This window comes from Brachyhypopomus gauderio, chromosome 11 (assembly GCF_052324685.1).
Source record: "Brachyhypopomus gauderio isolate BG-103 chromosome 11, BGAUD_0.2, whole genome shotgun sequence".
In the NCBI taxonomy this organism is placed as follows: domain Eukaryota; kingdom Metazoa; phylum Chordata; class Actinopteri; order Gymnotiformes; family Hypopomidae; genus Brachyhypopomus; species Brachyhypopomus gauderio.
Window position 1 is genome coordinate 13443371 of NC_135221.1, and position 122767 is coordinate 13566137.

General features: G+C 45.1%; 6 protein-coding genes and 1 long non-coding RNA gene across 10 annotated transcripts; 4 read left to right on the forward strand and 3 right to left on the reverse strand.

The window, feature by feature from the left end:
* Nucleotides 1–2589: 2589 nt before the first annotated feature.
* On the forward strand, nucleotides 2590–10517 carry ada2a (adenosine deaminase 2a). Its single transcript, XM_077022138.1, has 10 exons — nucleotides 2590–2711; nucleotides 3684–3987; nucleotides 4205–4421; nucleotides 4536–4746; nucleotides 4835–4962; nucleotides 5099–5189; nucleotides 5439–5547; nucleotides 5671–5828; nucleotides 6926–7128; nucleotides 7360–10517. The coding sequence occupies exons 2-10, from the start codon at nucleotides 3693–3695 to the stop codon at nucleotides 7451–7453; spliced, it is 1506 nt and encodes a 501-aa protein (XP_076878253.1). The 5' UTR covers nucleotides 2590–2711; nucleotides 3684–3692; the 3' UTR covers nucleotides 7454–10517.
* A 241-nt stretch (nucleotides 10518–10758) lies between these two features.
* cpa4 (carboxypeptidase A4) lies at nucleotides 10759–13762 on the forward strand. The gene is made up of 11 exons (XM_077022139.1): nucleotides 10759–11103; nucleotides 11294–11375; nucleotides 11535–11669; nucleotides 11831–11929; nucleotides 12077–12178; nucleotides 12295–12396; nucleotides 12543–12653; nucleotides 12743–12833; nucleotides 12929–13128; nucleotides 13359–13443; nucleotides 13538–13762. Exons 1-11 carry the CDS (start codon nucleotides 10994–10996, stop codon nucleotides 13723–13725), a joined length of 1305 nt encoding a protein of 434 aa, XP_076878254.1. The 5' UTR covers nucleotides 10759–10993; the 3' UTR covers nucleotides 13726–13762.
* A 1010-nt stretch (nucleotides 13763–14772) lies between these two features.
* smc1b (structural maintenance of chromosomes 1B) lies at nucleotides 14773–40419 on the forward strand. Of its 2 annotated transcripts, XM_077022134.1 has the most exons (25): nucleotides 14824–15075; nucleotides 15255–15443; nucleotides 15595–15707; nucleotides 15792–15995; nucleotides 16132–16370; nucleotides 16747–17005; nucleotides 17439–17579; nucleotides 17773–17855; nucleotides 18413–18620; nucleotides 18810–18995; nucleotides 19349–19534; nucleotides 19803–19949; nucleotides 20238–20375; nucleotides 20565–20681; nucleotides 21187–21293; nucleotides 23717–23858; nucleotides 24651–24796; nucleotides 25043–25196; nucleotides 36034–36129; nucleotides 36454–36610; nucleotides 38599–38753; nucleotides 39020–39171; nucleotides 39361–39430; nucleotides 39614–39724; nucleotides 39872–40419. In XM_077022134.1, the coding sequence occupies exons 1-25, from the start codon at nucleotides 14967–14969 to the stop codon at nucleotides 39986–39988; spliced, it is 3726 nt and encodes a 1241-aa protein (XP_076878249.1). In that variant the 5' UTR covers nucleotides 14824–14966; the 3' UTR covers nucleotides 39989–40419. The 2 variants fall into 2 exon arrangements, 1 of the variants encoding a protein (XP_076878249.1); XR_013134039.1 differs by lacking the exons at nucleotides 39361–39430; nucleotides 39614–39724; nucleotides 39872–40419 and having other exon boundaries at nucleotides 14773–15075; nucleotides 36454–36579; nucleotides 39020–39157.
* Nucleotides 40420–40558: 139 nt separating this feature from the next.
* Nucleotides 40559–75409, forward strand: LOC143527142 (uncharacterized). 2 transcript variants are annotated; one of them, XM_077022135.1, is made up of 18 exons: nucleotides 40559–40731; nucleotides 41841–41985; nucleotides 42312–43017; nucleotides 43118–43205; nucleotides 43319–43426; nucleotides 43763–43916; nucleotides 44357–44482; nucleotides 44770–44893; nucleotides 45053–45122; nucleotides 46157–46271; nucleotides 46683–46800; nucleotides 48423–48535; nucleotides 58701–58802; nucleotides 59915–60246; nucleotides 60382–60444; nucleotides 61066–61169; nucleotides 63737–63931; nucleotides 74858–75409. In XM_077022135.1, the coding sequence occupies exons 3-18, from the start codon at nucleotides 42881–42883 to the stop codon at nucleotides 74949–74951; spliced, it is 2043 nt and encodes a 680-aa protein (XP_076878250.1). In that variant the 5' UTR covers nucleotides 40559–40731; nucleotides 41841–41985; nucleotides 42312–42880; the 3' UTR covers nucleotides 74952–75409. The 2 variants fall into 2 exon arrangements, with proteins under 2 accessions (XP_076878250.1, XP_076878251.1); XM_077022136.1 differs by lacking the exon at nucleotides 74858–75409 and having other exon boundaries at nucleotides 63699–63741.
* On the reverse strand, nucleotides 42216–43957 carry LOC143527145 (uncharacterized). The gene is made up of 4 exons (XR_013134040.1): nucleotides 43697–43957; nucleotides 43525–43596; nucleotides 43290–43437; nucleotides 42216–42370 (listed from the first exon to the last, which is right to left on the reverse strand). It is a non-coding gene; the product is annotated as an uncharacterized LOC143527145 (long non-coding RNA).
* Nucleotides 75410–86523: 11114 nt separating the features above from the next.
* Nucleotides 86524–88565, reverse strand: rassf10a (Ras association domain family member 10a). Its single transcript, XM_077022140.1, has one exon. It carries the CDS (start codon nucleotides 88385–88387, stop codon nucleotides 86978–86980), a length of 1410 nt encoding a protein of 469 aa, XP_076878255.1. The 5' UTR covers nucleotides 88388–88565; the 3' UTR covers nucleotides 86524–86977.
* A 2738-nt stretch (nucleotides 88566–91303) lies between these two features.
* tead1a (TEA domain family member 1a) lies at nucleotides 91304–119221 on the reverse strand. Of its 2 annotated transcripts, XM_077022141.1 has the most exons (12): nucleotides 118820–119221; nucleotides 106304–106368; nucleotides 105344–105406; nucleotides 100638–100649; nucleotides 98936–99070; nucleotides 98610–98650; nucleotides 98125–98180; nucleotides 97784–97908; nucleotides 96751–96924; nucleotides 95001–95141; nucleotides 94555–94707; nucleotides 91304–93533 (listed from the first exon to the last, which is right to left on the reverse strand). In XM_077022141.1, the coding sequence occupies exons 1-12, from the start codon at nucleotides 119022–119024 to the stop codon at nucleotides 93420–93422; spliced, it is 1284 nt and encodes a 427-aa protein (XP_076878256.1). In that variant the 5' UTR covers nucleotides 119025–119221; the 3' UTR covers nucleotides 91304–93419. The 2 variants fall into 2 exon arrangements, with proteins under 2 accessions (XP_076878256.1, XP_076878257.1); XM_077022142.1 differs by lacking the exon at nucleotides 100638–100649 and having other exon boundaries at nucleotides 118820–119218.
* Between the last annotated feature and the right edge of the window lie 3546 nt (nucleotides 119222–122767).

Genomic DNA, 122767 nt, shown 5'->3' on the forward strand with positions numbered 1-122767 from the left:
AGATTTGAGTTTTAGCAGTTTGTGTGGGAAAGAGCATTATATTTACAACTGTGAAAGTAGCTGGCACACACAGAATTTGTTTAGGACAGAGTTGAAGTTGAATAGAAAATGTTTTTTTATATATATATATATATTTTGGTGCTTCCTCTTTAGTAATTCAGCGTGATGTACTGTGCGAGCTCAGGGTGTCATGCTTTCAATACGGGTATTAGTGAATTAATTATTCAGAGGGAGAGTGACATGGGCAAGATGAGAGGACTGGAACTGTGATGTTTAATTTTACCGTGATTTACCTGAAGGCAGTTTTTTTTATGACTTTACACGGTTACACTATAAACAATTTAAATGTTTAAGTGTTTTTTAATTATTATTATTTGCAGCTTTTTGTGTGCAAGAAACAATGAAATGCTGTCGTCAAACCTCATTGGAACTGTCTGTATTTGAGTCATTTTTTTAAATTGGTGTAATGCATTTTGAAAGTTTTTTAGGCAGGCTTTTTCCCCCCCAGGTGAAAAATGGGAGTTGGCATTCCTCCCTGTTCTCATTAATCCGAGACACAACTGCTCTGACTAGTGCATCATGCCAGATTGGTTTCTTTTCTTCCTTTTTTAAAAAAAATCTGGGCATTAAAATTTGACAGCTCTTTGCCGATTACTGCATATATATCTACCTCATAAATGTAGTCTTGCGTGCTCAGCACAGCTGCCCCCTGCCACCCCCCCCCCCCCCCCCACACACACACACACACACACACTTTATTTTTATTACTCAACGTGATATTAAATCACTGCGTAAGCCTTAATTTTCCTAATCAGGAGCAGAACCTAACTACATGACTGATTACACCAGTGGCAAGTTTGAACATGGCTTTCTTAACCTGTTGTGCGCATTCCGCGTGGTGAACGTTGACAGGTTTCACAGCCAGGGAACAGGTACGTCCTCGTTCCAGCTGAGGAACCCACGACTGCAAGCGCACTGCCACCCCGACAAAGTTTGTAGGATCGGGTCCAATGGAAGGACTTCAGGTCGGTCACGAGCCAAACCACCAGAAGCTCCATGTGTCGTCGTGTTAACCTGGCTACGCCGTCAGGCCTTGTGACACTGCAGGCACAGTATGTCTGCCAACGATGGCTGTAAATGTTTTCAGTGAACTTGCAGTGTGATTTTCATGAAGAAAAGGGAGAGGAACTGCACAAATGGCAAGTGGCTCTGGGCTAGCCTAAGCATCATGCCACTGTGTGAGCCTCTCTGGCCTCGGTAGGGAATCGTCGCTTTAGCGGTAGACGAGGTGTTCTTGGAGCTGTACTCGTATGATAGGGTGCGCTAGTTTTTGTCGCCTATGAGGTTGTGAATTTTGCTGTGTACAGATTTGTTTGTACTCATGTCTGGGACTGATTGGCATCTACTGATTTGTGTCGCCTCCCCACTGTATCTGCTGTCTGTCTTTCTGTCTACACTAGTGAAATTACAATAGTTGGTTAAATATAAATCATATTTATTTTGTTTTGCATTTTTTTGTGTATTATTTTGGGCTTGTTTTTTTTATATATTGTTTTCTTTCTTTTTTTTTTTAAACAGTTGATGATACCTCAGTAGCACAACAGCATCAAAAGGACTCTTGTATGTTTCATTTTAATGTGAAATTTACAAGTTCTTATCTGACTGACATAGATTATTTTGGAAATGGACCGAAGTGTTTTCTATATGTACATTTCTTAGAATAAATTAACTTCATGGAGTTTTGCTCTTCTCTCGACGTCCTCACTGTGTGTACACCTATTTACCTATTTGACAACCCCAGAGACCTTTATTTTGGAGAAACATGTTGGAAAAACCTATCAAATTCGTTCATTTGATCTTGTCCCACATTTTAAAGATGTTCTCTGAACAAATGTTATTATTGTATACTTTAAATGTTATCATATTCTTAAAATGTTTTAGCATAATGGCAGAAAATTATAATTGTAAAACATTTAGTCACTAAATCAGCATGGTTTGATTTAAGCTCAATTTCTGGTCAGATACATTTAACTACTATTTCACATGGCAATGTAAATCCAGCTCTATAAGTCAGACTGTGCAAGAGTTCACAAATTAGATAGCTGGAGGTTGATTTAACGTTTATACAGTATGGCAGTGTTTGGCCAAGTACATTAATTTCACTTCCTTTTCAATACATCTGCACAAAATTAAGACACGTATTTGTTTTCTCACCAATATGCCTGGTTTATTTGACCCGGTTTTCATTCATCAAATCAAATCCGAATATTAAATATGGCAGATTTTAGCCATGGCGTAATTTTAAGTACGATCCGGTCGAGCAAAACGCACTATTACAGGTTTAAGTAAAGTTAAAAGTTAAAATTCTGATTAATTAACTGCATGCTAACTTCACTTTCTTTACACAGTAGTCGTAGAAATCGTAAATGAATTTTAATAAGATCTAGTGGTAGCCTACTCTAAATATTTTCCGGATGCCTATGGTGTAATATTAGTGTTATGTGGAGACTGACGGTAAGGTGGGGTATTCATATAAAAGTGTAGTTACCCCACCACAGGGCACCTAAGCTGTGATCTGCCCCACAGGATATGACGTCCAGTGTTTTGTAGCATGAGCAGGGAAGTCGTTACACGTCCGATCTTCTCGTTCAGTACCTTCTCAGATACGGGTTAGAATAAAACCCACACCTCAGGAACAAAGTCCACTGCAGGTGAGCTGAACCATTAAACCCAGTGTGATGGATGATGTTAATGCGCTTAGCTCGACTTTATGCCTCAGTGTTGTAAACATGCAGGTACAACCGGTATAACTTATACCACAACGTTAATAACGTTTTAAAGAAATGCAGTTATGCAGTTATCCCCAAACTTTTTTTTTGGCATAATACGGTTGTAATGAACGACGTTAAAAGATGGTATGAGAAGCCGTTAGCCCGGTTAATTAGAGCAGATGAAGCAGCCAGGCAGCGGGACACGGAGCTGCTGCCGTGACAGATGGGCGCACTGTGGACAATGAGTTTGAAATGCGGTTTAATTGTCATAACTGATTCAGGATGATATAGTTTCCTACTTGCCTTTAAAATCATGGGACATTGTGAGTAGTGGGCTTTTTAAATTCACATCAAGTAGGTCTAAAATTGCTGTAATTCACCTGGTGGAAGGTGTTGAAATAATTTCTTAGTTGGAGTCCCAGAGAGCGCACACACTTTCTCCTCATATTTATATGTGGACCGGAGCGTCTGCCAAATGTTGAAAATGTAAATTAGCAGAATCTGGGTTGGGACGGCTGTCATCGGAATATGTGACACCTATACCGTTACAATAAAATAAAACATGTGTTTCGTTGTTGTGATTTTTGACGGCAGCGCGCTATGGGCTCTCTGCTGATCCCAAACATAAACAATTTTTGCGCAAATTAGTGTGACAGAAAATACCTGAAAACATTTCGATTGGTCTTTATTTTATTTATTATGAAGGTACAATGGGGTCTCATATTCTGAAACATAATCTTTGTTTATGTTTATTATAGTAAAATGAGTACAACTTAATTAAATAGTGTATGGTAGTGTAGGTAAACTACAAGTTAAGGTTTAGTCTGCAGTCACTGAATTCAGTGTAACACCTGTATTACTTGTCTCCTTTCCTTTTGGGTATTTACAAAAATATTTGCGACTTATATATAGCCTCGCGCCATGCGATCAAAACAGCTGTTGTTCATCTGCGAGTGGTTGCTTTGGTGTTCACTACGATGCAACGGGAGGCCCGACCCCCGCCAACGAGAGGCACTAATGGAGACGGAGATGTTGAGGCAGACAGGTGGACACGTGGTGCTGAGTGCGCAGGAAAAGCTACTGGATGAAAAACTGCACCAAATGAAGCTACAGGACATGGCTGCGCCGACGTTCCCCCCCGCAGTGCACTTCTTTAAAGCAAGGTCTCTGATCGAACGCAGCCCTGTCTTCAGTTTACTGCAGAAGATGCCCAAAGGTATGGACACCTCCAGTCCTTATTACCAACCATAAAACACTGAAAAAGCAGATAATTAGTCATGTCTGTGTTTGTCTAAATGTGAATTTCCTGCTGATGTGCACTGCAGGTCACAGGTAAAGGTCAAGCCTTTAATGACCGATCAGATCTACCATGCTGGGACTTGAGTGCGCCGTGTCTTCTTTTACACACTCGGTTGTTGTCTCGTCTGTTCCAGGTGCAGCCCTGCATGTCCATGACTTCGGCATGGTCGGGGTGGACTGGCTCGTGAACAACGTGACCTACAGAGAGAACTGCTACGTGTGCTTCACCCACGACTATTCCGTGCGATTCGTCTTCTCCGCCGGACAACCTGAGTTGCAGCCCCGATGCTCTGAGTGGGTTCTCCTCAAAACCCTGAGACAGAAGCTGAACAGAACTGAACTGGACAACAGGTAGACGGAAGAAGCCTTAGGAAACTACCTTATTGTGAAGCAGCACCTAGTTGTCAGATTGCAAAGGTCCATTTAAAATGATTGTGCCCTTATTTTTATTGTGTACCTGTGTAGCTTTGTCCGTAATCTCACGCTGTTTACGGAAGACCCAGACAAAGCCTACCCAAACCAAGATGTCGTTTGGAAGAGGTTTGAAGAAGCATTCTTTGTGGCCTTTGGACTGGTCACATATGCTCCTGTCTTTAAAGACTACCTCTATGAAGGCCTTAGGCAGTTCTACATGGACAACGTCCTGTATGTGGAGATCAGAGCTCTACTACCATTGGTAGGAACTATACTCTGAACCAAACAGTGGTTTGGGTTTGAAGTTTGAAATGTGGCTCTTGTGACAAAATATTTCTGATGTTTTTCAGACATATGAGCTCGACGCTAGACGAAATAGTAAGGACTGGAGTTTGAGGGCGTGTCGAGAGGTAGTGCAGCGGTTCAAGGCTCACTACCCAGAATTCATTGGCGCTCGAATAATCTTCACAGTTCACAGGTACAAGGCCCATTACTGCAAGTTTTGTAATCACATAGCAAACTTGTTATAATCTGCAACTGCCCCAAGTGTAACATTTATACCTGATGGAGCACTGTTGTGTGTGTGGGTGTGTGTGTGTGTGTGTGTGTTTCAGGGGCCTGAATTTAACAGAAGCTATGAAGGCTGTGGAGGAGGCCATGACACTGAAGAAGAATTTTCCAGACATCATGGCAGGCTTTGACTTTGTGAGTATGTCATGAGCCCATGTGCAATGATACGGAGTCCAAAGCAAACCAACAATGTTTCTCCTGCCAACATTACACTATCAACCTGATTAGATAAATCAAACCTGTACACTACAAACCTGAATGCTAAAAACACCAAAAATTAAACTGTGCACTAAAAACTACACAAAGGAGTTCACTACAACAGCTCTTTAAATGACATGCTCAGAAGGTTAAAGATTAAAGGTCGTGGCTCCCCTGGTTCTATAGGTGGGTCGTGAGGATAGCGGACAGCCTTTGTGGTACTTCAGAGAGGCCTTGACTTTGCCAGAGGTGAAGGGCACTCACTTACCCTACTTCTTCCATGCAGGAGAGACTGGTAGGGTATTTGTGTAATTCATGACATCTGTCACTGAAATATCTTTAATTGTGGAAAAAAAAAACATTTTGAACAGTGTCTGCTGTAGTACTGCAGCACCTGACTATTCCGTTTCCTGCGTAGACTCAGAGGGCACAGAGGTTGATCAAAATGTGATGGACGCCCTGCTGCTCAACACATCTCGCATTGGCCATGGCTTTGCGATGGTGCGTCACCCTGTGGTAAAAGAACTGGCCAGGAAGATGGATGTCCCGGTGGAGGTTTGCCCCATCTCTAACCAGGTACATCACTGTCCTCAATCGCCAATAGCCGGGTTTCCATCCAAACCTTTCGAAAAAATAATGCGCAATTTCCAAGTTTCGGCAGAAAAAAATGCGAATTAAGCCTTGTTTCCATTCATTACAGTTATGCGAATAAACTTTAGATCACGTGAGAGGACGCCAAACAATAGGGGTTTTACATCCATCTGGCAGTTACGCATTTTTGCACGTTGAGGTTTTGAAACATTTTTTTATTTTTCTTTTCTATACATGGAGAAGTTAAATTCAATTTTTGCTCTCTCCAGAACTGTTTTTGTATGCATTTGCCATCTTTACATCGCGATCATGTACAGAACCACATGACTTGAGGCATGATACGTCATCGTTTATGCGAAAAACCCTTTTCCATCCAGTTTTTCCGAATTTTGGCGATGCGATAGTCTAACTTTTCCACCTCCTCCTAGCGTAAAAATCTTTTTGCGATATTTGGGGCTTTTTTCGAATTTTGGTCTTTTTCCATCCAGCTTTTTTCATGCGCATTTTCAAAATGCGCAAAAACTCGGTGGATGGAAAACCCTCTTATGATGCATAAGCCTGTGTATTGCTTTAATGCTTCAACTTTAGTAACGTCATCAAAACCTTGCCTAAATTATTCATAGTAGGGTTCTGTGTAAGTGGCTTATTTCCTCCCCAACCTCCTTGTTCACACCACAGAGGGCTTAATTGGCTGAATATTTGGGTCAGATGAGTTAAACGTTAAACCGCGCTGAGCTCCCGTTCCACAGGGCTCCCGTCCCGCAGGGCTCCCGTCCCGCAGGGCTCCCGTCCTGCAGGGCTCCTGTCCCTCAGGGCTCCAGGCTGCAGCCTTTATTGTTCACTTCTATTTTGTTGCAATTCTTCATATATTGTTTTCATCACATCACTTTACAATTTTAAATATTTTTTAAACATTTCCATTAAGTCAGCATTGAAAATTGGCTAGTTTTCAGTTTGTTTAATTTATTACTTTAAAATGTGTTATTTTTTCATCTAAATCTTTTATGTGAAGCACTTTGAAGTGTGCTTGAAAAGCTCTCCATACCAAACGTGCCTAAAAGGATCCTCTGGGATACACACAGGTCCTGAGGCTGGTCTCAGACCTGCGGAACCATCCCGGAGCTGTTTTGATGGCGGAAGGACACCCCATGGTGATCAGCTCTGACGACCCAGCTCTGTTTGGGGCGGTGGGACTCTCCTATGACTTCTACCAGGTCTTCATGGGCTTAGGAGGATTGAAGTCCAATCTAGCCACTCTGAAAGAGCTTGTCTTGAACTCTATTAGGTAGTGTATCACCGCACACACTTCTTCTTACTTAGCTTGCTTGTGTGATATGAGTGTATGTAGGTGGGACTTGAACAGAATTGAGATTTTTGGTCGTGGAAAATCAAGGCGGCTGCTTTGACTTTGTGTCTCCGTTTTATTTTTAAAAATTCAGTCAGCCTGATGCAACTTCTGTTAGACTGAGATTCCAATGTATGATGTCAATGTCTTTGTTTTATCTCTCATGTCCAGATATAGCTCATTATCTTCCACAATGAAGAAAAACACCACTGCAGCTTTATTGGTGAAATGGGACAAGTTTGTCTCAGATACGTTGCTGTACTGACTCCAGAAGGCTACACCCCAAGACTGGCCTGTTTCTAAGGACAATTTTACATACACTGAAATCAATGCACTTTACTAACGATCAGTCCAGTTATTTTAGTAGGGGAGACCAGGGACAGTTGTAACACCTTGAATTCCTCCAAACAGAAACAGGCTAGAGTGATTACACTCACTGTGCACATGCTCAGTTAGACTGTCTTCTTGCTAACAAAAAAGGAGCCACATTTGAAACTTCCAGAGAAAGTAATCACCAAAAGTGTTTTCTTGATGTAAAATTTTAACTTTTCTATCAGAGGTATTTTTTGGATACTGTCCTGAGAACAAATATCTATGAATCCAAACAAGTATTATTAGAATCACTGTTTTGTAAGCTAAAAATAGAATTGATTAACGTCTCCAACTAGCAGTCTGGATGAGGTGAAAACATAACTGGTGATACTGGGACGATTGTAACGCCTTGTTACAACCGTCCCCGAACCAAATAGTCAGTGACAATGACCATGTATGATCTGCCAAGCATTGTGAAGAGTGCCCTTCCCCTGGTTGCAACACCATGAAATATTCAGGCAGGGTTTGCATGCCCTGGAATTTGGCCTTTTAAAAGAGATATTTTTAATGACGGGGCCTTTGACGGGGCCTTTTCCCTGGTCACAGATCGCCCACTGCCAGCAGTGACACCACAGGTTCCATCTTCCACTGCAGCTGCAGTGAATGCAGTTGCATGTATTACAGCTCCAACACCCACTGTGGCAAAGGTGGCATCCTCCCCATTACCATCGCCATGGTGCCCCTCTTTGTTTTGTCATGTGGTGTGAAAGTAATAATTAGGCCTATTTTAAAAAATGAATGAATAGTCACAATAACATAAATTATTAATCTTTTTCATTTTGAGTATTTGATTGATTAATTATGTAAGTTTTAGACGTTACAACCGTCCCTGGCATGTGTTGCAACCGTCCCTGTACCCTGGGACGGTTGTAACAGTGAAGTGACTGTATTTAAATCAATTTTGCAACCTGTACAGATTTCATAAACCCACTTAAATATACTGCTCAAAAAAATAAAGGGAACACTAAAATAACACATCCTAGATCTCATTTAATAAAAATCTTTGTAATAATTTGAAAATCTCTCATTTCTACCTGTTGTCTGTTCCATTTGCACAAGAGCAGTTGAAATTGATTCACAATCAGTGTTGCTTCCTATCTGAACACGAAGTGTGGATGACTTGGAGTTACATTGTGTTGTTTAAGTGTTCCCTTTATTTTTTTGAGCAGTGTATATTGTTTCAGTAGTTGACACATTGAAGTTCATAATACAGCAAATTGGCTATTCCAGTGTAAATGGTTTTTGATTTATTGGAAAAATCACAAAAAGTGTTACAACTGTCCCTGGTCTCCCCTACTTACTTCAAACAGTGATGCTTTTAACCTAATGGTAATGGTGGACTTAAAGAGGCAAAAACTTCCAGTGGATCAGTTTTAAGGGGAATCTTTAATCTTGTGTGGAGCCGCGCTTACTGAGCGTACGTGCATGTATATTTGTCGCCCTCTGATGGAGAAGCTCATTGCTGCTGTATGCCGTACAGTATGTTCACAACAAAATGGAGGCTGTGGCGGTTGATCTTAGGTCTTTTAGGCCGGCTTCAGTAGTGGAGAAAACAGAAGTAATGTTACTTTTCAGAGAGTCTAGGTAAAAAACTAAAATAAAAAAGAGTGATTAAATGTAAATAAAAACTTGTATACGTGTGAGCGTGCAAGGATGGGGGCAAAGGTCAAACAGGTTAAGTCTCTGAAGCTTACAAATTAATGGAACACCCTGTGAATGCACTGCAAAAAAGCTGCCAAAACTTTGGCTCTGTTCGAAATAGACTACTACATACTGGATACTGCATACTGGTCCTCGTAGTAAATGCAGTACAGTTTCCAGTATGCGACAAAAGCAAAGCATACTACGGGGTCACGTGATCGTAGCGTTGCATGATGGAATGCAGTACACCACGAAGATAGCTCTGTTCGCGTACTGGAATATTTTGTGGAAGTAGTAGGTCATCCGGGTATGTTTCGCGTACTGGAAAATTTCATTTTGGTCACATACTGCATACGGCATACTGATTTGGGGCTCGATCAGTATGCCAGTAGTATGTAGTAGGCTATTTCGAACACAGCCTTTGTGTTAACTTTGGATTTGTTTGCCAGTATATGACGCACAACGGAAAAAGATTGATGTGTGTATATTTACAGTTTTACCAAATTCAGTTTTTTGTCCTCAAGTGTTATATATATATATAAATCTGTGTGTATTTCAAGTAAATCACGCTGGAATGCAGAGCATTGCACAGAATCAAAATGCCTGGAAAAGTCTCTGCAGTACAGAAATGAGCAACTCATGGAACTTGGGAGTGCTAACATGGTCATGGGTTTAGTTTCCAGGCAACGTACTGCCTGTAACTACTTCCTGGTCAATTGTTGAATCCACGCTTCATAATGATGTCAATTAAGTTGATATATTATTCATCATCATCTTATCATCTTCAAATTACACTGTGAAAACTGAAATCAAAGTGAAAATATCAATGAATCCGTTTTATAACAGACAGAATTTCCACATATTCAAGTATATTGTTCAATACAACAGCCATGTATAAGAATTCCAGTTGTAAACCAACACTGTTAATCTTAACAAGCAATTATTAAGGTTTGAAAATCTCAGTCAGTAAAGAACTAGCATTCATTGAAGAGCGCGTGCGAATGTAAGATGGACACAAATTAACTGTTATATCTCATCGATTTGGCGCCCCCTCTAGTGCAGCGCCCCTATGCGTCGCATACGCTGCATACCCCCTTTTTGCACCACTGTGCATACAATATACAACGGCATACAATCAATGTGTGCAAATCAGCATTTCACACAAGTTAGTTAATGTGTCATACAGGAAACTAGTACAGAACAAAGGGACATTGTTTTACCATGCGCACCCTTGACCAGTTGTAGAATGGCAATCTTTTGCTCTTTTCTCTTCCGCTCCCGTCTCTCTGATCTATATTTTTGTGCTCTGCCCAGTTGTGTGCCTGACGGTCCACTACTTCCGTATTTAACTATGTCAAAATAAAGGCAATAAATAACAGAAAGCATTTGAATATAAGCTTGTGATATTTACACTCCCACCAAATTACCATTTGGTTTATGGCTTAAACATACCCAATTAATTCCCAAATAATAATTCCCAATATTTGGGAATGCTACACTCTTAGCCAAATAAATCAAGGTAATGTCACCATCATGTCAAAATATGAACATCGATGATATGTCATCATCAAAATATGAACATCTGTCTTCAAGGCACAGGGAGTTTACTACTCTCCATTAAAAGAGTTAATGAGAATTGGGTTGTGATACACAGCTGGAGAAGAAACGTCATATGCGTGACCAAAAATACCACTGTACAGTATTGCTTTATCTTAAGGAAAAACTGAGTGTTATCTACCGTGTTTGACTATGCTGAGAAACAGACACATGTCAGGAGGAGTATAAGAGTTCAATGAGTGGGAGAGCTCTGGGTAAAATCATTGTGGAAAAAAGAAGCATGAGGCTCTGTCTAGCTGTATTAGCTCTATTTGTGGCTGTTCATTGCCATAAGATCTTCACTGGGTAAGTTCAACACGATTCTTCAAAAACACATAAATGGAAATTCTATCTATCTATCTAAATATAGTTTTCAGTTGTTAGAATGATGTTGCAATATATGCTGTCTGACCAAGTTTTTTTCCAGTTTTATGACTTGAAAATGAAACTTCAATAATGTGTGTGGCATTTTCAAGTCTATGTTCGTATTTAACAGCGACCAGGTTCTCAGACTAAATGTAGAATCTGAGGAGCACATTCACCTCTTGAAGGAGTTAGAGGAGGATCAGAAGTGGGAGGTATGGAAATCTTAAGAAGTGGCAAAACTTTGAAAATTGTTTTGGAAATGTTCTCTCTCTCTCTCTCTCTCTGCAATCATATATTTCTCTATCTGAATCATATATTACTTTATGAAATTTGAGCAAATACACTGAATAATTCATTCTTTGGTCATTTAGCTGGACTTCTGGACTCATCCTGTCTCCACTGAGCTGCCTGTTGACATCCATGTGCCCTATGCCAGACTGCGTGCCACTAAGGACTTCCTTCAAGAAAACAAGATCCCATTCTCCATTATGATCAATAATTTACAGGTACGAAACACATGCCACTAGGTATAAAAATATGAAATGTATACTTGAAAGCAACCAAAGTGTATTAAATATGCAAATGATAGTGTTCCAGTAAACATTCATTTGCAACGTGTGAAATTTTTCCAAAATTAATACCAATGTAATCATTAATTGTGTGTCAGGACCTCCTGGACAATGAGCAGAAAGACCTGGAGGTTAATAATGTAAAGGAGCGTAACACAAAAAGCTTTGACTTTGGAGCATATCACACACTGGAGGCAGTGGGTACCATTGTCCACTCACACAAATACACACATAAATGAAATATGAAGTCTGTAACGACTTCACAAAGACTTCACAATTATGCAAACATAACTGAAAATATTGAGTTATGAATAGGTTCTGAAATAAAATCATTACATCCACAGATCTACAGTTGGATGGACACCCTTGTCTCTGATCATCCTAATCTGGTTTCCAAAATGCTGATTGGCACCTCCTATGAGAATCGTCCTATGTATGTGCTAAAGGTGGGTGCTAAGATAGAAATCAACTGCTTCTAATTGTAGCCTATTATATGTTTGTTAGCCAAACAAACTGCTCGAGAACCAAGAGACTGAATGAAGGTGCTTAGTAATGTATTCAGTTCAGCACAGGTGGGACAAAGCGACCTGCTGTCTGGGTTGATGCAGGTATACATGCCAGGGAATGGGTTTCCTCAGCGTCCACTGTCTGGATGGCTAACAAGGTGAGTGACTTAATGTGAATGTCCAACATTAGAGTATATTTGCCTTACCATAGGACTTGTTATGCCATAGAAACTAGAACACTGTTAATCCACATATTAACAGTGTATTTCTGATCTTCATTTAATTTGATTTCTTCATTTATTAGATGGCAGCAGATTATGGTGCCGATCCTTCTGTAACCTCACTTCTGGACCAAATTGATGTCTATTTGATGATTGTAACCAACCCCGATGGATATGTCTACACCCATACCAATGTAAGCAGCTTTAGTACATATTTGAGAAACCATAGCCAAAATTGTTAGTATAGCGTATGCTTACCTGCCTTTCCAAATGTACCTTGTAGGACCGCATGTGGCGCAAGACTCGCTCTAAGAACCCTGGCTCTGTATGCCGAGGTGTTGACCCTAACCGAAACTGGGATGCTGGATTTAGTGGTAAGCAGGAAGCCATGGTCACCCTCAACAGTTTCAAAGATCTTCAGGCATGGGAATCCTCTAAACAGAACGTGCATCCCTCACTGCTGTGACAGGCCCTGGAGCCAGTAGTAACCCATGTTCTGAGTCCTACCATGGCCCCCATGCCCATTCTGAGATTGAGGTGAAGAATGTGGTGGACCTCGTCAGGAGTCACGGCAACTTTAAGGCTTTCATCTCCATCCATGCCTATTCCCAACTCCTTATGTACCCCTATGGATATGTATGTACCAGCATTCATGACCAGGCTGAACTGGTAAGCTGGGCTGTCCCTCTTTGACAATACACATCAGTATTAGTTTAATCTATAATCAAAGTGCCAAAACACTGCTCGTTCCAGCCCTTCCCTGTTTGTAGAATTCAACTTTTTATCTAATTTTGTGATGAATTGTTGGTTTCAGAACAGTAAGACCACAAACTTCAAGCACACACACCCTTGTCCTCAGATAAGCACAACCCCCTGATGTTCTTGTTTCTCTGCTCTAGGATTCTGTGGCTAAGTCTGCTGTGCAGGATCTCAGCTCTCTGTATGGAACCAGCTACAAAGTTGGAAGCATTTGCAAAATCATCTGTGAGTTCACTTGCCTTGTAGAGACCATTTGTTTTATGCAAATTAATTAATAACACAATTTATGTCCTCTTTTTGTGTTTATTTACTGCCTCAGATCAAGCCAGCGGTGGAAGCATCGACTGGTCCTATGACATTGGTATCAAGTACTCCTTTGCTTTTGAGCTGCGTGACACCGGTCGTTATGGTTTCCTCCTACCTGCCAATCAGATCATCCCAACTGCATCTGAGACCTGGCTGGGCCTTAAGCATATAATGGAATATGTGCGTGACCATCCTTATTAGGTCAATGATAAATGCAATGGTAAAAGATGGAAATAAAAGTTGCTAAGCCAAGAGCCTCTGATTTCTTATTGACTTCCTAAAGGAAAGTCTAGTACTGCTAGTCTTAGACAGTCAAAGTAAACAAAAGTAAATGTATGAGTTATACATTTTTCTGACGAGTGGGGGGATGGGGGGTGGGGGTGGTGTCGAGTAGTGTAAAATGGAGACAAATTATGTCGCGATCAATTCTTAATGTATACTTACTCCCGCGGTAGCCCAACTAAAAAGTAGCCCAAAAAACAACACTACTGGTTCGTCGTTAAAATTCTGGCACGAAGCCAGAAGGCGGGCCAAATTATTTATCAACCGGCGGGCCGTAACGGAGGGTTGCATATGTTGTGCACCCCTGCTATACATGGCCTCTTCTTTTCATTGTGAGACTTTGTGATACTGCAGTGTTTAGCATCTAATGTTTGCCAATTACAGTAAAGGTTCATGAGACGCACTTATGGTCGAGACCATTGGTTGATCTAAACCTTCACAAATTCCCTTTCCTATAGCCTACTGTAAATGAATGTTCACCTCCAAACAATTTAATCAAATTAGGATAAATTACTAAAATGTAACAAAAAACCTAAATAAATTTAAAAATGTAAAATGATGCCTTAGAGATTATGACATGTTCTGCAATTTTGCATGTATGACCTAGGCAATGACTAAATGTTTTGGAGGGTAAGACAATTCAACAGACAATCCGTACAACACATTTTGATAAACATGACATAAGCAATTGATAATGCAAAAAACAACAGACAATTGTCCATTTGCAAAATGTGAAACACAATGATAAATGCAATTATGATGTGCACAAGTGACAAGGAGATGTGGAGATTGAAAGTTTTGAGAATTTCAATTCTGATTTGAGAAATGAACCAAATCGACTGAGAAAATCTAACTGTAACTGGCTTATATAGCCTATAGGCTATATATATATATGTGTGTGTGTGTGTGTGTGTGTGTGTATAAAGTTTTTGTCTAGAAATATCGGTCGAATATGAGTGCAGTACTAGTACGTTATTAAATGGAATATAACAAGTTTGTGGGTGGCGCGCAAAATTTTTTTTATTGCAGTGCTAAGATAACTTCCACGCGCTCAACTTTCCCGCTCTTTCTCTGAGGGAACCGTTGTCACTTCTGCCTCTCATTCTTTCACTTTTTTTGTCTCTTGTGGTGACTCTACACTAGTTTCTCGTCAGACTAAAATGGGTTACTTAAACCAATTAGACATCGAAAATTTCAAGTCGTGGCGAGGAAAGCATACAATAGGCCCGTTTAAACGATTCAACTGTATCATCGGTACCAACGGATCAGGTACGTTAACGTTAGCCAACGTTTTATAGCTAGCCAAATAGCCTGGCCATTTTGTCATTTTGCTAGCTATGGTACATTTTACCTTTCACACAGCTAGCTAGCACTGTTTAAACGTTTTGGTAACATTAAGCTTGGCAAAAGTTCATTCCGTGTCACTTTGGTTGGTCACATTGTTAAAGGTAAGTCGAATGTCATGGATGCTTTGGGCTTTGTAATGGGAGAGAGGGCGTCCAGTCTTCGCGTCAAGCACACCAGAGACCTTATTCACGGAGCCCATGTCGGCAAGCCCGTCTCAAACACCGCGTCGGTCACGATGATGTTCCGCAACGACGATGGCGAAGACATGAGCTATAGCAGAACCATATCAGGTGCGTTTGATAGCGCTGCAGTGCATGCGTTTGACGTGACCGCCAAAGCGCCCTAGCGAAGAGGCTAAATGCCGAATACGTTAGCTAGGGTATCTAGCTGGCTACGCCCATTGAATTTTCGCTTTTCGATGCTCATTTTGCGCTACTTCAGGTGAATCCTCCGAGTACCGTGTCAACGGCAGGCAGGTCTCGTTGGCCACATACACGAGAGAGCTGGAAAAGATAGGCATCGTAGTCAAAACCAGGAATTGTCTGGTGTTTCAGGTGCTGAAGATCGATATTTTACTTATGTCTGACATATTAAATTAGCGATAATCAACAGCTCATGAACCCATTTATGCCTGATAGGGCGCTGTGGAATCAATTGCCATGATGAACGCTAAAGAACGCCTGCGGATGTTTGAGCGCATCAGTGGCTCCGTGGAGCTGGCCAACGAGTACGACGTCAAGCTCGCAGCGCTGCAGGAAGCCAAAGAGGACGCTCAGTTCCACTTTAACAGGAAACGCGCAGTTGCTGCAGAGAAGAAGCAGGTCTTCAAGGACAAGGCTGAGGTATCATAAGAAATTATATGTAGTTGGCTGGAAGTTTCTCAAGTGCAGAGCACTTAGGAATACATGTTGGTCTAGCCTTTGATTGGCTCTAATGATTCGTGTTATCCTTAACCAGAAGTGTGTGTCCTTTGATCAGGCGGAGAAGTATCAGGCATTGGTGGACAAGCTGCATGACAGCAAGCTCCAGGTCAGTCTCTTCGAGCTTTATTACAATGAGCAGAGCATCAAGGCGTTGTCGGAGTCCCTGGCACAGAAGCAGGAGGATGCTGCCGCCAAGAAGAGCAGTCTGGAGGTGCATGAGAAAGTTGTGAAGGCTCAGAAGAAAGAGCACGGCCGCCTCACGCGAGAGCTACAGAAATTGGAGAAGGAGATCAGGTGAGTATACCTGCCTCTGGCAGTGGCAAAGAGAGAAGAAATAACATCTTAATTATTCATAGCTAAGTGCTAAAAAACCATGTTAACACAAAGAGCCAATTAGATTATTCCAAAGCCTGCACAAAACTATTTTTTCAACTTTGATATTACAATTTATTTGAAGTGTTATATCTTTAAAAAAGTAGAGAAGGTTTTTTATGTAAGAAAAAAGTCGGGGACTGAATCTTAAGGAGCAGGGCATAAAAAGAAGGCAATAAGGGCCCCTGGTACTGGGCCTTTAGCTGTGCAAGGGCCCGTATTAGCTTTTAGAATTAATTTATTAGCTTCTCATCTCCTATCACAAGTTTGCATCAGACTACACTTACCGTTCTTCCAGGTCTCTGGAGCAGATCCTTAGCCAGCAGAGGTCTCAGTACATCAAGGCCAAAGTGAACACATCTCACCACCAGAGCAGGATTGAGGAAGCACTTGCCAACCTGCAGAAGAGCGAGATACAGCAGGCCAAGAAGAAGCAGGGCCTGCAGGAGCTGCAGCGGGAGCTGGCGGAGCTGGAGAAGGTGTGGAGGGCTTACGAGAGAGAGGTGGAGGAGCTGGGAGCCCAGAGGGGCGCAGACATGCAGCTGGAAGAAGCTCAGGTTAGAGACTAGAGAATTTGAGATGTGAGGCAGTGCAGTAGCTGAGCACTGTTTTAAAAGCTGGATGACTGAACTTCGTGTGGACGATGTCCTTCATCTAAAAGATGGTGCAGATGCACAAAGGACTCCTGCTCAGGGAATCTCCTACTCAAGGAGTTTCTTTCTGACTCTGAATTGTACCATGTTCTCTCATAATGTTTTATTGATTTCTTTTCTGGTCACTATAGCCTTTTGCTCCAGATAGAGCTAACTCATTTGCACAGTCGATAAATTGGAATTATTTAGAAATTTCAATTGCTGTTTGAAGCATGTTTAATATATGCTGGTTGTATGTATTAAATAGCCATTATATGATAATATTATGATCTACACTACAGGTGATGCATTTATGCACAAGTTGGATAACTGAATATGTGTGCTGTTTTTGTTATAGCTGGAACGATACAAGGAGCTAAAGGAACTGGCCAGGAAACAGGGGGCTGGCTTATGCCAAAGGGCAGAGAAACTACACTGGGAGGTGAAGGCTGATCACGAGAAACTAGAGTTTGATAAAAGGAGGAAAAATGAGATTGAGGTATGTGTTTGTTATTTTTGACTTGTCAGTCATATGTCCTGTTAAATAATAAAACCAGATAGATTCTTGTCCAAATATTTCTTTCTGAACTGTGATGTTAAGTTCTTGGAGTAAGAATGCTGAGAAATGTTAAGACTTTGATTTATGCAGTTTTATGAATGCATGAAAAGTGATGTCCTCTCTGTAAACGTAGGCAAATGTGAAGCATTCTCAGGCTGAACTAGATGAACTTAACCGAAGAGCAGTGAAACTAGAGGAGTTTGCCAACACCTCTAAGTATGTTCCAGTTTTAAGCTGTTTATTCAAACACTCTCAGCTTAGGGGCTGTCCAGAGTTTAATTGCAGAGTTTAACTTTGTATCCTTTGATAACTTAGTATTTTTCCTGCTTAAATGCATGTTTTCAACTCATGAAAGGCTTGTTTAGTTGATCATTTGATTGATGTGTGTTCAGAAGCAGGACATCCATGCAGTTCAGCAGAAAAGTCCAAATGGTGCTCAACATGTTAAAAAATAGGACAAGGGGTCAAAGGACTGGTTGAGCTTTAGAGTCACTATTTAGAATGAAATGCCAAGTTCTAAAGAAGATGAAGTATTTAGGGAGTAGCCCATACCAGTAGAAACTTAGCTTAGTATACAGAATCATCTGTTCTGAGTATGGTTTGGAGGTTTCGAGGTCAGAGTGAGACACACCCCCAAATGTGGAGAATGACTGGGCTAAGATCCTGTGGGACCTCCAGATACAGACTGACAAAATGATAATGGCTAACCAATCGGACAATAGGCCCATCCCTCTGCTGCCCATCCTATGATTCTGCTGTTCTGTCTTTGCCAGCAAAGCTCTGGAGGAGGAAAGGGGGCAGGAGGAGCGTCTGGCCGAGGAGTTGGAGCACTGCCAGGCGCGCACGCAGGTGGTGAACGAGGAGCTGGCGGCGCTGCTGGTGGAACTGCAGGACGCACGCATGGAGAGCCAGGAGAACCGGTGGCAGCAGAGACGAGATGAGATCCTGGAGAGTCTGCGGCGACTCTACCCGGATGCTGTGGTAGTGTGACACACACTCACAGCTTTGTGCTTGTGTCTTTCACTGCTTTGTCATTCAGTTGTGAAACACTGTCTGATTTGGTTTGGATGTGTGAGTGTAGGCAGTGCTGCGGCCATCCAGGCATTGCAGTTTGAAGTCCCTGATTTGTGACGGGCCATAATTGTTTTGCTGGTTTCTTTCTGAGTTTAGTTTGGCCGATTGATGGACTTGTGCCAGCCCATCCATAAGAAATACCAACTGGCTGTCACCAAGGTGTTTGGCCGGTACATAAATGCTATAGTGGTGTCTTCGGCGAAGGCGGCGCGTGACTGCATTGAGTTTGTAAAGGTGGAGAGAGCTGAGCCAGAGATCTTTCTCCCTATCGACTACCTGGCCGTGAGTCACTCACACTTCATCAATGAGCAGTGATACCCTTATTTCTAACATATTTTTCTAAGACACAAAGTATTTGTAAGCTGTGATGAAAAACCTATTAGGCTGTGGTTAAAAATGAACTGCCCTGCAAATAATCGCATTGTCTGGGCATCTGCATTGATCCTCTTTGCGAGCAAAGTAGAAAAGAGTAGGTGAGAAAAGATGTTGCTTTGCCACTGCTCATGACTTTTTTTCTATATACAGTAATTCTCATCTGGAAATATATAAGGTTCTGAGTATATTCAGGGATACGGTGTCACAATTTCTTTATATAATGTTTCCCATCATGCAACATTCTTCTTTCTTTGTGTTAGGTGAACCCTCTGAACGAGAGTTTGCGGCAGGTGCGAGGAGCCAAGATGGTGGTGGATGTGGTGCAGTGTTCCCAGAATGCACCTCTGTTGAAGAGAGTGGTGCAGTTTGTGTGTGGGAATGCTTTGGTTTGTGAGACCCTCAAAGATGCCCGCCATATTGCTTTTGATGGTCGTGAGCGTCTCAAGGTCAGATTTCAGACACACACGTGTCTGAAAGGCTGGTTAACGTACATACCATTAGTTGTACATCAATGATTATTGTTTAATATTGTAAAATATTGAACTAGCTCATATTTGAACTACCATATGTGTCTTCAAAACCTATAGAAGAATTGCTGAAATAGTGCCACTGACAGCCCACATACTGATTGATTAAACAGTGTTTAAAAGAAAGGAAGGATCTCGCCATCTTTTGATTAGGAAAAAGCCCTCTTCCCCTTGTGTAATCTAAAAGACCGTGGCCTTGGATGGTACCATGTTCTCCAAGTCGGGGGTGATCTCTGGTGGCTCCTTGCACTTGCGTAGCAGGGCCCGCCGCTGGGAGGAGAAGGAGATGTGTGGCCTGAGAGAGCGTAAGGAGCAGCTCACTGCGGAGTTGCGGGTATGTCCAGGTCCGCGGGAGACCACGACAAACCAGGAACTATGATTATGCACAAGAACAGCACATGCAAACCTGCGGCGGGCTAGTCCACATAGTCACTCAGGGCTCTAAACCAGGGGACATCGGCACTCCAGCTTCCCGACATTCTTTAATACTTTAATAACTTTTAATCATTTTTCAGAAACTTCCTGTCTCTATTAAGAGGGCTAGAATTTTGTTTTAATAGCAAATTGTTTTTCAATCAATCATTTGTGGTAATATAGTGAGAGGCCGATGTGCATCTAACAGGAGTTGATGAAGCTGAGAAGGAAGGAGTCTGATCTGAAGCAGATTAGGGCCCAGATTCAGGGAGACCAGATGCGCCTCAAATACTCCAATGCTGATCTAGAGAGCATCCGCAAGAAAAGCATCCCAGCTTGCCTGACCGTAGGCTGTTCTTTGATCTCTTTCTTCTCTCTCTTCCCCTGCCTTCCATCTGTCTCACTCTCTTGTTCCATTCATCTTTCTTTTTTTTCTTACCCTTTTATGTTGTGTGTGTGTGTGTGTGTGTGTGTGTGTGTGTGTGTGTGTGTGTGTGTGTGTGTGCGCGCACATACATGCTTGTGATGGCTGCAGGAGATCTCCAAGTTTGAGAGTGAGCTTATAAACCTTGAGTCTCAGATCCAGGTGCAGGCCATGAATGTGAGTGTAAAGGATGATGAGATGAAGTCAATTCAGGATAATCTCAATCAGGTGACTCACTCATACAGCAATGAATCTCATTTTATGTGATCTTTCATTATTTTTTCTTTTGCCTTTTAAAAGTTAATTAATGTATTCATTAATTCATTCATTAATTCCTTTTTGCTGTAATGTGTGTGGGAGGCGGACGCAAATGGGGCTAATCCAAAATCAGTGTCTGAATGAAAAATAACTGGCCCATCTGTACACTGGTGTAAATACAGGAACGATGCGAATGTTGAGAGAGCTACCTTTACATTTTACTGACTTCTTTTTGACCAAACCTTTTAACAATTTTCCTCTCAGTAGGGAATCAGCTTATCACCCGGAAGTAGCCAATCAGCCGTAATGGATTAATTGGTTGAGTAGGTGACTGACAGCCCCTGTGGAGCTCTCAGCATGGAGCTGCAGTAGGGTCTGCCGGAGTTGGACAGGCTTTATGCGGGTCATTAGTGCAGTCGTTTGAGTAGATTTAGAGAGCTATTGGCTAGTCTGCTCCTTCCTGTCATGGCTGCAGGTGGAGGACATGGTGTTCTGTGAGTTCTGTGCAGAGATAGGGGTGGCCAACATCCGTGAGTACGAGATGGACCGTGTGAAGCAGCAGGAGGAGTTTGAGGAAAAGAGGTTTGACTTGCACACACACATTGTCTGGTCCGATCAGTACGATAAAGTAGGGACTTGGATATCCCCGCATGATAATTATTGAGCCGCGGCCATTTTTTTCCGGTCGCATTGTCTAAGTCAGGGTTTTTCATACTATAAAAAAAAAGGGTCGCAAAAAAATAAATGTTAATATATTTAATAAATTATTATATTAATGGATTATACTTTCGCGAGTGACCGTAGCGCGCGACAGCGCGAACGGCGGAGGCGTTAATACTTGGCGATCGATCGCGATATAATACTTAAACTCAACCCCCCCCGTCAACAACTTGGCTGGGTCGCGTGAAAAATCATGGACAAAATGTGGGTCACCAGAAAAAAAGTTTGAAAAACGCTGGTCTAAGTGAAATCAGTGACATTGTGAAAAAAAAAAACATTGTGGGACTGTTCAAAAGATATTAATAGATAAGTGGACCATTACATTATATTTTTGTTTATTGTTTCCTTAAGTTTTATTCCAGTCTGTACAGTTAAGGGTGGTTTTTTAAGGGTCCCAAGACAACGTGTTGGTCCGATGAATCATGATAACGGCGGGCACGGACTAGCCACATGCTAAAACTAGTGCACATTTCTTGATCACAAGATTACCTTTCGTTTTAGGTTAATTGCATAAAAAAAATAGGGCCGATTTAAATGTGAATATCTTTGGACTGGCTCGATCAAATTTGACAATTGAGGCATCTTTTTTTTGTTATATTGTGCAGCATCTAATAAAACTATTTTAAATGTGATTAAGTAATGTTGAAAAAAATGTCCAAGTCACTAGATAAAGTTCTGAATGTTTGCCGATGTAGCCGCACGCTGTGTAGGCCTGTGGAAGAATCCGAACAGCAGGGAACACTGTGCTTTCAAAGTGACCCGTCAAAGTGTTTGCAGCTTTGTGTGCATCTTTTCGACCAGGTTATTCTCTTCTACTGTAATACAGGCATGAAAATCTGTCACCTTTCGGCGAAATTCGCCGTTTTGAAGTTGAAAAGGGTGACCTACGTGAATCGTGTAGATCAGTTTTTTGGGTTTTTTTGGGGGGGGGGGGGGGGTCGGGAGGTTATATGTATATATTTTAATTATCATATTGACTTAATAAGCAAACATAACACTTATGAAATCGGCCATTTCAATGACACAGTGGCCAGCAATTTCCGCCCAGAACCATCATAGAGGCCAAATAGCGTTTCAATCATACCAACGTTCTTCATTCATGTTATTCATTTACTGCTAAGCGGGACGAGAAGCAGGACCTAGTGCTACACCGGAGACAAGTCAGAAGAGCGTACATTTCGTACATTTACCACTACATTTACCAGATCGTACATTTACCAGTGGATTTAATTGGGTTATTAATGGTTTCAATCGTTTTCATATTTTGCGGTAAAACAAAGTTACTGCCGTTCGCTACAGCGTTGAATACTGTCAGAGCCACAAGCTCTTGTGATATATAGGTAGATAGATAGAACTCTATTAAGTTCGTGTCAACCCCGTGTAGTTAACGGTGACATAAAATAAGAAACGAGATTTTTTTTCTAGTGTCTGTAGTTGTAACTGGTGAATCCAGGGACGGGTGAGGATAACATTCGCGCCAGGGCTGAAAACGTTGAAGATGAAGTTGTAAACGCTTGTCGTTTGAGTCTACCCTGTGCTTTAGCCCATGTTAGAAAATAGAAACACGTGAACCTGGTATTTTTACACTCATTTTCGCCGCTGATGTATTTATTGGTTCATTAAGACGTAATGGTTTTGACTGAGCCATCTGGAATGGCGAAAGCCGCTTCTCGCGTTTAAGGATCTGGCTTCATACATTGAATCCATTGACAAGACAGTCAAAAAAAAAATTAATAGATTTTACTATATTTTATGGAGCCCGTAAGGTGACATCATGAAAAAAAATAATAACGCGTGGCCACGACTTATTAACGCGTGGGAGATACTAATGTCGCCTTTCACACGCGGCAACAAAGTTTATTTTTTCACAGCAAAGCAAGCAGATCCCAGGGACGTTCGCGAACTGACTGCCCAAGGAAGGTAAACCTGGCTTTATATAAAGTAATACTTAATTATCTTGTTCGCACGCGTTAGTAAGTCGTGGTCACTCATTATTTTTTTACATGATGTCACCTTACGGGCTCCATAAAATATAGTAAAATCTATTAATTTTTAACGGGCTCCGTAATATTTGGCATCACCTGTGCTGTATCCCCGTACACCAACAGCCCCCCCCCCGTCGCCGTCGCCGTATACCCATGACGTCACATGTCAACGCCCTGTCGCCGCATCCCCATGACGTCACATGCCCCGCCCCCCGGTCTTCTCACCTTTTTAACCCCTGACCCATTTTCATGCCTGGTAATAGTATAATCCAGAGTAAAGCCTGTGTGTGGTCTGTGCAGGCTGCGTTTTGAGTCTCAGTGCACACGTCTGAGCACACAGCTGGAGTACCAGCAGGACCAGCTGGTCAAGCAGAAGAACCACATCAGCAAAACCAAGGAGTCCATCAGGAATGAGGAGGAACTCATTGTCACCATGAAACAGGCAGGCCTGGTTACACACTACAAACCTCTCTGTCGACTATTTAAGCTTCATTCTATGCTTCAACAACACTTCACCATTAAGAAAAAATGCTCTGTACCTTTTTGTACATTTTTAATTTTACATTTTTAGAATGTGGCTTGCCTCCTGCTAGGACAAGAAGCTGTTGTGGTTCTTTGGTACCAAGAGCTCCACAGGTATCAAGATTTCCAGGCCTAAGGGCGTACTCACACTAGGCACGGTTTGCTGGTTCCGTGCTGGGGCCCGGTTATCCCCCCTCCCCACTCCCCCTCTGGCCTGCACTCACACTGGCTTCAGCAACCCGGCCCGCACAACACTATGGAGTTCACGATTCTCTTTTTATTGTATTTTTGGAGTCGTTTTGGGAGTGCAGAAACACGGTGCAAGCACAGATTTATCGATAATTTAACACAACGATTGTCTGCTAATCGCTTTGCCGCTATGACTGTTTAACGTGAGCATCGCATCACTGACGTCATGTTTGAGTTCCAGCGAAATGAACCAATCAGACGAGGCACCAAGCGGGCCCGGGCACGGATAGCGCTCACACTAGAAGCGAACCGTGCCCGAGTCCACATTAATCGTGCCCTGGCCCACCTCTTCAAGCGGGCCCGAGCACGGTTAACTGATCCGGGCACGGTTGGAGCGCTCACACTAGCCAAACGAACCGTGCTTCGGCAGGCAACCGTGCCCGGGCCCGGATCACAGAGCCTAGTGTGAGTACGCCCTTAAAGCGAAGGGCCTGCTGTTACTAAATGTTGGTACTTTCCTCAGGAGGAAGAACGGCTGCTCGCTGCACTGGATGAGGCTCAGTCTAACCTCCAGGAGCTGAGGAACCTTCTGGTGGGACAGAAGGCCAGTGTTACAGATGCCAAGAACGAGCTGGACAGCAAGACCATTGGCCTTCAGGAGAGATCCAGGTATGTGTGTTTGGTGAGTGTGGGACACACACACAGGAGAGGTCTGGGTATGTGGTCCAGGCATGTGAGGTATGAAGTTTACCTATAATCTTTTCAGAGTCTGTCTGTTCCTCTGTCTGTGTCTCTCTCTCTCTCTCTTTTCTCTCATCTGTGATTTCTCATCCTGTCTTATTGTGATGTTTACCATTACATTCATGTAAAAGATGAGATCTCTCTCTCTCTCCACCACCGCACCACCACCACCAGGGAGCTTGTAAAAATGCAGAAGGAGCTGATCTCTGTGGAGGCCGCTCTGGAGCATCAGAGGCTGTTCAAGCACAACCTGCTGCTGAGCTGTAAGATTGAGGCCATGCCCCTCACCTTGCTCTCTGGGACGCTGGATGACATCAGTGATGTTCAGGTAGACACAAAGGACAACACACAATCTCCAGTGTTGATGTGACCCTGATCGATTAGCAGACATCCACTAGTATGCACCACAATGATAATTCATGACCTTTAAAATGAATCGGGCACAAAGGAATGGACTGAGGCTTTTTAATATCTACGCGCACTTATTAGTCATTGTAAGGGAGCCCAGCTACTTCATGTAAAGGAATTTCCAGAACCATTTTTCAGTTTTGTATATTCCTATGACACTCCATTACAGAATATTATCTGGAGTATAATGCAATAATGCCTGTTGTCCAAGGGTTAGGTAAGTTAGAGTAAAAGGGGACACCCAGGTTCTCTCTGATTCCTTTATTAATCACTGCACAGATATATGCCAAAGAACAAAACAGAAAACACACTGTTATCACTGCAGGTACAGTGTTCTGACTTACACAGATACAAATCGAGACTCATCAGACCAGGCAACCAGGCAATCTTCTATTGTCCAATTTTGGTGAGCCTGTGCGAATTGTAGGGTTGTTTCCTGTTCTTAGCGGACAGGAGTGGCACCCGGTGTGGTCTTCTTCAAGGTTCGACATGTTGTGCGTTCAGAGATTCTCTTCTGCATGCTTCGGTTGTACCGATTGGGTATCTGAGTTATTGTGGCCGTTCTATCCACTCGAACCAGTCTGGCCATTCTCCTCTCACCTCTGGCATCAAAAAGTCATTTGTGCCCACAGTAGGGCTGAACGATTAATTGCATTTGCGATAATTTCGCGATTTTTTAAAACGCGATTGTCTAATCGCACAGGCTGCGATTTAAACTGGTCACGTGACTCGGGAGCGAGCCGAGCCGAGGACGAACGGAGCAAACCCGAGCAGGAGGCAGGGAGGTGGAGAAGTGAAGTTAACACGGCGCACTTTAACTTGTTGCACAATGGCTTCAGGCTCGACAGAAGCTGACACAACTGAAAGTCTAATACCAAAGAGGGGCAGCACATAAGTTGTGTGAAATTACTTTGGCTTTTAAAAAGATGCTGCTCAACGTCAGGTACCCTGCAAAACATGCCTTGCTACTGTTGCTACGACGCGAGGTAACACTACAAACCTTCAGCATTAAAAAAACACCACAAAGCCTCGAATGATATTTGTAAGGCTAAAATGCCAACGACCAGTGCTGCATCTTCAAATACGCCAAAGTGTTTCTCTGCGCTTATACAGCTTTAGTATGCGGTGAGCAGCGAAATACCGTAAAATTACGCATATAGGCGCAATAAGATTTAAAGCACGGATGAATCGCGAAAGCGCGGATAGCTTGACCGCGGTCCAGCAGACAGGGTTCACTGACCGAACCGTTTGAAAGTGTAACTCCTTATGGATGTAATTCGAAGCAGCACGCTGAAATAACTCGGGCAGTAACGGAGTTCATAGTGAAAGACATGATGCCCGTTAATATAGTGAACAAGCCCGGCTTCATGGCTTTGTTAAACACACTGGATATGCGCTACCAAATGCCCTCACGCACATATTTTAGCCAAGTTGCTATACCTGCAGGGTTGCCAACTCTCACGCATTGAGCGTCTTAGATAGGGATGCACCGAAATGAAAATTCTTAGCCGAAACCGAAAACCGAAAATGAGGAAACCAAGGCCGAAAACCGAAACACCGAAATACATTATGCCAATTATTAGCAGGTCTCTCAAGTCTCACGCATTGAGCGTGTGACACACACATTTGACCGTCTTCACACGCTCACACGCCACACCTCCGATTTCACACGGCGAGAAAAAAAATCTAGTTTATTTACCTCCGATCCATATCTATGTATTTTATACGAGTTAAATTTTATTATAACTGACTGGCCTGAAAGATAAATATAAATTCTCTCATAAAAACGTGACGTGAGTTGCAACAACATTAAACAGCTCAGGTAAACACGCTTCTGAGAAATGTCGTCTGCTTGGCAAAACATAACGGGGCTCAATGTGCTCTATTAGCCTACGAAATCCCACATCCTCTACGACAGAGAACGGCTGATCGTCTAAGGCAACGAGTTCCATAATTTTTGGTGTAATGTCCTTTGCCTTGGCGCCATCACTGAAACTTTTTTGCTTTCTGCATCACTGAAACTTTTTTGCTTTTGAAACTTTTTTTAATCCAAATAAGCACGTGCAGGTGGCGATTTTTGCTTGCGTCATCACAACACATCGTTTCGGCCGTGTTGTTTCGGTGATGAAAGTATTTCGGCCGAAAACCGAAAATGCAAATTTAAGCCATTTCGGCCGAAAATTTTCGGTGGCCGAATTTTCGGTGCATCCCTAGTCTTAGACAAAAAAATGAGTAGTTCGCTCTGGCGCCAACCACAGGCGATCGATCGATCACGATATAATAATAATATTTAAATTTAGTCCATTTTACACCCAGTGGCGGACTTAGCAATTTGGAGGCTCAAGGCGAATTTAGCTAGGGGGCCCATCAACATTAATATGCGAGAAATAAGTTCAGGTTCACACTACAAGATTTTAGGCTGGTTTTTCAGTCGCCGACTGTTTTTGTAGATCGCCGACAGAAACTGTGGTCGGACGCAAATCGGGGATCATTCGGCGTTTGCTCAGTCGTGTAGTGTGAACTGCTGAGTGGCCGCCAACTCATCGCAGACGACCGGCAAATATCTAGCATGTTTAATATCTAGCATGTTTCATATTTAGCCCAGTCGGCGACTGTGAGTCAACAGCAGCGTCTAGCTTCATACAACTTTACTACAAGACTGTGTTTGTTAATTGTGACAGCACTGGAGAAATAGTGCGATTGACTATATCTATGTTCACTGCAACGGAGAGATGAAAGAATTCTGGCAATTTGGGACTATCGAGTGGTTAAACGGTAAAAAAAAATAATAATAACGAAAATGTGGAGTACATGTATGTTGTTTTTATTTTCTTCGTGGTGTTGCTGGTTCTCGCGAGTGTTTCATTTTCGTGTTCTCGTGTTTTTGGACGGCAGCCAGATGAGTCGGCGATCCCCCAGTCGTTTAATTCGTGAGCCCACGTCACCGATCAGTCATGTAGTGTGAAAGCCACAACAACTGAAAGACTTGCGATTACAGCACAACCAGTCGTGTAGTGCGAACGGCACAAAAACCTGATGACTGAAAAGTCGTGTAGTGTGAACCTGGCTTTAGCTAGACAAGGGGGCCCTACAGTGGGAGGGGCCCAAGGCAATTGCCTAGCAACGCCTCTATGCAAAGACCGCCTCTGTTTACATCCCCCCCCCCCCGCAACCCTGTATCTGAGCTGTATAAAAAATGCCGAAACAGTTTCCTGAAGTGGAACAATGGGAAAAAATCGCGATTTTAAATCGCAATCGCAATTTATAGATAAAAAATTGCAATTAGATTATTTTCCAAAATCGTTCAGCCCTAGCCCACAGAACTGCCGCTCACTGGATGGTTGTGCATGAAAATCACTCAGAAATACTCAGACCAGTCTGTCTGGCATCAACAACCATTCAACATCACTTAAATCACCTTTCTTTCTCATTCTCATGCTTGGTTTGAAGTGCAGCAGATTGTCTTGGCCATATCTACATACATAAATGCACTGAGTGGCTGCCATATGATTGGCTTGACATTTGCACTAATGAGAAGTTGGACAGGTGAACTGCAGTGTACTTAGGTAAGAGATATTAAAAATTATAGTAAACTACACAGGATGTTTTGACAGATCCTTCAGCAGCTGTGTAAAGTGCTTCTGAATAAATAGGATGAGGAAAAGTAGATGTGTATATATACAAAAACAGACAAAGTCCAGACAAAAACAGTCCATCGGGAAACACAGAAGTATGTAGTGTCATAGTTGGATGCCGCAAGCTATACCAGTAACCAGGGCTGAGTACTGACATTAACCTGACCATGAACTTATAATACCAAAAAGTTAATGGTGGAGTTGATATGATTACTGTAATGCAGCACGTGCAGCAGGCAAATGCTGAAGAGAGCGAGATTTAATGAAGGGAATTCCAAAATCAGAGTTGAAAAGGAAGGCGTAGGTCAGATCATCGAGCGAGTCAGAACATGAAACACGGAGTGACATACTGAACAAAACTGGGCAGGGTAACACAGAACAGGCCAGAGCAAAAACAATGGAGAATGCAAATCACATGAACACAAATCCACAAAACAACCGATAACCGACTAGAAAACACAGGAACTATAAATACACAGAACTAACAAGGTGGAGACACTGACAACATGGGCGTGGCAGACGGAGGGAAACCATGGAGACAGACACGCAGGGAACAACAGACACGAGGTGCAGGAACCCAAAGTGACAGCTAGAGGGGGAGGGGGGGTAGCCCTACGTGACAATTACATTTTGGTTGATGGCACAAAATAATAATAATTATTAATGGTACTTATTAATAATACATTAATAATAAATTAATACTAATAACACAATAAGTGGGGAACCTAGCCACTAGGGTGCACACACCAGTGTATTTTAGTGCCGGTCCCAAGCCCGGATAAATAGGGAGGGTTGCGTCAGGAAGGGCATCCGGTGTAAAAACTGCGCCAAATCAAATGATGCGGATCAAAAATAGAAATTCCATACCGGATTAGTCGAGTCCCGGGTTAACAACGCCCGCCAACAGGGCATTAGTGGAAATTGGACTACTGTTGGGACGAGGAGAGGGGGGAAGAGGGTTCTGAAGCTGAATGAGAGGAGGCAGAGCAGGAAGGTGGAGGTTAGAGTTGGTACGTTGAATGTGGGCTCTATGACAGGTAAAGGGAGAAAGCTAGCTGATGCGATGGAGAGGAGGAAGATAGATATACTGTGTACAGGAGACCAAGTGGAAGGGGAGCAAGGCCAGGAGCATTGGTGGTGGCTTCAAACTCTTCTATCATGGTGTAGACAGGAAGAGAAATGGAGTTGGGGTAATCCTGAAGGATGAGTTTAGTAAGAGTGTAGTGGAGGTAAAGAGAGTAAGTGACAGGGTGATCTGTGTAAAGTTAGAGATTGATGGGGTGCTTATGCTCCTCAGGTAGGTTGTGATGTTGAGGAGAAAGAAGAATTCTGGAGAGAGTTAGATGAAGTTGTTTTGCAGGTTCCTAAAGAAGAGAGAGTGGTTATTGGAGCAGATTTAAATGGACATGTTGGTGGAGGGAACAGTGGTCATGAGGAGGTGTTGGGTAGATATGGTGTTAATGAAAGGAATACGGAAGGACACATGGTGGTAGATTTTGCTAAAAGGATAAAGATGGCTGTAGTTAACACTTTAAGAAAAAGGAAGAGCACATGGTAACATATAAGAGTGGGGGAAGATGCACACAGGTCGACTATATCCGAAACCTGAAAGAGGTTAGTGATTGCAAGGTGTTACACAGGGAGAGTGTAGCTAAACAGCATAGGATGGTGATATGTAGGATGGTTTTGGAGGTGAAGAAGTGGAAGAGAGTGAGAGCGGAACCTAAGATCAGGTGGTGGAAGTTAAAGGATGAGGATTGTGGTGTAAAATTCAGGGATGAGGTGAGGCAGGTACTGGGTAATGGTGGTGGTGGTGGTGGTGTTCTGGATACCTGGGATGAGACTTCAAATGCAGTGAGGGATGTGGCTAGGAAGGTACTTGGTGTGACCTCAGGACAGAGGAAGATAGACAAGGAGTAGAGGTGGTGGAATGAGGAAGTTCAGGAAAGTTTGAGAGGAAAGTGGTTGGCTAAAAAGAATTGGGATTTTCAGCGAGATGAAGAAAGTATACAGAGGTACAAGAAGATGTGTCTTAAGGCAAAGAGAGCAGTGGCAGAAGCTAAAGAGAAGGCATATAGCAAGCTGTGTGAGAAGTTGGCCACTAAGGAAGGGAAAAATGATCTGTACAGATTGGCCAGACAGAGAAACCGTGATGGGCAGGATGTGCAGCAGGTTAGGATGATAAAGGATAAAGATGGAAATGTGTTGTCTGGTGAGGAGATTGTCTTGGGAAGGTGGAAGGAGTATTTTGAGGAACTGATGAATCAAGAGAATGAAAGGCAAAGAAGGTTAGAATAGGTAGAGGTTGTGAATCAGGAAGTGCCCCAGGTGAGCAAGGAGGAAGTAAGGGCTGCAATTCGGAGAATGAAGTGTGGTAAGGCAGTTGGACCGGATGATGTTTGGGAGAGACAGCAGTGGAGTTTTTGACTGGGTTATTTAACAGAATGTTGGAAGGTCAGAAGATGCCTGAGGAGTGGAGACAAAGCATAATGGTGCCGATTTTCAAGAATAAGGGTGACGTTCAGAGCTGTTGTAATTACAGGGGAATAAAGTTGATCAGTCACAGCCTGAAAATCTGGGAAAGAGTAGTGGAAGCTAGGCTTTGAGGAGAGGTAGAGATCTGTGAGCAGCAGTATAGTTTCATGCCAGCTAGGGCTGCCACCAACGATAATTTTTATAGTCGACTAATCACCGATTAATTTTTATGATTAGTCGACTAATCGGATCATATGTTAATTGAATATAAAACATACAGCTTATCACACTAGAATGCAGCTGCTATTATATAACCATCATTAGATTTCAGCTATATGCTAACTAAAAATAAAAACAATTTATATCATAGTTCATTAAACCTTTAATGAAATATGCAGCTTGTTGCAACAAACTGATTAAAATAAGGATAATGCACTGGCTTAAACACAAATATAAATACATTAATAAAGAAATTCTTTTCATTCTTTCATTTGTCTCTGGCATCAAACTTAGCTACATTTAAATCAAATTAGGTAGGTACCTGAAACTAAGGAATTATTCACAAAAATAAAGTTTTGGTCTCACTGACGTTACAGAAAACACATGAATGCGTGCTAAAGCTAATGAAACAAATTGCCATCGCTAATGTTAACTTTTACAGCTACCACGATGAGTAAGTACTAAGTTAACGCTCTGTTTACACTCGTTTTAGCAGCTAACTAAAATTGAGACATTGTCATGTCATCGTGGTTGTGCTGCCGTGGAATCTGCCTTGCAGATATTGCATTGCACGCGTTTCTCTTTCATTTTCTTAGTGATCCCACACTTTTGAGATCCGTAGCCGGGTAGCCACGATACCAGAGCCTGTCTGTATAACGTCCTGGGATGTCGTCCACTGCCTACCACGGTTTCCACTACTGCGCATGTGCGTCAAGGACAGAAAGGCAGACGCAGCAGTGGAGCAGTTTGGAGAGAAAAAAGCAAAAAAACAAAACAAAACTGACGCCTCGACTAATCGACTATTAAATTAGTCGTCGACTATTTTAATAGTCGACATAATCGTGACTAGTTGACTAATCGTGGCAGCCCTAATGCCAGCTAAGTGCACCACAGATGCTATGTTTGCTTCAAGTGTTAATGGAGAAGTATAGGGAAGGACAGAAGGAGTTACATTGTGTGTTTGTTGACTTAGAGAAAGCTTATGATAGAGTACCGAGACAGGAGCTGTGGTATTGTATGAGGAAGTCAGGAGTAGCAGAAAAGTATGTGAGGGTAGTGCAGGATATGTATGAGAACAGTGTGACAGCAGTGAGATGTGCGGTAGGAATGACAGATGGGTTTAAAGTGGGGGTAGGACTACATCAGGGATCAGCCTTGAGTCCCTTCCTGTTCGCAATTGTCATGGACAGACAGACGGACGAGGTTAGGCAGGAGTCCCCTTGGACTATGATGTTTGCTGTTGACATTGTGATCTGTAGTGAGAGAAGGGAGCAGGTGGAGGTGAGCTTGGAAAGATGGAGATATGCTTTGGAGAGCAGGGGAATGAAAGTGAGCAGGAGTAATACAGAGTACATGTATGTGAATGAGAGGGCAGACGGTGGACAGGTCCACTTACAAGGAGTTGATTTGGTGAAGGTTGACGAATTTACCTACTTGGGGTCGAGGATACAGAGTAATGGAGGAAGTAAAAGAGAGGCAAAGAAGAGAGTGCAGGCAGGGTGGTGTGGATGGCATAAAGTGTCTGGGGTGATCTGTCATAGAAGGGTGTCGGCTAGAATGAAAGGAAAGATCTATAGGACAGTAGTGAGACCTGCTATGTTGTATGGACTTGAGACAGTGGCACTGACAAAGAGACAGGTGAGGGAGATGGATGTGTGTGAGATGAAGATGTTGAGATTCTCATTTGGAGTGACGAGGAAGGATAGGATCAGAAATGAGTTTATTAGAGGATCAGTACATGTAGCATCTTTTGGAGTTAGAGAAGCAAGATTGCGATGGTTTGGACATGTACAGAGGAGGGAGCAGAGGTATATTGGTAGGAGGGTCTTGAGGAAGGAACTTCCAGGCAAGAGGAGGAGAGGTAGACCTAAGAGGAGGTTTATGGATGCAGTGGTAGAGGATATGAGAGTGACTGGTGTGTCAGTGGAGGACACTCAGGACAGGGCCAGATGGAGGAGTTTGATCTGCTGTGGCGACCCCTAAATGGGAATTGCCGAAAGAAGAAGAAGAAGAAGAACACAATAAGTGGGGAGAGGACATGTCAATTACCAATACAGAAAAAAGAGTTTTAAAAAGAAATATTTAATTCCTGTATACAGGCAACAGCTTCTAACCTTCTAACCCATTAACGGCAAGGAAAAATATTCTCTGAATTAACTCTGAATATTTGAATTTACAAATGTTAAAGCACTTGCAACATGTGTTTAGCCAGATGGCAGCTGACTGGAGCTGCTTTGCCATGGTTTTTCCTAGATGGATGCCTTGATCTTTACTAAAGCCAATTATTTTTTACTTTTTGAGCTGCCTCCTGCTGGACACAGGCATGAAAATCTGTCACATTTCGGCGAAATTCGCCGTTTTGAAGTTGAAAAGGGTGACCTGCGTGAATCGTGTAGATCCAATGAGTTTTTTGTTTGGGGGGGGGGGTCGGGAGATTATATGTATATATTTTAATTATCATTGACTCATTAAGCAAACAGAGCACTTCCGAAATCTGCAATTTCAATGACACAGTGGCCAGCAGTTTCCGCCCCGAACCATCATAGAGGCCAAATAGCGTTTCAACCAACGTTCTTCATTCATGTTATTTATTTACTTCTAAGCGGGACGAGAAGCAGGACCTAGTGCTACACCGTCAGAAGAGCGTACATTTACCACTACATTTACCAGATTGTACATTTACCACTACATTTACCAGATCGTACATTTCCCAGTGGATTTAATTGGGTTATTAATGGTTTCAATCGTTTTCATATTTTGCGGTAAAACAAAGTTACTGCCGTTCTCTACAGCGTTGAATACTGTCAGAGCCACAAGCTCTTGTGATAAATAGGTAGATAGATAGACCTATTAAGTTCGCGTCAACCCCGTGTAGTTAACGGTGACATAAAATAAGAAACGAGATTTTTTTTCTAGTGTCTGTAGTTGTAACTGGTGAATCCACGGACGGGTGAGGATAACATTCGCGCCAGGGCTGAAAAGGTTGAAGATGAAGTTGTAAACACTTGTCGTTTGAGTCTACCCTGTGCTTTAGCCCATGTTAGAAAATAAAAACAAGTAAACCCTGGTATTTTACACTCATTTTCGCTGCTAATGTATTTATTGGTTCTGAGCCATCTGGAATGGCGAAAGCGGGCCTCTCGCGCTTAAGGATCTGGCTCCATACATTGAATCCATTGACAAGACAGTCAAAAAAATTTTTTTATGGATTTTACTATATTTTACAGAGCCCGTAAGGTGACATCATGTAAAAAAAATAATAACGCGTGGCCACGACTTACTAACGCGTGGGAACGAGATACTAATGTCGCCTTTCACACACGCATTTGGCATCACCTGTCGCCGTATACCCATGACGTCACATGTCAACGCCCCGTATCCCCATGACGTCACATGCCCCGCCCCCCGGTCTTCTCACCAGGGTACCCGCGGGTCCTTAAAAAGTCTTAAAATGTCTTACATTTAGTTTTCCATATTCAAGGCCTAAAAATGTCTTAAAATGTCTGGAATTTTATGAGGGGAGGCATTAAATTATTATAAGTGTGTGTTGTTCAGTTGTTCTGGCGCGATGTGAACTTTGCCGAATCTAGCGCTAATGCAGAAAATAACCGCTCCAGGGTCCTAGTGCTAGATCCCTAGCGTTGGAGTATACGGCCTCAACAACGTCAATAATTTTCGTTCGCCAATATTTTATACACAGCCATACCTATAACACTGAGAAAACGGTTGGAAAGGCGTTCACAGTACATGTCAGTCTGTAGCACTTTGCTCCACTTTTTAGTACCCACAGGCAGTTTGGGAGTGCCAAATACGATGTAATGTCAGCATCAAGCTCTTAATATTTCCCCACATAAACCACAACTCTGCCTTTGTCTTTGAGGTATTTCACTTAATCCTTCACAACTGACAGAACAGGACACACAACCAACACATTCAGATGACTTGAAAGCCATGCTGGTTGTTCAAAGTTGGCCGTGTGTGACGTATGAGACTTTTCCTGTCATCCGTCGGCAAAGACATACTGATGTCTCTCTTGGTTGTTATTAACTGCTTTAAGCAAAGCTCTTGAATTACTTTTAATGATAAGATCCAATGGCTAATTTTACCTCCTATATGCAAACTGTTGGCTACGGCTGAACTTTGCTTGAACAACAAAACTGCTTCATGAGTATGAAATGATGTAGATTGTGATGGTGCAGTCTGGATGGCCAATCAGAATGCAACTGGCCAGCAGTGTGGCCAGATGAGCACACACTATAGATACCAGACTCTCAACATGTGGCGGTGTTTCTGTGTCTTTACAGCAGCATTATGCAACTATGCAGTGGTGGATCACTGTCCTATTTGGAAAGGGGGAGAGAAATGTGCTTGCATTGTTCCTTCCCTGGTTGCCTGCTGTGTTTTAAAGGTCTTTGCTCTCCCACACAGCTGGACTCTGAGTCCCAGAGTGTCTGCACACTGGACATTTATGAGCGTGAGGGGCAGATGGTGTTTGACTACGGACCCTTGGAAGACAGACTGAAGGTGAGGATAAGGACACACATAACACACACACACACACACAAGCATAAGACTTGGCCATTTGGGGCCCATTTCTCCAGATCATTGTAGTGTTAAGGTCATCTTTAATGAGAGAGAATAATGTGTACCATTTCAAGATGATCGTTGTTTTGCGAGGCTATTGAGCAACCCAGCCCTGATTAGTCACTTTGGGGTTTTCATTTTTTGAAATTGGCATTCATAATAAAATTTTACAAAGACTACATCTTAGCTAGAGGAAATTTTATTTTACTGTTATGTAAAAAAAAGTGTGTGTGTGTGTGTGTGTGTGTGTGTGTGTGTGTACAGAGTCTGACTGAAGAACAAGAGGTTGAGAACCAGGTAGAGTCCTTGAAAGAGAATGTATTATCTCTGGAGAAACTGATCCATGCATCCAAACCACCCAACATGAAGGCCCTGGAGAAGATGATAGAGGTGAAGGACAGCTTCCGTGGAGTTGTGGATGGTACTGACACACTCACGTATATGTACACATACATACATACTAGGGATGCACCGAAAATTCGGCCACCGAAAATTTTCGGCCGAAATGGCTTAAATTTGCATTTTCGGTTTTCGGCCGAAATACTTTCATCACCGAAACAACACGGCCGAAACAATGTGTTGTGATGACGCAAGCAAAAATCGCCTGCACGTGTTTATTTGGATAAAGCTAGCAAAAAAGTTTTCCAGTGATGGCGCCAAGGCAAAGGACATTACACCAAAAATGATGGAACTCGTTGCCTTAAAGCTGGGCGTACACTGTACGATATTTTAAATCGTGTACTCAGCTCCAGCTCAAACTGTACGACTAAATCGCAGGGTTTAAAAATTCACAGCTCACGATTCATATACTCACACTATACGACCCGACGCTCTCATGCGATCTCACGAGGAGCGATTTGAATTTCAAACATGTTTGATATTATTGCGACGCTGCGATTTCTGATCGGGAGTTGGTCGTGAGGTGTGAATCGCTCCTCGTTTACCTGTGTAAACTACACGATGCACGACACGCCCACTTTCAGCCGATTTTTCACTTGTGCGACTATTTTTGCGATCGGGCCAAGTTTCGGCTCAATCGCATGTCGTGCATCGTGTAGTTTACACAGGTAAACGAGGAGCGATTCACACCTCACGACCAACTCCCGATCAGAAATCGCAGCGTCGCAAGAATATCAAACATGTTTGAAATTCAAATCGCTCCTCGTGAGAGTATCGCACTGTTGAAGCAGCTCCACGAGCCGAGGACGTAAAATCCTCTGTGTGCGCGCGCGCGCATGTGCGAGTGAATTTCTTTTTTGATGAAATCATTGAAATATTGTTTGATTAGCAAGCAATAAATGCTAGTTGCAAATATACATCATAAAACACAAGTTAATGGTACTTTTTCAGTGAATGAGGTGAAAACCCGCATCTGCACAGACATTTTTTTGTTCATGCACGTCGCCTTTTTTTTTTAGGTGTTTCTAGACACAGAAATGGCACAAATTGCCAAGGCAGCGCGTTTTTTTGTGGACATTTCAGATGAGCGTCTCTCCCGTTTTTATGACGCAGTTCCGGATACAAGAGTCCGATATGTGGTGTAAGGACGTATAGTGTGAGCAGTCAGGTCGCATGAGAGCGTCGGGTCATATAGTGTGAGTATATGAATCGTGAGCTGTGAACTTTTAAACCCTGCGATTTAGTCTTATAGTTTGAGCTGGAGCTGAGTACACGATTTAAAATATCGTACAGTGTACTCCCTAGGCGATCAGCCGTTCTCTGTCGTAGAGGATGTGGGATTTCGCAGGCTAATAGAGAACATTGAGCCCCGTTATGTTTTGCCGAGCAGACGACATTTCTCAGAAGCGTGTTTACCTGAGCTGTTTAATGTTGTTGCAACTCACGTCACGTTTTTATGAGAGAATTTATATTTATCTTTCAGGCCAGTCAGTTATAATTAAATTTAACTCGTATAAAATACATATATTTATCCTCTCAGATAAAAACGGTCTGGAAGCGAGTTAAATTTAATTAGTGGTCGGCCATTGTCAGCGTTATCGCCGTTAACGGCCCACCACTAATTTTATTTTATAATATGCATTACTGTAATGTCAGTGCTAAATACATATTTTCAAATCAAATTTTGGAGTTGATTTATTCTTTGAATAGCAATGCCTTGATTTTAGTGAGGTTAGCCATAAATCCAATGTTACTAATAATTGGCATAATGTATTTCGGTGTTTCGGTTTTCGGCTTTCGGCCTTGGTTTCCTCATTTTCGGTTTTCGGTTTCGGCTAAGAATTTTCATTTCGGTGCATCCCTAATACATACATACATATGCATACTCAGAGGAAATCATGAATTGCTTGTGAGTGCCATCCTGAACCACAAGGAGGCATGCTCTTACATTCAAACACTGTGTGTGTGTGTGTGTGTGTGTGTGCGTGTGCGTGTGCGTGTGTGCGTTAGCATTTGAGGCTAGCACAAGCAGAGCTAAGAAGTGCCATCAGGAATTTGAGCAGGTGAAGGCCAGGCGCTTCTATCTGTTCAGCTTGTGCTTTGAGCACGTGTGTGTGGCCATCAACCAGATATACAAACAGCTGTGTAGGAACGACAGTGCCCAGGTGAGATTTTCACTCTCCTCCTCTCCCATTCTCTCTCAGTCAGGCTACATTATTCAGATAATAGCTGTGGGTCTCCAGGATCCTATCCTCGATGCTTGCTGCAAGAATCATTTATCTCAAATTACTCATACAATCTCTTACATTCTCATGAATATGCATGTATGTTTGTAATTTTATCTACAAATTCTACCACCACTATCCCACACCCCCCATTTTCCATTCATAATTTAGAACTGCATATCAGCCTGTCTGTGTGTCTGCTGCAGGCTGTTCTGACTCCAGAGAACCCAGAGGAACCCTATCTGCATGGCATCAACTATAATTGTGTGGCCCCTGGTAAGAGATTTATGGCCATGGACAACCTGTCAGGAGGAGAGAAGTCTATCGCAGCCCTCGCCCTTTTGTTCGCTATTCACAGGTAACATTTGAGTCACAAGAGATGAGGAAACAGCGTGTTATTTCTCTGACCCTTTCTCATAACAGTGCCTTAGAACTAACTGTCATCAGCTGCTGACAGGAATGACTGGGAATACTGGGAATAACCAGTGCTCATTACCAGCATGTTGTGTTTAGTTTGGCTCATCAGGTTTTCATTGTTCTGTCCCAGTTTTCGTCCTGCTCCGTTCTTTGTGCTGGACGAGGTGGACGCTGCCCTGGACAACACAAACATCGGCAAGGCAAGACCAGCCCCACACCGCCGCTCACAGTAACACGCTCACTCACGGCAGAGCGGCTGAACTCTTCTGTGGATAAACGCTACGCAATAAGGGCTTCCTCATACCACTCCCAACATCCCTGGGCCAGGTAGTCTTTGGTCTCCATCTCAGGTAGTAATGTTTGGGCCTTTTGTTCTTGTTCAGGTGACAAGCTTCATTAGGGAGCAGTCCAAACAAAACTTCCAGATCATCGTCATCTCACTGAAGGAGGAGTTTTATTCACAGTCTGACGCTTTGCTGGGGGTCTACTCTGAGGTACACACACACACACGCACGCACGCACGCACGCACATGCATGATTGAATTAAATATGAATCCTTAATTTCCCCATACAACATACTGCTCAGCTACTCCTGTTCATGCCTAGTTTTTCTTGGCGCTTCTTTTTGTCGCCCCCTACAGTTTAATGAGTGCATGTTCAGCAAGCTCCTCTCCCTGGACCTCACTCCCTACCCCTTCAACCAGGAGAACCAAGAGAGGGAAGCAGGCATGAAGGGCAAACGGGAAAAAGTGAAATGAGGAGAAGTTGCATTTGTTCTTGTTGGTGACAAATGTCTGCCTGAGCACTGTTTAGACGAGACGCGTTCCAATTTTATTTCTACACAATTTCTTATAAATGACTTCAGACAGTTTTCAATAGCAGGCCATTTGCCTTTATTTTAGAAGATTACATGTTTCAGTTTATTATTCAAAATAAAATAAATACAGTAATTATTTTAAATGGTTTTATATCAAATTAATGTAAGAGTTTCATTGCTTAGGGGTATTTTCTATGTTACAAGTACTTTCTTGTATAAATGGTGAGGGGACCCGTTGAATTGTCAAAGCTTATTCTAAAAGGTTTTCGGATAAGCCAAAGAAGGTTTGTTGTACCTTTGCTGATATGATTATGTTTGGTGTTAAAACATGTTTTTCATTGTTCTAATAAAAATCTTTTGTGGTTCTGTGAAGATTTTTTTCTTTTTACATTTTCTTTACATTAAGCACATCAGAAGGACTTCTGGAGAGTTCAGACTGGATATCTGCTCATTGGTGCTGCTTTCCTACACACACTCCTCTCTCTGTCATGCTCCACTCCTTAGTTGGGTGGGGATTGCACAGAACGATCAGCACTGTCTCTTACTAAACCCTCTGAATCTTCACTTCATGGTCTGCTCCCTTTCTGGAGTTTGCTGATGTTTCTCATGGCCTCCTACACTGTAGTCACTGTGCCAGTGAGAAGCAGCTGCAGCAGTTTGGATGCCCTGCGATTCTTCCTCTGGGTCAGTATCGCTTAGTGTGGTCTGATTCTTCCTCTGGGTCAGTATCGCTTAGTGTGGTCTGATTCTTCCTCTGGGTCAGTGCTGCTTTGTTGAGTTACTTGGATATACAGAGATTATCACAGATGGGTCGTTTCCTAAGTTTGGCTTATCCATTGTGACAGTAAAGTGAAGATCACTTATTTATTTCTTAAAGATGGCTTTAGTCAGTTATTCTTTTGGGTGATTGCTGTACTTCATCGTACACTGCTTCATACCTTGTACTTAATTGTAGCTGTGTGTAAAGTCATATATGTTTCAGGCTATTTTGAGACACTGACCTGGTGAAGTGACAACACTGATTTGTTTTCTGGTGATGCGTCCTGTGTGATGACATGTTTTACATGTATCCTTATTTTTCGTGTGATTTGATGACAATATTGCCACCCTCCATCTGGATTCTGGAGCAATGCAGTTCACAGCTCAATAAAAAGTTTTGTGCAATCTATTTTTGTTCAACTCCATCTTAGCAAAGTGACTAAGAATGGTCTCTAAAGGGACTGGAAACAATGCACCCACACCCAAGAACAAAATCCCAAATCCAGCTGAATTCTAAGCAATAAAAAACTTGTGTTCTCAGGATTTTTACATCCTTAGATTTTGTGAACGTTTTTGCTGTTTATTAATTGTTTACATGTTGGAATTGATGGAAAGATGTTTATCTACCAAATGTAACAGTGAAAATTACTGTAACTTGGAGGAGAGTATCCTACTACATTAGTAGGACTGCATTGTTTCTAACATTTTTGTTTCATGTAATTCTTACGTGTTTGACGTATATGGATACGTGTCATTATATTAATAATTAATTAATATCCTCTGGCAAAAGAAAAGGGTGACACCTATAGCATCTTTCCTGCCCAATGAGAATCATGTTGATTGGCTAGTGATGAGTGCATGGCAAAGCTTGGATTATGAGATTTAGAAATATGGATCAACTCTGCAGTGATAAACATAGACCACCTGTAGGGCGCTTTATTGCCTCTACATCAGTGGGATCTGGGCTGTTTTTGAGTGATCCACTGGTGACTTGTGGTTTAGGAGTTCTGATTGGTTCTTTTTCCCTCGGGCAGGTGAAAAAACTTCAGGAGCTGGAGAGGGAGAAGGACAGGTTGTGGCTTGGCATGAAGGCACCGGAGCAGGCCCATGGCTGGATGGGCCGCACATTAGAGGAAAACGAGACAGCAGAGCTACAGGGAGACAGGAGCGTTAGAGGAGGTGTGTGTGTGTGTGTGTGTGTGTGTGTGTGTGTGTGTGTGTGTGTGTCTGAACACGACCTCTGTGTGGACTCAGGTGCAGAGGGTGAACAGCACTCTGAACAGGCTGGAGGCTGAGCCACCCTCTCCAGCTCAGACGGCCTGCAGGTGCTGTTGACATGCTACAGACAAACTGCAGCTCACATAACCACACAGCAGTCCAAGTTATTGATACCAATTTATACTCTTACATCAGTGCAATATTGGCCAGAACACATACAAATACATATTACTTTACATATAAATTCTCAAGGAACATCACTTCTCCGTTTCCTTTGGTTTTTTCAGACATCCTGGGAGTCAAGTTGAAGCAGGTTTCTAATGTCTGCCCACAGCATGAGAAGACACTGTAATGGACCGCAAATGGACAAATGATCTGGTGCCTATTAATAGAACATTATTCATTTGAAAATAATGACCAATACAATTGTTAAGTCCCCTTTTCACATGCATGTTGGCAATTTTCACTTAAAATGCAATACTTTGAATCGAATCTGATTAATCTTACTGAACGCGGAGGGAATGTTTTAAACATTTCAGTTATGTTTTTTAATTACTCAAAACATTATAAATCGCTGAATTTCTGAACATATAAAACTGAGTCTAACTGTTATAGTGATTTTAAAGCTCAGTTGTTCGCACGGCAGCAGCAATATTTCAGCGGCAATAAAAACCATAAATAATGGGGCGCCGGGACTTTTATGTTGAATGATTCCCATTCCGTTAGCCATATTGGAAACAGTCTGGCGGCGAGTTTAAAAAAGGCTGACAACTGACATCTCCGGGCTGCAAAGACAACGTTTCCTTATTAGGAATTAATTAGTAAAATAACGAGTGGAAGTTCTGTAGCTGAAAACATGTTGCGGAGAAGGAGCAGCAGCAATGGCGCAAAAGTTCCGAGGAAGCGGCGCAGCAGCAGCGTGGGCTTTGACGAGTTCGGCTTTGCGTTTAGTAAAAAAGAGAAGAAACTGCAGCACAGATGCCATGATTACAGGTACGTGCGCCATTCGGTTTAGTTTAAGTAATACGTTAGCTGGCGAGTTTCGAGATGTTCATTTTCAGAAAATGGTACAAACAGTGTTTTTTCTCTCTAGTTATCCCCAACCAAGTGCCGTTAAAGTCAAAGAACTGTGCGAACTTCTCAGCTATTGGAATGGATCCAGTTTCCTTTGTAAAAGTCAGGTGTGGGCGCTCTGACATTTCTCTTCGAGGCTACATCGTGTTGGTTATTTATAGTAGTATAGTATAGTAATATAGTATACATACTATAGTATTTCTAGTGTGTCGTCCCTCAGATCGAGCGGTTCATCCGCATCGGTATACCCCCAGCGCTGCGAGGGCGGGTGTGGACGCGACTGCTGAATGTCGAGGCCGTCAGGATGTCCAGTGACTTCAGCTACCAGGTCTGCTCCATCTACATTTAGGAGGAAGAGACAGTTTCTTTTTGTAACCACAGTGGGCAGACTACATGTCACGGAGACAGTCATGCTTCTGTACTTACCACTTGTGGAAATGTTCAACGTGCAAGAATCCACCGGTGTGATGTGTTCATTCATGCCGTACCTGGAAATCACTTTTAACAGATAAATAGCCACAGTAAGCTTATCACATGCAGATATTGCAGCAGTATGTTTGTAATTACTTTTAGAAGCGTTTGTGTTTCCCATCAGTACTTATTGAGCGTTAGTTGAGACTCCAGGGTGTGTCCTCACACCGGTTAACCTGCACGTCCTCCCCAGGTGTGCCTGGCTGAGATCAGGGCTCCCCTGATGGACGCTGGCGTGAGCGAGTACGGCCTCATCTCCGCCATCACCGCGCCGAGCGGCCGCGCTACCGGTGTGGGCCCGGAGCTCACGGACGCGGGGCTCCTCACACAGATCGCCCTGGACCTGCGTGAGCTGCAGCGCCACCCACCGACGGAATAACCGTTTGGACTTGTCTGTCTTGATCATTTGCCAATGCTTACTGGCCCGTTGGACCGGTTGGTTTTGTGTTTGTAGTGAGAACAAAGGCATATGAGCGAGATGTCTGCGACTGCAAAAAATAAAAATTAATAGTGAAACGGTAACAAAAAAAAATGTTGAAATTCCCCATGTAACCAATGGGGACACAAGTTCGTTATACGCAAGTCTTGCGTACGTAAAACCTTTCCCCCGTAATAACTGTTATTACAATCTCCACTCACAAGTAGTGAAGTGATTAATTGTGCGTTGGTACTGATGAGATAAAGGTCTTTTAAAGTCGTTTTGTTGTAGGCAGGATTTCCAGATCATCGTATGAGACGAGTGTACAGACTGAATGTTTACGGCTAAACGTGCTGCGTTGTTTTCTAGAGAGGTCGTTCCCAACTCACCGCTCTCTCATGGGTGACAGCCCTGAAGCCATTGAGGGGCAGGCGAAGCTTTTCCGAGTGCTCACTGCTTACGCCAAATACAACCCTCGGATCGGATATAGCCAAGGTGCCGTTTCATATTTCCATAGTTGACCTTATTATACATTTAACTTTTACTCTTGAAGCTCTTATTACATGAGGAGAAAGCGGAACTGTTTCGCCACAAGATGGCGACAAATAACCACAAGATGCCGATAAAGAACTTTTTTTTTCTTTTTAAACGGGTCTCTAAATGTGTAATTGAAGCCGGTCATTTTCGCTTGACTTGTATATCCCCTTCGGGACTGTCTTTGGTCCAGGACGTCATGTTCGTGAAGGCTGAGGTTTCTGGTGGTTTGTTTATCCTCTTTTAAGGGATGTCCTACATTGCTGCAGTGTTCCTCATGATCCTAGATGAAGAGGAAGCCTTTTGGGCCATGGTGGTTCTGCTCGAGAAACCCAAGTACCTCTCTGAGATCTACGAATCATCACTCAAAAAGTAGGTGGTTACAATAGACCTATAAACGTCCAAGACATCAAAAAGGTTAAAAACTTTAAAGCCACTTGTTTATGGTGATGCTTTTGGATTCTGGGTGTTTTTCTTCTAGCTTTCCTTTTCCTGTACACCTTTTAACATGATTTGATGATGTTTTTCTAGGATCCAGCACCAGGCATTGGTGTTTCAGCAGTTACTAAAACATCGGAAACCACAGCTCTACCAGCACATGGTAATCACAGGGATGACTGCTGGGGCTTTAGCAAAAAAAAAATGCTCAGCACCTTTCCCCACTGCACATACCTGTAATCCTCATTAGCTCATTGGCTCCCCTCCTCACCCCTCCTCTGGGACTGAACTCGGGCCACTTGCTCCTTTTTTGTGTGTGCAGACTGAACAGAATGGAGAAATCGGGCTTCTTTCTTCTGACTATGATCACAGTGTCACCCTGCACTGCCTGATCCCTTACTGTCTATTTCTCTCTTCCATCTCTCTCTCCCTCTCTCTCTCTCTCTCTCTCTCCCTCTCTCTCTCTCTCTCTCTCAGCCTTCTTATCCAGACATGCGTTGATCCAGTAGATTTTTTTCACATTACTGTGAGGTGTGTTTTTATCTAGGTCTTAAAAGCGTGCACTCTGCTTATAGTACAAGATGACTTGTACTATATATGTGATGCAGACACGTCGAAATTCAAGCGTGGCTGCCTGAAGGAACAGGTTTCAGATCCGCGCTCGCTGTGTTTACACTGGGATTCACCGTGCGTGGGGGAATCGGACACACCAATGTACTGACTAATGATGGGATACACAAGCTTACTAGAGCTTTAAGAAAATTGTGTTTTGTGATGGCGGTGGTTTAAAAGTCACGCGATCAGTCGCAGAGATTGCTGGGCTATTACTCTGCGCTAGCTCGCCCGCATACATCCAGCTGGGCCTGTGTGTGTGTGTGTGTGTGTGTGTGTGAACGCTGCCTGCTGGTGTTTTAGGGGGTTTCTGCAGTTGGGGTTTACTCAATGCAGCTGGGAAGCTTAAGCAAGCTCCAGACAGCCGTCTTCTACATGCAGGTTCCCGTTACAGAGCCGACACAGAGGTGCCACTACGTCCTACAGCTCAACAGAGTCGCTGTGTAGGAAGCGCAACTGGCAGATGTGATGAGGGACCAACACTGTGTGTTCTGCGTGTGCTTACAGCGGATGGGCCATGTTTATTTGTGCATGTGACGTGCCTATCCGGGATATTAAATCTTTAAAATATTCTCCCCCTCTCAGGAGAAGCTTGGTGTTTCGTCACTCCATTTCATCATGCAGTGGTTCCTGACGCTCTTCACCTCTCTTCCGTGCTGGGACTCTGTGCTGGCGATCTGGGACCTCTTCCTGCTCCATGGTACAGTAGTGGCTGTTGGGTTCTGTAGGTCCCAGCACAGAGCTGGAAGGCCTTCAGCCTTGGTGCCCTGCTCACTGCCTGTGACTGGGAGACCCTCACTGTGGGCCACTGCAGCTCCACAGTCAGAGGTCTTGTGGCTTTTGTTCCTTTGAGCATGCTATCTTACCCAAAGTTACTCTTTATTAACTGCCCATTCCTATTAAATTGTTTCTGGTATAGCAAAATAGCATATCTGTGCTAAAGAGCACGAGAAACATTTAAAATGGTCAACAGCGGTTAACTCGAATGGCTAAGGAAATGTACAACTAAATTCTGGAATCACAGTTAGTTCTTGTTGAAATGCTGTGGTGTGTCTGGAGTTCTGAGTGTGTTTTTGCATGTGCCCGTCTTGCTCTTCCCGTCTGTGTGCAGGCGTGACTGTGGTGTTCCGCGTGGGGCTGGCCATCCTGCAGCTGATGGAGTCCCGTCTCCTGAGCGTGACGGAGGAGGCGGCCGTGCTGCCCGTCCTGCTGCGTGTGCCTGTGGACGTGTGAGTCCTGCCCTCTCACCCCTGTCCCCACACCCCTCTCACGCGACATGACCACACCTGGGCAGAAGTCCAGTAACTAATGTTTCTGTTGGCATCATTCGCTTACAAGTAAAAAATTTGGCATCTGTCAAGATGTTGTACAGAGTAGAACAGCTGTTGGGTAGTTATGATCTGTTTTAGCTACGTGTAGTATTTAAGACTCTGCTAACTGATTTTGTCTATAGGCAACATGGGAAGAAAGACACCTGCAGGCGGTCACAGCTGTGTGTGTGTGTGTGTGTGTGTGTGTGTGTGTGTGTGGGGGGGGGGGGGGGTGGTGATTTGGTGCATGTGGTAGAGGGCTGTTCCTTTGATGAAGACAGGAGACATGGGGCTTATCCAGTTTCTGTGTCTGTCTGTAAAAAGCTTCAAAAACAAAATGCAGGCAGTTGTTTCATTTGTTTCAGATGGATGAGCTCTTTTGATGTTGCGCTCTCCATGGCAGCCTGGCCTTGATTGTGTCGGTCTAGTGACCTGAGGTAAAGGGTGAGCTAGCGCTGGAGACCGGGATGGTTCTGACTTCAGCCCGCACGCCACCACACACCCGCTCGCCTGAAGCTGAGTCCTTCTCGACATGCAGCTTTTATGTGGTGTGTATTACCATGACAACAGTGGCAAGGCCCCACCCCTATTCCACCCCTCCCTGTTACGGTATTTTCCACGTGGAACCTGTGGCCGCTCAGCTGCTCTTGTGAACATGTGGGAAAGTTGTTTGCCTTCTGCAACTCAGACAGGCATTCGGGCCACCGCATGGGGGTGGTGCTGGCTGAATAGGGCTTCCTACACGTAATACGTTACATGCTCTGAACTGGACCGGCCGTCGGACTGCAAGAGCAGATGGAGCGGTTCGCTGATCCGGGGCTGGGGGGGCGGAGTTACCCTTGCTCACTGCCACCGTGTCCGTGCCAAGCGGGTCATGTTTTGGTGCTCCGCTCTGTTCTCCGCTCGCTAGCCGGAGATTCGAGCCGGCTGAGAGCGAATCCCTTATGTGAAACACCAGAGCAGCAGCTTCACACTGGGACTGGGCGGGTTGTTTTGTTTGCTTCTTTTGTGCCTTCTAAGAGCTACGGTTCTTATTTACCTCTGAATTAGAGGGCACTTGTGAGTGTTATGGTGTAATAAATTCACCCCTGAGGCTCAAAGTGGCTGTCGATCACCTGGCCTTCAGGAACAGTGCTGTCCCTCCTCCACAGACGGGCTTTCTCTCTCTCTCTCTTTACCTCTTTCATTTTCTCTCTCCTTCTCTCTCTCACTTTTTCTCTCCGTCTGATGGAGTGATCAGTGCAATTTTTCAACTTATTTAATTATTTATTTTTTACATCATCCACTTGGATGTCGCCAGCACCTCTTGACATGGCAACAGTGAAGATATCACGGGTGATGTGCTGGAAGGTGGTGCTGGCCTGCGGGTGGGGCAAAGTCCCTTCATCTCTGGGTCCAGCTGGTACCTGCGGTGGAGGTGGTTCTCCTGCCGGGCTGACGAGCCGCATCATGAATGACCCAACATGCCAGAGTTGTCCGTGCACACAGTTTTATAAGTGTGTGTGTGTGTGTGTGTGTGTGTGTGTGTGTGTGTTTTCCAGCTCTCGATACTGCGTACTTGTCCCTGCTCTCTGGAGCATTGAGGTACAGGAGTGGGAGATCAACTGTATGAACAGCCTCATACTGGAGGAGACGGCTGAGGAGCAAAGCGCAAGTACACACACACACACACACACACACACACAAGCCTCATACTGGAGGCGAGGACCAAGCAGCACTGAAAAAGAACACACGCATTTCATTTAAAAAATGTATATAGTACTTAAGAACAATATATACTGAAATGTGAGAAACTTGGTAAACTAAAACTTTTAAAAAGTTGCTCCATTCCCGGAATGCTGGAGGGTCTGTGTTCCTGTGTGATCTGGGAGGCCAGCAGCACAGAGAGGTGGTGTTTGGGGGGAGGAGCTGGGGGGGGGGGGGTGTGGGTGTTTGGTAGGCCAGGCGTTAGGGTCACGGTTCTCTGTGACGGGCCCTCTGGGCCTGGATGTTAATGCACAGAAGCTGTCAGACACTGAGGTGGGCACATGGGCTCTGGGTGCTTCATCATTCATGTGAGGAAGATCAAACGGCTCCATTACAGTGTCAGGACTGGAACATCTTGGTTGGACTTTTTTTTTTCTTTTTTTCTTCTCTACTCTTCACAACACAGGATAATCGCACGTGCACAGACATGCCCATGACAATAAGCCATGATGAAGTAAAGGTTGGTTCTTTGAGTATTTGACAGAATAATTAGATGTTCGCGCGAAGTCCGTTTTCCTCCGAGGCAGCAGGTTCTGGTTCTCTTGTGTAAGCGTTTGCCCGTGTGGAGCACGTCTGCCCCGCTAGGCTGCTGTACTCAGCACTTGCTGGGTCTCCTGCCTCAGTTCAGCTCCATGGCTCATTACCCACAACCACCCTCGTCTGTCTGGCCCGCTACCCTGTCTGTCTGTCTGGTCTCATCCCTGCGTCTCTGAGGGGAGAGGGGCGTGTTCGCCAGGGGTGTAGGGACTGAAGAGGATGGAATGGATGGCTAGCTGACACGTGTTTCTCTGTCTGCCCTCTGTGACTCAACACCTTTTAATGCAGGAGAAACACCCCCGGGGGGGGGGGGGGGGGGGGCTTGTACATGTAAGGGGGATGTCTTGTTGGGTACCCTAGTGTAAACTTAATTGAAAGGCTAAGGTGTGTGTGTGTGTGTGTGTGTGTGTGCGGGGAATATCTTCAGGGCAGAGACAGTGTGAGTCACCTACTGAGTCACGCAGTGAGCTGTCAGCCTTGTTAGCATCATTCTGTTAGCACTGTAATGAAAACAAACTCTGAGGCCTTCTCTCTCTCTCACTCACTCACTCACTCACATGCGCGCACACACACACACACACACACACACACACACACACACACACGCGCAGACTCGCACTCACACACACGTGCGCGCACACTCTCTCGCTTCCACTAAGCAGCCTCTCATTGTCGGAACACCTGTTCGGAGGGAAACCACTGAATGACCACAGCTCTCAGACTTCTCTCTGCGGTTACTGTGGGCTGAGTTAACAGTGTTTAGGACCAGAACTGTTTGCAGCGAGTCTTTGATCTCCGCCCACTGCGGGCTTGCTGCTGTCTCCCTGCGGCTGGGGGCTGTCCCCCCTCAGCTCCCTGACAGCCATCACACTCCTTCTCCTCATGCTGGAGTTTCTGTGGAGGTCATTGAAATGGCATCTCAACACTTTGATTAGCCTTGTATTCAAGTGCCAGCGAGACTTATCAAATGAGGCGCATTAGAGGAAGGAAGAAATCTCCCTCTGCCATCTTTCCCTGTGAAGCTTTAACAGAATTGCCTCACTACCGTAGAAGTCAGTGTCTCTGTCCTGGTGTGCAGTGTCTCTGTCCTGGTGTGCAGTGTCTCTGTCCTGGTGTGCAGTGTCTCTGTCCTGGTGTGCAGTGTCTCTGTCCTGGTGTGCAGTGTCCAGAATGTGTGGGGTGAGCACAGTGCCCCACAACCCCAGAGGCCAGAATTTTATTCTGCTTGTGTGAGCGTGTTCCCCAATGTCAAAGCCATGCCAGCACACCAGAGACTAGCTGAGCAGGTGCATCTTTCAGAACCCCTCCACCTCTCTTTCTCTCAGCCTCTCTCTCTCTCTCTCTCTCTCTCTCTCTCTCTCTCTCTCTCTCTCTCTCTCTGTCAATCCCTCTTCCACTCCTTCCCTCTATAGCTCTCCATCTCCATCCATCTCTGTCTCTTACTCTGAGACACACACACACACACACACACACACACACACTCTCTGTCCTGCCTCTCAACCCCTTTGCCCCGCCTCTGGCTGACTCAGCTTCTGATTTGTGCTCTGCTCTGCTGTTTTTCTGGAGAGGTGGAGCCCCAGTTTCCCTGCAGACAGACAACCCTAACGCATGGGGTCCATTCATCAGGCTTCCGTGACAACAACTCCTTGGCTCCAAGTGTGTACAGAATGATGCAAAGCAGTTTTGAGGTAGCCGAAACTCCGACACAAGAAGGTACGATAAGTAATGGGTGCTGATGCGTTCTTGCTTAAGCAGCAGAGTTAAACACGTCCACGCCCAGCTGACCACAGCACTGCATCGTTTAGAGTTCGCTCGACGTGGCCCATGAGAAGAGTCGGTTGTGTTGGGGTGGGAGGGCACTAGTCTCTGCAGGGGCGTGTCCAGGCCTGGAGCAGCTCACAGTGGTCGTAATCCCACAGGTCCTCAACCGCAGGGCCGGAGTGGGACACTTTTTTTCAGCCCGGGAGTTTCATTCCCAAATCCGGCCCAAAATTATTTTCCCCTCCCAATCGGCCCAAACTAGAGACTGACATAAGCCGGCCCATCGGGAATCCTCCCGAATCTCCCGATTAGCCACTCCGGCTCTGCTCAACTGCGTAGCTACGCTTTCACCGTTTTCACTGAAGTTGTTCTGCCAGACTACTGTAGAATGTTGTCATTTGTATGAACCTATGGGATTATGTATCTGTATGAACCTATGGGATTATGTATCTGTATGAACCTATGGGATTATGTAATCCCTTGCATCTGTTGTAACCGCCTTTTTATTACTGCTTGTACAGTCACTTTGAAATCTCCAGTGTACACAAATATGGCGTCGACCACTTTGCTTTGAATCCTGCAGATTGTAGCATATTTGTACTTTGCAGGCTGATTTGTCCTTGAGCAGTGTGTTCTGGGTAACCTGAGTGCTCGCAAGAACAATGAAGGTCCTTCCAGCTAGCGTTAGCGGCCTGTGCATTCACGCTTTCGTCTGCCTTCGTGAGGAGTTGGGCGGGTGGGTTTGTAGCCGGAGCTTGGGCCTCGGACACGCTGGGGTAGAGAGGTGGAGTTTCTCTTGGCTTTGAGCTTCGTGCAGGTATTAAACTGCTATTAAACTGGCCTGAAGCTGCTGCAGTCCTGGCTTGTTCTTCATGTCGTCTTCCCAGTTCACTGAGGCTGTTGGGATATTCGATACATCTCGGACCTACTTTAAAGTGGGGATCTTTACGGGGAGGGGTGTGGTTAGCTAGCAGGCTTTCGTACTTTGCTGAGTAACTTGAGACAAAAATCACGACCTTAAACACATTCCAATACAAATGTATCCTGTTTTCCTGTATTTGCTTAGATTTGGATAGATATGAATATTTTTTAAAGAACTAATTTAGAGGTTTTATTTGGCAAACTCTTTTGTTAAGGAAGACTTTAAAAGATGCAGTTTGTGTTTTGCTTTTTATTTCAGTGATGCTTTGTTGTGTGTGCTGCCATAAATGTCCATTCAAGTGTTCAGATCTCAACCCAAATCTCAGTGGGATGGAAGGCCCATGATGAAGTGCCATGATGATGTTCTTACAATGTCCTTGCCGTGATGGGAAATGTTAACTTCCCTTAGTCTTACATGAGGGGGGACGTCTGGATAAAAGCTGTGGATGGAAGCTAGCGGAGTCCCCAGCATCCTCCCTGTCCGGCCACCGCGTCCTTCAGCTGGCCGGCCTTCCTACGCCTCCGATGTAGCAGGATATATTTGTTGTCCTCACAGATGACAAGGTTTTTTCCCTAAGCAGAGAATCTCTGCAATGTGTGTCTGGAGTGTTGTCTACATACTGCTGGGCTATGTGTATCTGGAGCGTTGTCTACATACTGCTGGGCTATGTGTGTCTGGAGCGTTGTCTACATACTGCTGGGCTATGTGTGTCTGGAGCGTTGTCTACATACTGCTGGGCTCTCGATAAGAGGCGCCTGCATTCTCATGCATGAGTAGATGTAATCACACACTGTAATCATGCGCTCATTCATATATACACACACACACACACTCACTCCTTACAAAGCCATTTCTTGTAATGGGTCTAAAAACCTCTGAGCCCACAGGAAGACGTGTGTTTAGATGAAAGCTGAGATCGGACTGCTGCAGTCCTGTCCTAAAGTACAAAAGAGCAAAGACGATCTGAAACGGGTAAATTAGAGGCCATTACTGCAGCAATCACCATGGACTGTGATTACGGTTGGGTGGAGAAGCGGGCATAGCTAGTTTTGGAGCAGGGCTAAACCCCGACCTCATGTCCTGTCCTCCACCGGCTCTGGTGTTTGACCCTCAAGTTGACCACTGACCTGGGATCAAGCTTTTAAGGCCTATTAAGGTGTGACGTCCCCCCCACCCCCACAATGGACTGGTGGAGGACAAACATGGGTTCGGCAGGTCAGCACTACTCTCATACTGCTGGGACTATTCTGAACTCCTTCAGTTACTCTCTGTACGTTTGCTTTTTACCTATTTGATGAGGCCACAAATCAGTTTGTCAATGGGTTTGTACTGAAACTTTACACCTCAATGCAGGGGTATTCAAACGCTTTCCACACCTCAGTGTACAAACTACTACAGCAAATATATAAAGAACATCAGGTCAAATCCTCCTGTTTTGAAAGTTAGTTAAATTGACCGGCTAACAAAATAAGATGAACTGCACACAACGACTGGAGCTTCTCACCAGTTCTGCTCATATGAAAGTAACACACTCCTGCTCTAGGAGACGTTCCAGGGTGTTTCCAGAGTCCTTTAGGTTAGACTGGCTTTGTTCTGCTCCTCGTACCAGATCAGTATATGTCTGTATACGCTGAAGGACCGTGGTGAAGCTGGGATGGAGCAGGACCGCTTGTGGCACTTTTAATGGCAGCTTCTTGTGGGATCATTTAACTTGGTTTCTGTGCAAAAAAGAAGATCTTTACAGCAGAGTCACTGCAGCCCTGAAACACTGGACGCTTAACACACTTAAATAATCTTGGTTACATTTTCTCGAACATACCTGTTTGTCTTTCTAGCCCATTAGTAGTTAACATGACACCAAATTTCTCAAGTGACAATGACAAATTAATGTAAACCCTTATTACTAAATTGGTTTGAAGAAAATGTCTGATTACGTGTCGTTTAAATGTTAATTTTTTTCCAGTTTGCTGTCACACCAATGCCCCACCTGGAATCCCTTCATGCCCCACTAGGGGGCTGAACCACAGTTTGAAATGCCTCTGCCATAAGGAATAGAGCAAATGGGGTTTGAGCACCTTATGTGGTTCTACTAAAGATTTCAAAATGCAGGCATACTCTCATGAACTTGAAAGCACAAGTTAGCTATCCAAGTCCTTTGGCTGCTACATAACACGAGGTCCCTCAGGATCTCCTTTACTCTGTAAGGCTCTGTGAGCCCCTCGTGATCATGGCCACGCCGTTGTCCAGGCCGGCGTCTGGGCTGGGCCACTCGAACGACACCTCACATTCCTCCATCTTCCAGAGGCTCCAGACCAATGAGTTGCGGTGACTCAATCTGACCCCTGAACTCTGACACTCTCTCCTTGCCTCGGGGTGCCGTCTGAGATGGCTTGCAAACTGGGGCGAGCGTCTGGAGGCATGACTGATCAAACAAAAAGGAGAGTGCTCACTAATTTCTGGTTTCACACAACAGGTGATTGGTACGTTAACGGGTATTTTCAGCAACCTCTCCCAACCAGTTGTTATTCCCTGTTATCATAAAGACATTCAAGGTGCACTACACCATGAGATGAGGATCTGATGACTAGCAAAGCTGAAAGACCCATTTCAGTTTTCCTTTTAATGAATTGCATTTTCATTTTTGCAGCTTTTGCGTGCAGAGGGTTCAGGCATTACTAGAGACGCAGGTGCATCTGGTCTTGGAACGGATGTTGTCAGTGCGGTAATAGTAGCAGCTTAGGAATTTCAGCTGCGTGAGATCTTCAAGTTCAGCTGGACTGTTTAAGACTGCTTATATGTGTCCACCATGCTTGTTACCAGACCAGTTTTACCTGCACTACCATACATGTGCAGAACAGGAAAAAGTGCAGAGCTACATGATGTTGACATGACCTTGTGTGCTCAACAGTCTGATCAAACATGCTTACATGTTTACTGACCTTGTTCCAAACTGTAAATTATAATGGAGAATTTTATATGTTCCAAGCTGGACTGGTCTGTGTGTGTGAAACCGGTTCTGCGTGTCTCCCGTGTTGCCAGATTTGTTCCTGCATGTCCGACGCCTCTACGTGAACGCAGGCTGCACAGGCTGCACGTAGGGGCCTCAGTCTTAACCCCCCTGATTCAAATGGGCTCTTGAATGCGGTCAGGTTAATTTTTCCCCAGTTTCATTTGTGTTTTGTATTCTGATGGCGTGTGTGTTGTATTCACATACTCCAGTGTTCACCTGCACGGCTGTTCCAGCCTTTGCCTGTGAATGGCACCCGCTCCATCTTCCACTTTAGGAACCGAAGACGAGACAACTCCATAACCTTCCAGAAGAATTGCAGTAGTATTGCACTACTTAAGGACTTATGTCTACTCAGGAAACGCAACCCAAAGCTTTTACAATGACTCCTCTAGTGCTGTAGTCTTATTGTGAGTCCATGGTTGTTGACTACGTTCTGAGAATAAATGTTTGTTCAGTCGTGTGTGGCGAAATGATCTTTTCATGTGGTGATGTTTGCCACTGATCACCACATGCAAGAGACTTTCAGTAGAAAAACGGCAAGCTGCTAGATTGAACCCATCTGGCTGGGTGTTGGTCACCTGTCAAATGGACAATGACTATTATCTGCTGTTCTCTACTGCAGAGCGTCCAGTCTTTCTTTCCCAACGCGTGGAAGAATCCCACAAGCCTTGCGGAGACTTGCGTGGGGTTTGTTGTGGAGTGTGTCCGGCCTTCCTGTGGTCATCCGGGCCACTGAGCCTCCAGTCCAGCAACAACTACAGTTACAGTCGTGAATGACTGAATGATGGCTGTATTTCTAACAGCTTTTTGAGGTACTTAAACAGGAGAGTATTTCTCTGGGATAATGCTACACAGTAGTGCTTATTTCTAATGCTTAAGGTAGTCGAACCTGTAGGGCTTACCTCTAGTGCTTAAGGTAGTCCCCCCCCAAGTGTACATTGAAAATGGTATGAATCACTGTTCGCGGATTGACCCGACATAAATTCGGCAGCATCTCCTCTGGGCAGGCCAGAGAAAGCGGAGAAACTGGAGAAGACGCAGCTTTGAAGTTCCCGATTCTCTGCTGATAAGAGACCGTACAAGTTGACGCAACTTCCAGCTTGTACGAGAACCTGTGCTGTAATCAGTGGCGGTTTGTTAAAAACAACAACAAAAAAAAAAAAACAAAACACAAAAACCAGACAGGTTCTCTCAAAACAAAGTTGTGTTACAAGGTCACTTCAGCCAGGCCACACTAGGCGTTTAGTGCTAGAATTCTAAGGGAGCCGGTCTGTTGATTTGTCTATCCTGAACGAAAACTATAGACCGTCGTCTGATCTAGAGGCGGTGAGGCTATTGTGGTAGAGTCTGATCACTCTGTAGAGTGCTAGTGAGGCTGGCACACATTATCGTGACTATATTGTTTTAGTTTTGATGCTTTATTTTTCTCACGCTCTTTTTTTGCAATTGGAATAACCTCAGGATTTAACTTGAAACTTTGTAGTTAGTTTGATTCAAATTGTTTAGCATTTTTGTAAACTTCTTTTTAGATATAGCCACAAACTTCTCACAAATTTGTCCATGCTGATTGCATACTGTTTAATAGCAGTCAAAGCTAAAGTATATGAATGTGTGGGTGCTTTTTTTTTTTTTTTTTTTTTTTTTTTTTTAATGGCATTTATCTTTGCAAAAACAAACAGTTCAAAGCTCCGACCAGCTGATCCATGACAGACCGGATTGGCTGTTCACAACCAGACCAATCCACAAACCCAACCCTTTGTTATAGTCCTCTACACTGGCGCCCAGAAGGAAACTTCAGGTTTAATCATGGTCTCCCAGAGTTCCTGTGTGCAAATGCCATGGTGACCAGTTGCCAGGCGACCTGTGTGTGAACCGTGTTGTGTGTTCCGATAGCGGAAGTGATGGCTATCGGTGGGAGAGCAGGAACATACTTCCTCTGTTCACCTGGAGGGAATCCAGCCTTCACTGGGTTGCGCAAGACCTTCTCCAATGGAACCAGTTTGGCACTGCACAAGGACATATTTATGAGACCGTTTCTGGGTCAGACCACAGGTGCTTTTTTATGACTACTTTTTGTTAATGTCTGCAATGAAATTGATTTTATTAGTTGCCACACCTGCACATTCATTTCAGATAAGCGACAGTCTGGCTCTTGAAGTTCATGTCTAAATATTACAGAGATTTGCAAGCCAAGAAAGACAAACGCACATGGCTTCCCAAGGAGCATAGAACAACAATCTGTTACTGCAGCGTAACTCCTGGCTTCATGAGGTTCAGCTTCAGACCTCCTCCTGCCTTTGTCTGGTCTGCCTGATGAATACAGGGAGTTTTGTCATGGGGTTTAAGGATTCGGGGGGGGCAGTCCAGAGACGTAAGGGCTTCGCTTTGAACGGAACAAAGGCGGGAGGCTGTGGCCATGGGGCTTGGTGACCAGCAGGTGTGTAGCCACTCTTGCCCTCCGAGGCAGCCTTGCGAGAAAGGGCGCTTTGTTTACATCTGAGAACTGGCTGAGGTCGAGGAAACTTCCTTTAGTTCTTTGCCAGACTGCATATTGGTTTCTTTCGGTCAGACAGCAGCACCTATTTCACGCCTCAGCGCGCTGTCTTCTGTTTCTCTGAGGCTCTCTGGCCAAGACAGGAACAGAGAGAGACGTTGATTTGTCTGGTTCGATCTGAGGCAGCCCGCGTGGATAATGGCTCTGGGTTTTTATCTGCGTTTGCCCTGCTGAGGGTGAAATGTCTCCGAGCCTGCATCAGGTCTGGCGTGTGTCCAGTTGGGTTTAACAGACAGTCAAAAATGTTTGTGTGTGTGTGTGTGTGGGCTGAATTCAACTCTCCTTATCGTCACCCATCTGTCCGTCCGTCATCCGTCCATCCACCCGTCATCTGTCCATCTGTTTGTCATCGATCATACATCAGTCATTGGATCTGCTGGGTCTGCCACCATGATGTGGTGGGGTGATCACATTTAACTTTTTTTTTTTTTTGCCGCCATTTCTTCCCTTCACCTTTCGCTGCTGGTTTTACAAGCTGAGCATGCAAAATGCAGCATATGAGAATCACATAAGGCTTTGTTCATAGGACACACACACACACACACACAATAGTGGATGACATGGCCTACCCTGAAAAGACAGCGTATCATCACAGTTAAGGTGCTGGAGGACATGGAGTTAGTAAAATGGAGTTATCTGGACTTTCAGAATAACTCTGACTCCTTATCATCCTCCGAATTATGCTGAAGAAAGGCTGCACTGGGCCTTCCATCAGAGAGAGCATGAGTGTGTGTGTGTGAGGGAGAGAGTATATATTCACCCTGCATTGAACACAACTGTGACTACAAGGCATGAACAATTTGTAAGTTTATTAAATGTAATTTGCGTCAAAGAAATATAGCCTTTATTCCCATGAAGACTGCTCGTTCTTCTTCAAAAGGGGAGCTGCTGGCGCTCATTAGTAAGCAAAGTCTTTCTGCAGACGAGTCTAGCTGTCATGACGGGGAGGCTCCGATTACACAGCAGAGGTCCCGCAGACGTCCTGTGGGCTTGCCACGAGGTTCGTCAGGGTGGCTCTCCGTGTCCCACGGGGGTCTCGCATGGGGCTGCCTGGCGTGTCCATGCCTGTAAACCGCTCGAGGGGACGTGTCTTCCAGATGACTCACTGTAGGCCTTCTCTGTTGAACGCTAGGTTAACTTAGAGCTGAAATATATACATATGGAAATATATACACTTCTTAGAAGGTTCTTATCAGCCAGTTCTCCATGTTTGCTGTAGTTGTGCAACAGTTACCAGCAGTTGTGGTTTTTACCAGTGTTGTCTCATCATTTCGTCCTTGCCGTTTCAGGGAGCCCCGTGAAGAGCAGTGCGGACCCTCAGTGCACAGAGGAGACGCAAGATCAGAAACCTGCTGTTGAAACCCCTGCCCACATCCCACCCTGTGAGAAAGGTCAGCATGTTTGAACAGGTGATCTATGGGTAATGTAGTCATGCCTAAGCCTCCACAGAAAGGAGGGACATGCCGTGTCATGGCAAAGCCAGAATTAACCCGTTTCATCCGAGGCCCCAGCTGCACTCGGGATTATCAGCACGGAGAAGTACTCCCAGAACACAGGCCGGCGACATGTTTGTGTTGGACCATTGCTGATGCTTGTGTAATCAAGCCTTTTGTTTAGTGAGCAATATTTCAGTGCAGGGGAAATCTCAGGTATTACCTCCCTGGCCTGTAGAGCAGTAGTAATCCCCCCCTCTCTCCCCAGCTGTGCAAACTACCCGCAGTAGCTTTGAGATGGAGCACAGCCCTCACTGTCTTGCACTGTTGATTAGATTGCAGGGGGCAGATAGGACTTGTTTGAAGTCTCCTGATACTCCAGTGCTTGGCCCTGATTGGCAGTACTACGCGGACAGTGTGTCCTCGCCACCTGAGAGCATGTGATAGGCAGTGATAACATTCACTCTGTTTAAATAGGAACGGCTATGGGTTTTCTTTTATCTGTGTATGTTTGTGTTTCAGCACCAAATAATGTGACTCCACACCCGTATATCCAGTTTATTTTGTAGGTGGATAGTAAAAGCTCTTGCACTTCTATCATTCCTGCAGGGTGGATGTGAAACGGAGGGTACTTTGCAGAATTATTGTACTTTGAGACTCTGGAGTCTCTTGTTTGGTTATCTTGCAGTAGGGTGTGAAAATCAAACACAGCCTTCTCCCCAACTTTTTTCCCAAAAAATATATTGTAATAGTTACAATATAGATGTGCTATGGGACCTGGTTTGAAGGTAATGTGAGTGTGGACTTGAACATATCCCTCTTACTAGTGTGGAAGCTTCTTCACTACAGATGTTCCTGGTGCAGTTTGTGATTAGTCTGCTTGGAACTCTGTGGCTCATGGACCTGAGCTGCTCCAAGCTTTTTCCAGTCCAAAGTTCAGAGCTGAAACTAACATGCTGTGTGTGTGTGTGTGTGTGTGTGTGTGTGTGTGTGTGTGTGTGTGTGTGTGTGTGTGTGTGTGTGTGTGTGTGTGTGTGTGTGTGTGTGTGCGCGCGCGTGCGCTTACTCAGAGGCTGTGGGTCCTGGAGGTAAGAATGTGTTTTCACGACTGTTGAAGGTAGCACAGAGGTACCTGGCAGAAACAGCCAAGCACAATGGAGCAGCTAAACACAAGGCAGCACCCAATCACAACCCAGAGAGCGAGCACAGCACAGCTGCCAATCACAACCCAGAGACCAAGCACAGCACAGCTGCCAATCACAACCCAGAGACCAAGCACAGCACAGCTGCCAATCACAACCCAGAGACCAAGCACAGCACAGCTGCCAATCACAACCCAGAGACCAAGCACAGCACAGCAACCAGTCACAACCCAGAGACCAAGCACAGCGCAACAGTCAAGGTAGCGCACCTAGCAACACCAGCATAAAAATCCTTGGAAGAGTACCTGTATGTATTGTACATGCATGTATTGAATTGTAAAAACAATAATATTAAAAGTTGTGAAATGAGACTTGTGTGGTGTTCCCATCAACAGGCCAGGGCTTCTGGTAAAAACAGGCCTAAGGAGAGGATCCCCAGTTCCTTATCCCAGACACAGGTACCCTGTCCACTGAGCACCACTACATGTGCCTCCAATACTCGCACACATACACACACCTCTCTCTCTCCCTCTCTCCCTCCCTCCCTCCAGTTTCTGGTTTTCCATGTTTCAAACAGAGGATGCAGTGAAGACCTCCCATGCGATTGCAAAGCTGCTTTGTGAAGTGTTGTCAAAGTCAAATTGATTTATATATCTCTTTCTACATCAGTGATGGGTATTATGAGACTCTGCAGCTCATAAGACAGTTGTGTGTTTTTTAGGGACTCCTTCAGGAGTGGCTGTTAGATCTGTGCTGTATCTGTCTGTGATTGCCAAACTTACACACTTTGCTCTGTTATGTTCTCTGGCTGTGTGGATAGTATTACACTTTATTCAGCACAAAGGTTTTACAGTCTGGTCTTGTACTTGCTGTTCATTGTGCCAAAATGGGTCACATACTGAGAGGGGGCTTTTTGCCAACTGTGGTTTTTGTGCTCCTTTTCATAATAAAAGTCTGCTTCAGGTCATCTGTTGTTCACATACAATTATTTAGGAGATGGAGATTCAATGTGTGTGGTGCCTGTGATCTGCGCTGTGACACTGAATAAGGACTTTTGTTTGTTTATTTGTTGGTTTTAGAAGAGGAGGAGTCAACGCAGGCAGTCCCAGCATGCAGTAGTGGGTGTGGCTAGAAAAGAGCCCCTCCCCCTTCAGGATACTGATGGAGGGGCAGCTGAGGGCAGGTAATTTGTGTTTTGATTGTGTTCATATTTAAGAATCTTGGTTATGTAAACAGTTTGGTCGTTAGGGGTTTTCTAATGTTTTGAGCAAAACATGCAAAATATTTTCATATCTGCATTAATTGGAAGGCAGCACATATGAAGTTTATTTTTATTTATCTGTTTGGTTTTCTCCAGTGGAATGTGCTGTGTAGCTGACATGGTCACTGGTTTATGCCTACCTGTTTGGTTTGGTCTTTTAAAGAGCTGGATCATTTAAATATGTATTTTAAATTGTAGATTTAAAGGTGTGTGTGAGTGTGCGAGAGAGAGTGAGATGAGACAAAATAAGTAATATTTTACATTCATTTTCCTTTTTAACACCTGCTTAAAATAACCTGTGTGACTGCATCATAATAATGAATGTGATAGCTGCCCCAGAGCATCAGAACAGCTCTCCTCCCACCCAGGATCTGTCTGCTGATGCCCTACACATCTGTGTGCCGTTACTCAAGTCTGTGCATATCTCATTTGTTTTTGGTGGTGAATAAATAGTTTGATTTACGGGTTCTGGACCAAAGTGCCTGGTTTAGTCATGCTTGAGAACTTGCTCCAAGCTATTTGAGGCACAGCTGTCACACTCATTTAGTGACTGTGTGTGTGAGAGAGAGATAATTAACTTCACGCAATGAGCAAACATCGTTTCTCCTCCAGTCCATGCAGCGCACCACACGCCTGTAGGAGCGGGAGGCGTCTGCCTGGGGACGGGCCTCTTCAGTTGGGCTGGGTGTTTTTCTTCCTTGGTGTGGATCTTGGTTTGTAACCTGTTATGTGCTAATTACAGACCATGGGGTTGGCTTGAGATGAAATAAAGCAACGGTTTCTCAAGAGTTCAGTGGTGCATTTAAAGTGCATCCTTGCAATAATGAGTGGATTTGAGATATTTAATTAACGGTGTAAATTAAATTTACAGATTTATTAAATGAGCTTTAAGTTGAATCAAATAAATAATTGCAAAGACAAAACAATAATAATAGATTCCCCTTTATCATAGACCTGTTTTACAGGTGAAGACATGACTGCGTTTGACTTGTGGACTGTTAATTCCGTCCACACCCCTGCTGTGATCACCATGACTGCTCCCTTCCAGTTCCCCAAGCTGTTGCAGGATCTCTTCCTTGAAACTGTATCTCTGAAGTAGCTGATGAATGCCTGTTGAATGTGTGTGGGTTTGAGAGCAGAGAGAGTGCTGCACGTCTCTGTGGCAGGGAATTGTGGGTCATCGTTTACATACCCGTCATTCCCCACCTCTCACATGTTGATGCCAAGTGGTTGAAGTCACTCGGGTCAGCAAGGGGTCAGCGACCGGCTGACCCTGATGTCCCGAGATGAGATGTTTGAGCATGTTTGAGAGGCAGCGTTGTATTTAGGCTTTCAGCACCAAGGCCTGGTGCTTCTCTGGACGAGGGCCAGTGTCTGTATCGCGAGATCTACACATGGCAGGACCCGTTTACTGCTGGCACGTCCTCACGGTGCACCAGTGACCTCGGAGGCTGAACTCCAGTCCATCACTGCTGGAGAAATCTGGTGGAGGTTCTCCGTCTGCACACATGCAGTGGAGGAATTGAGGTGATTGTGTCAAGAACTTTAGAACTCTGACCTTAAGAGGTCAGTGCCACAGTGATGTCGCAGGTCATTGCACTGCATACCGTATTGCCATGTAGTATTTCACCAACCTATTGTGAGTGCTTTTAGTTTAGAAGTTTGCTTTGTAGTATCGGATGATGAGTGGGGAATTTATGTCCTTCCCTTATGCGATCAGGATCAGTTGTCTATCATCTATCAGTTGTCACATTTTACAAGGTTTTTTCTTTTGGTTTTTTTCTTTTATTGGCTAAAATTAACTGAGTTTGTATTAACTGTGCCTTTAATGTACCAGCATGCGGTGTGACCTCAGTGTTGGCAGAATGTGTGTGTGGGTGATGTGTGTTGGGGGGGCGGTGTGTATTGGGATAGGCGCGCACACACAGGTGGATGTGAGGGTTTGTGAGCGTGTGTGTGTGGGGTTGTTTCTCATCTTATCAAGCCTGCAGCTGCTTCCTCCCTGTAACTCACTGATGTGCAGATAAATCAAGCAGTAGTTGTGTGTGTGTGTGTGTGTGTGTGTGTGTGTGTGTGTGTGTGTGTGTGTGTGAGAGAGACTCATGTCGATGCCTGCAGTGGTGCAGTACCGCTGTATGAGGGAGTGTAATTCTTACGTAGCGGAGTGTGAACTTTAGAATGGAACAGCCAGGATCCTCCATTAGTGCAGCAGATGTAGATCAATGAGTGTCTGATGCAGTGTGTGTACCTCTACACACACCCTGTGTGTCTGCACTGCTCCTTACACCAGCACCATGTGGACATACCTGAATAATCGAGATATTAAACATGTGAAATCTATAGTGAAAGTTGAAGCCTGTGTATAAATTGATCATGTTCTCATGTTTCATTTGCATGGTTTACATATGTGCGTCGTGTTCTTGTGTGGTTCGTTATGTCTGTGGTTCACAGTGGTTGGATTTGCTGTTAACCCCGTGTCTGTGCTGCAGTGGCCGTCTGCTGTTCAGTAAACTGAAGTCGGGCTCCGTCAGCAAGGTGGCCCGCAGGCGCAGCGGAGGAGGAGGCTCGCGCAGGGCCCGATCTGTGGTGGTGCGGGGACGTGGCAGCCTGACCCAGCCGGGCCCCGGCCCAGCCCCACGGTGCCAGCACCAGGCCAGCGCAGAGTCCCGGGAATCCCCACCCAGGTAAGATGTGCTCTCGAGGGCTTAAGGAATTCAAAAAGCCAACGGGTCCTGGATGCTTTATTTGCCTTTCAGTGTGGAGTCCTTCCAGAGGCTGGATAAGCTCCCCCTATCTTATGGGGGGAGGAGTTGTGCTGTTATACACTTGTATGGAGTCATACTGACCATCACACAGCGCAGCAATTTGGTTTACTGGTGTCATGGCAGACGGTCACCCAGCTGGACCACAGGTATATACACTTTATAGATTGATGGCAATAATCAATCCCATCTGGATGGGAGATCTTAATAATAATCATAATAAAAATCATCATATGTAAATGTAATTGTGCCATATTTTGTCAATTATGATTTTTCACCGCATTCGAAATTTGTCCTCCGCTTTTAACCCATCTGTGCAGTTAGAACACACACACACTAGTGATTACTAGGGGGCTGTGGTGCACACGTGCCCAGAGCGGTGGGCAGCCCTAGCCCGGCGCCCGGGGAGCAGTTGGGGTTAGGTGCCTTGCTCAAGGGCACCTCAGTCATGGCCTCAGGTCTGGGAATCGAACCCACGACCCTTTGGTCACAAGACCAGTTCCCTATCGCCAGGCCATGACTGCCCCGAGCAGGCACCATTTGGCTATATAGTAGTGGAACTGGTATCCATATTTTCAATGTTAGCTAGCTAGCGTACTCTTCTCACAGTCCTGATCTCACTGCACAATTTAGTAAGTGAAAACAAATCTAGCTACCAAATTAGATAATATGTCTATAAAAGTCAATTTTTGCCATCAATCTATAAAGTGTATAAACCTGTGGTCCAGCTGGGCGACCGTCTGCCATGATACAGCGCAGCAATTCAGTTTACTTGTGTGACGGTGGCTCCAACTGATGAAGTGGAACGTTCACAGCACGCATTTCGCTCTTGGCCACGCCCCTTTCCCCGCCCCCACACAGTGGGTAAAACCGGAGCAAAGAAAAGAGAGAAGCGCAAACAAAAATTGAACGTAAAATGCAAGACGCAAAGAAAAGCAGTGTGCCGCGCAAACAAAAGAAAGAAATGCAAAAGGGAGAAAGTATTGCAAAAAAAAAGCAGCAACATAAAATGTGAAACGCAAAGAAAAGCAGTGTGACGCGCAAAAACAAAAGAAAGAAATGCAAAAGAGGGAAAGTATTGCAGAAACAAAATATGAATGTAAAATGCTAATCTTATATATATATATATATATATATATATATATATATATATATATATATATATATATATATATATATATATAATATGTGTGTGTGTGTGTGTGTGTGTGTGTGTATATAATTTTTTTTTTTTTTTTCTTCTCGTCACCATTAAAGACCCTAATTTGACTCCATACACTTGCTGCAGTTTGTGTATGAGTTTAAACAGCCCTGGTGCATCACTGTGGTGTTGCCACTCTAGCTACGGCTTTCAGCAGACACTGTGCACACTGGTGTAATTAGTGCTAGCCCACACACTCGCCAGGACTCGTGACGTCTGCGCCTTCACCGTGGACCTGAAGCCCAGTGAGCCATTTCTCATCCTACACGGCTTTAGCACTGCAGTCTTTGCTCCTCCCCATTTCATTTTGATTGGCTGCTGCTTGCTCCTCCCTGTTTAGACCCAGCCCCCAATGTTTTAATCGCCTCTCGTGACTGAGACCGCAGGTTGGGCTGTGACGGGCAGGGAGAATGAAAGAGAAAATGAGAGGCGGGAACTGTTTATGATCTGTGGCTTCTCGTTGTCATGGTAGAGTTAGTTTTATTTATTTTCAGTTCTTAAAAATTATGGTTTCCGTTGTAATTAAGTTCCTCCTCGTCCCTCTCTTGGTTTGATTCGCTTCTCTTCCTGTCTTCACAAATACAGCTTTTTAACCTCCATCCTCTTAAAGTTGATAAAACACAAACATAAACAGACACACTCTCATTCCCTGTCAGGACTGGCCAGACGAGCTTGTAAACATGGAGGAGGGATGAGCGATTCCGACTGCTCTCTGCTCAGATATATCGGCGGCCATGTCGGAAGACAAGCCCACGGTTACAGCGGTCCAGTCCACCGCTGGACCTCAGGGATGTGCCCTCTGACATGTCCAGCACCTCCATGGAAAGCGGTAGCACCATAACAGCCATCGGTGCAACCACCTGACCTTCTCACTTTCAACTTTGAGCATGCCAGGGTGTCCACGCTGTCCTTTATGAACATAGCTGTTGAGAAACAACGTCCACGGAGAATCTTGAAGATGACCTCTGTTCATCTGTGCCACAGTTTTTGACTTGCCTCCTAAGAATGTAATCCTACACATTAGAGTAATTGCTTCTAATGATCCTGACCTGTGTGCCAGGGGCACTGTAGCTGCTAGTGTGTGATGTAACATGTGGCTCAACCTGGTATTGCCACATTCTTGGTGAAGGACTAATCAAGGGATAGGGTTGTCATGTTGGCAGCAGAAACTCTTTTATTCATTGTGATGATGTTTAATCTGATTTACTCAGAAAAACACGATTTTCTGTATATTCCTTCCGCGTTGAGCCCAGATCCGGCAAAAATGGGATACCACAGACTAGGTGCGGTCTGTCACTCGCGTGTCATAAACGTTATCTGGGAATATGTGGTGATAATCTGTTTGTTGTTTTTACTGAATGTTATTAATATAAACACTTACAATGTCTAATTAGTAATTAATTATAAAATAATGACATTTAAAATGTAATGTTATGACATCATCCCATTCTAAATACATAGGTGTTGAGTTGGAGTTGGGGCCGGGGTCGGGGTCGGGGTTCTGTGGGGCCGGGGTTCTGTGGGGCCGGGGTTCTGTGGGGCCCATCCATGCTTTCATGGACCTTGCTTTGTACACTGGGGCACAGTCATGCTGGAGTAGAAAAGGAAAGTCCCCAAACCAGAAGTGTCCCGTTGTCCAAAAGCATCGAGTTCCCTCCACTGGAACGAAGTGGCCTGCTCCAAACCCTGAAGCACAACCCAATTATCCCTCCTCCACCAAACTTTACAGCTGGCGCAATGCAGTCAGACGGGTAATATTCTCCCAGCATTCACCAATCCCCGGCTCCGCTAGACTGCCAGACGGAGAAGTGTGATTTGTCGAGACGTTTCCCCTGCTCTGGTGTCCAGTGGCGGCGTTCTTTTCACCTCTCCGTCTGACGCATCGCAGCTGCTCAGCCATGGAATCGCAGCTCATGAAGCACCTGCAAGAGGAGATTGGGACTCTGAGGTCATCTACAACACGGCACCATCGTCATCTTCAGAATGACCCATTCTTCCACACTGCTCAGTTCGGGCCTTGAGTGTGGTGGATTCATTCAGCCCCATTTTCATTCTGTCCCCTTGTATCAACATAGTGCATGTACAGCCTCCCTGTGGGAGCTGTAATTTAAAGAACTAAATTCTGTATTCTTATTCTGTATCATGCGCCCTCTGATGCTCCTGAGGGGGGGGGGGGGGGGGGGGGTGTGGGTGTGTGTGTGTGTGTGTGTGTGTGTGTGTGTGTGTACATCGGCTGGTTTGAGAAGCATCACCCTCATCTCCCTGAAACCCTGATGCTCTAGACTTGGTGCTGATGGCCTTCACTGGCCTCTAATAAGGCACTTCATATTTGTTTGGGATGAGATCTTTGTTTGGGCATCGTTGGTTCGTCTACCCTTGAGGTCTGCAACTCCATCCCTTGGTTTTCCGGGCCTGATTTTCAAAATTGCTCGTCGTTAATTGAACATTGAATGTAACTGGTTGTTTCCGTTACCCGGGACACCTGGATAAAGGAAGTAAAATGTGAGATTGAACGGCTGTTTTGACACTTTCATTTATTCAGAAATCCAGGACCCACAGCCAACAATTCAGTTGGGTGTGTGCGGGTTTTTTTTTTTTTTTTTTTTTTTTGATTAAGCAATTCTGTCACTTCAGATCAAGTTCTATTGACCTATACTGAGTATACTGGGTATTGGTTGCAGCTCTATCCAGGAGCAGGTCCAGAGTTAAAGATGTTCTATGAGACTTTGCTCTTTAGACCTACAGATTTACAAGGCTCAAACATTGCTGTTCAGGCTCAATCTCAGTTGACTCAAAACAGTTGCGGCTCAATCTCAACAAGCTTTCTCTCTTGTGCTTGGTGGCATTAATCACAACTGCTGGTTGCAGGAAGCGCTCTAAGGCAGGGAAGGAGGGAGGGAGGTAGAGAGAGAGAGAGAGGCGCCTGGGAACTTCCTCCACTCGTGCGTACCATGCGGGTGCTGGGTTGCGGGTGGCATGGCACAGACACCCGATCCTGTTCCGCGCAATTGATGTGTGTCTGAGTCTCCCCAGAGAGTGGAGCAGATTACAGCGTATCTGGCAACTTTGCCAGGCAGGTCATATGTAAGGGCCACGGAGCCCTTTGTAGTAACCGCCCACACGTCTGGCCCGTCGCTGGCTCCCGTTCCAAAGAGGTGCGGTGCCGCTCGTGTGACTGCGTGGGGGGGACCAGGGGTCTGGGTGCCTCTCAGCTTCTATTATCTCCAGTCAGCTCCTCACGCCGAGACTGTAGTCAGCGCTGAAACAAACACAGGAAAGATAGATGTGCCAGAGGCGGTGGAGAGGAAGGAGTCTGTCCCTGCATAGCCGGAGCAGCAGCCCCTCCTCCACCCGCCCACCAGTGGAGCTGCCTTTACTTATTCATGACCCTACTCGTCATTTCCCAGCATTCCCCTGCTGTTCTTCGCCTGTGGACTTTCCTGTCCCGGCTGGGGTCCGACCTTCGAGGATCCGTTTTCAGTCCGTGTGTTGTGAAACCCAACTCGGTGTGAAGTTTTCGGAGCGCTCTGGGAAGGTAATTGGAGCTTGTGGTGAGGAGCTCATTCTCACCACCACTGCTTTAATATTCATGTCCAGACTCATCAAAAACCTCCAGCCTTGGTGCAGATGAAAGGCTGCTAGTGTTTGGCTTTGGTACTCTGTGGAACCGTATTCAGGACGAGGGAGAAGTGACCTTGAGAAGCAGGGTCAGTGTGGCACGATGGGCTCATCTTTGTCCTACTAACAAGGTGGTGCCTTCAGTAGGGATATTACCACATAACCAGTGTACACACCTTATCCACATATCAATAACAAAATATAGTCAGTGCCCAGTTAATCTATTTACTTGCATTACACTTTTTTGTTTGTTGTTGTTTTTTTTTTTTTTTTTTTTAATTAAGTATACCACTCTCTTCATCCAGGTCTGTTTCTGCTGGTGGGTCTCTGACACTTTGTGTAATGTGCAGCACTGCCAGTTTTGCACTGGGTGTGTGCCGTTACTTCTGTTTGTGTTTACAATCACTAAAGCGTGTGTGTGTCAGTTAAGAGTAAACGTCCCGCGGACGTCGCCTCATTCCTGTGGATCTTCATCAGCCCACGTGAACAGAGTAAATGCTTCTCTGCGGAGCTGCAGGGGTTTTTAGGACCCAGGGTGGCACGCCAGGTCAGGCCTCCACTTCCTTAAAGAAACAAGCACCTGTGGCCATTACATTATCTGGTGTGTTCATGTGAGGACCATATACACATGCATATAAACAACAGTCTCGCAGGCAGACAAACGGAGCACAGGGTTCACATCTCGGCCCTGTCTTGGCCATCTGCTTCACTTGTGTCATTCAGACGTGTCCTGGTGTGTCCTGCGGTGTATTGGTGTGTCCTGCGGTGTATTGGTGTGTCCTGCGGTGTATTGGTGTGTCCCGCGGTGTACTGGTGTGGGCTTGGTCCTCTTCTTGGATGGACAGGAAGCTGCAGATGAGTCACCACTCTCATTATCACTGTGACCAAAATCATGGCGTTCAGTTTTATTGCGGTATTGTTAAAATTTGTGTGTTATTGTTTTAATTATTATGAAATTGAGACTGATGAGTTCATTGTAATTACCGACATGGAGAGTAGTTTATTGTTTCTGTTGGAGAGACCAACTTTTACAACCACTTCAATGTTTGTTGGATTAAATGGACAAAATGTGTCTGTTTGGTGACTGTTATGTGTTTATCATGAAGCTCTACAGACGTATGATGCAGGGATGGGGAAGAGGCCTAGGGCAAAGTCATTACTGGTGGACGTATTATTGGGTGATAGTCAAGCCTTCATCTCCTATCTGTCTCTTACAGATGACTTCACTTACTCAGGCTGCAGAACACTCTAAAACGCAGTGCAAATAGGTGTGTGTAAATGGTGAAGTTAAGTGAACTGCAGCATTGCCCTGCATGGCTCCCGGTGATCCAGCCCGTAAAGAAGACGTGAAATTCCGAGCGTGGTTGCCAAGGATGCGTGTTCTCATCGCAAATCCAGTCCAGAGGGAGGAGTGGGGCCTGCTTGTGCACATCATGTAGTCTTGGTGCAATAGTAAACTTTTACACACAAAATTATCCTAGCAGTTCTCTGATGATCATTCCCCACGAGTGAAGCAGCTAACTGATGCGAGACTCTGAGCTCTTACAGACACACACACACTGTAGACACATCGTAGTCACACTGTAAATCCATAGAAATGAAGGAAGTAAACTGGTCTGAACTGGATTCTATCTACATTCAAATCCAAACTCTCACACACACATCCTAATGAGCATTTGGAGATTAAACTAAAGTACCAATTGACCAACCATATGTAGTGTTTTTACAAGAGCAGGTATCCATGGAAACTTTGTTACATTACCGACAAGCTATTATCCAGTTAGACAGAGAAGCCATGAGACATCCTTGATGACATTAGAATTGATCAGTCATTTGTATTTCTTTCGGGACTTGTGGTAAAATTAAGTTGCTTGAATCTAATTGGTGGAGGCTTGAAAGCAGGCTTGACTGACTGGTAATCTCAACACTGTAGTAATTACATTTTGTAGAAGAAAATGAGTTTGAATCTTTCTCTGCCCCTCCCCATCCTGAGAGTAGATCATGGTGATTCACTAGACCAGGTTCTATTGGGCCTGACTAGAAATTGACAATGTGTAGGAATGACTCCCCAAACTCTGCTGCTGTTTGTGCTGCTGCAGGTTGAGGAGGTATGTCTGAAACTAAAGTAACACGTCTTCCATGGCCGCCTTAAGCCACCTCACGAGAGAAGAATTATGGTGGATTAAAATCTATAATGGTGCCTCTGGTAGATGGTGAAAGGGAGACAGTAGACGGTCTTAGAGTTGGGGGAGTAAGGCTGAGACCTTGAATATAATGTCACTGCTGTTTTCCCGCCTCTGTGCTGGCCTCAGTGACAGTTTTGCCTCCTGTCAAACAACATTAACCTTCCTCTGATCTCATTTCTATCAGCTCCTCTTAATAATGCCCGCCTTGTCGCTGTTGCCCCCCTGCGGAGGAACGAGCCAGACTTCTGCCAGTCAGGATTAGTCTCCAGCGCGCTCCTGAGACCCAGGCCTCTCTCTTCCCCGCCTGTCCGCCCGCTCCATGCCGGTTTGGCAGGCTCGGCTCTCCTCAGCCCGGAGCCCCTGACGGTGCTAGCATACGTCTCCAGTCCACCGTGTCTAAACTCTTCAGGGTAATCTCCCTCCATACAATCACGGCAGCTCTGCATGGGTGTGTGCTGGGTAGAGGCTGTTAGGGACACACACACAGAGGAAGAATAAGTTCCACCAGGCCTCTGTTTAGGGCAGTGTGGAGAACACTGGCTCTCGGGGAAAGCGTAGGGGTAGAGGGCCTGTTGCGTTGCTTAGAAAGGGCTTTAGGTGGAAAGCCTGCGTGGAGTTGAAGTGCATGCCGTGTTCCAAAAGCCTTTTTGTGTGTGTGTAAAATGATTAAAAGGCTTTATTGTTTTCATGTAAACACTGATGTCACAGAGACCACCGGTATGCAAATGAGCCCTTTAACCAATCACAATTTTGTATTTGTGCCATAAATATTCCAAACACATTCCAAAGTGACTTTGATTAATCGTGGCATGATCCAACAAGATGATGGGATATATTTGGCAAATGTGTAAATAGTATGTTTGTTTTGGTTTGTTTTTTTTATTATTTTTTTTTACTTTAACTGTTGCAATATTTATATCAGGAACCAAAGTATTGCATTGTCCCTTTCCCCACAAGCACATGCAGCTTACTTGAATCACTAGATCTTAATGTCTTGCATTAGCTCTGCCTCGGGGCGAATTGTGATTTTGAGGTGTGTTCATAATTGTATTTCACTCCCTTGGTCCAAATCAAACAAGAAAATTATACATTGCTACATTTTAGTCCCTGTTTACTTAGCATTCACACACTCAAATTTACAATCAAACCAAACACAACAAGAGGCTGTAAAATGGAGAAAGGAGTCAAAGAAGTGGGACATTCCACGCAGAGAGAGGACACACTGTACATACCAGCGTAGGTATACAGAGAGAGAGGACACTCTGCACATACCAGCGTAGGTACACGCAGAGAGAGAGGACACACTGCACATACCAGCGTAGGGACACGCAAAGAGAGAGGACACACTGCACATACCAGCGTAGGGACACGCAGAGAGAGAGGACACACTGCACATACCAGCGTAGGGACACGCAGAGAGAGAGGACACACTGCACATACCAGCGTAGGGACACGCAGAGAGAGAGGACACACTGCACATACCAGCGTAGGGACACGCAGAGAGAGAGGACACACTGCACATACCAGCGTAGGGACACGCAGAGAGAGAGGACACACTGCACATACCAGCGTAGGGACACGCAGAGAGAGAGGACACACTGCACATACCAGCGTAGGGACACGCAGAGAGAGAGGACACACTGCACATACCAGCGTAGGGACACGCAGAGAGAGAGGACACACTGCACATACCAGCGTAGGGACACGCAGAGAGAGAGGACACACTGCACATACCAGCGTAGGGACACGCAGAGAGAGAGGACACACTGCACATACCAGCGTAGGGACACGCAGAGAGAGAGGACACACTGCACATACCAGCGTAGGGACACGCAGAGAGAGAGGACACACTGCACATACCAGCGTAGGGACACGCAGAGAGAGAGGGCACACTGCACATACCAGCGTAGGGACACGCAGAGAGAGAGGGCACACTGCACATACCAGCGTAGGGACACGCAGAGAGAGAGGACACACTGCACATACCAGCGTAGGGACACGCAGAGAGAGAGGACACACTGCACATACCAGCGTAGGGACACGCAGAGAGAGAGGACACACTGCACATACCAGCGTAGGGACACGCAGAGAGAGAGGACACACTGCACATACCAGCGTACGTACACAGAGAGAGAGAGAGAGAGGACACACTGCACATACCAGCGTACGTACACAGAGAGAGAGAGAGGACACACTGCACATACCAGCGTACGTACAGAGAGAGAGAGAGAGGACACACTGCGTTCCTGACGCTTGTGCCGCCTGTTCCTGAAGTGCAATGGAAAGAATCTTGTTTTTTTTTTTTTTGTGTGTGTAAAGAATCTTTTGTTTTTCATCACACTGTTCTGTAGTGGCTCATTCGGTGTCCAAGGTTGAGACATCACGTCCTGTGGTTGGTTATATTTGTATGCCTTTTGGCTTATTTAGTGTTCACAATTCAAATGAACTGCATAGGAATTCGTTGAGAAATGTGCTGAGACTCACCTGCTCGGTCTCGGCCCATTTATTTAGTGCACACCAGAGTTCGAAAGTGTTCACACTTACTCTAATGAGCTGCACTAGAGCAACCGCACCAGGGTTCGTTTTAATTGAAACAAAGCTACCAATCTGAACACACCCTTTTTCACAGGGTTGATCCTTTTGCCTTTTAGCAAAATATCCATAGGAAATTTATTTAAAGTTTGATTTTACTATGGATGTATCAGAAATGTAATGTTGAAAGCGCTTGATCTGTTAAGTCAGATTCTCCCTGGACAAGCCTAGCAAGTCACGGGCACTGAACATGAACTAATGACCTCCGCCTTACACAAAGGCAGAGAAGTTGACATATTTATACTGGTTTTTTTTTTTTTTTTTTTTTTTAGCTAGCAACTGAGGGGTGTGTTTTACACGTGTGTTTTTCCACTGTGCCTTTATCTGAATTAATAACAGTGAGCCCTGTGGTTATAATGATATGTATACTTTTGGTGATAATGAATGTGATAATTAACGTTGCTGAACATGATATTTGGAGGTCTGGACCTGTTAATGTTTTCCGGTCTGCAACTAGTATGAATGAAGAGAGGATATAGAGTAGAAAAGAGAGAGGGAGAGGATAGGAGAAAGAGAGAGGGAGGAGGTGAGAGGGGGGTGAGTGGGGGAGGAGGAGGAGGGGGGGTGAAGTAGAAAGCAGAGGTGTGTTTGTCCGGGAGTAGCAGAAGCTTTTGAGAGTGTCTTGTGCTTTTTGAAGATTTTTGCCTGTTTTTTCAAAAGGGTCCTGTTGCCCATTTAAAACATGGTGTGTGCTTGTGGCATTGGTTATGTTTGTGTTGCTTACTTTGTGCTGCAGTAAAGTGCATCTTCACGTACCTGTGTGTGTGTGTGTGTGTGTGTGTGTGTGTGTGTGTGTGTGTGTGTGTGTGTGTGTGTGTGTGTGTGTGTGTGTGTCCCTGTCTGTCTCTGCGAGGTTAATCAGAGACAGGGAGAGGGACAGAGTTGACCTTTTGGTCCTTCTTTGTGTTGCTTTCCCCTGTCAACTCTAGGGGAGGGAACGTACAGCTACCTTGTCACAATTGTATAGAGACAATAATATTGTTTTGTAATGTACAGTTACAGATAAGGAAATGTATAAAATGTTTTGACCCCTTTAAACTTTGACCTCTTTAATTAGGGCCAGACCCACCGCACTTTCACCCCTGTCATTTGTACCACAGTTGAACCCTTTTAAGAAGATCGTCGGGCTTGTGAACCAGGACAGAAAGTCAGTCAGGGAGGCCATCTGACCTGAACATATGCCCTGAGGAGCTGCTCTTCAGTCTGAGGAGTGGAGAGTACTTTGCTAAACTTCCTCTGTCTCTCCTGAAGGAACCTCTCACCTGGACGTACCCCACTGGCCGAGGGTAATGACACAACTGGTCCCACTTCAGCCAGTCAGGTGCGGGAGTCCCAGCTCATCTGAGAACTAGGGCAGAACACGGCCACACACTCTTCAACCAGCTCCACCTTGACCTCCGTGCTCTGACCCCCGGCCACTTCCTGGTCAGAGCCGGGCGTGATTCAGACAACCTTCATCACCATCTGGAAAGCCAGTCAACCTGTATATCACACTCTGAAATGCATTATGGGATAGACAGCCTCTATCTGTGGAGCTATTTTAAGACTGTAATGGCGTATCATATTTTGCTCTTTAATGGTTCTGTAGTTTAACAGTCGTTATTTATTCCTTCACACAGTTATTATAAACACTATGTAATTATATGCACAAAAGACTTGCTAATCTGGCCACTTTTCCTCTTTATGGGGGATGTCTTTGATCATTTCCCTAATTGACGCAGCTGTTATTTTTTGTTCTTTGGAATGTTTGTTTTTACGATCATATTTGTAACCTTTTATGATAATAAAATATGAGTAAACTGAGTAATGGCCTCTGATCATTCATTCATATTGCTCTTGTGAGCTTTTGGTCCCCAGACCTGTTGGGTTATTTCATGTAAACTCGCACAGTGTTTCAGTTAAAATGTCTTCCAGGCTAAAGTGCCCCCAAGGCGAAAGTGCCCTCAAGGCTGTATGCCACATACTTCAGGGAATGTAGCAGATCAACCCTCAACATGCTCGCATCTGAGAGTTTGTGAAATGGTTGGGGCTTTGTTACAACTACCTGAATGGTTTCTCACTGTAATGTCACTGTGTAGGTCTTCACCATAGGCCCCATTTAATAGAGAGAGGACGGTATCAGACCCAGACAGGCTGTGTGTGTGTGAGGGAGAGAGAGACAGGGCGGGGTCTAAGAGAAGCCCTGTAATTATCTGAGTTGTGGGATTCGTACACACAGTACAACATGAAGACTGCTTTAATGCCAATGTCATGTGACTCTGTCTTTTTGCTCTTGTCTACTGACAGTCTTTCTGTCCATCAGTCTGATTGGGACATTTGTCTGTATTGGCCTGTCTGTTCTGATTGTGGTTCTGGTTTGTGGTTCTGTTTTCTCCCTCCTGAGCTGGGAGCTGCTTTTCTTGCTTCCTCTGTGCCGGTGGTAATGAGCGAGGCGTGTGGCCCCTCCTCGCGTCTGAGTGCCGGGGAGATGTGAGGAGAACCAGCCCTGGGGTCCTCCCGTCACTGACGTTCACAGGAACCTCCACCTCAGTAGCCTGCTTGAACTGGCATCAACTGTAAGATCAGTCTCACCATCATTCCTCCCTGGTCTTGCATTGTACTTCTAATTAATTTGTACGTTTTCCTGTAGTCTTTGCTTCTACATTGGTGGTGTGATTAGGCAGCCAAAGGATGTACAGTGGAATGTCTTCTCACTGAATACACTAGATCCACAGTGTAGGTCTTTAACCCACATACCTGAACTGTCCTGTCTTGGAATGCCTACCTGATACACATGGTGCTACCAGCGTTCTGGGAGCAGGGTTCAAAACTGGGGCCATGTGCCCTCTGAGTAGTTATTATGTAACAAGCACATTGTAGTGAAATGGGAATTTAAGAAAGGGTGGGAATGTCCCTGAGAGGTTGTTCCTGTACATATTCCTCCATCCTGTTGTGGTCTCTACAGCACCGTAGTTATGTTAGCTTGAGTATTGAGTTGAGCTTGAGACAAAGAAGGCCTGCCCCCCCCCCCCCCCCCCCCCCCCCCCATTCAGCTATCATTTTAGTGACCTATTAAGTTCAGGAATGCTGGAGCAAACCTGCCTGACCTTGTAACGGTTCAGAGCTGCTAGTTCATGATCAAAGCCTCCCCCTGGGTGGAGGCTGACGGGGGCCGTGCCTGGTCCTGGGTGGAGGCTGACTGGGGCCGTGCCTGGTCCTGGGTGGAGGCTGACGGGGGCCGTGCCTGGTCCTGGGTGGAGGCTGACGGGGGCCGTGCCTGGTCCTGGGTGGAGGCTGAGGGGGGCCGGGCTTGGTCTGGAGCGGAATGACACCAGTCACTTGCTCCATGTTTTCAAACATCCCGCATCCTTGTTAAATTTCCGCAAATGTTCCCCAAAGTGCAAGAGTTGCTTGTGATTCATGGTTTGCAATTCATTCCCAAACCTGTGCTACTCTTAGCATACCATACAACCCCACACACCCCCCCACAGATCCCCCAACCCACCCACACAGCCCCCCACACACCCCCACAGATCCCCCCACACCCCCCCCACAGATCCCCCAACCCACCCACACAGCCCCCCACACCCCCCCCACAGATCCCCCAACCCACCCACAGATCCCCCCACACACACAGCTCCCCGCCATTGGGGTCTTTGAAGAGGCAATATGTGACAGACACGTAGTGGTTTTCTAAGAAACTGAGTGGGAATTCTGTCATGACTGTAATGATATGCTGTTGTTCAGGTGTGGTACTGTTGTCATGCAGGCTACGACTTGCTTGTCCTCTGGGGGGAAAAAATTGCGACATGTGTCACGAATCATGAAAATATCAGAAAATATAATTATGTTCTGGCGGAACTCATCCATGAAGTGTAGAGTTTCTCAGTCTTTTGTTGCCTATAGCCAAACCGAAAGTAAGAAGATGAAACTTTAGCTTGTGGTATTCTGTGGGGCTGTTTTCCAAAACGCAGTCATGCCTTCACAGTGCTGCTCTAGAGAGCCAACTCTCACGCTTTCTGTAAAAGTTTAGCTTGGGTGTACAATGTAACTTGGGTGCGTTAATCATTGTGTGTGTGTGTGTGTGTGTGTGTGTGTGTGTGTGTGTGTGTGTGTGTGTGTGTAGGGCTTCAGGCCATTGTGCTGCACAGATTGCTGACAGAAGCTCTTTCACACACTGCTCTGAGATGCTCTGTTGGGTTCTTTTGTGATGGTTCCTGTTGGAGTCTGTGGAAGCGGGGCTGATCCTGGATCAGTGCTAAAGCACCGCCCCCGTACGGCAGGAGTGTCGGGGGTGCCCTGAGTGCTGACGGCTGCTGGAACTGGAGAGGGATCCATTTATTATTGACGGCTCACGTTTCGCTGATGCAGTCTCCCTGCACAGGGTGATCGCCAGCACTTTTAGGAGCGGAGGAGGAATACGTGTGGTTGGGTAATTGTTCTGATTGTTCTATTATTACCGAGCGTGTTGGTGAAGCTCCATCATCTGCACAGACGAGGTGTGGTTTCTCCAGAGTTGTGTGAAGGCGCAGCTGGTGACTGGAGGAGAGATCGTCTCCCCTCGCTGGTCTCCCCTCAGTCTCCCCTCGCTGGTCTGCCCTCAGTCTCCCCTCGCTGGTCTCCCCTCGCTGGTCTCCCCTCGCTGGTCTCCCCTCGCTGGTCTCCCCTCGCTGGTCTCCCCTCGCTGGTCTCCTCTCAGTCTCCCCTCGCTGGTCTCCCCTCGCTGGTCTCCTCTCAGCCTCCCCTCGCTGGTCCCCCCTCACTGGTCTCCTCTCAGTCTCCCCTCACTGGTCTCCTTTCAGTCTCCCCTCACTGGTCTCCTTTCAGTCTCCCCTCACTGGTCTCCTTTCAGTCTCCCCTCGCTGGTCTCCTCTCAGTCTCCCCTCGCTGGTCTCCTCTCAGTCTCCCCTTGCTGGTCTCCTCTCAGTCTCCCCTCGCTGGTCTGCTCCTCTCCGTCTGGTTTGTGGGAACAGTGTGCAGGAAGGGGCAGAGGAGCCATCTGCTTCCTGAGATTTGAACACCGGGACGCACGACGGTACCGTGTTGTCAAAATGAGTGTGACACACACACACACACACACACACACACACACACACACACACACACACACAGAGAAGCAAACACTCTTCCTGAGAAAGAAGTACAGTATGCCTCTTTTGTAACTATGATGCCAGCAGCTGCACCAGGGAAAGTGTGTGTGTGTGTGTGTGTGTGTGTGTGTGTGTGTGTGTGTGTGTGTGTGTGTTTAAATGTGCATGCAAGTGTCCAGTCCAGCTGCAAGCAGGCCTATGCATCCCTACAGATGCAGTCGTAGCACCCCCCCCTCTCCTCTTTGTCTCTTTGGATTTGTATACACGGTGTGCGTGCTATTTTGCTAATTAAACTTGACCCATCAAACACACGGTGAAGGTTTCGCCACCTCACTGAACGGCACTCACAGCGTTAGTTTTAGGTGATGTTTATTAATCACAAACATCTGCCGGATCACGCGTGGAATGAGACGCTTGGTGTGTTGCAGGTTTGGTGCGTGTGACAGGAAGCAGGCCTCACCCCTCCAGACTGACAGCTCTCATGACTCACACTGGTGTGTGGAGCACTGACAGCGACTAGTGATAAAAAAAAAAAAACAAAAAACAACATTCCTTTCGACGTGGAGATTAAAGATGTGATACACCACTGTTTTTAAAAACCCAGCTATGAGTTGCTATGCCGGCCCGGCGACTGGCCCAGGACCGTCTCCAGGTCGGCTCTCCGATAGCCCAGTGCACGTACTTCATGAACGCAGACAGTGGAGGAGGAACCGGTCCACAGTGGACCTGCACCGTGTCTGAGTGTCTGTGCTTTCATGGCCGTCTCACACTGTGGGGTGCAGACCAGCACAGCTCTCATGCACTGTTGAACACATTGTTCCCTCTGTGTCCCAACTCGTTTCACCAAGAACCTGTCTGATCGCTGTCAGCTTCACATGTCTATAACACACACACACACACACACACACACACACGCACATATATTCCACCCGTCCTGATATTACACAATTGTTGTGACAAAGATCTCATTACTGGATAGGGAAATGTGAGGATGACAGTTCCTTGTAAGAGTTAGTCTGCTAATCAACCTAAAGCCAAAAATTCTAACCCTAAATCCCTAAAATCCAGTTCATGGTTTCTCAATGCTGGTTCTCTGTGCATGGACCTGCTTCTGCAGAGCTCCTAGATTAATGCCCCTAGATTAATGCCCCTATTCTAATGCTATAGACTATGCACAGGGTTGTTCAATCCTGTACACCACAGCTCCTGGTAGTGTAGTACTAGTAGAGTTGGTCCATAGTCCTACATGTTTTGGCAGTTACCCTGCTCAAAAACTGCTGTTATGAAGAAATGCATCCACCACTACACAGTGAAAGTGGACACTCAGTACAGATGGGGAAGATTTGTTGTTCACTGGGTGGTAACAAGGGTCTGGGCTCCTCTCTGTTACACAGGTGGTTGGTGCTCTCCTCCGAGTGTGTTCTGCTGTCCAGTGGCATTCTGGGAGAGTAGCAGCTCCAGCAGAAGGGGCTGGTTGTCTGGGGGAAGTGTGTGTGACCCTGTTGGGTGGGCAGCAGCCCGAGCCTGGAGCAAGCTACTGAGGCAGAGGACCCCGGGCTTGAAGCAGAGGACCCGGGCCTGAAGCAAAGCACCCTGGTCCTGGAGCTGATGAAGGCAGCGATGTGTTGGCAGGGAGCCCACACGAGACCGTGGGAGACACACGCCCACGCGCCACGCTAGCCTGCTTTCACTCCCTGATGTTCGTTTTGTTGTTGTGTTTAGTTTTTTTTTTTTTGTTTTTTTGCACATGAATTGGCATGTTGAGTTTAACAGAGTAAGACAGCTCTGCTCTCCCTGCCATTCACCAACATGTCTACACACAACGGCTGTTTACCTCCGTCCTGCAGAGATCACAAGTGGTTGCAAACACTGTTTTCTCCTATAGCTCAGGCCCTACACGTTACCCAAATCTCCATCACCTCCACCTGCTCCTCAGTCGACTTTTCCTTTGACCGCTCCAGATGCCTAGCAGACGTTTCCCTCACGCAGACGTTTCTCTCACGTTTCCCTGACGCGTGTGATCGATCGCGCTCGCTGGTTCTCTCCGTGTGGCTTCGGCTCCACGGAAGCTTCAGATCTGCTCTGGAAAACGGCGAGACGCTTCATTCCATGAGCATCATGTGTTCCGTGTCTGGTGCCGTTTCCGTGTCCGTGTTCATATGTTCGGTTATGATTCGTTAAGTGTGCATGTGTGTGCATGTGTGTGTTTATGTGAATGTCACAGAGACACTGCAGGCATTCGTATGTTAGACTGTACGTTGGAATAATTGGGATGTGTGTCATTGGCATGTTTTCCTTTGTGTTATTTCTTGTCACGTGTTCTTCATATTCACTAACACTCTTTTGCCAGTCATTAGTCTTTAGTTCTGAAAGGATCCATGACAACACAGGGCCACAGTGGGGTCACTACCGAATGGCCATATCAACATGAGAATCCCTATTAACCCATTTTTGTCACTGTAAATTTGAGATGGCGTTTCAGAGGGAGGTGTACTGTAATGAATAGACTGTTGGGTCATTATAGGAGGTCTGTTACAAAGCCATGAATGAATAACTGGACAATCCAGTGTGTATGTATATGCATGCTCACATGAGTACATTGCGTGTCAGAGTGGTGTAGGACCCTTAAAGGCAATGCTCTAATTCAGCCTGCCCTGACACACTAATCATTCTTCTCTTAAACTCAGCTATTGTTGAGGACGCTCTGGGCAGGGTAGCTCACCTGCACTCAGAGTGCTATATTAGTTTACTTTTAAATGGACCTGGGAAGAATGAGAGTGAATGGAACTTTTGTTAATAGCTGGATTAGTCTCTCGGGGCTGAGAGAGTTTGAACAGGCAAAATCCTGGTGCTGCACATTCTGAAACATTTTCAGGTTTGTTCCAGCTCTTATCTAGAACAACTGGCCTTAGTGTTCCCCTCTTATCTGGTACACCTGGCATTAGTGTTCCCCTCTTATCTAGAACAACTGGCCTTAGTGTTCCCCTCTTATCTAGTACACCTGGCATTAGTGTTCCCCTCTTATCTAGAACAACTGGCCTTAGTGTTCCCCTCTTATCTGGTACACCTGGCATTAGTGTTCCCCTCTTATCTAGTACACCTGGCATTAGTGTTCCCCTCTTATCTAGTACACCTGGCATTAGTGTTCCCCTCTTATCTAGTACACCTGGCCTTAGTGTTCCCCTCTTATCTGGTACACCTGGCATTAGTGTTCCCCTCTTATCTAGTACACCTGGCCTTAGTGTTCCCCTCTTATCTAGTACACCTGGCCTTAGTGTTCCCCTCTTATCTAGTACACCTGGCATTAGTGTTCCCCTCTTATCTAGTACACCTGGCATTAGTGTTCCCCTCTTATCTGGTACACCTGGCATTAGTGTTCCCCTCTTATCTAGTACACCTGGCCTTAGTGTTCCCCTCTTATCTAGTACACCTGGCATTAGTGTTCCCCTCTTATCTAGTACACCTGGCATTAGTGTTCCCCTCTTATCTAGTACACCTGGCATTAGTGTTCCCCTCTTATCTAGTACACCTGGACTCAGTTTTCACCTGTTCCACATGACTTTGGTTTGCTGAAGCAGGTGCATTAGGCTTGACTGGTACTAAACTCTCAAGAAAGGACAGCTTACCAGGAAGAAAGGTGGAGGTCCAGGTGCTGGAGATCACTATGTCCTATATCTCCATGCTGGAGATCCCTGTGCAAAAACTGGTGTATTCTGAACTCTCGGCTTCTTCAGCATCACCAGACACAGGTTCTGCAGTAGTCACGAGGCTCCTAGATCCAAACTCCCTGTAGATCCCAGAACCATCCTTAAAATGCTGCTCTATGGCAATGCCAGCTGTGTCCTGAGCTCTGCAGGACCTCATGGGACTTCTGTTTGTTCTGATATCAGTGCAAACACAGCAGCAACAGCAAACTAACAGCAGCAATGTCCATCTGCGTGTAGTACACTAGTCAAATAATTACTGTATGGTGTGTGATGTTATACACTAGAGTCCAATGATTGGAGTAATCATGTATGGAGTAATTCAGTGCTGTTTATTATTTTAGTGGAATTCCATTAGTTCAAGTGTTTTTTTTTTTTCTTAAATCAGGTTTCAGTTTCAGACTGGCTATGTTAAGTTATGGTTTTTAAATATAAAGGCCTGTTGAACAGGAGCCACAGAGAGATTGAATCGTATTTCCATTTCAGTTGTATCAGCTGTGAGACTGAGAGACTGTACAGAAGGAAACCATGCTGACATGAAGGGTTGGTCACGCTAATGATGGTCTCCCTGTGTTGAGAGTATAATTAAGATATTTTTAGAACTGTATTACTGCTTTCCCATGTAATTTACACATAAAACGAGAGTTATTGTGAAACAAAGAAAGATTGCATTAATTCTGCTAGAAATACTTCTACCAAAGTTAGAAATGTGAACACTCATCATGTTTATGGAAACCTGAACAGTTCAAAATGGAGCCCTGAGAACTCACTATATCTGTAAAAACATGAGGCATACAGCGCAAGGCTGCTGGCCAAAGCTGCGGTGTTGTGTGGTTTCATCTCCGAGGGCTGCCCTGTGTGACCGTGGAGATCATGATAAACTTATCAGTCACTTCTAATTCAAAACAGTGGGTGGCCACAAAAACTAAAGCTTCTGTGATGTCTAATCTTTGGTCATCTTCACAGTCTAGAGAAAAGAATTCAACCAGGACCATTAGAACCACGCAGTTTTAATTAAAAGAAAGACGCACCTCTTTTACTGTTTAGGCAGCGGTTCCCATGGGTCATTTTTTGCGTGGGAGTCTCCTGTACATGCTTGGCTTACTGTAATGACTCACTGCCTAATAGAGCAGACTCCTTCAGCGTGGGCCTCTCACCGGCCATAATCACTCACTCATTATATCCCATTATATGCAGAATCTTTTAAGTACTTAAAAAGGCTTTCTGAGTGATGCGTCTTTGATCACAGTTGCTAAAAATTGTATAGTAAGACTGTAATGAATGCGTGCTGACTGAGGTTGGTAAATGTTATTGCAATTATAGAGATTCCTTCTAAAGCTAAATATGGACAGTTTATAGAAAAGCTAACTATTTCCAACTCTCTAGCCCTGCAAATACACCCAAATGTAAACACATGCAGTTTTGGTAATAAATTATATATGTTTGTACAAAATACTGTTTGCTCACTGTCATCTTTATTAGTAACAGTTAGACGACCTGCATCCACTGGCCACTGTTACACACAACTGCCTTATAAGTGTGTGTTAATGTTCACAGGTGTGTGTTGTTGAGCTACAGTTCACAGGTGTGTTGTTGAGCTGCTGTTCACAGGTGTGTGTTGATGGGCTACAGTTCACAGATGTGTTGCTGAGCTACAGTTCACAGGTGTGTATTGATTGGCTACAGTTCACAGGTGTGTTGAGATACAGTTCACAGGTGTGTTGTTGAGCTACAGTTCACAGGTGTGCAGGGGATGGGCTACAGTTCACAGGTGTGTGTTAATGGGCTACAGTTCATAGGTGTGTGTTAATGGACTACAGTTCACAGGTGTGTGTTAATGGGCTACAGTTCACAGGTGTGTGTTAACGGGCTACAGTTCACAGGTGTGTGTTGTTGAGATTTACAATAAATACGCATAATTCGCTGAAAATATGCCTATAACATGAGCATGATTCGCGAAAGACCCAGTGTTGATGGACTACAGTTCACAGGTGTGTTGATGGACTACAATTCACAGGTGTGTTGATGGACTACAGTTCACAAGTGTGTGTTGATGGACTACAGTTCACAGGTGTGTGTTGATGGACTACAGTTCACAGGTGTGTGTTGATGGACTACAGTTCACAAGTGTGTGTTGATGGACTACAGTTCACAAGTGTGTGTTGATGGACTACAGTTCACAAGTGTGTGTTGATGGACTACAGTTCACAGGTGTGTTGATGGACTACAGTTCACAGGTGTGTTGATGGACTACAGTTCACAGGTGTGTTGATGGACTACAGTTCACAGGTGTGTTGATGGACTGTACCCTGGAAATCTCTCTGGTCCTGGAAATCTACCACCCAGCAGAGTTTAGTACCAACCCTAATCTAATACATTCAACATTTGATTCATACCATTGAATAATCAGATGAGTTAAAGTGGCCCTGACGCTTGAAGAGAAACTGTAGGACAGACGTAGATTTGTAAATAGCCAAATGGCATTTTTTACAGGATCCCGTATTGAATGTATATTATTTGGGTGACAGAATCATAATAAAGTGACAATTGACACAGCTTCAAGCTGCAACAGATTCTGTGTTCCAGCAGATGGGATTTGGTCTCTGATCTGTTAGGCGTAGTACCCGCTTTATTTCCTTGTTTGCTAGTAGAATTCATCAGTAGGTATTTAGACTAAGCACACTTCACTGTTTAACAGTTTGTTGTCCTGTTGTGTGTGTGCTTCTATGAGCGTGGTAGACAGAGCCTCCACGCATCACCATCACCTGCTCTGCCTTTTCCTCTCCCAGAAGCAGGAAACCTTAATACCAACAGCCTCAGTATCTGTAAGTAAGTGGGAGGCTCCATGTCTGCCTTGGACATAAAACAAGTGCTACACCCCTATCGTGAATGCACCTTCCTCCCAAACACACTCCAGATGACCACATTAGCATACTAGTTAGTTAAAGCACATGGTACGATTATAGTTTACACATTTGCCAGACACGCTTATCCAGATCAACTTTGTCACGTACCAGACATGAGCGAGTGTAGTGTTAGGAGTCTTGCCCAAGGATTCTTATTGGTACAACATAGAGCTCTTGCCCCATTGTTACCCCACTCCTCTATATCAACTCGGTGCCAGCTGCTTTCTAATCAAATGCCTTGTTGTGCGTATGATGATTTCAGCCACTGGAACTGACCCTAGGTCAGACAGTTCATCTTCAAGTTGCTTGGCTACCACAGGCGCTTGTTTATATACTATTCCTCTCCTCTTCAGAACCAGCCTGACGCTGTATGTGCGTGTGTATAACCCGCAGCTCCCACTCCCTTGACTTGGTGACGTCTTTTCTCTCAGGGCTAAATGGTTTCCATTCATGTCCATTTGACGCTCACTGGGGAATCCTCACTGACAGAATCGCTCAGCTGTCTGTGGTGTTTTCTATAAATGTTCCTGCCGGCTTTGTGCTGCAGAATTGCAGGATGCTGACGTGTGTTCTGGTGAAGTTGCTAATCTGAAGGGCTGAGGCAGCAGAAGCAGCTTCCTGGTTTGGGCTACAAAAAATGGCCCATAAAAATGTGCACAGAGGCCACTGGCATAGAAGAACATTTATAAGTGTACTTGCTGAAAATGTTAATATGGTTGGCGACCTGTAAGAGCTAGCAGAGCTCAGCTAACATCAGCTCATTAATCAACTTCTCTGATTCTTAACAGAATTAACGCTTTGGATGACATTGTCCAAATTGGAGCCAGATTGTATCAGATGTGTACAAGCTTTGGTAGCTTTGGCAACTGTTAGAGCTTCAATGTGTTTTTTAAAGAGACTCATTTAGAAATAAGAGCTATGTGTCTCTAAAAATAGAAACAATATCGATGTTTTTGTTCGCCTAAGTCCATGACAAGAAAATGAGAGGGCATTAAAGGATCGAGGAAATCAGTCAGCCGCACTCTTGTATGTGTCTGGTTCATTGGAATACGAATTCTTTGAAAAAGCACAAGGCGTCCTCTCGTGTACTTTTACAATTATTCACTATACATGACTTCACGCATCGCCGCTTAAAAGTTACGAGTGAACAAGACACTGAAATGTTTTCCGCACATATGATATAAATTATCATATGCCATCCCAAAACCACGCAGCAAAAAACAGCCACTTCCCCTTTTTTACACGTATAGTTTCGTGAATGTCATTTTAATTCCACATGGCAAGATGACACAACTGATATTAAAGTCATTGTGATTCCTGCGACACAGTGCAGTCGTTTTTTTGTTTTCTTAATGTTTACAATAAATACGCATAATTCGCTGAATATATGCCTATAACATGAGCATGATTCGCGAAAGACCCAGTTTCTCTGTAGGCTATGTACATAAATATTTACAGGAATATTTACAACGTAGGTCTAGCAACACTGGACATGATCTTATACACATGGGTTAATGTCTAACTATTTCGTAAGTAGCATGAGTTGGACATTCCTGTGGTTTAACTAAGGGAACTCTATGTTAACGATTTAACATTTTTTTCACCATATTCTCTCCTTGAAGATATAATACATTCTTCTCATTTATTTAGATCCATACTCCCTGAGTTCCGACCACTATTTGTCCACTTTTATCACACGAGTGACTCGCACACAGGTGTGTTATCTGAGTCCTGGCTGTGCATTGAGCTTAATCCCGTGTCCGAATCGTCGTCGTTGGTGCTGCTGGTTTTTGAAAGTCCTCTCGCTTGTTCCACCCACCCGACGTCTTTTACCTCAGGAGACTCTTGTGTGGTGTCAGGAAGCTCCTCTACGCTCAAATGGTCCATCTTCTCAAGCAAATCCTTCAGCTCCCTCTCTTTCGCCTCCCATATCTCCCGGCTCATGTCCAGGTCGCTTTTAACGGTCTCTAAATCCGTGTTCAGACGAAGCCCAATATACAAACTCGTATCCAGTTGCGTTTTAATCTGCTCCTCTTCCAACTGCGGTTCGTTTTCTGTCTGGCGTTCCGTCTGAGGTGCGGAGGCGACGGGTTCCGTGGACCCGGACTCTGCCGTGGTCTCTCCTTCAGCACTTTCAGTGTCTTTATTCGAGATCTCCTCCTGTCGCCTCCTCATCCACCTGTGATTGAGCTCCTCTTGAATCTCGCTCGTCAGACTTTCCAGCAGAGCCTCCCGTTCATCAATCTCCTCCTGAAGTTGAAGAAACTCCTCACACATCGCAGAATACTCCTCAAACTTTACCAGCGCCTCGCCGGAACACGGCGCATCCCGCTCCGCGGTCGAATCCGTATCCGAACCATGGTCCACTAAATAAGTGTCCTGCACGTAGTTGACGCCATGTCTCTTCATCCTGTCCAAGTGAACCTTGGATTCACACCGCTCGATTTCACCGTCCAGGTCTCTGATCCGCTGGACCTGCTGACGGATGGTGTGGTCTTGCGAAATGACCAGATGCACAAGGGTTTCCATTTTTTCCGCGGTAGTTTTATCCTTCGACACGGGCTCTTCTTTCTTTTTGTTGATTTTCTCCAACTTTCTGAAAGCTTTTCTCACAATTCGACGCTGTTTCTCATGAGAAAATGTCATGTTGGACTTTGTGGCGCCTTTCAGCGCGCACTGACTCTCCTTGCTAAGCACCACTCGCGCCTCCGCGGTCCGCGGCCCGTTGTTCGGCAACGACGCCTCGTTTTTAACTAACACGAACCGTACATTCTCCTGTTCGTGGCCCCAGGCACTCCAAAGACGAAGTATTTTAGTTTTATTTGGCAAAATCCTCTCGAAACCTCTCCATTTTTCCACAATACAGTACGACATCGGAGAACCAGTGAACGTAGCCGCACCTGCGCCCTGCTGGAAGCTCTGGTCTTCAAGCAGGACCTTCACAACATCTGCACATGTGGTGCGCTTCGTCAGTCCCGACACAAGCTTCTCCTCCCGGCAAACCCAAACGGAGATTTTACAATCCTCCGGTTCCATTCTGACTAAGGAAACCAGTGGTTTCTCCATCTCAGGAATGTACGTTTTATCCTGTGAGCGACTCATTTTAAACTCACATCCTGGTATAGGCGCGATTATTTTACGTTGGCCTCGTCAAACTCCAGACCATCTTGAGAAAAAGTTCCAGTGTGAAAGTAAACCAAAGCCAGCGGGCGACAAGACTGGTTAGTTTCCCTCTCGGCATCTGAGCAGCGTGTCTCTCAGCAGAAGGTTCACTAACTACAACCGTGTCCCCCACCCAAGCGCCGCCCAGCCCGCTCTCTGCATCACATCACACTAAAGTTTCTTCACTATCCCTATTGGCCTACGTCAAGGTTTGGGAAGATTCGGGGTGTTTTTATGATCGCTTATAAATTACCCACATTTTCTTCTTGCCGCTAGTTCAAAAATGTTAAAATTTGTATTGTGAATTTCAGGCGCTTCCTACGAGTGAACACACTACAGGTAAAAACTCTAGTGTCAGTTTTTCAGTCTTTTATTGTTCACATTACTGGTGACATTTGCTTTGATTATTTTTTGTGATGTACGAAAATAACTTTATCTAACGTGAGTCTCTGTTTTGCCCCATTTAAAGTTTTTAATATACAAACAGATATGTTGTGCTTTCATAAACGCAACAGCGCAGGATAGTCATTTTTTAAAATATACTGCCATCTTGTGGTGGTGTTTCGTCGTAACACATAAGTTGAAAACTTGGAACATGTTAGAACCCGTCTTTTTTATCTAGTAATATATGTACTAGCAATGTACTAGTGCATATGATGTAAATGTACACTATATTGCCAAAAGTATTTGCTCACCTTCTCTGACTCACATTTGAGCTTATGTGACATCCCATTCCTAATCCATAGGGTTCAATATGGCGTTGGTCCACCCTTTGCAGCTAGAACAGCTTCAACTCTTCTGGGAAGGCTGTCCACAAGGTTTAGGAGTGTGTTGATTGGGATTTTTGACCATTCTTCCAAAAGCGCATTTGTGAGGTGACATACTGATGTTGGACGAGAAGGCCTGGCTCTCAGTCTCCGCTCTAATTCATCCCAAAGGTGTTGAGGTCAGGACTCTGTGCAGGCCAGTCAAGTTAATCCACACCAGACTCTGTCATCCATGTCTTTATGACGTTATGGTGGAAGAGGAAGGGGCCAGCTCCAAACTGTTCTCACAAAGTTGTGAGCATGGAATTGTCCAAAATGTCTGTGTGCTGAAGCATTCAGAGTTCCTTTCACTGGAACTAAGGGGCCAAGCCCAGCTCCTGAAAAACAACCCCACACCATAATCTCCCTCCACCAAAGTTTACACTCGGCACAATGCAGTCAGACAAGTACCGTTCTCCTGGCAACCACCCAACCCAGACTCGTCCATCAGATTCCCAGATGGAGAAGCGTGATTCGTCACTCCAGAGAACACGCCTCTACTGCTCTAGAGTCCAGTGGTGGTGTGCTTTACACCACTGCATCCAGTGCTTTGTGTTGCACTTAGTGATGTAGTGGTGTATGGCTTGGATGCAGCTGCTCGACTATGGAAACCAATTCAGTGAAGCACTCTGCACACTGTTCTTGAGCTAAACTGAAGTGCCACATGAAGTTTGGATGTCTGTAGTGATTAACCCTGCAGAAAGTGGGCGACCTCTTCGCACTATGCACTTCAGCATCTGCTGACCCCGCTCTGTCAGTTTACGTAGTCTACCACTTTGTGGCTGAGTTGCTGTCGTCCCAAACACTTCCATTTTCTTATAGTACAGCTGAGAGCCCATTCTTTCACAAATGTCTGCATGCCTAGGTGCATGATAACACCTTCATTACATAAGGATATAGTTTTTAGGTGCAAAAATGAAATGTGATTTTCTTTGTAAAATTGATGTTTTTGCTGTATTAATGCGTATACATTTTTCAACTCAAGATGAAGAAATGTTAACATTTTTGTACCGCTTCATATATTGGTGAAAAATCTTCTTAGGTGTTTAGGGGTAATAATGGAATGTCAATCAATCAATCAATCAAATTTTATTTATATAGCGCTTTTTACAACAGTTGTTGTCACAAAGCAGCTTTACAAGTGCCGAGTCCTAGCCCCCAGTGAGCAAGCCAAAGGCGACAGTGGCAAGGAAAAACTCCCTAGTTTTTTGCATGAGGAAGAAACCTTGAGAGGAACCAAGACTCAGGGGGGGAACCCATCCTCCTCTGGCCGACACCGGTCACCATGACAACAACAACAATATAGACAGAATGTAGACAGAATGTGATTTTGTTTGTAAAATTGTAATGTTTTTGCTGTATTAATTCATGTGACAGAATTTGCTGTGTAGGCCAGTGTATATTAGCTTCCATAAAAAGACAGAAATCCCCAAAATATACAAAAAGTTCAAAAATTTCAAAATTATTTTTTATTCAAGAGAAAACGTTACAGAGCCAAAATAACCATTTGTGGTACCAGACACATACGGCAAAAGTAGCATTTTTATTTTCTTTGTGCCTTCCCCTCATCTTAAAAGGAAAAAATACAACAACTGTACAGTTCTACATCGACCCCCTGAACAAAAAAACAAGAACTCAACCCAACACACACACACTGAAGCAGAGAAACCCATGCTGGTGTCTGCATCAGAGCAGATGTATGATGAATCCTCTTTCTGGTGTATGTGAAGAAAAGCTAGTAAACCCAACCTTGTATCAAAATCATCAGATCAGTGAACATGCACTTCCCCTGCAAAACAGCTCAGATAAGCGTTTTTCAGTAGTACTCTGATGGCTATAGTGCTCTGGCTAAATTTAGGAGTAGGAGTGATGGTGGTTTGGGTGAAGCAGTAGGGGTGGTGGTGGTTTGGGTGTTGGTCACTGGGCTCCAATGGGCTTTCAAGTGTAGTTGGTTTCTTCTCTCTCACACTTGCCACAGATGAATGTTACTTGGCAAAGCAGAACAGACAACATTCTACACACAGGGCAACTGTGTGTGTGTGTGTGTGTGTGTGTGTGTGTGTGTGTGTACACGTGCACATGCATCTGAAAGTCACGTGCTGGAGCCAAAGCCATCAGGGCACTAAGAGTTTGGAACAAAGATGAGGGAGTCTGTGTGTAAAAACGAATGAAAACAAACTGTTCACAAACTGGCAAGATTGAGCATACGGTTAATACAGGGTCTTCTGTGATTGAGCATACGGTTAATACAGGGTCTTCTGTTAAGGACACCAAACTACTTCGTTTGTTGTTAAAAAAAAGAACTGCTGTAACCAATTTATAACAGAATCTACAGCAAACAAGACATTACACCTCAGAATGATGGTGTGCTGAGTGCTACTGAGCTGACAGCCATGATGAGAGAATGATTACTGTATCATCTTTGTGCACAACACCCTCCTTCACACCAGCATGAAGCAGGACCCAGCTGCTTCCCACAGAGGTCGTCATCAAACACAACCCCTGTGACGTTACGAAAAATCTGACACTTGGAATCATTCCACCTTTGAAAAACACCGTACCACGCACAACATTCACGTTCTGCTGTGTCGGTGCAGTGAGGCTGACCGTAACAGTCCCCTGCGTGTCCGGCGTGTGACGTTAGCGGTGTAGACGTAGGCATTGTGGTGGCGTCAGCGCTGGAACTCGCTCCCCGTTCTGGGGCGAGTTGGAAAGGCCCATACCAAAGGCACTTCTGTACGGCGCAGCACGAGTGTGTAACAGGACGAGTGACCTGCACCGAACTGACACGTTACAGTATTTTTGGTGTACTACAGAAAAAGCAGCATTATTGACACACTGCGCATTACTCGGCCTGGTGAAGATATTATGTATCTGTCAAAATGTCCTAAAACAAGATGTGATTTGTATAATCTTTATATATTCCTTCCCAGAGCAGAGATAAACAAACCAAGATTATGCAGTACAGCAAAGTCTAAGGCACCACAGACTCGATTGCTTTGGCTATGTTGCTGTGTGTATTTCCAACCAGGATCATGGGTATGTAACATTAAGAAAAAATGTTCACAGCTTTGAAGGGAAAACAGTAAACAGATGAAACCTGATATGTAAAGGGCAAACACAGATAAATGTGCTGGAGTCCCGCAGGTCCCGCGGCCCACCATGCAACACAGGAGACCAGGAGCACAAACATCACTCCCCTCCTGCTCCTCTGTACACCCAGCCAGGAGTGGCAAGAGGACACGCCCTCAGTGGCCAGAAGACCCCAAGGACAGAAAGACACACCTACAAGAAAACAAGACACACCCACAACGGCCTGCTGACGGCTGGGTCCCATGATGCCCAGGTCCGGTGAAGTAGAGGTTTCCAAAGCATGGTGCTGGGGTGATCTGAACAACATTCCTGACTTCCTTACTTACAACATGAAAAAAAAACCCTCATGTGCTTTTTCAAACTAGTGTTTCAAACTGATTTTTAAACGCTCATCCGGCAGCTGAGTACAACAGTGTTCTGGTGTTTCAGTTCTTGAGGACGCCTGTGTTTCCATGTGCTATAAAACAGTACTTACATTTTCAGGTTATACTTCCACTCACTAATAAATCAGTAAACATGTCTAAAAAAAAGTTAAGGTAACAAATAGTGTTTGTTATATTTTTTCCTTTTATAACAAGTTGCAACAGGGGAACTTTCTGTTCTATGAAATACATGTTTATATAAACAAGTCTTCAGTGATAAGAAAACCAAACAAAAAAAAAAACCAAACAAAAACAGTGTTAAATTGGATTAAAAAGTATCAAAACCGTACCTATATTTTATCATGTCACACCCAGGTAGATTCAGACAAAAGGGAAAAGCTTGATGGAGTCAATTATACCAGCTCCCACCCAGAGGTGACTGAAGAACGCTGGGTGTGTGTGTGTGTGTATCACAGAGGCACAGCCACTTCGGGTTGAGTTTGTCACTGGGTCAGTTCAAAGACACTTGGAGGAGGGCCATGTCCCAGACCCTGGGAAGAGCAGCACACGCCTCGGCCAGACATCCTGGACACGGGACGGACGTCTCTGGCTGTCTCTGACGGCAGGGTGGTGGTGAGGGGTGTGTGTGTGTGTGTGTGTGTGTGTGTGTGTGTGCGAAGGGGAGACGGACGGAGAAGGCATCTCATTCTTTCATTCTTTGACCAGTCTGTAGATGTGATGCTGGGCACCGTGTTCGCTGTTCGACACTTCAAACACACACGCCATGCACAGCAGCGTCTCCTGGGTCTCTCTGTTTGTAACCACCTGAAGGATGTAGAGGAGAGAGAGAGAGAGAGGGAGAGAGAGAATGACACACACACTCAAATTCACACACAGCAATATATAAAATAAAGGAATATGTATTTCATTCAGATATTAGCTGTGCTACTGTAGACTGCAACCGATCTAGATGTGCTACATGTAAATGTATTAACACAGCCACTAAAATAACTGGCACAAAAGGACCAACTGTCATCGCTCATTCATCCTCATACAGAAGTGTGGGAGTGGTCTACTGCACTTCCTGCAAGAGATCTAATCAGCTTCATATTAGAGAAACCAAGAGAAGACTTGCCTATGGGTTTGTTGAATACATTTGGACAATAATGATTAAGTCATTTATACGTCAGGATATGTCATTTCCAGTGGCAAGGCATTTTAATACTAATGCACTCATTTTATGAATGACATATCTGTTTGCTATTGCAGCAATGTAATTAGGAAATTCAAAGGAAAAGAACTGATCTCTACTCATGGGGCTGTAGAAAGTCATGGAATTAATGTTGTGATTAAACATCTACTTTTTCATATATAAACTGGTTCCTCCTCTAAATTCAGAAACACTTGTGAATTAAAAGCACAGCTGATGAAGGACCTCAGTTTCTCTCTGGAAACTGGTATTTCACTCCCAGTTTGAATGTGTGTGTGTGTTGGGGTGGAGCGTACGAGCAGGATGGTGTGTGTGTGTGTGTGTGTGTTGGGCAGGATGCGTACGAGCAGGAAGGTGTGTGTGTGTGTGTGTGTGTGTGTTGGGCAGGATGCGTACGAGCAGGAAGGTGTGTGTGTGTGTGTTGGGCAGGATGCGTACGAGCAGGAAGGTGTGTGTGTGTGTGTGTGTGTGTGTGTGTGTGTGTTGGGCAGGATGCGTATGAGCAGGAAGGTGTGTGTGTGTTGGGCAGGATGCGTACGAGCAGGAAGGTGTGTGTGTGTGTGTTGGGTAGGATGCGTACGAGCAGGAAGGTGTGTGTGTGTGTGTGTGTGTGTGTGTGTTGGGCAGGATGCGTACGAGCAGGATGGTGAAGTTCTCCAGCACACTGTTCATCATGTACTTCTCAGGCAGGTGCTTGAGCTTGTGGATGAAGTTGATCATGTACTCGCACATGGGCGAGCGGCTGATCTTGTAGACAAAACGTCCATTCTCAAAGCGAGCGTACTCCGTCTGCAGAGGGGTGGGGGTAGGTGGGGTGGGGGGTGGAGGTTTGGGCCACAAGGGTGGGTGGGGAACAACCACAAGAACATGTTGCTGTTAGCCAGAGAGGCCATCACTGAAGTCAGGCTTATGGATTAAACACTCGTGCACTGGGCAGACTCTCTTGACCCTGGTGGTGGTGCTACAGATGGAGGTAGATGGAGGTGCTGTTGGGAGTCTTAGACTCTTAATGGTATAGTAACACCTCTCTGAGTGACTCTGGTGATGGTGCAGCTGTGGGATGATGGGTGGATGATTCTCACCTCCACTTTCTCCACCACCTGCTTACCGAAGGAGCACACCTTGGTGGAGCAGGTGATGGTCATGTTGTCAGGACTCTCGTACTGGCTGGTCACCCCGTAAAAAGCCCCCGAGTCCTCCTGGACGCTGCAGTTCAGGTCAGCCTGTGCAGACAGGAGTCAGACAGACATCTCAGATTGAGACAGGGCCCTCTGCCCCTCTCCCAGGCAGCTGGGAAACACACACACAACGGACTCTAAAAACAAGAATAATGGGTTCAAACAAACATAGTCTAAATCTTTCCAGAGGCAAGGCAAGAAAAAATAATATTCTAAAACCATGCAAAGAAAAAACTTGAGGAAATTAAAACCTTAACTAAAAAAAGTTTATCTTGAGACATATCTTGAAAACACATTTATCAGTCACTATGCTTTGTATTAAAGTATTTCTGCTGCATGAGAAACTACATCCATCTCTGCCTCTCCCACACACACACACACACACACACACACACACAAAAACACTCACACATTCTACTATGGGCCAACACAAACTGGGTAGAGGAACCATGTCAATTCAAACCACAAACTCCTCTCAGTAAAGACACTCCTATGAACACCAAGCTTTAAACCCAGAACTACTGGTCACCATCTGCTCTGGTAATGAGTGCAAACCTCCAGAGAGGGGCACCAGAGGGACGCTGAACAACAGAAATGGATGGATGGAATGGCAGAGAAATGGTGGGAGCAGTGATAAAGAGCAGGGAAAGAGAAATAGAGGAGGGAGAGAGAGACTGTGTGTGTGTGTTTGTGTGTGTGTGTGTGTGTGTGTGTGTGTGTATGAGAGATGTGAGAGAGTGAAAGAGAATGTGTGAGAAAGAGTGAAAGTTAGTGTGTGTGAGAGAAAGAGAGTGAGTGTGAGAGTGTGAGTGAGTGAGAGAAAGAGAGAGAGAGAGAGAGAGAGAGAGAGAGAGAGAGAGAGAGAGAGAGAGAGAGAGAGAGAGAGCGAGAGTGTGTGAGTTTGTATGTGTGTGTGTGTGTGTGTGTTGCTCTCTGGATCCCTGATCAACAGCACCTGTGGCCCAGAGAGGCAGGTGTTTAAACAAAAGCTCTCTCTGGCCTGCAGCAGGGGGGCTGCACCGTACGGATCCCACTGTTGTACACACATCAGCCGCCAGAGCCCCAGAGCCCCGCGGCAGCTCACAGTGCCTAGGACACACGCTCCACCCAACTCAGAGTCCAGGAACACGCACACGCTCCATCCTGCTGAGACTCCCGCCGCCACCACCCCTACTACAACAGTGTGATCTCACTTCCTGTCACTGTTGTAACAGCTCAATAGGTAACACTTTTACAACACAATTACTGTTGTAGCAGCTCAATATGTAACACTTTTACTACTGCATCACTTCTACAGCACAGTTACACTGTTGTAACAGCTCAATAGGTAACACTTTTACTCTACTACTGCACCACAGCTACAGCACAGTTACACTGTTGTAACAGCTCAATAGGTAACATTTTTACTCTACTACTGCACCACAGCTACAGCACAGTTACACTGTTGTAACAGCTCAATAGGTAACACTTTTTCTACTGCATCACTTCTACAGCAGTTACACTGTTGTAACAGCTCAATAGGTAACACTTTTACTCTACTACTGCACCACAGCTACAGCACAGTTACACTGTTGTGCCACAGTTAGACACAACTCTCATACCATTCATTCTGTAATCAAATGTCTCCAGTTAGCCCACTGAAAGGCAGACTCACCCAGAACTTCACGAGAAAGAAGGCGTTCTGGGGCCCCTTCCCAAACAGCTCCTTCAGGCCGCCCTTCTTCTCGGGGAACTTGTCGTAGATCTGACGGATGTCCACCGCCTCCAGCAGCGGCTCGCTGTACGAGTGGCTCGTCTGGCCGATGTGGACGAAGAGATGCTTGTTGAACTGTGGAGATGGACTGCTATCAGACCAGGAGAAACTCCTGTTTGCCCTGCTGTCATGTCCTGCTGAGCACGGCGGGCCGCTCACCGAAGCCGCAGACAGGCAGGATTCTTTAACTATCCAGACTGATGTGTTGGTGCAAGCTAACGTCTCCTGATAAACTGCGTGAGATATAGCAGATCAAAATGTGCGTCTGAACATGGCTGGAGTTAAGAGGCGTTCAGCAAATCATACTCCTTATCCGCAAACGCTCCGCACCCAGACCAAAACGTTTTGTTGCATGACAGCTGAGGCAGGAAGCCCAGTCATCTGGTGTCGGTCGTGAATAGAGGAATTAATAGCCACTGTCCCGCAGGATCAGAGAGAGAAGCCTTTCACACGTCTAACAGTGACAGATCGCTCAGGTCTCCAGGACGTGGAGGGAACGGTGCCGGCACACGCTTCTCTCACTCCAGCTGGAGCGGGGCAGGCTGGGGCACATCTGACATGAGGCAGGGCTGGGAGGCAGCTAGGTGCCCCGGCCTCGAGCTGTGGGCCGTCGTGAGAGCGCACGAGACAGAGGTGTGACGGGTGGTGCTGGATGCTCGGGGAGCAGATGTAGCGGAAGGTGTTTTCTGCAGTTTCTCCACCTCCAGTCTGGAGGTTTGGTGTTTTCCCATAACCCCCCCATAGAGGGCTTAGAAAATAACATTTGGAGTGTTAAATGTAGGAAGCACACAAAGCTGCAGCAGTCCTCCAGGACCATAATTGGACACCTCTGTGTTCTGTGGCACCGGGTGTGTGTGTGTGTGTGTGTGTGTGTGTGTGTGTGTGTGTGTGTGTGTGTGTGTGTGTGTGTGTGTGTGAGTGAGAGAGAACTCACAGATTCTGGGTCTCTCTGCAGCTCCTGGAATGATGAGAACTCTACCAGCCGTAGTTTGGTTGTGCCAATAGAGCGACCCTGCCAGGCTGGAGGACTAGCTACAGGGGCAGATGCAGGATCATAACCTAACACACACACACACACACACACACACACACACACACACACACACACACACACACACACACACACACACACACACACACACACACACACACACACAGGCATACACAGGCATACACACAGACATACACATAAGCACACATCATTCTGAGTGCATATCACTTCTCTGCATAAATGGCACGCAAGGATAACACTGAATGTAAACAGCGGTCTGGTACCTGACAGAGCCGTAGCCGTCTGCACGGGGTAGGCCTGCTGTGGGAATGGCTTAATGCTGAGGAAACACACCATTACAGCTCATGTCAGTGCTCATGTCAGTACTCATGTCAGTACTCCATTCCATTAGATTTACCACAGTCCTGTGTTTACACGAAGGGAAAATTCAGTTGACTTAGACCAAATTACACTTTCAGTGAAGATTTGTAAACGCTATTTAGTTCAGGATTGGGTTTAGTATGGTTTAGTTCAGGATTGGGTTTAGTATGGTTTAGTTCAGGATTGGGTTTAGTATGGTTTCTGGGCCCTTTAGACAGAGTGTTCCTAACACTTTAATCCTCAGGACGAGACTGCAGAAACAGCACAGGTCCCAATACTGGCAGGTGACTGGGCCCTGGCGGCTGAACGGCGGCGTGATGATCCACTGTAAGTATGTTGAAACGAGACCCAGTGCTGGCGCTGCCGTGAGGAGCTGAACTTTACTCACTCTTGTGAGGATCCAGGGTGTCCTGTCGACAACTGCCAGAACTGGAACCGGAACAAAACAAAACCAACAGTCAGAACATACAGCAGCAGAACGTCTACTTGCTCCCAGCACAAATGCCTCTGTAATCCGGACCTCCGGTTTGAGCAGAAAAGCTCCATGCAACTGCTTCTGTATTTCAGGCCAGAAACTCTCCAGGTTACAACACACAGCGTGGTCTCAGCACACCGTTTACATTCTAAAAGCCACGCCATGATGCGGCGGTTACAGAGAGCGGAGCCTGCCGGGTGTTGTGTGTCCGTAGGGTGTCTGTAGGGGGCGCCACTCACCCCTGCTGCCCCGGGGAAGCCGGACTGCGGGAGGCCTGCCAGTCCCAGCTTGTTGTGGATGGCCGTGGCAGAGACGATCTGAGCAGAAGACATGCCGGCCATGCTCTTCAGAGCTTTGTCCTTCACGCTTTGATCCTTCAATGACACGGAATAAAGGTTTTAGCGCGCGCGCGTGTGTGTGTGTGTGTGTGTGTGTGCCGTGAGGGATGCAGCAAACACCAATAACAGCAGCACACACACGTTGCATGCAGAAGCAGGAAGTGGTCATACAGTCAGCTCAGCTAAACAGACAAAAAGGAGACAGCTTACAACAAAATAGGAAAATGTAGGAAAATATGGAAACATTCTGAGATTTCTCCCTCCTCCCGACTGTATGGGAAGACTGATCGGATCTCCGAGATGTTCTCGGAAATCACGCTTCACTATCTGACAGTTTGATGACATCAGGAGAACCCTGGCTACTGGAACACACGGTGCCATCTGTGAAGTCTGGTGGGGGAGGACGGAGGTCTGGGGCTGTTCTTCAGGGTTTGGCTGACGCCCTCTAGTTCCAGTGAAGGCTAATGTCAATGTCACAGCACACAAAGACATTTCACACAATTTTACACTGCCACCTTTGTGGTAACGGTGTGGAGAACGTCCCTTCCTGATCCGGTGTGACTCTGTCCCTGTACACAAAGAGTGGTCTATAAAGCCATGGGGTTGGTGCAGACAAACCCCAGCACCATGACCTCAACGTCTGTGAACACCTTTGGAATAAATTGGAATGTTAATTGTGAGCAAGGCCTTCTTGTCCAACATCAATGCCAGGCTTCACAAAGGCTCAGTGCAAGGACACAGACCCACACCAAAGACTGCAGAGGAGACGGGCATCTCCGTATTAGTGTCTACAGTTTTGGAACTAACTCACAGATGTGATGGTCAGGTGTCCACATACTTTGTGCCATGTTGGTTGTGGGTGCCGTGTATGTGTGTGTGTGTGTGTGTGTGTGTGTGTGTGTCTAAGCAGATAAGAAAAACACAGCAGCAGTTAGTCAAGCATGCACCATCGCACACGTGCAGCGCAGTGCGGCCATGGTGTGTTCAGTGCTAGGTGTGTGTGATGTGTTCAGTGCTAGGTGTGTGGTGTGAGGGACGGTGTGTGTGGTGTGTTCAGTGCTAGGTGTGTGTGGTGTGAGGGATGGTGTGTGTGGTGTGTTCAGTGCTATGTGTGTGTGGTGTGAGGGACGGTGTGTGTGGTGTGTTCAGTGCTAGGTGTGTGGTGTGTTCAGTGCTAGGTGTGTGGTGTGTTCAGTGCTAGGTGTGTGGTGTGAGGGACGGTGTGTGTGGTGTGTTCAGTGCTAGGTGTGTGGTGTGTTCAGTGCTAGGTGTGTGGTGTGAGGGAGAGCATGTTAGGGAGCCTTGTGTACGTCATTGCAAATATGACACATTAAGTCAAAATATTAGTCTATAGATTTTTATTATTGATCTTTGAATTATTGAATTATTATTTGATCTTTGATCTATTGTTTGTTTTGGAGGATTTCCCATGAAACAACTGAAGTCTTAGGCCACTGCATGACAGAACCGGCACATCGTGGGGGGGGGGGGCGCCAGCACGACGGACACGGCTGTCAATCATGGTGTATGGGGACGGGCCCTACACAGCCATGCCACGCACCGGACAGCAAAGCAAGAAGCTGGTGCGGGGACGAGTACTCACCAGATTAGTGACCTGCACACAAACAGAGTGCACTCATTTCAGTTAGACTGCCCTCATGAAAGAATAACCAGCATCCCTCATGCCAAAATAAGCCCAGAGGATTTCACTGCTACAGCATTTCTGCCAAAAATCAGACAGTATCTGAACATTTAAAAATGTTTCCACTTTAAAAGGTGTTAAGCAGGTTCTTTTCCAGTGCATACACCCCAGCAAAAAAAAAAAAAACAAAACAAAACAAAAAAAAACCCCAAACACTTGAATGTGACGAGGAGCAAAACACACTCGCAAGATTAAGAGATGAAGGTGAAGGAAGAGACAGGTGTGATCTCTCCTTTTCCCTCTCTGTCAAACTCCTGCTGGACTCTTAGCTCGGAGTCTGGTGTGGGCTACAACCATGCAGTGCTGAGATCCTCCTAGAGCTAGGCTGAGATCTGGAGATCATTCCGGAGTGAGGTACAACACTTCCTCTTTAATAAGACATTAGAGAAGGCCGTGCAGAGATGACTGCCCAAGGTAACGGTGTGCCATACACGTCAGATAAAGACGAGGATGAAGGGGAGAAAAAGAAACCCTGAAAGCAAATTCTTTTCTCTTAGACAGCATCAGTAATGAAGTCTTCAAAGGAAGGACAAAGTGTCTCCTTCGAGCATCCTTCCTTTCTCAATCTCCTCATTCAAAGAACAAACCAGCCAGTAGCGTTAGTGCAGCCATCTTTCAGAGCGGAGAACCACACGTTTCACTCACACATCAGCAGGCATGCATTGTAAGGAGAGCATTGCCACTCAGGTCTGGGAACAACTCGGACAATTCATCATCAATTCTGAACATTCATTAAAGTAATTACTTTCATGGAATGCGTAAAAATTAGCTGAAGTGTTGAAGTTCAGCCTGTAAGACGGAGCGAGTCAGGTAACATTGAACTGAACTAAATCGTACTTGGCGAGTGAATACAGTGTCATCATGCAGAGTTAGCGCAGTTCTGTTGGTTTATTTAAACCATGATGCCCGGACATGCAGTTACAAAGCTGCTGAAGCTCATTTCATTTACCACCACAGGTCTTGGTGCACAGTGTTAGGGAGAAGAAATCAGTCACCTCTAACTGCATTACTTCTAACTTCTAACTGCATTAGTTGACAGAGTACCTTCTGTTATGCACAATCAAAAATAAATTCTTTACAAAAACTAAATCGAAAATACAGACCCCAATATAGAAACTAAGCTAAATAAAAGTGGGAAAACCTGCATACAGCTGTTAGCCCATAGGTCCAAAGAAAGTTCTGCTGTTCAGTGCTGTGTCTATATGCATGTCCAGATAGATAAATAAAAATAAAGGTGTTGAAAATCTGACTATGATTTTCTTCACAAGGAGAAAAAACAAACAGGAAGATTCGTCACCAATTAAACATCAGTTGTATGCCAAGAACCCCCCAGTTGCAGCAGTAATCAGGAGGTACAGAACAGTCACAGTGCAGGTGGAAGTGGTGATGTTGTGCTGGTTAGATGATGCATCAGGTGGATCCTACTTGCAGGGTTTAGATCGGAAGCACAGAGGGGCAAGAACTCAGCTTCTGTGACAACTCAGACAGGGTGCAGGACAAAGGCAGCCTTTATGGATGGAATCCAAGAAGAAGAAAGAACATATCAAAAAAAGAGGAGTCAGAGGAGATGGAGGAGTCAGAGGAGATGGAGGAGTCAGAGGAGATGGAGGAGTCAGAGGAGATGGAGGAGTCAGAGGAGATGGAGGAGTCAGAGGAGATGGAGGCGTGAGAGGAGATGGAGGAGTCAGAGGAGATGGAGGAGTCAGAGGAGATGGAGGCGTCAGAGGAGATGGAGGAGTCAGAGGAGATGGAGGCGTCAGAGGAGATGGAGGCGTCAGAGGAGATGGAGGCGTCAGAGGAGATGGAGGCGTCAGAGGAGATGGAGGCGTCAGAGGAGATGGAGGAGTCAGAGGAGATGGAGGAGTCAGAGGAGATGGAGGAGTCAGAGGAGATGGAGGAGTCAGAGGAGATGGAGGCGTCAGAGGAGATGGAGGAGTCAGAGGAGATGGAGGAGTCAGAGGAGATGGAGGCGTCAGAGGAGATGGAGGAGTCAGAGGAGATGGAGGAGTCAGAGGAGATGGAGGAGTCAGAGGAGATGGAGGAGTCAGAGGAGATGGAGGCGTCAGAGGAGATGGAGGCGTCAGAGGAGATGGAGGCGTCAGAGGAGATGGAGGAGTCAGAGGAGATGGAGGAGTCAGAGGAGATGGAGGCGTCAGAGGAGATGGAGGCGTCAGAGGAGATGGAGGAGTCAGAGGAGATGGAGGAGTCAGAGGAGATGGAGGAGTTAGAGGAGATGGAGGCGTCAGAGGAGATGGAGGAGGAGATGGAGGAGTCAGAGGAGATGGAGGAGTCAGAGGAGATGGAGGAGTCAGAGGAGATGGAGGAGTCAGAGGAGATGGAGGCGTCAGAGGAGATGGAGGCGTCAGAGGAGATGGAGGAGTCAGAGGAGATGGAGGAGTCAGAGGAGATGGAGGAGTCAGAGGAGATGGAGGCGTCAGAGGAGATGGAGGCGTCAGAGGAGATGGAGGCGTCTCCAAGTCAGAGGTTAATGAAACGAGCAAACAATATAACTGAACATAAAGGTGCAGTAATGAGAAGAGAGGACAACAGAGAGATGGTGTTGCTGATATTTGGCTGCACAAGTGTGAAGGTGTAGTGGACATTACAGATGGTACCACGAACACCTGTGGATGTACCAAAATCCTTTCTGACAGAAGACTGCCAGTCACCAGAAACTCAGCAGAAGAGGATAATCCAGCAGGGTAATGATCCAGGGCTCACTGCCAAAACCACACAAGAATTTCTAAAGAAGAACAAAGTGAAAACTAAGGCCTGGCCAAGTATGTCGCCTGACTTCAATCGAACATATCCCCTGTGGGGTATTTTAAAATAACAGGTAGAGCAACACAGCCCATCTACCACAGAGTAGTCTCTGAAGAACAGCAGAAGAATCGAGTCTGTCATCAAAAATAAAGCTTTTATTTTATTTTTTTTCCCAAAGTACTGAAGAAAAAAAAAAGATTTGAACCACAGTAATGAAAGGTGACTTTTCTTGTATTGAGTTCCTACTGGGTGGCCTGTATTTTTAAAAGTAAATCTAAACTGCAAGTTTAATTTTAATTTAATTTTTATTTACATAAAACAAATACCCTACTATTCAACTTAGAAGTAATGCAATTACTATAAAGTGGTTACATTTTGATTTATTTGTCATTCCACAGGGATGTAATTACTTCATGAACACTGCAGTCTACTACCAGACCACTACTAGCTGGTCTGGTTGATCCACTAAAGTGCCAATTGAGGCTTTTTTTTTGGTTTACAAATAGCATGTAAATTGTCACTCACAGCCTTGTGTTACTTGGAAATGCTGTAACCCAAAGGCTTTAAAATACAGAAATGTTTATCTACAAAATGCTCAAACATTTCTGAACTACGGGAAACCGGACTGGAGGTGCTTAATTGGTCTGAGTGAGTTTAACAAGTGAGCACTGGATACTGATACATTTGACACAGTTTACTGTGTGTGGTCTTACAGCAACACCAAGAGCACCAGTATCCAACACAAGCTTGTTGGCTCCGGGCTGCATTACTGCTTTCCTGTGCTTTCACTGTCAAACGAATGCAAGCTAATATATAGTGACATGAGCATACTGATATCATTATCATGTGTCTCAGCACTGAAACACAGCAAAGCTGGAATTGGATTACTGTTCCAAACACATTCCTAATATCATCTAACGCAGGTTATAATCCGGACAAAGGATGTCATAGAAAACAGTTATGTACTATCTAAATATCTTAATGAATCTTAATGTATAAAGTACAAAGAGAGCTTAGCACCTATAGCTGCGTGGAAGGGAATGTTTTAGAATTGCTGGTGATAACTGCACAAACAACCAAAGAACGAATGAACAAACAAACAAACGAATGAATGAATGAATGAATAAACGTCTAAATCCAGATGTTTCCAAGGAAGTTTCTGAAGTGCTGAAACAGCAGACTCTACTCAACAGTCCCTGTCCTTGGCTATGTCTGGCTAGCGTCCATGCGGAACGCTTCAGAGAGAGTTTCCTTACAATGCCCAGCAGAGTCCGGCTCCCTCCAAAACAAACACACCTCCACAGAGAACAGGAAGCCAATGAGGGACAGACAAACATGCAGGAGAAAAGAAGTTAAGAGTCCAGCCAAGCGCATGCTAAGCAGAGGCCAACACACCCACACCCCACAGATACACTCCCACACCCCACAGATATACCCTCACCCCCCACAGATATACCCCTACCCCCACAGATATACCCCCACCCCCACAGATATACCCCACCCCCACAGATATACCCCCACCCCCACAGATATACCCCACCCCCACAGATATACCCTCACCCCCCACAGATATACCCCTACCCCCACAGATATACCCCCACCCCCACAGATATACCCCACCCCCACAGATATACCCCCACCCCCACAGATATACCCCCACCCCCACAGATATACCCCACCCCCACAGATATACCCCCACCCCCACAGATATACCCCACCCCCACAGATATACCCCCACCCCCACAGATATACCCCCACCCCCACAGATATACCCCACCCCCACAGATATACCCCCACCCCCACAGATATACCCCCACCCCCACAGATGCAGGCTAGCAGTATACCTTCAATTTAGCATGAAGCTCTCTGGACTTTCTTCGGGCAAGAACCTGGATGTGACTAGAAACCTGTTCACACACACAGACACACACACACACACACACAGACACACACACACAAAAATAGGGTTTCATTAGAGTGACATTGAAACTTAACACGCACAACTACATCATGAATGACTCATACCATAAATATTAAAATACCAAAACCAGCGTATCTCTCCTGAACTACAATAACAAAAAAATGTGAAAAGACTCAAGAGGTGCTAAGAAAGACAGTGACTGCTTATTATTACCATGAGAGTTTTGCGGAGCAGGAAGCATATTGAGCATATGCACAGGGACATATATTTTCCTCCAGTGAATTCACAGCACGTGAATGTTTAAGACGACATTCGGCCATGATAACCCGCACATCGCTGTGTAGCGAGCTGCTGAATGCACTCCAGCACAATTCAGCTGTGTACTGAATGTTAAGAACAGTTTTACACTCACATGTATGAGTGCTGAAGGGGCTGTTACAGGGGAGTCGTGTCCCATGTCTGGGCATCATTTCATTACATTCCACTACTGACATCACCTGAACTGCTTAGCAACTCTCCCTCGTAAGCTTTCTAATTTAGAGAACAAAATGAGAACAGCAGAGGCTTGTTGAGTGCGCAGGTAGTGGAGGGGGCAGTAAATACAAAAGCCTTACTCTGCAGTCCTGTGGGTATTTTTATTGTTTTAACTTTAGCCTGTCTCCGTTTTCTTCTGTTTGTTTCTCTTGAGTGAGTACAGCTCTAGGCTGTGTCCCCCCCCCCCCCCCCCCCCCCACACACACAGTTAGAGACGCATCGTTTCAAACTGCAGCTCATGGCTTTTGCTGGTGGGGAATCAGAGCCACAAGACCAGAATAACACAACTCGACCAGTCAGTGTGTAAAAAAATAATAATAATAACAACAACAACAATGAGTGCACCAACCTGTTTCCTTGTTCTTGTCTTTCCAGTTCTCAGTTTGATGTATCTGGCTATCAATTCATTACGACCTACAGAGGGGGAAAGAAAGAAACACACACACACACACACACGGGTCTTCAAAACACTGCGTAACATGCAAGTTACATGCACATTCTCAATAAATCACAAAGATAATATCAAGATACAATTGTTTCAATCAGCATATACGTCAATCCATGTAATGCACACTCCACTTATGTCTGTAAAGAGAAACTCTACAGAAGGCATTTTCACATTCGCTCACATGCACACACAACCCCCATCCACCCCCTCCAACAGGTGTGGTGAAGGACTCTTGCTCTTCCTCTGAAGAAGCACTCTATCAGGGCCGTGTTCAGCGTACGGCCACCACGTGATGACCGGGGGGGTTCTCTCAGTGTCTCTGCTGTAACCTCCTATAGACAAAACCTAGATCTCACCCTGTCTCCTCCACACACACACCCCCATGCTCGCACAAACACGCACACACAGTGTACACATAACACCACAATATGGGCATTCATGCACACCCTGTAGTCAGATCAAAGGGACACCAAATGGGTGGCTGTAAGCATGCTTACTGCTGCATTATTCATTCTTTTCAGTCGCTTGAAAACGCTCTCAGCTGGACTTGGCAAGGCAGCAAAACAACCTCCGGGGGGCGGAGTGAGGGAGCGAGGGAGGGGGGAGAGAGAGAAAACAAGAAAAGTGAGAAGAGGGCAAGCAGAAGGAATAGAGACAGAGGGTTAGAAAAAAGGTGAAGAGAGAGAGAGAGACAGAGAGAGAGAGAGAGAGAGAGAGAGAGAGAGAGAGAGAGAGAGAGAGAGAGAGAGAGAGAGAGCGCGAGCTGATGGGAGCGGGGTTTCATGTAGAGAATGCCCAAGAGTGGTGTGGAGTACAGGCCACCACTGCCACTACTTGTTTACTGCCCTTTGACTAACAGTGGAAATGCAATTAACACAGCTACATTTCATTATGCAGTCACAAGACACTCCACTGGGTCTGGTTCTGCTTTAGCATGTTCATCGCACACGCTGCCAAAACCCGCCGGCTTCACTCCTGTGTTCACAACCAGCTTGTGTGTGTGTGATGAAAGTATTGTTAAAGGGAACATTTTAAATGTGGAATTCTGCAGAGAGAGACACTCAAAGTAAGTGACGCCGGACAGAAGGAGATGCACGTCAGAGGAAACGTTAGACACGCTCTGCTCTGAAATCCTCTCAGAGTTGCTCAGAATAATATGTTCTGCTCAATCAGCCTGCGTGTACACTTATGGCTTTGGTAACTTCATATTTGATGATTTGACTGATTAATTTGGCAATATTCATTCATGTCGGTAATAAATTTGGTTCATATGGCATGAGCTAACCTACCTAGGACTAGGGGAAAAAAGAAAACTAAGTAAAATTGAAAAGCAGGTGCAGAAACATCTGAAGGACCTCCAGGTTCAAAAGATAGAAACCTTTTAATCTAATTAGATCGTATTTTGATAGAATCAGATGAACGAGATGGAAAAATCCCAGATGCTGCTGTTCATGTTTGCCTTGTATGAGGCATCTTTTGTCCTGGACCCTGTGCTGCCCCTGTCCCCACAGGACACTGGAACCTGCAGAGAGTGAGCATCACAGCCAGGTCATTATTACTGAATCATATCTACATTTAAACCAAAGTCATGTTTTTTTCTTTTCATTTCAATTAAATGAAACACATGCCTTGCTTACTTAACCCTGGGACACAAGTGTGTACACAAATGACTTCCCTCCTGAGACAAGTAAATAAATAACAGATCGTCTGTTTCCTGCTGGAGAAACACCTCATGCACTATAACTGTAGTGCTGATGACTTACTAGACTACTTAGTCATCGGGCAAATATTATGACAAGAGAAAGCAAGTGAAGGAGTCTTCAGCAGGTTAATGCAACAAGCACTTCATAAATTAGAAGAGTTACAGGCATTTTAGACAAGTGCTTCTGATTAACACCACATCTAGCTCAAGACTGGCAACAGAAGCTTAAGCAGTTACTGGAAACTGCAGAGGGTCTAGATGACTCAGAAATCTGATGCAACGCTGTCCTACCAGAAGGTCTCAGAGCCACTTCACTGCCCCGGCTCATGACAAAGAGGCACAGGAAATACCCTACAAAAGACTACATGAACACAGACCCAACGGTTCAACGAGGTTGGATAAGAATGCGGGTCAAACCAGACTGACAAATGTGTCCAGAGTTGAAGTGGAGAGGACCGTGGGATGGTTTACATTCCTGAGGTCTTTAAAGGCTGGTGAACGGCGGAGAAAGCTACGGCTCGACACTGTGCAGGTGGATGCCAGACGACAAAGAGCAGCTAAATAGTGTTGGAAGTCAAAGGTCATCGCATCAAAACCTCAAAGGGCTGCTCCACGATCTGCCTGTTCAGCAGTGTGTGGGGAATACAGCACAGCCCCGAGGAGCCCCCACTGTTCAGAGGCTAAACTAAAACTGATGGATGAAGCTCATGCCGACCTGCTTGACCTTTAGTGCATGATGTTGTCGTGCTCATGATCACAAATAAACAGACTGGACATCATGTGTGTGTAGCCATGTTGAAATGATATCAGCATGTGGAATCTGGTAGTGCCCATATGACATCCTGGGAACACCTCATAACACAATAGCTCTTTTTTTCTATGGAATTCCTTTTCCAATAAGCATGAATGCCATCCAATAAGTGGAAAAGGTCATTTGAATATAATTTTCCAAAAGTTTAATCCAAGGCTAATGTTCCGTTACACAGTATCCTTGAGTTCCTCAAGTAGCCCACCTTTCCCCAAAACTGTGATGAATCAAATGTCAATTTTATTTTCACCTGAACTTCAGGAGAGGAGCCCCTGTGACCACGTGGATTTCTAAAGACAAACAAATTCTATATTGTTTCTCAGACCCCAAGACTCACTCTGTAGTAATGGTTTAAAGTGACACTGTAGTAGCCGGGACAAACACACACAGTTCTGGCATTCAGCTACACAAGACTGTGAGTGAACCAGGAACAAATCCAAAGCACCGTGTCCTCTTTGGAACACTCCTGTTAGAGCATCAAAACATATCCCATCATTCAGAGGGTTCCAATAGTACCAAAGGTAACTTTTGCAGGAGGCCTTTGGTTTTCCACAATAATTAACACCCCTGTCTCATTTTCCTGACTCTTCAGCCTCGCTCCTTTGATTTAGGTTAACAAAAACCTGCGTCCATGTTTTCACACTGACTCATTTACAGTAACTGTGCTTGTTTCAACAGAGATTCAACCACAGTCCCATAGGGCATTACAGCAGGAGGCTGATGTCAGGAGCAGAGAGAGCCCAGTGTGTGGCTCAATCTCTCTCTCTCACACACACACACACACACACACACACACACACACACACACACACACACACACGGCTTATGTGTATATAGTCTTCCCCTCACAAGAATCATTTCAGTGGCTCAGTAAAGAAACAGCCACTGATCCTGTAAGAGCCAATAAAAACAGCCTCTGATTTTAGACTGTTCAGATGTTCATTTACATGTGTGATTTATCTGAAGCTTACAGGACTACACGTGCACTCATTTAGGACATAACTAGAAGATGAAGGAAACAAACTGGTATCCACTGTGTAAACCCCAGACACAGATCACACCACAGACATTACCGCAGAAGACCAAACAGACCATGACCTTCAACCCCTTTAAATAGGAACCTTTTCTATTTCTAAAGTGCACAGACATTTATTTTAATGTTCCATACAGGGACGTGGGCCAAACAATTATGTGTTCAGACAAGTAAAATAGTCAGACACTGAATAACAGTTTCATCATAACTGCCCATTACACCATGTTTAGATTAAGAGAAGATGGGAGTCATTTTCTTATTTGTAATTAAGATTTTGTGATCTGCTCAACAAAATACAATTAAATATCAAACTCTCATTAATCAAATACATATCGACCCCTGACGTCCATCCAGACATTCCACCTCCCACTCAAAGCCCTGGAATGCTAAGGCCACCAATGTAAAGAAAAGTCCAGTTTTGGGGGCCAATGGTCCTGATGTCCTGCTAGATCTGATGGATGACTCAAAGGTCTCAGGCCTCCATTAGCATAACAATGCACTGATCTTAAAGCACTGAGCTTCTCAGTACTAGGGCCAAGGCTCTGGAATGAAGTACACAAATAAAGTGTTGAAGTAGTTTTTATTGCACAGTGGGTCACAGAAGTAAAAACCGTCCTTACTGCCATGAACGGGTTCACATAAGAACCTTCAGGGCAAATAACATGTACGGAACCAGTATAATTAAGACTAAAGATATGAAGCATTCAAGACCTCCATCAAAACCCACATGACCATTCATAACCTCACATTATCCTAAACATCCAGAGGTTTACTGGCTTCAAAGTTCAAAATATTTTGAGATGGAACAAGTTTTTAATTGTCAAAAACAAGTTTCAGTTTTACCTTTTACTCCACACTTGCATCAAGAGAAGCTGGTACACATTCACATTCATTTTATGAGCACAAAACACAACTCAACCCAAACAACTTGTTTCATTTAGTACATTACTTACCTCTGAATGCTAATAAACCCTGTTGTAAAGTTTTGTAGGGAGAATGATTTCCAAAAAGAAATCCTTCAAAAGGAAATCCTTGATGTCAAAAACAGGCTCTACATCATCCTCAACAGATTTCGACAAAGAAAGAAAAATGTACAAAACACTGACTGAGCATGGTGGCTTTAACGCTATTTACAAATAAAAAGACCTAGTATAAAGACCTAGTATAAATCTCGGGGCATGCCTTCCCTTCTTAGAAGGAACACATTCAAATAAAAGTCTGTACAGTTGCGTTCATCTAGTGCACACGTTTACAAAAGACTGATCCCCTCCACTGCCCTCTTGTTTGTTGTGATCAACCGGTCAACATGAACCCACAGATGGATCTGAATCCGGTACAATCGTCAAGGTTACACTTGAGTGGAGCAGGTTTAGCAGACACACAAATGAAGGAAGGTCAGACCAGAGACGGCACACGCTTTCATTCGATCATTTGATTAAACTTCTGAAATATGTTCTACAAACATGCCTCAAGGAGACATTCAGGTAGGATGGTGCAGTACTTTAGCTGAACAGGTAACAGCTTGAACACTGCGCTTAAAAGCCAAGGTCCTGGACTTAAATGTTCAGACTTGGTCCAAGGCAGCTAACAGCAAAGCCCTGGTACTGATATACCAGTTACTGCTCAAACTGTTCCACAGATGAGAAGTTAAAAATGGCTAAGGGTTGGAGGATAATGGTTTCAGTAGTACTTCAGTATCCTTCTGGTTTCCTGCAACTTCAGCCGCTAATCCACACAAGGGTCCTTTGTGAGGGGTGCATCTCCTAACATCACCACTCCCCTCCATCCATGGTGTGTGTGTGTTCGAGGGCCAGATGGTGTGAAACCATGACGGAAGGTAGTGTGTTCTCCATGGAGTGCTTGAAAGCGCTTTACGCAGGAGCTTTGACGTGACTGAGTGACCAGAACGTATTTGGGGGACACGTGTCACAAGATCAAACGTGAATTCTCTAGGAATCCCCACGCATGCGACATTGAACAAGCACACCGCCTCGGAGTCACTCAAAATATGCGCGATTTTCCAATTGTTTTTTATTCTGTTTTCCATTATATTTGTACTTCCATCCCAGACCCTCTCGTTCTGGGTACCACTTCTTAAGTCTGATCTCACACGTTATCAGACTTATTGCCTGTTGTTGGACTAGCACCCATTTTGTTCTGACTACTGAAAAAAATTATCCAAAGTGCCTCTACATGTGCAAATAAATATCAAGACTCTGAGGACTAACACTGACTTGCAACTTCATTGCCAAAACGTTTTTGTGCATTGCTCTTCTCTTCATGACTTCTTTAAGGCCCACAAAGAGCTGATACACGATAAACAACAGATGTGCGGTGTGATGCCAAAAGAGTGTTCGCACTGCACTTCTGTCTCCCCAGACGGTGTAATTCAGGGACGATGCTTCTTGCTGCAGCCAACTACACCAAGCCCACAGAGTGAATGGTTGGTTTGGACTCATTTTCTTTAATAGGAGCAATTAAGCATGCTTCCTGTATGCATGTGTGTGTGTGTTCCATCACGGTATGCTGACTGGAAACATCACACCAGTCTGCTGGAAATCACACATGGAAAATTGGAAAAGCCCCGAATAAAAGTGCTCTCAGCCTCTCTTTGGCTCTCCATTATATGTGACCATGTTAAAAGCATGTGGACTTTCCGCAGAGAGAGCTGATGAGCACAGCCCGTAGCTCTGGCCAACGGAAACTCCACAATGAAACACGACAGGCACTTCTATTATAAGGCAAACGTGTTTGAAAGATGACCACAATATGTGGGGTTCTTAAAACACTGGTAATGCTTGGACTCGTCTACACTCGTTTCTTCACCATATACCACACCAATTCTTACTTAGCCACACACACACACACACACACACACACACACACACACACAAAGTGCAGACGTGTCTTCATGCTGGTCAAGTGTACCTCCTACATCTTTCGCTATGACACTTCCGTGACGAGCCTTCCTGTAACAGAGCACACCCATTATCGGTATTGGATCATTCCAATTCCAGTTCTAATGAAACACATTAATAGTTCACATTCACACAGGAGAGCATTCCAGCCATATGCATTTCAGCCCATGAGAGAATAAAAACAATATTAACATCTTCTATTTAAAAACAAACAAACAAAAAACAGAAAGTAATAACAGCTGGCTGGTGAATTACAGTGAAATGTAATAAAGGAATTAAGAGTTTCTTGTTCACTCAGCAGGCTGTAGGCAGCCTTCCACTCCCAACCGTGTGGGTGAAGAGAGTTCAGCAAGCTGCCTCCCCTCAGACGGGTCTGATCTCCTGATATTAGTGCACTGTTGATCAGGCATGGAGATAAACACGTTTTGAACTGATGTGGAAAAGAAAGCACAAAAGAGTTCTGGAATTCCAGCAATTCGAGCTGAGAATATACAGCATACAACATACGCGAGTGCAGTATCTTTTAAATGTAAAAATACTTTAAAATAGTATTGCCTAAATAGGAAATGTACACAAATATAAATCTGAACTAGACGCAAGTGTACTGAACTAACAGCTTCGATTCACTACACTGAAAATACAGCAACACATGTGCAACCAATTTAAAATCTTTGATGTTTCCAACACTTAGCATGTCCCTCTTTATTTGTGATGATGGAATCAGTTCTCTCCAACATGAGGGACACCAGTGCTGCACACATGTGGTCCTGTCATTCCCCTGACACCAGTCTGTAGCTGCTCCCTGCTGGAGGGCTGTGTTGCGCTACCTTTCTCTTTAAACACCTCGAAGGTGTTCCGCTGGATCCATGTCTGGCGACATACTTGGCCAGGTCTTAGTTTTCACTTTGTTCTTCTTTAGAAACTCTTGCGTGGGTTTGGTAGTGAGCCCTGGATCATCACGCTGCTGGATTATCCTCTTCTGCCAGGACTTTGGTACATCCACAGCCGCTCATGTTAGCATCTTCAATGTCGTCTCCACAACACCTTTTGCACTCATGCAGTCCCATGTCACCTTTCCCCCATACATCAGGACTGTTCATTCACTGTAGTGGTCCATGCCAGGTTCACGCCACACATGCCGGACTCCATCTGATCTGAACATTCATCTTGGTCTCGTCCGACCAAAGAATGTGCTCCCGATGTTCCTCAGGTGCTTGTTTTTCCTTCTCATATTTAGTCGAGTCTAACCGTGCAGTTTTGTGTTGAAGACCAAGCAAGGTTTTATTTTTTGAACGTTGTCCATAGAGGTCGACACTCTCCGAGTCGTTCTAGATTTCCTCTGGTAACCCCTGGGTCAAGTACTCGCCCATCTGTTGCTCAGAGCTGCAATGTGCATGCAGGCCACTGTATGGGACGACACTTCATGGGACCAACCCCTACGGCTCTAATAAGTGGTACTATCAGTTGTACTAATCCTCCAGATTCCCATTTTCTAGTACAGATTTTTAGTTAGTGACCACTTTCCTGCATCCTTTTCTATCTTTGTGCAGTCTCGCAATCAGATTTCTCAATTCCTCTGCCAGTTTTTTTTCCCCTGAAGATTCAGGATGCAGACAGACAGACAAAGCCCACAGGTCAGACAGACAGACAGACAAAACCCACAGGTCAGGCTCACTGGAAATGAAAGGTGTATTTGATTTTGTTTGACACATCACAGGTTTTAGAACTTGTGAATCAGGCATTGATTGTTCCCTTTTGCTGCATTGGGTTCGTCCTCTCTGACCTGTGTGCTCACTAATGTCTCTCTATTCATAATGCAACTAATTAGAAGTGATACGGTTCTGAATCCTTTGACACAGGTGTCTACTCCCTTCAGCTGTGTACAATCTTTACTATAGCCTGGAATCACAAAGTTAACTTTACAATGACACGACAATTAGAAACAGCAGAGGTGTCTCAAATCTAAGACATTATTATTATTATTATTATTATTATTATTATTATTATTATTATTATTATTATACTGTTATTTGGTGCTATTATTGGTAGTACCAGGGAGTGCTTCTGTTGCTGTCTACATACCCATATACTGTGATGGTAAGAAAGAAATGAAGAATCAATGATGTAAAACCATCAGCTTGTATTGATTTCAACATATCGCTGGGCAGCACTTGCCAACAGACAGCAGACAAGTACCCACTAGATCTTTTAGTGGAAACATTGAGAAGCAATGTAAAAATGTAACCTGCCACCATACACAAGAATGAAAACATCCACACATGCACAGGGTTTTGTGAGCTTGACCTTGAGACTTATTTTAGAAAGACTTCTTAAACTTAAATGCCCTCCCATTCCCAGAGCACAATACAGTTCTCATCATGAAGCAATTCCACATGCACCTGCAGAGGTACTTTCTCCTATTCTATCATACACACACTACCCTACTTTCATTCAGACCTCTCAACAAGGGAAAACACACACACACACACACACACACTGCTGAGACACTGAATTACTAAAACATTTGAACATCAATCATGAATTCCTAATTCATAACTGGTATGATGAAAGGTTATCTAAAAATAAAAAAATATTTTTAATTTATTTTCTCTGTGCATATCACTGCTATTTTAAGGCTTGGAAATAACACCAGAGCTTGGATTTTATATTACAAATGTTCATTTGATTGAAATGATGATGTATAATTGGCAGAATGAGACCAATTCCTTTCCATATGCCTTCTGCCCATTGGGACTCTTTGGAAATCTGTGTTTCTAAAAAACCACAGAAGTGGATTTATACTGCAACTGGTAAGCACACAGAACCCACTGCTGCATCAGAAGTGTATCCCTCCATTATAGGTCAGTGCAAAGGCACCAGAGTGGCAGTACCGCCCAAAGGTCTAATAAAATGACATGTACAGAGCCGAGCTGATCCCAGGCAAGCAATCAAGGCCAGTTTGGACATAAAAGGGCAGACTAGGTTCTGGCACAGCTGAGACTCATCGGAGGGCGGGTTAGTTCTCGAATGGAAGCACTGAGATTAAATCAGTCCTTCATCAGCCTCAGTAGGAGACTGTCAAATCTCATTAAGGCATGCTCTCTCTCCGCCCAGGTTAATCGCTCACAAAAACAGCGCAACAGTAGCTTCCGATAGCGGAGTCAACAAAAGAAATGCGCCAATTATCTTGAGAATGGGAGGGGGAGAGAGAGGGAGATGTAGAGAGACAGAGAGGGGGGGGGGACAAACCACACCTCTTGACTTAAGCTCTATTCTCAGCCGACCTGAAGACAAAAGGCTGCTTGCCGGCTATGGTGGGGTCGGCGCTGCTAATCAGGAGGATGCGTGAGGAAGTCACAGCTCTTCCTTTGGCCCAAGCCAGAAGGCCTGGTGTGGTCAGGCGGGGGTCACCCGCTCACACAGTTACCGGACGCCACGCCCACTCCACTCTACAGCTGTTGCCGTAGTTTTCAACCTCCACCCCAATCAGTTCTGCTGCTGGCACTACACCAGGACAGACCCCCACCCCCCAGGTGCAGCGGAGTATCTCAGACACACACCAAGGTGAGCGCAATCCCTCAGATACACAGCTGGAAAAGCCCCAGTACAGGATGGCGGTAGTGATTGGGGTTGGAGGTGTTGTTTTAACACATTGTTTAAAAGTGTGAGCCAGTTGCTATAGCAATGGCTGTTGGTTCTTTGCGCGGAGCAGGAGGAAGTGTGTGTGTGTGTGAGGGCACTCAGCGGCCTGGTCAGACCGAGCGTGCTCTGTAGCTCCCCAACCCACGGGTTGAAGAACACTCCGATATACCAAAGTGAGGGTAAAAAGGAATAATTACCAAAGAAGGCTCAGCATTCTGTGAATCAGCCTCTTTGTACGACTAAATCAATTCACCGTCACAGCAACACACTTCTCCTTTCCATGCAAACTGTTCCATGAAAGTATTGCCATGGGTGCACTTGGCTTAAAACAATGACCGGAAGAGTATCTGAACAGAAGGGCTGCGAATCGTTATCGCAGTACAAGCCTTTGCATTACTGACATCACAAAAGGATACAATACGAAAATTATATAAATGATCCCCTAATAATTTTTTACAGTGCATTGTGACTATCCTAACCTCATCTAAGACACACCAAAGAAGAATTATATGGATCACGTAAGTGTCACACATATGGTGTCAGATAATTCAACATTTTGATAAAAAAACTGATTCAAATAATGTTGGATAATCTTAAATCACTTAATATCAACCGCTGACTTAACATATTACTCACATATCTGTAATCGCACCCTGTCCACTCCTAGAATTATATTTAGCTATGCTTATGAATATTTGATCTAGTTATGTTTTTGACCTTTTCATTTTGTTTAATATATAAATACAGGAGAACCCCGGAACTCAGCGCTAATTAGTTCCAGAAGGAGTGTCGAGAAGCAATGCAGTCAAGTTCCGAATCAATTTTCCCCATAAGAAAAAACTGAAAACTGATTAATCCATTCTCAACCATCAAGTTGAATTCCAATGCTAAGTCCGTCACACTAATGCTTTTTTCATACTTCTCTATGATCGCCTTTTTCAATTCTATTGTTGTTCTTAGTTTTCCTCTTCTGCTTTTCTACTATGTCTTTCTTTGGACCCATGGTTTTGTCTACAACAGTACAAAAAACAACAAAAATACAGCAAAAGCTTGGAACACAATGGAAGACTAACGCCAACTAGCTTCGCGAAGCACAAAATGTATTTTGTTTGCAAAAGTCATGAAAGTCGGGTTGGATTCCAAAGTTTTGTTCGGGCTCTGAGACAAAATTTTCTCGAAATTGTGCGTCGAACTCTGAGTACTGAGCCGGTCGAGTTCTGGGTATGTACTGTATCACAATCACAAAAGCTTAAAATATCAAAATGTAACTTTTCCCTCCACATATAATTTTGCCCCACACAAAAGTGGCTTCTTAAAACTAATATTTGGTCAACATCTGTTTATAGTCAATGAGGAGATAGGACAGATGATCTGTTAGGAGTCTCACACTCAAACATAATCTGGAGGAGTGGAAAAGTGTTGGAGGGTTGAGCAAGGTGACCAGGATATTGTGCTCAAGCCAGCTTATGCCAGATCGAGCCAAATCAAGCCAGTAGTTCAAACTATCTAGACAATTCAAGCTGTCAGGTCAGACCAAAACTGTGTTGCTGCCTAACAGTACAGGGAGACTGTGAACATGCAACACTTACCACTGGATATAGCTGTTTTGTTTATATATTTTTTATCAAGCACGTTGATAAGTACTCAAGACTGTATGAGTAACTAATCTAACCTATATCTAGCCTCAGAGAGAGAGAGAGAGAGTGTGTGTGTGTGTGTGTGTGTGAGTGTGTGTGTGTAAAGGGGTGGGGGGTGCTGGTAGTAGTATTCCCATTTTCCATGACATCACCCAGCCGTGAGTGGAGGAGGAGGCAGAGAGCGCAGCTGGTGTGAGCTGTAGGACCATCTGCTCCCTCTCGCTAATGGTTCACGCTGGCTTTACAGCAGCGTCCACAAGGGCTGCCTCTCTGCACACAGCAGCCCCACAGAGCCACCACTGATCAGGATCAGACGCACGCGCTCCAGCCAGCGCACAAGCACGAGGCTCCAGACCTTCACACGCCGATGGGAAACACGCAGCAAGGGTGACTGATCTCAGAACCAAGACGCTCACCGGGCATTAAAAAGACCTTCTCGTCCTGCGGAGAACCTTTCTCTGAGCAGCTTCTTCGCCACCTCTCTCTCTCTCTCTCTCTCTCTCTCTCTCTCTCTCTCTCTCTCTCTCTCTCTCTCTCTCTCTCTCTCTCTCTCTCTCTCTCTCTCTCTCTCTCTCTCTCTCTCTCTCTCTCTCTCCATTTCCCAAGAACCCCCCCCCCCCCCCCCCCCCAACGTCTCTGGGAGTGAGACCACACTGCCGTCTGGCCCCGTGACTCACCGTACATCTTGCCCTCGTCAGACAGGATGATCTTGCGACGGCCGCAGGGCGGGTAGATGGCCAGGGCCTCCTGGAAGCTCTGCTCGATGTCGGGACTCCACACGCCCTCTGCGTCGTTGTCCATGGGCTTGTCCGCCGAGTCGCTCATCCTCTCGATGTCCTCCCCACTACCACTCTCGCTGCCGCTCCAGCTGCCCGCATCCATGGCAACGGCTGGGGCAGGACAACGCCGGGGACAGGAGCCTGCAAGACAACGCCGGGGACAGGAACCTGCAAGGACACGCGGTTGTAAGACAGACAACTGGACGGGGAGGACAAAGTGTGCTCAACCACTATCAGCACAACAGTTCGGTTCAGGAGAAAATAAAAGCCAAGCAAGAAAAGGAAAAAAAAGCCAACCCTCAGAATAAAAAATACAAACACAAATAAATACATATGTAAACACAAAACAATCTAATATTTGAGAGCGATGAACAGAATATTGTCTAAATATGCAAACTTTCAGGAAGTGACCCTCAACAGCGCTCGAGGAGCCCAGAGTAATGAGAAACAGGAAGGAATTCCAACTAAGAGGAAGGCAGGTATGTAGCACCAGCACTCTGCCTGAGGCCATGTGGACAGTTCAGAGACAGGGCCGGTTCACTTCTCCGCTCTCTAAAGCATCAACCTTCTGAGAACTCTGCATTACTACCCACTTCTCTCGTGTTCTTCCCAACAGGAGTTGGAAGACCAAACACTGAGCACATTTAGGTAAATGCTCAGTTAGAGAGCGCTCCACGCGCAGTGTTGAAGATGGATTGCACCTTTTGGGACGGAGAAGTCATCCGGTGAGTTCAAGCATGCACACACGCACCTACATACACAATAAAGCTGCAGTAAACATCTTAGGTCACGTATGTAAGCCATCCAACCCTAACCATGTTTTAGTGAATTAGCTGCCGTGTGCGAGGACTTCCCTCTTCAGATCTGGGGAGAGAGGAACATGCTGAAGATGCCGCTGTAATGAGACACAGCTAACGCAGTGGGGCTGCACGTTTGAACACACGAGGAGGCAACTTAACTCACACCAGACAAAGTGTGTGTAACCTCCACACTCTCAAAACATCTACCACAGGAAGACAACTACCCTCCTGACTCCTCAACTAACATCTACCACAGGAAGACAACTACCTTCCTGACTCCTCAACTAACATCTACCACAGGAAGACAACTACCCTCCTGACTCCTCAACTAACATCTACCACAGGAAGACAACTACCCTCCTGACTCCTCAACTAACATCTACCACAGGAAGACAACTACCCTCCTGACTCCTCAACTAACATCTACCACAGGAAGACAACTACCCTCCTGACTCCTCAACTAACATCTACCACAGGAAGACAACTACCTTCCTGACTCCTCAACTAACATCTACCACAGGAAAACAACTACCTTCCTGACTCCTCAATTAACATCTACCACAGGAAAACAACTACCTTCCTGACTCCTCAATTAACATCTACCACAGGAAGACAACTACCCTCCTGACTCCTCAACTAACATCTACCACAGGAAGACAACAACCCTCCTGACTCCTCAACTAACATCTACCACAGGAAGACAACAACCCTCCTGACTCCTCAACTAACATCTACCACAGGAAGACAACTACCCTCCTGACTCCTCAACTAACATCTACCACAGGAAGACAACTACCCTCCTGACTCCTCAACTAACATCTACCACAGGAAGACAACTACCCTCCTGACTCCTCAACTAATATCTACCACAGGAAGACAACTACCCTCCTGACTCCTCAACTAACATCTACCACAGGAAGACAACTACCCTCCTAACTCCTCAACTAACATCTACCACAGGAAGACAACTACCCTCCTGACTCCTCAACTAACATCTACCACAGGAAGACAACTACCCTCCTGACTCCTCAACTAACCGGGGCCTACGTGAATGAAGAAAGAATGGAAAAAAGAATAAAAAAAAGAAAAACACATCTAGCTACTTAGACCATGGAGTCGGTCCATCTCCTCACATTCCACATATTAAGGGAGCTCATTCAAACACTAGTAATGTCAGCATCCTGAAGACAGGAGCACCTTTGAAAACCCATGAAAGAAAGTGAGGGCTAATTCAGTGGTGATTAATCCACAACAGCTGGTATCTCACTGGAGAACAGTTACAAGCCGTCCGCGTCGTCAACAAAGCCCCTTTAAATTCATGGTGGGAGACTGCTGTGTAAAAACTCTTCATACTAAATCACAGCATGGATGCGAGGTTTATCCAGAGGTCAGCCACAGTGCCTCGCTGTTCTGAATGTACATTAAGCACTTGAGTCTGTAGCGTGTCAACATTGTTTACAGACTGCCGCGCACAATAAAGACCGTACACAAGAACTGCACAGTGATCCTGCTAGAAGAATCTCATCGTCGTGGGCAAAACAAACCCTGAAGTAGAAAGCACAACGATCCGTCATCACACACATCTAACTCGAAAAGTTATTTCAGGCAGTGATGAGTCAAAGATGAGTCAAACTGAAAGACTAAACAATCTGGCATGTTGAGAGAACAGGGCCATATTCCATCACATGTGCACAGGGCAAAGACGAGAGGACCGTGGCCAGTGTGCACACACCACTTGATAATCTGATGTTGGTCGGGACTGAACAAGATGGAACGGTTCACTACAAATGCTGAATTCCAATCAAACTAGAAGAATCAGGCTGTCCAGGGAAATACCCAGTGGAAACACTGGTGCATGTATTTCCTGTTGAATCCAAGGACAACTCTCACTGCCTGTTTGTGTGTGAGTGCCTGTCTCTCTCTCTCACACACACACACACACACAGATAGAGAGAGAGAGAATGAGAGAGTGAGTGAGTGTTCAGAAGGGTTTTTCAACACACCTCCTTAGCTATGACCCAATTATTTCACTTTACTGGCTACTGACAGCACAGAAGGAACTCTATGGATCTGTCAGCAGGCAGCAAAAGACCCCATGGTGGCCCAACCACTGAAGCTCTCGTCATCTTGTGGACGAGGAGATGAACTCAGTTGAAAATCTGCTTGCAGCACAGTTGGTGTGCACACTGGCCTTTCAACGGGACTGCAGTGTGATTGTGTCGTTTTCCAGTTGATACAGAATACCCTCCAGATGTGTGAGAGAAGAAAGCTGCTTCATGAAGACAAAATGGCAGAACCTTCCAGAAACGCCCCTTCCAACACATACTATAATGTAATGATGGTGCCATCCTGTTTATGGCATACACTAAAGAGACATGACAAGGCACATTAAATCCAAATATAAAATTAAATGGCCCTGCTGGAACCAATTCAACGAGACAAGCATCCTCCAGTGTTGACAAATAGTTGTGCTGTTAATGGCTCCAACAGAAACTTCAGTGATTTACTAAAAGACCAAAACAAAAGGCTGTTCCCCAAATGGGGTGATTTTGCTCATGTTCCTCAGACACTAGCCCTAAAAGCTCCACGGGAGTTATTTTGTTTAAACTTTGAGCACAGTGCAAGAGCATAATGGGTCTCAAGGAGAATTCTGGGATGCTCTGGGGTCAGGTTCCAGACACAGGTTGGAATTTCAAATGTATAATCTCCCTCAAAAGTGTAATTTAGCTTCAGACTAGGCTTAATCCGTCTAGAAAACCGGCCTTTCAGGTTGAGAGCCTCCGTTCTGTGAGGTAGCCACCCTAAAACACTGTGCGTCCTGCTCACCTTACAGCATGTGTGAAAAGAAAAGCGAGGCAGAGAAAATGGGTGGCGTAAGAAAGTACAGTGTGCATCCTCGAGCGCTAATGTAATAAAACAGGTTCTGTGAGGAACTGAACGTAGTGGTGAGCCATCTGTAATTGAACAGCAGTAAGAAGATTTTCGACTAGCATGGATTTGCAATGATTAAAGAGGGAGCTATGGTGATTGCTTAATCTAAAAGAGG

Bases quoted from the DNA above. Each gene is read 5' to 3' on its own strand.
- ada2a (XM_077022138.1), top strand. From the start codon at position 3,693: ATGCGATCAAAACAGCTGTTGTTCATCTGCGAGTGGTTGCTTTGGTGT. The intron at 3,988-4,204 runs GTATGGACACCT...CGTCTGTTCCAG, and splicing joins ACTGCAGAAGATGCCCAAAG to GTGCAGCCCTGCATGTCCAT. The intron at 4,422-4,535 runs GTAGACGGAAGA...GTACCTGTGTAG, and splicing joins AGAACTGAACTGGACAACAG to CTTTGTCCGTAATCTCACGC.
- cpa4 (XM_077022139.1), top strand. From the start codon at position 10,994: ATGAGTGGGAGAGCTCTGGGTAAAATCATTGTGGAAAAAAGAAGCATG. The intron at 11,104-11,293 runs GTAAGTTCAACA...CGTATTTAACAG, and splicing joins TGCCATAAGATCTTCACTGG to CGACCAGGTTCTCAGACTAA. The intron at 12,179-12,294 runs GTGGGTGCTAAG...TAATGTATTCAG, and splicing joins GTCCTATGTATGTGCTAAAG to TTCAGCACAGGTGGGACAAA.
- smc1b (XM_077022134.1), top strand. From the start codon at position 14,967: ATGGGTTACTTAAACCAATTAGACATCGAAAATTTCAAGTCGTGGCGA. The intron at 19,535-19,802 runs GTCAGATTTCAG...GTAATCTAAAAG, and splicing joins ATGGTCGTGAGCGTCTCAAG to ACCGTGGCCTTGGATGGTAC. The intron at 20,376-20,564 runs GTAGGCTGTTCT...TGATGGCTGCAG, and splicing joins GCATCCCAGCTTGCCTGACC to GAGATCTCCAAGTTTGAGAG.
- LOC143527142 (XM_077022135.1), top strand. From the start codon at position 42,881: ATGTTGCGGAGAAGGAGCAGCAGCAATGGCGCAAAAGTTCCGAGGAAG. The intron at 44,894-45,052 runs GTAGGTGGTTAC...ATGTTTTTCTAG, and splicing joins TACGAATCATCACTCAAAAA to GATCCAGCACCAGGCATTGG. The intron at 60,247-60,381 runs GTAGCGCACCTA...TCCCATCAACAG, and splicing joins AGCACAGCGCAACAGTCAAG to GCCAGGGCTTCTGGTAAAAA.
- rassf10a (XM_077022140.1), bottom strand. From the start codon at position 88,387: ATGAGTCGCTCACAGGATAAAACGTACATTCCTGAGATGGAGAAACCA.
- tead1a (XM_077022141.1), bottom strand. From the start codon at position 119,024: ATGGATGCGGGCAGCTGGAGCGGCAGCGAGAGTGGTAGTGGGGAGGAC. The intron at 106,369-118,819 runs GTGAGTCACGGG...CCCCCTCTGTAG, and splicing joins TGACGAGGGCAAGATGTACG to GTCGTAATGAATTGATAGCC. The intron at 94,708-95,000 runs GTGAGAATCATC...ACCCCTCTGCAG, and splicing joins AGGTGGTGGAGAAAGTGGAG to ACGGAGTACGCTCGCTTTGA.